The sequence below is a fragment of the Pantherophis guttatus genome, chromosome 9 (genome assembly GCF_059756535.1).
Source record: "Pantherophis guttatus breed Tessera chromosome 9, ASM5975653v1, whole genome shotgun sequence".
Lineage (NCBI taxonomy): Eukaryota > Metazoa > Chordata > Lepidosauria > Squamata > Colubridae > Pantherophis > Pantherophis guttatus.
In genome coordinates this window covers 11,111,763-11,255,941 of record NC_142071.1, presented here as the reverse complement: position 1 = coordinate 11,255,941, position 144,179 = coordinate 11,111,763, and the positions used below count along the sequence as shown (strand labels likewise).

The following is a 144,179-nucleotide window of genomic DNA, read 5'->3' as shown; positions in this document are numbered from 1 at the left end:
CTCAGAATTCCAGGTTATCTCCATGAATTACAGAAGCTGCCTTTACCTCTGTTTTAATCTGCACCTTGCCTTTTGTGTGGGAAAGCAAAATGATTTTTTAGAGCAAACTTTAATATCAATTTATCAGAATAACAGAGTTGGAAGGGACCTTAGAGGTGTTGTAGTCCAACCTCCTGCTCAACCAGGAAACCTTATACTGTTTCAGACAAATTGTTGTCCAATCTCTTCTTAAAAATCTCCAGTGTTGTATTACCCACAACTTCTGGACATTTATCCTTTGGTCTAGGTTGATTCTCTCCTTGAGAGGTTTCCATCTGTTGCTTCTTGTCCTGTCTTCAGGTACTTTGGAGAATAGGTTGACTCCCTCTTCTTTGTGTCAGCCCCTTAGATATTGGAATACTGCTATCATGTCAACTCTACTCCTTTTTATTAAACTAGACATACCCAATTCCTGCAACCGTTCTTCATATGTTTTAGCTTTCAGCTTGCTTCAGTGTATTTAGCTTAACCCTGTTTATATTTATAAATCTCTCTCTTATAATGAAAAGACATATAATAAGTGGTTAGTTAAACTTGGTAAATTTCCTGGGCTGTTAACTTCCCTGTCATCATTATATTTGATTTTTCCCCCCAAACAGGATATTATACCCTTTATTGATAAGTACTGGGAATGTATGACAACACGGCAAAGACCAGGAAAAATGACTTGGCCAAACAATATTGTAAAAACAATGGTAAGTCAAGATGAACAAAACTGCCATTTTTCTTATTGATCAAGTTTCATTACAAATTGGGAAAAAACGCATTAGTGAGTAGAGTTAACACGTTTTGTTTTGTAGTTCAATTTCTCACTCAGTGGTGCAGACACTGATATTCAATTTTGGACTATATGAATTGCATCTGATCTCTGCAGGAGGTGTTTGAATCAATCTTGTTTGAATGCTTTATTCTAGTGTAAAGAAAGAGATGTGTTTTTGGTAAAAGAACATCCAGATCCAGGTAGCAAAGATCCAGAAGAAGATTACCCCAAATTTGGACTCTTAGACCAGGTAATGTCAGTGATATAGGACATCTTCCAGTATGCTGGCAAAATTTCACCACAGGGTAAATATAGATAATAACGAGTAAGACTTTGAATTTGGACTTTTTCTGAGCAATGGAAGGTTCTAGGAAGGTAGAAAAGTTCCAGCTGGGCAAATATAACCCAGAAGATTACAGTTTTGGGGAGAAAGAGAAAACAACCATTTGAACAGAAGCAATGCCTTTCACTAGTAGGTAATAGGACAGAAGTCTGGCTTCTGCCAAAATGTCCTTCCTTGAAACCTGGGGGTAGATAGTCTCACATAGACTATTTCTTTCCCGCAGGCCAAAGATGAACATCTAAAAAATATGGCTGGAAAATTATTTTGAAAAGTTTTCCATTTGGTGGTTGTTCAGTGGTTGACTTGCTAGTAGGATGCTAGTTTTTTTTTTTTTTTTGAATGACTGAAATTGCTTGCACCTAAGAACAGCAGCACCTGTAGAATTTACCTGGGGGAAAAAATCCACCACATAGTGGGATTCGTTTCTGAGAGAACAGGAATTGTAAGATATTTATTTATTTATTTATTTTTAAATTTGTATACCGCCCTTCTCCCTGAGGACTCAGGGCGGTGAACAGCCAAGTAAAAACATAAACTACAAACATTAAAATACAATTAAAAAGATATATATAAATTTGGCCCCATGATTAAAACAATAACAGACAATTAAAAACATTTTAAAAAGTATTAGGCCAGCCCGGCTTGTTGGAAAAAGAAGGTTTTAAGGGCACGGCGGAAGGCACCGAGGTCTTGGATACTCCTTACCTCTGGGAGCAGCTGATTCCAGAGGATAGGTGCCCTCACAGAGAAGGCCCTCCCACTGGGGGTCACCAGCCTACATTGTTTGGCTGATGGCATCCCGAGGAGGCCCTCTCTGTGGGAGCGCACAGGTCGATGGGAGGCCGTCGGTAGCAGCAGGCGGTCTCGAAGATAACTAGGTCCTATGCCATGATATAGGATGTGTTGACAGCTTTCAAATCTTAACCAATTGAAACAGTTGCGAATTGGAAAAATGTCTAAAAGTTTTCTTTGCTTGTTTGAAGAAATACACTTTTCTTTCTTTTTAGGACCTTGCTAATATTGGTCCTGCATATGATAACCAAAAACAGAGTAATACTGTATCTACTAGTGGAAATCTAAATGGTAAGTTTGTTTATTTTTTTTCCCTGAAATGAGGAAACATGAACTTCAAATTTTCAGTCCTCAGACTCTGTAGTTGAACATATTTTCTTTATAAATCCAAATATAATTAAGTTTACATCCATTTGTTTATTTTTGTTTCTTGTTTAGGTTTTTAATTTTTTTTTGTTCTTTTTTTTTTGTTCTTACAGCAGTAAACAAATAAGTACAGTAGTGGCCAAAGTTGTGGAAACCTTTTGGGAAAAGTGTATTTTTGAGGTTTGATGACTCATAACACCACTTTTTTTTGGAGTAGTACCATAAAATTATATATCAATGGAAAGATAATTTAATCAAGAATGTAATGCTTTTCAACCTTTGTTTGAGAGATAAAAGTGACTTTTTTCATGGAGTTCTAGATTTTAGGCCAAACTCCTACAGTCTCCGCCCAACTCAATTTCACATTGCATTGCACCATTTCATCTTGTATACATAGATGATTTTCTTCTGTCATGTAGGCATAGTCTCTTAATTCTTCTATCATCACTTCTTGTTGTGCATCCTTTCCTGCCTTTACCAGTGTGGTTTTGTAGTGACTGAGTCTCCTTATACCTTTCAAAAACTTAGAAATTCCACCTATGATTAAGTTTCCACCATTTTTTCTTCTAATTTCTTTATAACTGTAGTCTTGTTCACTTAATAATACTATTTTACATCGCTTTCTGGGCAACCAGTCAACTCTTTGCACCATTACTTTAATTTTACTACATTTTACAAGCTTACTAAATGAAAGAACACAAAAAAACACTAACCAACTTGATAGCGATCACATAACACACTGACAAATGTCCTCCTCTCAGCTTCAATACATGACATCAATAACTGAATCTTACTGCGATCTAATTGGCTCATTGCCAAAACAAGATGACACCTGATTGGCTGTCTAAACACTCATGCTCATTTGCTACAATCAGATGAAGGAAAGCTACCTGATATCAACCCAAGCAATCTTTTTCTGGTAATTTGGCTATAACTTTTCATAGAATACAGTTAATTGAACAAACTTTGTTGCATTACATTCTTGATTACATTATCTTTCCATTGGTATATAATTTTATGGTACTACTCCAAAAAAAGTGTTGTTATTAGCCAGCAAACCTCAAAAATACACTTTTCCCAAAAGGTTTCCACAATTTTGGCCACTACTGAAGTTAAATTAGATTGCAGTCCTATGCCTGATAGCTTAAAACTTCCACTGTATTAAATGGGATAAACCCCCAGTTAAGGGTTCATAGGAATACATCTTTATTGAATTGATTTTGATTTATTTAAGATTAGAAGCTATGTTGAAGAATTCTTTCTGGATTATGTTTACATGAAAAGGCATACCATATGTGTATGTGCTTGAACCTATGTTATTTATTGTAAGAAACTATGGATTCTTTTTCAGAATTGGGAGAGTATAATTTGGCTAACAATCCCCCTCCCCGCCCCATTTAATAATTGAGCGTCAACTAGAAAAGGAGTCTGGCAAATTTAAAAATGTAATCTTAAATAGAAAAAAATATTCCAATAGTTAATTCAAGCATGAATCTGTGGTTATGCATCTTACTTACTCTAACTTACTCTATGGAGGTTCTCATTCATCCAGATCATGGTTTTCCCAAGGGTGCTTTTATTTTAAAGGCAACTGCACTTTCTGGGGTTTTTAAAAGACATTTCCTTTCTCATCTGAGAACTAAAGAAGCTTCTTCAACGAGAAGCAAAATGTCTTAAAGAAAAATCAGAAAGTCCTGTTGCCATTAAAATGAAAGCACTTTTGCGAACAGCTGTATTTTCCAAACTCATCTGGAAGTATATTTGTACTTCTAAAGATCCCCTTATATAGTTCAGTTGGACTTGCACAAAAACCTTCTCCAAGGATTAAATCTCACCTAATCGTATTCTAAGGATAATGCAAATTTAGAAGGCTCAATAAAAATTGATTTCCCTTTAATTATTGGATTCAGTTGCCATTGCAGATAGGTCCCATGGAGGGAATGAAAAGGTTGGCTGAGAAGTAAAATCCTTTCCTGCCAATCCATTTGGATTTCATAGTAACCCTGGAGGTTTCATGCTTCCTCGGAATAGGAATAAAGAATAAAGACTCAAGCCCCCTGGTTGTTCTGTCCCTCCTCTGCTTAGCCTGTTTTCATGCTGGCAGCAAAAGGAGGTTAGCCCTGTCCTCCATTTCTGAGAGGGAATCCAAGGAGAAAAGGAACAGAGAAATTCTCAGCCTTTTAAGAAGTTATTAAATGAATTTTCAATGACTTTGATTTCTGAACAGACACACAAGGGTGGGTATTATTGTTTTGTTTCCATTTCATGTTATGGTGTTTTGTTTTTACGTTATAACTTGACAACATGGTGCAACTTCTGTTCTTACAGGTGGAGCCTCTTTGGGAGGTGAATATTTGCTTTTCAGCTTCCTAAAACTTAAGTATTGTGTGAAAAGCCTTCCCCCCCCCTCCTTTGTTTTGTTTGGCCAAATTGTTGTAGAAACTAAGTATAATTAGGTAATCCCAAGCCTACCACATAAATTTGTAAGTGGAATGTTTACACCTTTAATATGAAGTATTTACAATGGTTAAAAGTCATATTCTCCATTTCATTATATGGAGACTTGAATTTTAATACAGTTTAATTGATTGATTTGGCTTCTGTGGAAGAGGTTTTGATGCAAGTATGTAGATATGTAATCTCGGTTCTTCCTGTATAAAATAGGAAGAATATTTGTCTGGGTTTTTGTGTAGCGTAAGATTGCATAGGGTAAATGTTGTTCCTTATCCTGAGCTTTACTGTATACAGGTAATCCTCCACTTATGACTAGTCACTTAGCAACTATTTGAAATTACAACAGCCCTCTCCCAAGAAACGTACGACCAGAGTTTGAAGTTCCAGTGGTTTCCTTTATGGTCACATGACCACATTTTGAACACACAGCAAACGGCCCTCAGTTACAGGCAGTTTCAGTGTCCCGCACTCCTGTGCCGGCACTTACAACATTTTTATTGGAAACCAGCATTTATTCTGGTTTCGGGGGGGGAAAAATCCCATAGCAAACAATGGGTTTGGTTAATAACCATGGTATTTGCTTTGCAATCACCATGTTTGCTTAACAACTACCACAAAAAAGGTCATAAAATTGGATGAATTCCTGTGATCATCCGCTTACCAACCTCTTGCAGACCCATTTATGGCCATAAGTTGAGGACTACCTATAAACTTAAAGTATTGGAATATGTATTTTAGAAAACACAAGTTTTTGCTCTGTCTCAATAGGCTGCTAAAAACTGAAATAAAGCATTCATACAACACTGCCTTCTGAATGCAGACTATCAGTTTTTACCCCACTTAGTATGCTCCTCTATAGTAGCTCTTACTACACAGTCCTAAGAGAAGGCTGGTTCATGGATTTTGATCTTGGACAAGAGAAAAACTCTATTCAGACACAAAATTTACTGGTTAGTAAAACATGGCAAGGTTCAGATATGCTGTGACAAAATGTGATTTATTTCACTTGAACCTAGTATATTACCTGAATCTAACCATTGTATTTTATATGTGGATGGGAGCAAATGACAAAAATTTTGTCACAACCTTGAAATGTCAGGATGCCAATTCCTTCTATGTCCATTTCATAACATTGCAGACAAATCAGGGGCAGAGCTTGCAATGTAATGTCACAATACATATTTGATTATTTTGACAACACTGTCTGAGTTGTCCTTAGCAAAATAAACCATGTCTGGACAAAGTTTGCTTATCTGCCTCAGTTTAAGACTGTCTCAGTCATAATACTGTTTGGGTGATAAATTCAGTATCCTCATGTTTCCCAGATGTTAGTAGTTCAAGTGTTTATAATCTGCTGAAGCCCCAAATCAGTCCTCCCTGATTTTGAAAAAGTTGCTTAAGCCAGCCTGGAAATAGTCCAACTCCATGTGATAAAGAATCTCTTGCCTGAATTCAGGTAGGAAGTTAACACTCCAGAGATGCAAAGAGAGAAGCTGTTGTTTTTTTTATAAGTGAACCTACCTTGCAATAATAAAAATAAAAATCTGTACAAGTAAGTCCTCCACTTAAAACAGCTCATTTAGTGACCGTTCAAAGTAATAACGGCACTGAGAAAAGTGACTTAGGACTGGTTTTTGCTGTCACGTGATGGTCACGTGATTCAGAGGCTTGGCAACTGACTCATATTTATGACGGTTGCAGTGTCCCTGGGTCATGTGATCCCCTTTTGTTAGTAACAACTGGGTTACTAACTTAGCAACTACAGCGATTCATTTAACAACGATGACAAGAAAGATCATAAAATGGGCAGAATTCACTTAACAACTGTCTTGCTTAGCCACAGAAATTTTGAGCTTAAGTTGCCCAAAATTTGGGTTGTGGTTGTAAGTTGAGGACTACCTGTATTTCAAATTAATTGGTGGTAGAACCGAAGATAATATTCCCTTTAAGGACTGTGTTTCTGTGAACTGGATTCCAAAATTAGAATAGGCCAGGAAGTGAACAAAACATACACTGTTTTTTTAGAGCAGTGAAATTCTGCTTCCCACCTGCTTCCCATTTGGCCTTGTTGAAGTTCAAAGATACCCAAGGGGATTAGGGCTGATTCCCCAATCATATCAATAGATGACATACGATTGTGGTGTTTCTCTTTCCAAGGGAGCCTTGTGCCAGGAACTAGTGGGAAAGGAAGAGGGGCCAAACGCAAGCAGCAAGAAGGAGGAACTACAGGAACAGCCAAGAAAACCAGGAGGTAAGTCCTGAGAATTTGGCTTGATACAGAAAACATGAGAAAAGGAGATTAATATTATTCTGTCGCCAGGTAGTCCTGACCTATAATCATTTGTTTAATGACCGCTAAACACCACTTAAAAAAAGTGATTTAAGATCATTATTCACACAACCATTGCAGCATTCCCATGGCCATGTGGTCAGAATTTGGATGCCTGGCAATTGGTTCATATTTCTGGTGGCTGCAGTGTCCTGGGTCATGTGATCACCCTTTATGACCTGACAAGCAAGGTCAATGAGGAAACCACTTAACACTGTATTACTAACTACTGCAGTGATTCATGTAACAATTATGGCAAGAAAGGTTGTAAAATGGGGCAAAACTCGCTTAACAACTGTCTCGCTTAATAACAGAAATTTTGGGCTCAATTGTGGTTGTAAATCGAGGATTACCTATATTGTTATTTATTCATTTATTGCCTTTCTTGCATAATGTTCCTACCAAGAGGGAATCACTTAGCTCACAAGTTTTTCAAACTTGGCAACTTTCATATGTGTAGACTTCAACTTCCCCAGGTAGCATCTTAAAATTGCCCAGTTTGAAAAACACCGAGTTAACTCATCAGTGAGAATATCAGTTACAATATCAGTGTAGAAAATCTTGGACCATTTGTACACTATGTTGATTTGGAAGTAAAAACATGAGAGAGCAGACATCTGAGGGACTTCCCAGCATGCATATATCTGTCTGAGCATAAAGACCTTTTTATAGCTGCTATCAGAGACTGTTGTTTAAGTTGTTTTTGTGTAGCTTCTCACAGCCTCCTCAGGGTGCCATCAGCCAATCAATGTAGGCTGGTGACCCCCAGGGGGAGGGCCTTCTCTGTGGGGGCACCTACCCTCTGGAATCAGTTGCCCCCAGAGATAAGGAGAATCCAAGACCTCAGTGCCTTCCGCCGTGCCCTTAAAACCCACTTTTTCCAGCAAGCCGGGCTGGCTTAAGAAGAAATTTTTAAATGTTTTAATTGGTTTGTATTTTTAATTTTTGGGCCAAATTTATATATATTTTAATTGTTTTTTAATATTTGTATTTCATGTTTTTAATTCTGGCTGTACACCGCCCTGAGTCCTCAGGGAGAAGGGCGGTATATAAATTGGAAATAAAATAAAATAAAAATAAATATGAGTTGGCAGCAAACTATGGAAAGCAATGATTTTTGAGTTGCAACCAGCCCTTCTGTTTTTAGGAAAAGTATTGAGATATTCCTCCTCTTGATCTGTACTACTTCGTTGCTGTTGTATCACATTTATATTATTTATATTTTTCTTTAGATAATTGGCCATTTTGTGGTTTGCCTAGAAGAGAAGGAATAAATTAAAATTATGATCGTGATCAACACTGATGAATCAAAAGGATCTGTTCCTCTCTCTTTCCTTGCTTGGAAGGCTGAGAAAGATCTGCCCTTTACTGATTCATTTTGTTTCCACAGTGATCCTTTGTTCTCTGCTCAGCGTCTTCCACCTCATGGCTATCCGTTGGAGCACCCTTTTAATAAGGATGGGTATCGTTACATTTTGGCAGAGCCAGACCCCCATGCTCCTGACCCAGAGAAGCTGGAGCTAGATTGCTGGGCAGGAAAGCCTATCCCTGGAGATCTCTACCGAGCCTGCCTCTACGAACGGGTCCTTCTAGCTCTGCATGACCGAGGTACCAAGCTGCTCGATCTCATTGGATGTTTCCCACATTTGGTGGTCAGGGATGCTAAAAAGCAGTGATGGTGCAAAACTGAATTCTTCTCTGTGTTTCTTAAGAGTGAGGCTGTTTTATAAAAAGAAAACCAGCCTTGAAAGTTGTGTCACAGATCTCCGCAATGTGATCTTGGGATTTTATGTAAGTAGATCATAGAGCTATCTCAAGGGAGCATAAGATAAGATGATCTTATTTGTGGAATTGTATAGAAGAGTCATTGGGGGGTGGGGGGGAGGAAAAACAGCAAATGGCTCATCATAGGAATTCAGAAAGGCAAATACAGGAAAGTCTGTGTTTGGAGATGATTTCTGTCATTGGCTTTTTTTTTTTTTAACTGCAAAGCAATGCATAATTAAAAACATATTTGAGTGATGGTTGTAATTAATGGGCTTGTTTGTACTTAAAAAAATCCATAGTTCAATTCCCGGCATTTTCAGGGAAAGGCCTTTTAATATCTTCAATATCTTGAAGAGCAACAGAGTTCTAGAGAGCCGTTGCAATGGCAGGAAGATTGGTCTGGAAATTTCCTCCAAATAAAATATCCAGTACATTTTATTTGCATTGCATAGGGTAGTTTGCAAAAATACATGTTTGTTCCTTATATCAGAACATTTTCTGACTTGCACCATACGCTTTCTAAGAATAAATTTTGGAACTGTCAGACTAACCTAATGCATTGTATTTGGAGTTAGGATTTGTCAATAATTGCTAATCAAGTTGACAAATTGAAAACATTAGTGCAATAAAAATAAGAACTAGAAGTTCACATTGTATGTTGTTGGCTGTCAATCAAAATATACTGTAATGTATTAAACAAACTACCAGGAATGTGAGATACAGCAGAGAGGAGGGTAGTGATACTTCAGAGACTTTCTGTTCCCAGGGGTCATTTAATTTCTTCATGATCAGCACTCACACAGATGTTTATCGTTCTTTGCCTTTCTCCCACCTGTTGCTGCAGCGCCTCAGTTGAAGATCTCAGATGACAGGCTGACAGTCATTGGAGAAAAAGGGTACTCGATGGTACGAGCCTCACATGGGGTGCGAAAGGGGGCCTGGTATTTTGAAATATCCGTGGACGAGATGCCACCTGAAACGGCTGCCAGACTTGGGTGGTCTCAGCCTTTAGGTAAGCTGCTGCTCCTTCTTTCATTAGTTTGTGACCTGTCACTTTCTTCCATTGAGGACCTCGGGTCATGTTGCAGGCATTGGGCAAAGGAGCTTTGTCACAGACCCTTTCTCCTTTTCATCTTCCTTGTCCTTAGAACAGATTCACAGCATGGTGGCCTAGAGGTGGAGATCTTGCCTCACAATCAGGACTCTGTGAGTTTGATCCTAGGTAGCGGCAGATATTTCTCTTTCTGAGCACAATGAGTAATTGTCTCCTATGAACACCGCATAGGGTCAGGAGGGGCATCTGGCTAGCAAACGCTCAACTCCAGTCACCCCAACTCCACCTCGATTCAAAGGATTACAGGCTCATTAAAAGAAAAAAAATCCATAGAACATAGAATCATAGGGCTAAAGGAAAGTCTTCCATACATTCTTGTTGCATAGGCAAAGATACTTATAGAAACAGCTGTACCATTCAAGGTACTAGGATCAGCTAGCAAGGAACCAAATTTAACTTCTTCTACTAAAATAACCACCCCCATAACATTTTGAAGCATTCTGTAGACAAATGCAATCAAGTACTTGACAAACGTAACATTTTGTTTTCTACAGGAAACCTTCAAGCTCCTCTAGGTTACGACAAATTCAGTTACTCCTGGCGTAGCAAGAAAGGGACAAAGTTCCACCAGTCCATCGGTAAACACTATTCATCAGGTTACGGCCAGGGGGACGTGCTTGGTTTTTATATCAGCCTTCCTGAAGACACAGAAACAGCTAAATCCCTGCCAGATACCTACAAAGACAAGGTGGGTCTTCTAATTAAGCCTCATTTTAATAGAGCTGGCTGGGCATTTCCATAGGATGCCATAAGAGCTCTGGGGTTTGTCACTGAAATTCTAGGATAAACTGGGAAACTAATCGGGCAGCATGTCTTAGGATCCTAAATGTTCTTTATATAAAACATGTGAAACTTGTGAAATACACTTTGTGTATGCATAGTCAGCCAAGTATTTGTTTGTTTGTTTAATTCATATCCCACCTTTATTATTTTTATAAATAACTGAAGGCGGTGAACATATCTAAACTCCTTTCTCCTAGTGTCCCCACAACAACTCTGTGAGGTGAGTTGGGCTGAGAGTGACTGGCCCAAAGTTACCCAGCTGACTTTCATGGATAAGGCTGGTCTTGAACTCACAGTCTCCTAGTTTCTAGCCTGGTGTCTAAATCAAACTGACTCTCAAGTAGATGGGCTCCTAACAAATGTCTAACACTAACCCATCCCTAACAAATGTGTCCCTGAATACTGAGTTCTCTATTCAGTCTGCAACCGAAATAATTAAGTTTTTTTTTTCTAACTTTTTATTAACCTAGGAAGGAGCTGGTCTGTCTTGATCAGAATAAGTCATTGCAAGCAAATAACAAGCAGGAATGAAAACAAGGGCTGCTATAACTTTCTTGTTTTAATTGAAATATATTTCTATCTTGATTTTTCAGGATGCAGATCTTTGCAATGTACCTTAAAAGTTTGGTTCATATTTACAATCCTTGATATTTGATAGTTGCCCATGTGCTTTTCTCTTGCCTACCACAATCCATAAATGTTTCTATTCTTGCTGAAGGTGGCAGGCAGCAAGGAACAACTCCTATCTGAATTGTTGAATTAATCAGTTGAAGTCACATTTGTGTCAATAACCAGCAGTTGCATTTCTGTCTCATCATTGTTTTACAAATGAATTTCTGGCTTTGATGTCTTCTCCCATGTGTCCTCCTTAGGCTTTGATCAAGTTCAAAAGCTATTTGTACTTTGAAGAGAAGGACTTTGTGGACAAAGCTGAGAAAAGTTTAAAGCAAGCTCTGGGAAGCCAAGTAAGTTGGTCTTTAGAAGCAGACATTGGGCTGCTGAAAAGAATTGCATGTTGTAGAATTGGAAGAGCCCTTTTACATCTGTGAGTCTAATACACTGCCTCGGTGCAGAAATTCAAAGTAACCCCACACACACCAAAAAGAAAAGAACAAAGATGCTAGCTAGCCTCTGCTCTGGGTCATTGATGACTAAGATACAAATCTTGAGTTTCGGCTAATGTGGAGGAATGTGGGAAGGACGGTGATATCAGGAGGGCTACATATTCCCCCCTCTCTGCCTTAAATCACAGTATAAATTTATGATAGGCATCTGTAACTAACTCTGAATTGAAATCAAATTGTTTGTTGGAGTCGCCCCATAAGATTTTTGCTTTGTCCCTGTGTTCAATACCATTGTGAAGAGTTTGTATATTTTCAGTCAGGTATCCTCAACAAGGGCTGTTATTAGAGTAGAAATTTGTGATTTCTGTGGACGGCTCGTCAAAAGCTCTTCTCCTTAGAAATACTATTTGAAAATATACTATTCAAAACTTTGCTTGGATGTTTTATATGATATGTAATTCAGTTTTGGGAAGCTTGTGGCTTTTTTTCCCCCTCTAGCCCCCCCCCTCCCATTTTTTTCCCCTTGTGCCTGTCACAAGTCTTTAAATGATTCTCTGGTTATTTTAAATGAACTTTGGGAGAGCTGAGGCTCTTGAATAGTTTCTCAACTGCAGAAAGAGCTTTGTCCGCTGCATTTTGAAGATTGCATAAAACTATACATTGCCCATCTCTAATCTCAGCAAATTCTTAAGAATGTTTTCTTAAGAATTCTGTAACACCAAAAATAGTTTTCTATTTTTATAAAATGAAAGAGTCAGATTGTGTGATTCATTTATCTCTTGGATGCTCTACAAAAGCCCTTTCTGCATTTTTTAGGAGAACACAGGGTGGAACCTGAAGGGCCTATATGCCATGTGCTATTAAAACACAAGTGCAAAAAGGACATGTTGCAGGTCAGAGTGAAATATCCAAAGATTATAGTTATGCTCTGCTACTTGTGGTGACAAATGTTTGTCTCTTTTAGATAATCTTCTATAAGAATGGTACCAGTCAAGGAGTTGCATACAGAGATATTTTTGAAGGTGTTTATTTCCCTGCAGTATCTCTGTACAAAGGCTGCACGGTATGTAAAAGCTGAGGATCTCAGTTCTTTCAGATCTGGTTGCTTTGGGGCTTGATATGATGTGGGAAGGCCTGACCCCTGAAAGCAGGCTCATCCTAGCACAAGGATTGTGGATCAGTGACACATCTGTTGATGCGAGATTGTGCTTGCCCCCACTCTCCCCAGTCACGGCTCCACAGCATCCATCCTTATCTGCTTGCAAAAGGTTAATAGACAGCAGGGTCATCACCTCTGCCTTCCCGTGGCTGCTCATCATGGGTCTGAAAATACCACAATAGCTGATTTGAATTAAGCAGGGGAGTCAATGTTGAGTGTATTGGGAGAAATATTTGCCTAAGTCAGTCTTGAATTTATCAACATCAGTCTAGGAGCCGTCTGAGGTCAAGAGAGCTTACAATGGCATATAGAGTAATGCAGAGGTCTCCAAGCCTTAGACCTGACTGTGGCATGCCAGAAACTGGGCCACACAAACAAGCCAAGCCCCACCCGGGGGATGCAGGCAGCACACGAAAGCACGTCCCCTCCGGTCTGCGGAAAAACCTCCCTCCAAAGAACCAGTCCCTGATGCCCAAAAGATTGGGGGCCACTGGACTAGTGAGAGAAAAATAGATAACAGTTTCTCCTCTGCAAATTTACCTGGCTAGTAGGAGAAAGAAAGGGGGAAAAAAAATTGTTTTGGCATGTGCAGAAATGCAGATTTCTGGAGGAAGGCTGTTATCCGGTTTCTCAGCAGAAGCCTTTTTACAGGTAGTCGTCGACTTACAACAGTTCGTTTAGTGACCATTTGAAGCAGGGTGATTTGATTTAAATCAAACTGATTTAAATCACAATTTAAATCACTAGTCAGTAAGGCTTGGTTTAAATCATAGTTTTCTACATAAAGACTAATTCTTGCTGGTATAACTTTAATATGCAAGGAGATGAAGATTTTTAGAATAACAACTTTTCATATTAGTTTTTTTATCCCCAGTTTAATAGGTTAATCATTCATATTTGGACAACTTTTCTGTTGTACTTAGGAAGGAGAAAAATAATCATTACCTTAATAATAACAATTTAAATAGATTTATTCAACTGAAACAATAACTTACAGCATATGTTATTTGCTTAAACAAACATCCATATTTGTTAACTAATTTGGCTAAATATATATATATATATTTTAAGAAACTTAGACTGTCAGCCCAGCCTACACATGAAAAACTTAAATACTGTCCTCTGTAGCTCACTCGTCATCTTCATCTTCTTCTTTGTTCATAATCTGGAAAAGAAAAACAAGCTTTCCTGCTTTATCGGGTCCCAAACGATTTCTCAATTTAGAATGAATGAGTCCAAAGGAAAAGAATATTCTTTCAACGCCTGCAGAAGAAGCTAATGCTGTTACAAGTGAAATCATTACTTGAACAGTCTCTAAATCCAAGTGCTTAAGTGACTTCCACCAGTTCACTGGCGTGACTTTCTTTAAAATATCTTCAGCAAACATATATTTCTTGAATGATTCCCCCTTAGCTTTGAAGTTTATTATAGTTGGCATTACAGATGGATGATTGCTGGATACCCATGTCATAGCTAACTCCTCTTCCTCAGCACTTAAGTTTTGACCCTGATACTGGATATTGACAATATTTGCCAAAAAATGAGCTGGAGACAGTACTTGTCCCATTCGTTTTTTTAATGCTTGTAATTTAATTCTGTCCATGTGTAGTTCTGTTTTTAAGTGTTCACTCAGTTCCTTCCAAATTTCAACAGCATCAGCAATAAAACAGCTATTTTTCTGTATTTTGTTTAAAGCTTCAGAGATGGGTTTCAGAATGCTCAGCATATGTTCAACATTTCTCTTAAGCCCAATGTTGAGGATTTTGGCCGTGACAGCGCCATCTATTTTATGTCGATTTTCTTCACGAACTGTCATCAGAATAGGCCAGTTCTTGATATACTGCTCAAAACAGTCCACCACAGAGTTCCATCTAACATCTTGTGGGAGCGTTAGCTTGGTCCCACCTATCCTTTTCAGAGCTGCTGCAGCAAAATGATTGTTACGGAAGTATTTAGCAATTTCAACAACATTAGTCTTTATTTCTGGAACACTTAAGTCTTTGGCTAAGAGGTGCAGCAAATGAGCACTGCAACCATATGTTATTAGCTTTGTATTCCCTTCCTGCTCTTCTAAATTTCTTCTCATCTTGGATACATTTGCAGCATTGTCTGTGACCAAACTGCATACTAGACATTTGAATTTTTGTTCACATGTTATTATAGCTTTTACTGCAACTTCTTGTAAGTATTCTGCTGTGTGTGCATTTCCTGACGTATCAATTGTTTGTGCAAGGAAGACTTTCCCTTCTTCTGTTGTTATACAAGCACATACAATAGGATCATTGTGGACATTACTCCACCCATCAATACTTAGGTTAACAATTCTACCCTCCAGAGCTGTTGCACATTGCTCCATTTCTCTGTCATACACTTTATCCAGCAGTTTCCCTGCAACATCTGCTCTGCTAGGTGGACTGTATCCTGGTCTCAGTGACTGAACCATATTAATGAAATATGGGTTCTCAGTCAGACGGAAAGAAGAGTTCGTTGCATAAACAAACTGGGCAATTTTTTTATCAATTAACTCTTTCTAATCTGCTAGTTTTTATCACAAACTTATCTATGGTGGTTCCAGGAGGGAAGGGTTTTTTCTTTCTTTTAGGTGATAGTGATATGTGGCTGTGGGTGTCTGATGATGATGATGCTAATGAAGCACTATCCTGGATGGATAACTCTGAAACTGTAGAACAGGAGGATGGTGATCTTGAAGGTGGATAGTTTCCAGAATCCATGAATTCCCCTAAACAAAGTCAATGCTGTTATTTTATTGTTTATACAATTTCTGCTTATTGTACACAGCACTGCCCCAAAAGGAATATTTGCTTTTCTTCATAACTCTACCAAATGACAGTAACATGCAGTAATAATAAGAAATATAATTTTGCTCAAACATGACAGTTCAAGGCAGTCTTTAGAAATATGATTCAATAAAAATGTTTACCAACCTGAAGATCCTGCCGGTTCAAATGTGTTTCTTTAGTCATCTTCATCACAGCACTTCTCATGATGTTGCCTCATTCGGGCCACCAGGCCTTGCATTTCTTTGTTGCAGTGTTTGCAGTTTGCACGCATGCCTGCCTTACCGATAGGTAAAGGAACTTCATTAAAATATTGCCAAACTGGGTCTCTTTTACGGCCTGCTGCCATTATAGGTTTTTTTCCTCCAAGGAAAGAATGTGATAAACCTCAGGTCATACACACAAAAAGATCCAAAGACTTGTCTGTCTGTGGCTGTGCAGTATTGTGCTCAGAAAGTTTCACTTTCATTTTGTACTGCTTGTCTGCTTGCCCCTTCCTCCTCACACTTAGTTTCACTTTCTTCTTGTGCAGATCTATTCCATTCCAAACAATCAGAAAAATATTGTTTCTATTCTATTCACTGAACTTATTGAAACTTAGCACTGAAGGGGTTGATTCTGTATTCATAGGTTTGTAGAACAATAGGATTAAGGTCTTTTTCTCAACATTTCTCAAAAATGTTATAACATTTTTGCTGTGAAGAAGAGGCATGTGATCTCTGCTGAGTCAAATTCAGTTTTGAGAACTGCAAAAGTAAACCAAGCATCTGTGATAATACCTTGTAGGCAGAGAAACTGCCCAATAATCTTACAAAAACCTCTGGAAGAGCATGACATTGTGAATGGATTAATGGAATTTATTTACCAAAAAAATTAAACATATACAGCCTTATTCTACATAATTAAAAAACCAATCTTTATTTCATGATGGAATAACCTTTGGATGGTAATATATTTTCCTCAAAAAGCATTTTATTTAAAAAAATCCGATTTAAATAAAAAAAATCTGATTTAAATAAAAAAAATCTGATTTTTTTTATTTTTTTAAAAAAATCATTGATTTTTATCCATCCTGATTTGAAGTTACCACGCCACTGAAAAAAGTGAGTTATGACCATTTTTCACACTTGTAACCATTGCAGCATCCCCCCTGCTTACGTGATTTACATTAGGATGCTCGACAACTGGTTCATATTTATGACGGTTGCTGTGTCCCAGGGTCACGTGATCCCCTTTTGCGACTTTCTGATGAGCAAAGTCAATGGGGAAGCTAGATTCACTTAACCATGTTACTAAGTTAACAACTGCAGTGATTCACTTAACAAATGTGGCAAGAAAAGATGTAAAATGGAGCAAAACTCACTTAGCAACATACATTTTGGGCTCAATTGTGGTCGTACGTCGAGGACTACCTGTACTAGTTAAGAAAAAAAGTTTATATTTTATAGGCTGATAACTGAAAGGGAGTTTGCTGTGCCACAATCATAGAAATAGGAGTGTCTGACTTCTTTATAGTAGTAGAAAAATTTGCAGCATAGTAACTTCTTTCCTGTAATTATTTATAAAAGACCCTGTAGAGCTGTATGAGAATGTAGGTCTCCCCCCTTGTTTTAACTTAACACTTTTTAAAATAAATTGCTTTATTTGGGGTAAAATTGTCCTTCAGTCTTTTCCATTATAATTCTCCAGACCAGATGCATCCTTTTTTCCCAATAATACCTGTTGAAATATTGCAGGTGCAGGAGGCAGTACTCAGCAATGCAATAAACGAAAATAAACTAAAATAGAATAAATTTCCTCTTTCATAGGTTTCTATCAACTTCGGGCCCTATTTCAAATACCCACCAAGAGATATTAGTTATCGCCCGGTAAGTTGATGATCAAAATGATGTGTGTCTTTTTTAACTGATGTGATCAAAAGCTTTTTGTGCAAGCAATCTGTACCACCATGTAACACTTTTCATGTAAATGAAAACCTCTTTCATTGGCCAAATTAATTTTGTTTCTAGTAGGAGTAATACATGCACATTGGCCCCTGTATAAAATTATACAGATAAAGAAAGAAATAACTTTGCCAGTCTAGTTATGCACTGACCATGTGTAGCTCCTGAAGGTTGTAGTCAGTTGGCTGTGCATTTATCCTGTCAGCAAGATTTTCTTCTTAAAAAAAAACAACTCTAAGAATTCACACCAATTGCTAGACTATTTGGCTGTGGTCTCATTCACAGTACACAGACATGCCGTTTCATCATTTTTTTTTAAAATTTGATTTATATGCCGCCCTTCTCCGGAGACTCAGGGCGGCTTACAATGCATTAAGCAATAGCCTTCATACTTTTGTATATTTATACAAAGACAGCTTATTGCCCCCACAAACTGGGTCCTCATTTAACCTACCTTAGAAAGGATGGAAGGCTGAGTCAACCTTGAGCCTTGGAGAGATTCGAACCAGCAGTAAATTGCAGGCAGCTGTGTTAATAACAGGGTGCTTTAAACCACTGTAGTACCAAGGCTCTTATATTTGACAAAATATATGTGGATATGGTTTGATTTTCAACTTAAAGGAAGAGGAAGTTGACTAGAGTCAACTGCAGGCAGAAGTTCTGCCGTAAATGATATGGTGTAAGCCACTTAATTCCCCCCTTTTTGTGATAGTCTTTAAGCGACAGATCTCACTGGAAGAAATAACCCATTCATTGGCTGTTAGAAACCAGGAACAGAAAAAGGAAGGATTTGGCTATGCTTTGGTTTAGCTGTACTTTTCTTTTTAAGGAAAAGTACAACTGTCTCCTTCTCCATCAATGAATATGAAGTGGCCTTTGGTGCCTGAAAAAGCAGATCCCATGTAACGTTCATAAATTATCCAAGAAAGGAAAAGCTTAAAAGTAGGCTGGATGAAAGGTGAATATATCTTACCCAGTGGTGGGTTGCTACCGGTTCATCCAGGATCAGGCGAACTGGTAGTGGCAGTGGCGGGACAGAAGTGTCCCATGTGCACAAGCACGTGCACGCCCACAAGCAAACAGGTAGCGACAGGTTTTGAAATCTGCCCCTGATCTTATCAATGTAAGCAGTGATGTTCTGCATTTATGTTCCCTCTGGGCTTCGGTGACTCCTAGCACCTTATATTTATTTATTCATTTGTTTAAAACATTTATTGGGCTGCCTATCTTGGGAAACACTGCTCTGGGTGGCTAACTGCAGTAATAAAAACACAAGCATAAAATCGTCCAACAAACAGACAAGAAAAAATCCAAGCACATTCATCCAGAGTCACCTTATAAGGGACATGGCTGGCATAAAAATTTAATAAATCTATACAGGCCTTCCAGCTCCAGCTTTGCTACCCCAATGCCTGGGAAAAAGGCCAGCTGTCAGTGGCTTTCCAGAAAGCTAAGGAAGCAGGATCCTGCCAGATCTTAAGGTTGGCACGAGTGTTCCACAGGGCACGAGGCCAGTATGCAAAAGGCTCTGCAACATATTACCAGTGTGTTATCACTACTGAGTGCAGAACTCTTTCAAAATGCCTTTGTCCCTCCACCAGGAAATGGGTAATAAAGGAGCCGTGGTGGTGCAGTGGTTAGAATGCAGTGTTGCAGGCTAGTTCTGCTGACTGCCAACAGTTCGATCCTCACTGGCTCAAGATTGACTCAGCCTTCCATCCTTCCGAGGTCAGTCAAATGAGAACTCAGATTGTTGGGGGCAATATGTTGACTCTGTAATCCACTTAGAGAGGGCTGTGAAGCACTATGAAGTGGTTTATAAGTCTAAGTGCTATTGCTAGTAACAGGATCCCACTCTCTCATCCCCTCGAAATCATGTCAAGAATTGCACTGTTTGATTGACTAATATTCTGTTGCAGACTCTTATACTGTTTTTCAAAGTGTGCACATGCAGACTCAGTCTTAGTTGCTTTGTATGTGAACACTAAACCAAAGGAACTCGTCCTTTTCTCTCCCTTCTTGTAGGTCAGTGACATGGGTTGGGTCGCTGTAGTAGAGCACACGCTGGCAGACGTCTTGTATCATGTAGAAACAGAAGTTGACGGGAGACGCAGTCCACCTTGGGAGCCTTAAAAGATGCAATGTATTTATTTTTTATTTTTTACAAAAAGAAAAAAATGGTAGTGGTAGAGGGGAAAAAGTAATAAATGTCTCTTTTTTAAGTTTCTAGATTTGTGCAGCTCTTCAGTCTTCCTCCCCCCCCCTTTTTTTTTTAATTCTTCCTCCTACAAGCAGAGCAAGCAGTAAGCCAGAGGGTGGCCTCTTTGGGAAGATAGGAAAGAAAGAGATTCTAAAGGTCTACTGCAAGATAAGCAGGAATATTCTTCTTTCCAAAATGACTCCTAAAAAATGGAGCTTTCAAAAAAAAAAAAAAAGGTAAAGTTGACCTTTTCCAAGTCAAGATCTAGGGATATCACTGAGGTTGAGAACTGAAAGATGCAAACACTGCTGTTATCTTTTACCCCACCTCTGTCTTTGAAATGCATTAAGGGGGGAAAGTACACAAGAACACTAAATAACAGAGAAGTTAAGGAACGATCAATTTAGCGTCTTTTCCATCAAGAGAAAAGTAGGACTAGAGGCGACTTTATAGCAGTGAGGGGCTGGCCCAGAGAAGAGGCAGTCAACATATTTTCCAAAGCACCAGAAGGCAAGATAAACAATAGATGAAAACTAATCAAGGAGAGAAATAACCTAGAACTAAGGAGAAATTTCCTAACAATGAGAAGAATTAACCAGTGGAACAGCTTGCCTTCAGAAGTTATTGGTGCTCCATCACCGGAGGCTTTTAAGAAGAGACTGGACAGCCACTTGTCTGGAATGGTATAGGGCAGTGATGGCTAACGTTTTTGCCACCGCATGCCAAAGCGGGGGGAGCTGGATGTGTCGTGCGTGTGCCCACACACATAATACTATACGCCCCGCCCCCTGCGCATGCGTGCATGCCCCCCCCATGCTCTCCCTGCTTTGGCACATGATGGCACGGTGGGCTTGGTAGGCCTGTTTTTCACCCTCCCCAGGCTCCAGAGCCTTTCTAGGAGCCTGAGGAGGGCAAAAACGGCCTTCCCACCCCCCTGAATGCCCTCTGGAGGCAGGAAACAGTCTGTTTTCCCTACTTCTTGTGGGGCCCGAAAATCAGCTGTCCGGTGCACGCATGCGCACTGGATCTGAGCTCGCGTGCCCACCAATATGGCTCCACGTGCCACAGGTTCGCCATCACGGGTATAGGGTTTCCTCCTTGAGCAGGAGGTTGGACTAGAAGATCTCCAAGAGTCTCTTCCAGCTCTGTTCTGTACATATGTATGTAAGACAACAATGTCTTGATGGGACAAACCCTGATATATTTATTACTGCACATTTTTTTAATTACAGTACATTTGGTGTGTGCCAGTTTGTAATTTTTAGTTTCAATTTTAGTAAAGAAACACAACAACCCCCACCAATGTACTAAGTTAAAAGTAAATAGATTTTTAAAAAAGAATAAAAGTATGGGATTGTACATTTACCAATAGACAAAGATAATTTGGGGGAAGAGGGAAATATTGCTAATTTAGCTAATAAATTGTTTGCAGTTTTGATTATTTTTCTTTGTAGGGTTTTTAAAATTCTTTAATTGGGCTAATTTTTCAACCAAAGCAATTTCCTACACTTGAAATATGGAGCATATTTAAAAATATTGTGCTTTGCAGGTACAAACCTGGCAGCTAACAACAGGAGTTGAATGAATCTTTTAATTGTCACTATTTATGGTTTGGAAATGACAATATTGCCCATTCAAAAGGTTCATTGTGATGGATTGTGAACTGATTTTTTTTCTAATTTCAAAAACATCATAGAGATAATTAATTGAATACACCAAAAATATACTGCTCAAAAAAATAAAAGGAACACAAGCTGAAGACATCCGAGATCTGAATGAATGAAATAGTCTTATTAAATGCTTTGTTCTTTACATACAATAGTTTATACACTGTTCAAACAACTAAAGGGAACACAAAACTACTGTATGTAACGAACAAAGTATTTAATAAGGCTATTTCATTCATTCAGATCTCGGATGTCTTCTGCTTGTGTTCCCTTTATTTTTTTGAGCAGTGTAGTAATACCAATTTGTTTCCCTACAGACAATCTAGAAAATTTGCGAAATAAGATACTATATATTGCAGTTTTGAGAGAATGTGGATTGAGTATGGAAATAAGTTTAAAGGGCAACAAGCTTTAAAGCCGTTTTATACCATAAAACATTTCAGTGAGATTCAGGTTTAAATCACAAACAATTATCCCACTGACTATAAACACTATTAATGAGCTTTAGGAATGACATTCAGATACTGTAGTATACGTGAAAGTTTGAATTAATTTATTTGAACCAAGCCAGAATGTGGGGCCAATTTTTTTCTCATGGCATTCCAATTCACAATTGGAGAAAAGTAGATATAGTATGGTATATAAATTTTATGAAAAAGGAACAGAATAAAAACAGGATATTGATCTTGAAGATCATATTGAAATGATGGCAGAAGAAGCAAATGTTAAATCTTGGTGGGAGGGGTGTGTGGGTGGATGGATGGATGGATAGATAGTTAGATAAGCAGGTAGGCAGGCAGACATAATTTTATTAAACTTTAAATACAAATGAAAATAACGGAGACATGGGTAAAGGAAAAAGGAAAAAAAGATGTAGAGGAAAAGAAAAAAAGTGAATTCCAACTTTTTGATGCAATAAGTTATATAGTAGAGTTATAATCACTACTTTTACATCTGTATAGTTAATTAGCTATTTCTATAACGGCAACCTATTTGAATTATCGAAATCCAAAAATCAAAGTTTCATTTTCTTCTCTTTTGAACAGGAAGTCTAGAAGCAGTTTCCAAGTGAATACAAAGCTAGATATATTCTTCCCCTTAATTAAAAGTTAACTTTGCCATCTCTGTCAGTTCTATCACTTTTTTTCTATTTCCTTTGATTTTTATAGTGAACTTTAATTGGATACATAACATGAGATGCTCCTTTGAACAAAGCACATACAACATACTTTATTTTATTCATTTTTCTTTTTATTCATACAGGGTAGATTCACATAATTATAACCACAGAGTTGCTGCTTTGTTAGAGCACTAATTTTAATTTGTAGCTACACCTTTGCATTGCTCAGATCATAGAAAGTACTTTTTCATGTACGTTAAAAGGCATACAGGTAGTCCTTGACTTACCACAGTCCATTTAGTGACCATTTGAAGTTACAACGGTGCTGGAAAAAAGTGACTTATGATCATTTCCCACACTTACTGCTGCAGCATCCCCACGGTCACCTGATCAAAATTGGGATGCTTGGCAACTGGTTGGTATTTATGACAATTGCAGTGTCCCGGGTCATGTGATCCCCTTTTATAACCACCTCACCAGCGAAGTCAATGGGGAAGCCAGATTCACTTAACAACCGTGTTACTAACTTAGTGATCCAGTTAACAACTGTGGCAAGAAAGGTCGTAAAATGGGGCAAAACTCCCGTAACAAATGTCTCGCTTAGAACAGAAATTCTAATTACTGTTGAAATTCTTACAAATTGTGGTTGTAAGTCGAGGACTACCTGTACTATGGTGTTAGTATATCAGATTCTCCATCCATCTCAAGATAGGTTGATTGGTTGAAGTCATGAAAACTATGAATCAGAAACACTTCACAAATCTTAACTAGAATAAATAATTAAATAAAATTTAACTGCAAACAAGGGGGAAGGAAAATAAATATTGACAGACTGGATTTTATAGATGGCTGTGGGAAACTCTTCCTGGTTTGATTTAACATTGCTAGTGACTCCTGGGGTTAAAGGCCAAATGAAGCGACATTAGATCAAACTGGTGTCACCCATCCCTGCTCTGCGAATGGGCAAAACGTTGCAAAACGTCACATAACAGCAATGTGATGCGGCAAGTTTGACACCCGTGCAGTAGATGCTCCTTAAAACTTAAAACACAAGTTTTTAACATTTTAACTAGCATTCATCCTTTTCTTCCCTCCAACAAGCTGAGTAAAGACCAATCTCTGATGTAGATATTTGTTGTGGCTTCAGATTTCCCACTGGTGGTAATTTAATGGGGAGAAGGGTAACATATGGAAGGAATTAAAATAAATTTATCATTTTGCCTGCTACAGACGCTGAATTAGATTTTTGAATTGTTGATAATAAACAGTAGCACATCCCCCCAAAAAAAATTCTCTTTGCTATTAAAATAGTTCATAACAGATTTTTTTTCAGATTCCTTGCAAGCAGAGACAAAGCTTCTGCAATATATAATAAAGACAGAATAAGCAGAGTTACTTAGCAAGTAAACAGCAGTGTTGCAAATCCTTGAAACTGACTGTGCTTTTTATTGTGGACTTTTGGAGGGCATAACTGTTATGTGGCTTTTAAAACTTAAGCTACCATCAGCTCTGGTGTTTAGTGACGTTATCAGACAAGGACTATCTGCCGGTTTTGGTTGATCTGGGGAAAAAACAAGTAACTTTTCACCCTTCCTTTTATACTAAAGTTCAGACAGAATCGGATAGCACGTTTGAAAAACCTAGGACAGAGCTGACATCAAGAGTTAGCAACAATGTGTATCTATCCCAGTGTTTTTCAAACTCCATACTGACTGACAGATTCTAGGAGTTGAAGTCCACGTAGCTTAAAGTTGCCAAGTTTAAAAAATACTGATCTATCTTACTTGCCAAGGCTGGGTGGATTGTCTTCATTGCTAATCTTTGGAACTTCCCATTTTATCCATCTTCAAAGAAGAAAATAGGAACAGGTGGAAAACAATAATTGATTGGGTTCTTGGGCCTTCAAAGGTCAGCAAACAAATCAGGCAGAAGATGGATGTGATGAGACAGATCTACTTTCCAACCATAATTAGGCATTGACCATAATTTAATACTATGCATAGTCTCGTTCCCATTTCACACTTAAATTGAATCCATGAAGGCTTAGTGTTCTGTGAAAACATCAAAAGAACATTAGTTGACCAGATCAACTAGTGGAGTTAGATTTAAACTTCACTTTTAATAAAGCCAATATTGCAGAGTTCAGTTAACTCTACTTAAGTGTATCATGGGAACTAGTGACCCTTGAATTAATCCTTAACCTTTCCCAAGATTTAGGAGCCACATGATGGTAGTCAAAAACAGAAGGGGGAAAAAAAAGCAGGTGGGGCATCCGTCTGAATCTTCCATTGGTAGTGGCATCCTAGCTTGGAAACAGGAGTTTGTAAATGATGGGGAAGGACACGACAGCTATCTTTGTAACACCTAGGGGGGTTGTAAAAATGGCTGCTGTGATACAATCCCAGCTGATCATCTGCCAAACTGGGATGAGTCAAGAGACTAAGAGAAGGTGATGGCCAGCATCTTTTAACTAAGGTATCACTCTGGACATGACACTTCTTTCTGTAAAAGTATTTTGGAGCAGCCTTACTGCAGGTCAGACTGTCCACTTAGCACCACTTATTGGCATACCGGTAATTCTCTAAATCCTTCTGCAAAACTCCTTCTCATCTCTTGGTTCCTGTCAGTTGCTTTGAAATTAAAAGGTTACAGATCAAACCTGGCACATCAGTAAGTTGCCAAGATAGGTTAACCCACTCCAAGCACACTGAATACTAAACCAGGTATAGCGAGCCAGTGCATTATTGTCCAGGGGAAACTAATATGTTCATCAAAGATGCTGGTTCTTTCCTCTCTTAGTCTTGAACTCTAGTTGTGTCCTACTGTAGCCTATCATGTAGGCTCAGGCAGTCTTCTCGATACAGTTTATCTTGCCTTATATATTTCAGAATTTAGAAGTTGATACGAAATAAGATGCAACATGTTGCCCATCAAGAAATTGTTAGCCTTTTGAGTCCCAGCAAACTGCATGGTTGATGCCATCATTGATATCACTTGGTATCACCTCCAGTGCCTGCTATACCTAAGCCAGATATCTTATTCTGCCAGAATCCTGAACACAAGCTTTGTGTACCGCTTTCTAAGGGGAAGCTCTTAAACATAAGGATGCAACATAAAGGAAAGAAGTCTGCCTCTTAACAGGAACGAGTGGGAAGCATCAGTTGTCTGGGGTAGAGTCTTCAGTCAGTGATCCATGAGTGGCTGGAGTCAGCATCATCCAGGAAAAATTGCCAGGAGGGAAAATTTATTTTTAGCATCTGAGGGCTTGTGCAGATGTAGATTTGGTCAAACGATTGCGGAGGTGGTTAGCAAAATCCATTTGGGTTTGAGAAAGAACTTGGTTGATCAATGTCTTTGGAAGCCATCCCTGGAATTAAAAAAAATAATAATAGTGGGGATGTTAAACCAGGTTGCTATACAGTTAGAAGTAGACTTAAACTTTATGTCAAGAAAAAGAAACTTAGTTGTTCAGCAGCTTCTGGAGAGCTACAATTTGGGGACTATAAATTTTGTAAATTTATTAAGCTTGCATTAAGGAGTTTTATGTTTCTGGTCTGAAATTTGCTACTGATAAGTTTTAACTATGAAAACAGAAGGGGAGCTGATTTCTTCTCCAATTCTCCATGTACATATTTAACATGAAAGTATGTTTGTAAAAGTAACATTCACTATAATTTAACTTGGTTTGCCCTATATCTTTACCTTTAAATCAATGCTGAGAAGCCAGGTTAACTTGGTTTGTGAGGGATTTCCTAGAACTGGACGAAGAACCATGCATGTGGGACCATTTTCCGCTCTGCAGAAAAGAAAGAAAATAGTTAAGCAGAGGCCCAAGAACGACATGGAACAACTCAGCCAAAGTTCAGTTCTTTATGTGCTTACACTCAACAGACAGAATCTTGCCAGACTAAACCCTTACTACTTACAGCCTAACGGATATATCCTGAGAGAGTCTAGGGATGGCTATCCTTTCTCCCTTTGTCTTTGATCCAGCTCTGGAGTGGGGTGCCTCTTGTCTCGCCCCCTCCCTCCTTGAATGTGCTTCCTTCCTTCCTGGGAAACTACCATTTCATTGAAGTCCATCACATCACCTCCCTCTCCATTGACAACATCCCTCACATCAACATGTCATAACTTATTTCAACCCATCGGCTAAGAGAAGATGTCAGCTATCTCCTCATTAATAACTATATTGGGTCTTAAGGTAACTCTCCACATGTGTTGGGTTACAACTCCTGTAATTTTCCAGGATTGCTGAGGAGAGTTCTGATACAACTTAGTTGGAAGGACCTAAATTTGGGCATCTGTTCCGTAACTGAACTATGTAATTTAAGTAAAGGCAAGGGATACCTGATAACTCCTTTTTGTTCTGGCATGGTGGCATAAGTGGTTGATATGCCAGCTAGGAGGCATGTAGAGCCACGCCGTTTGGAACACCGGATGCTGACAAAGTCTCGTGGACCAATTACGTTGCCAGGAATTGCTGCTGATGTTTCATGAGTGATCACGGTGTCTTTGCCAATCTTCTGAAGAATCTATGAAAAGATGGGCATTTTAATGATGGTAATAATAATAATAATACTAATACTACTACTACTACTACTACTACTAATAATAATAATAATAATAATAATAATAATAATAATAATAATAACAACAACAACAACAACAACAACAACAACAACAACAACAACAACAACATTGTGACCTGACCATAGAAACTACACGACTATGTATGAAACATGCCACAGTGATACTCATTGTCATCGGGGCACTTGGTACCATGTCCAAGAATTTCACAAAATACTTCAAGAAATTGCAGCTTCCTGCAATAACAACCAGCGGAATTGAAAAAAACTGCGCTACTCGGAACATCATATATCTTAAGAAGGTACTTGGTTGATACCTAGGACGCTGGCAGCAACCCATATGAACCATTAGCACCAGTCAATGGTATTTATGACACATTTTTAAATGTCCAGTTGACTGAGTTTTATTTTTAATGAATAATAATAATAATAATAATAATAATAATAATAATAATAATAATAATAATAATAATAATAATAATAATGGCATATTGTGTTCCAAATGACGATCTGTCTGGATCTTGTGGGACTTTCGAATACATACGGATCAACATTTGGAACACAACATGCCAGATATCACAGTTGTCGAAAACCGAAGCATACAATTTATTGATATTGCTGTACCAGGAGATGCCAGAGTCAATGAAAACGAAAAAATCACGAAATATCGTGACCTGGCCATTGAAACTATGTGATTATGGATGAAACATGTAACAGTGATACCCATTGTTATTGGGGCACTTGGTACCATGTCCAAGAATTTTATAAAATAAATTTATTTTATAAAATAAATTTATTTTATAAAATAAATTTTATAAAACATCAATAAATTTCAGCTTCCTGCAATAACACCAGCGGAACTGCAAAAAACTGCGCTACTTGGAACATCATACATCTTAAGGAAGGTACTTGGTCGATACCTAGGATGCTGGCAGCAACCCGTATCAACCATCAGCACCAGTCAATATTTGTGATACATTTTTAAATGTTCAGTTGACTAAGTTTCATGTTTAATGAATAAAGTTTATAATAATAAATAATTTATAATAATAATACATTTGCCTATCCCAGGTTGTTGGGAAGGACTTAATAGATGGATAAAAATGCCGAATCCAATCCGAACATCTGGCTGATTGTGCAACAGATCATTAAAAAGACAAAGCAATTTTTTTATGGAGAAACAAAGTTGGAGCATTTCAAAAATGTAGAATGAATTCAACTTTGGATCACAGCTTAAAGAATCAATGCTATGGAAGAGGCAATAAATGTATTCCCACATCTGTAGGGAAGGAGACACTAGAAGTGAGTTTCTTGTCTTGCCTACATTTGGGAGCTGTTAGCTTGTAATTGCCCCAACACTAACTCAGAAGCTGGGAGCATCTCTGACTATACACAGCCAATATATTGGAGGAACCTTCCCCCAAAATAGTGAGAAACAGAACACATTGAAAGAGTGAGTAGCTGGTGTAGAACCTAACCACAAAAACTTATAATTGACTTCAGGAGGAAGAGAGATGTACATTTACCATTGTACATAAATGGTGAGGAGGTGGAGATGTTGGGTAGTTTCTGGGCATTTATATTTCAGAGGACCTCTCATGGACTATGAATGCTAACATGCTTGTGAAGAAGGCACAGAAGAGGCTGTACTTCCTGAGAACGCTCAGGAAGATAAATCTATCTCAGCATCTACTTCTGTCCTACTATCGCAGCACCATTGAGAGTGTCCTGACATACGGCATTCTTGCATGGTATGGGAGGAGCTCTGTAGTGGACAAAAAAGCTCTACAGAGAATCATTAAAACTGCCCAGAATATCTTCAGACTCCAGCTACCAGCCCTGGACAACATTTTCGAATCTCGCTGTTTGAGAAAGTTGCATAACATTCTCAGAGACTCTTCCCATCCAGTTTACAATCTTTTTGGACTGTTGCCTTCTGAACAACAATTAAACAGAAGTTTAATTGTTCAACTTATTGAAACACCAGAACAATTAAAGCTCGGACCATGTTTTCTGAATAGTTTTTATTTCAGAGCTATAATTGTACTCAACAAGGGCCACCATCAGTGAGCTGTTGGACAGGATTACTTGGTGTGTTGGTGGATGTTTGGGTGGTTTACGGGTGGAGAATTGTGGTGGGTGGGAGTGTGTTTGGGGATTGTTATGTATGTTGGACCTGGTCTTTGGGTGTTAAGTGAATTTCGTATGGGTATACTGTGTATACACGTACAATGACAATAAAGTTATTTATTATTTATTTATTTAATGCTCAGCTCAACCCCTAGCTGTTGCAAATTTTATTTTTGCACTTTCACTTGCTTATGTTACAAGTAAAGCTTATTGTACATCAGGGTTTTGTACTCCATTGAATATTCTCCAGCAATTTAACTTTAGGTATCATTTTACTTTATTACTATTCTTACTGAACAATAGTTTTGCTTCTAAAAGTTTCGAAAGGCCCACTAAAGCAAAGCATGTGCAACCATGCAACCTTTTCTCAATTCCAAAAAGGGCCTCTACCTGCAAGAGCCTTACCTTGATTTCTTTAATATTCGGATTCCATTCTGCCATCTGCTCCATCTTTTCCACTAACTCATCATAGACACAATCCAGGGGTTGATCAACCACTACCTCAAGCTGGAAAACCTTCCCCACATCAGGTAACACTTTGCTCAAGACTTTGTCACCATTGCCCTGTAGAAATAAACAAGAGACATTGATTTAACTGGTAGGTATTAATGTGATAATAGGGACGTGGTGGCTCAGTGGGTAAGATGCTGAGCTTGTCAATCAAAAGGTTGGTGGTTCGAATCCCTAGTGCTGCGTAATGGGGGGAGCTCCCGTTCCTTGTCCCAGCTTCTGCCAACCTAGCAGTTCGAAAGCACATAAAAAATGCAAGTAGAAAAATAGGGACCACCTTTGCAAAGGTGCACAGCGTTCCGTGCACCTTTGGCATTTAGTCATGCCGGCCACATGACCACAGAGACGTCTTTGGCTTTTCGGCTTTGAAATGGAGATGAGCACTGCCCCCTAGAGTTGGGAACAACTAGCACATATCCCCTAGCATATGTGCGAGGGGAACCTTTACCTTATTAATGGGATACATAGGCATTTTGAGACAGCCCCAGCTGTACAACCGTCATGTACACAGGGCCATCCTTGAAGCCCCCAGGTTCCTCTGCCTGAGGTAAGAGACCTGATTAAATTCTACTTATATTTCTGTTGTGGCTCATAATGCTACAACCAACCATTTCTTATTGCTTTTCAACCATTTCTACTTTATAGCAACCTGAATTTTATCACTATGTCATAATAATAGATAGACGCCTCTCAGAAAACTGTTAAGCGTACCATCACTGCCTCTGTTTTCCAGCCACTTTTTTCTCCAAGAATATTCAGAGACTTCTGGATAGCCTCCTCTCCTTGCTTGATGTAGGACATCTCCATATCACTGAAAGGGTTCTCTTCCAGCCTTGAACCTGCACGATTGAATTAGATTTAAGAAATAGAAATGAAAAAACCCTACAATATTCAGTCATTACCACCAGCACACTCAAACAGGGAGGTCCTTTCTGGGAAGAGAAGGGAAATCACATCCTACTTGCCTAGAAGAGAACTCCTTCTGTGTACGTTGTTGATCCATTGGGTAGGCCCAGGCCTGGAAAATGCCACTTTCTTCAGTTCCTGGACAATGGCTACAGCTGCTTGTCTCTTCAAACCTAAGAGGAAAAAGTCCCAACATTATTGGGGAGGAAAGAAAAGGAATTCTGCAGTGATTGTATCTTTACCCTCTTTCAGAGGCTACAAAAGACCAATGTCTTAGTATCCTGTAAATGTGTTGAGACTACAACACCTACCATCCCCAGCTAGCACAACTTCTGGGGTGGGCAATGTGTGTTGTTGGTTGCACATCTGCAGAGGGCAGCCATGAAAAACTTTGATTCTGAATTTTCCAGAATTTTGGAGAAATGAATCCTGCACTGAAGAACAGAAGATACTGTGCCTCCAGTTGCAGAAACCCACCAGTTTCTTCCTGCTTCAAAGAATGTCTGTTTGCACTTTAAAATAATTGCTTGCACATTTATTTGGATGAAAATTCATCAACAATTTGATATTCTTCTGCTTTTTTATTTTTAAATAATTCAGTATAAGGAGAAGTCCATCCAATTTTTCTGTCTTCTGTGTTTGCACAGTTGGCTTAAATTGATTATTAAATTAATCTTTGGCCTGGAGGGATTGTTGTTCAATACACAACTAAACAAACTAAATTCCAAAATGGGCCCTAACAGACCATAATCCCACCCCTGATTTTGATAATATATAGCAGGGTACCTAAGGTGCTAAGGGTTAATACAGAAAATAAAATTAATGCACTGTGGCTAAAAAGAAGCACTTGAGTTACTGAAAAAGGCATGGCAGAGCATGATTTGGATAAAACAACCACCTTGCTTAAGTATAGCAGATCTGAGTCTGGTCAATGCCCAGATGGGAGTCTGCTTGCAAACCCCATTTTTACTGTCTTGAGATCCAGGATGAATGAAAAGTAGAATATAAACATTCTAGATGAATATATCAACTAACATAATTCAACTAATATAATTGCCTTAAGTCACTCCTGCTTTTGAGCCATTCTTTGACTCCTGATAGTTCTTACGTGCCATATTTGACCAATTGTAGGGAAAGAAGGAAGGTATTTTTCTAAATACAAATCAATGGTAATTGCAAGACTAGCTAGAGTCTTAGAAGGAGAGAGAGTTGGTTTATCACTGTCCTCAATGGTCCTATAATATTTTCCCTCCAAGCTGCCGATAACCTCAGAAGGAGACTACTTCTGGCACTACAATCAACATAAGAACTAGTACTCCTCAACACATGACTTTGGAAAAGCCTTACGATGCTAACCACTAAATCCACTGATATTGAAAGCAGAGCTGGCCTAACAGTGCTTATTGTAAGGGTAGAGGAAGAAGAAAGAGAAATAAAACCCTTAACTGCCAATGCACAAATCTTAGACTATCAATAGGCAGGAAGAGTTTGCCCTCAACAACATCATGCAAGGCAGAAAGTAACAGCTGACACTTTTCTCCACTAGAAAACCTGTTTCTGAATAATGCAGAACAACTATTCGCATGTGCATCTGAGGGGCTATTGTAGGTAAAGGTGCTGACTTAGTGGCACGTGGTCTGAATCTGCAAAACATTTTTCTGTTGCTCAATTTACATGTAGCCTTGTTGCATTTCATCTGGTGTCCAAAACATAACACTTGGGCCATGATAAATCGGCAGCCAGAAGAACGCAAGCAGTACCTTCAAAGGAAGGGTGTATTCCCTATCACCTTCATTCTCTCTTATTCTCTCTCCTTGCACTCCAGTTCTCCTCCACTCCAACTGGATCCTAACAAACTCCCAAACTTATTACAGCATGCTTCTGCCTTCATTGTACCTATGCTGCTTGATAAAACAATGCACAAAATTAATCCCGAGAACTAACAGATTAGCATTTCAACTCCGTCAGGAAATCTTTGCAGGCTGCAGGGACCCATCCTGCCTATCTGGAAAAAAATTAACCTTCCATTGATCTTCCACCTTCAAATTTTATCTCTTAACTGCTCATGAATACCTATTGATTTGGTTTGATCTGTATTGAATTCCAAAGCAAAAAAACAACAACAATATAGGTGCTTCATTATGGTTCAGGAAGAAAGCATTAGTTTTGGTTGGAGAAAGGATCAGGATCAATCTTCTCAGTCTAACCCGTCTTTCAAAGAGCTAAACATGAACAGCTATCCTGAAAGATTCAAAAGATTTGTCCTGAATTCGGCTACTCTGACTCAACCAACCCTGAAATATTGTCTCCAGTTTTCTCTTGCTGTTCAAGAATTATGTTATTCATCCTTACCTGTCATGTTGGGCAAGTGTCTGTAGGAAATTCCGGCACAAAGCTTGAATGTTGCTGGCAGCATCGCAAGAGTCTTTAAGTCTCAAAGGATTCCTAATTTGCGTTGATACTCCTCTTGTCTTTGAGCTCCAGGAGCTATTGCTGTCACTGAAGGCTCTGCTGGTCTCTGCTCTTAAATACAGCTGATGAAGGATGCTGTTTTGTCAGCTGGGAGATAAGGAAAGACATCACTTACAGCAAGCTGGCTGACACCAAGGCCAATCTCGTCCTCTCTGGGGTTGGGGGGCAGGGGGGGGAGGGACAAGTGGGAGGCATTGAAATTGCAAGGGAAGCTCCACCCAAGGGCAGGCTGCACAATCCCCGAAGGGTTTAAGTCAGTTTATCTCCTTTTGAAGTTGCCAGATGTTCTCCAGGCAGAGTCGCTATGCTTCGAATCAGTCCTACCAACCTCTCTTTCATTTTCAGCAAAAATCCCACTTTGGATGCTCCTATTAAGGCGTAACTGGTTGAGAAAGGGAATACAGTAATTGGTAACTAATTCAGGATCAGAGTAAACAGAGGAAATGAATTGAATTCCTGTGCTAGACGCAGTTCACCATTTAGAGGTGTCAGTCCAGTTATAATTCAGATTAGGTAAATTGCAAGGTTCCATCCATAGGAATATTATCATTCTGTTATTCCATGCATCAATATGCTTCCATTATTTAAAAACAGTGTACCCCAAGTTTATAAAATGATCCAGGAAAAATAAAGCATAGTCAGAAAACAAGAAAAAAAAATGTAATTATGATGGAGAGACACATCAAAGAGTTGGCTGGGCCTTGAAGATCATTACGTTCCAATCCTTGCTTGGTGCAGGATTTGCAGAAAAAAATTAAAAGGAACCAAACAGAGATCATTAATGATTAAAAAGAAGGAATGAAAACTCAGAGAACACGCTGAAACTGAACAGCAATTAGTCGTAAATATTTAGAGGCCTTTGTCTGAGACCAACGTATAAATGCCTCAAATCCTTATCATTATTTACAAAACAGAAACCCATCCAGAATACAATCCTGATGCAACAGAGAATGATTCTGTGCCACCCCTCAAATATTTGGAATGTTTTTAATTCCCTTAGTCATTAGACGTGGCTTTCAGGACGTCTTCATTGTCGTCCAAAGACCTTTCCGTGATATAATTTGAAAGGACAGCCTTCTTAAAAAATAAATAACATAACACCCTTAGTGGGACAAAACTTTTTCTTGTGTTTATAATGCACTTCCTGATTTACTCTGTATCATCTGCTATAAAGATCATATGCTCATTTAATAAGAGAAACAGAAATGATTAAGCTAAAACCCTTCACTTTTCTATTACTGTTCGAAGGGGACAGTTCCTATTAGACCTTAGAAGATACAAAATGCTAAGGAGACTCAGACTGGTTACAATCTCAGACCAAAAGAAAATGAAAAAAGATATTCCAGAAGAAGTCAGTCAGGGAAATTACACCCAGTTTTGTGACATCATCAGGAATTGAACTCAATTTAAGGAAGCCTTTTATTTTATTCTATTTAAAATCATCAAATAAACTTGTGGTTTCATCAACTTTCAGTCTTAAGAAGAAGACAAAGACATTTCTGCAAATGTCTATGAAGACAACTGGACTTTGTTTTTCCTTGAAGACATTTTGCTTCTCATCCACGAAGGCGGTGCAAGATGGAGAGACATGGAGAGAGCTGATCCATATAATGGTTAAGGGTCAGACACAACTGAATGACTGACAAAGATGACATAGAGCAGTGGTTAAGAATAGAATAGAATAGAATAGAATAGAATAGAATAGAATAGAATAGAATAGAATAGAATAGAATAGAATAGAATAGAATAGAATAGAATAGAATAACAGAGTTGGAAGGGACCTTGGAGGTCTTCTAGTCCAACCTCCTGCCCAGGCAGGAAACCCCACACTAGTTCCAACAAATGGTTATCCAACATCTTAAAAATTTCCAGTGTTGGAGCATTCACAACTTCTGCAGGTAAGTTGTTCCACATATTAATTTTTCTAACTGTCAGGAAATTTCTCCTTAATTCTAAGTTACTTCTCTCCTTGATTAGTCCCACCCATTGCTTCTTGTTCTACCATAGGTGGGTTTCAGCAGGTTCTGACCAGTTCTGGAGAACTGGTAGTGGAAATTTTGAGTAGTTTGGAGAACCGGTAGTAAAAATTCTGACTGGCCCCACCCCTATCTATTCTCTGCCTCCCAAGTCCCAGCTGATCGGGAGGAAATGGGGATTTTGCAGGATCCTTCCCCTGGAGTGGGGTGGAAATGGAGATTTTACAATATCCTTCCCCTGCCATGCCCACCAAGCCACACCCACCAAGCCATGCCACGCCCACCAAGCCACACTCACATAACCGGTAGTAAAAAAATTTGAAACCCACCACTGTGTTCTACCCTCAGGTGCTTTGGAGAATAGCTTGAGTCCCTCTTCTTTGTGGCAACCCCTGAGATATTGGAACTCTGCTATCTTGTCTCCCTTAGTCCTTCTTTTCATTAAACTAGATATTCCCAGTTCCTGCAACCGTTCTTCATATGTTTTAGCCTCCAGTCCCCTAATCATCTTTGTTGCTCTTCTCTGCACTCTTTCTAGAGTCTCAACATCTTTTTTACACCGTGGCGACCAAAACAATGCAGTATTCCAAGTGTGGCCTTACCAAAGCATTATAAAGTGGTATTAACACTTCACATGATCATGATTCTATCCCTCTGTTTATGCAGCCCAGAACTGTGTTGGCTTTTTTGGCAGCTGCTGCACAAGGCTGGCTCATATCTAAATGGTTGTCCACTAGGACTCCAAGATCCCTCTCACAGTTACTACTATTGAGCCAGGTACCACAAATACTGTACCTGTGCATTTTGTTTTTCTTGCCTAAATGTAGAACCTTACTTTTTTCACTGTTGAATTTCATTTTGTTGTTGAAAAGTACTGGGGCTAAAACAGAGCCTTGGGGTACTCCACTGCATACTTCCCTCCATGTAGATGCAGTTCCATTGAGGTCTACATATTGAGTGCGGTTGGTCAGCCAATTACAAATCCATCTGATGCTGATGCTGTCTAACCCACATTTTTCTACTTTATCTAGTAGTAGGTTATGGTCTACTTTATCAAATGCTTTACTGGAGTCCAAGTAAATTATATCGACAGCATTCCTCTGATCCACTAATTTTGTCACTTTGTCAAAGAATGCAATAAGATTAGTCTGGCATGATCTGTTTTTGACAAACCCATGTTGCCTTTTGGTTATTACTTTGTTTGCTTCTAGATGTTCAGTGATTTGTTGCTTGATTATCTTTTCCAGAATCTTCCCTGGTATTGAGGTCAGGCAGATAGGTCTGTAGTTTCCTGGATCTGTTTTTTTTTTTTTCCTCCATTTTTGAAGATGGGAACTACATCAGCTCTCTTCCAGCACTCTGTTCAGTGGTTTTGAGATCTCGTCTGCCAGTTCCTTCAGAACCTTAGAGTGTAATCCATCCGGTCCTGGTGACTTGAACTAGTTAGGGAAGACAGGTACAATTTACCGTTTTCTTCCCTATTTTAACTTGTGTTCCTAATCTGTTTTTTGTGGTGCTGTTTTTAATAGGTTGGACTGTTTTTTTCCTTTTGTGTAAAGACAGATGCAAAAAATTAGTTAAGTAGTTCTGCTTTCTCCCTGTTGCTTGTCACCTTCTTGCCACTCTCTCCCAGCAATGGGCCAATTGTTTCCTTGACTTTGTTTTTAACATGTTGAAAGAAGCTTTTTTTGGTTATTTTTTACTTTTGTCTCAAGCCTTTGTTTATTGTGAGCCTTAGCTTTCCTCATTTCATCTTTACAGGCTCAGGCTATTTGCTGATATTCTGACTTAGTTATTTGCTCCTCTTTTTACTTTTTATACTTGTCCTATTTGTCTTTCAATTTGTCAGAGAGTTCTTTAGGCAGCCATGCTAGTTTCTTTTGAGAGCTATTGTTTTTCTTCTTCATTGTATTGTGCTAGACTGGGCTTTTAGAATCTCACTTTTCAAAATTTCCCAAGCTTCTTGAGTTGTTTTCCCCTTGAGGATTCTCACCCACGGAATCCTTCTCAATCTCTCTCTAAGTTTATTGAAATTAGCTCTCTTAAAGTCCAAGACTCTAGTTTGAGTTTGTTCTACTACATGTGTTTGCATAATGTTGAATTCCAATATTGTGTGATCACTTGTCCCCAAGATTCCTGTAGCTTCAACATCTTCTATCATTTCATCTCTGTTAATGAGAATTAAGTCCAATATGGCTGATCCCCTTGTTCCCTTCTCTACTTTTTGGGAAACAAAGTTGTCTGCTAGGTTTGTTAGGAACCTGTTGGATCTTCCACTTGGTGCAGAGTTTGTCTCCAGTTGATGTCGGGGTAGTTAAAATTCCCCATTACTATTGTGATGTTCTTCCTACATACCTTAGTTAGCTGACTAGCAAAAAGTTCATCTACTTCCTCTGTTTGATTGGTTGGCCTATGGCAATGTCATTCCCCCCCCCACTTTAATATTGACCCAAATGCATTCAAGATAATTTTCATCATTGTTGTGCTCTATTTCTGTAGAAATGTAGTTATTTCTTATATAAGAGGTTGGATTGAGACCAGGAAGTCAAATTCAAGAGTCTCTTGACCATGACTTCATGGTACCAGTCACTGGCTTCATCTGAACTACTTCATAGAGATTATTCTTGGGAAGATAAATGAGAGAAGCTCCAGTGATATCATCTTGAGTTTTCAAGAGACAAGGTAGCACATACACGTGATTAAAAAATACTGACAAAGTTTTTTAGAAAATAACACCATGGCTATGACTCTTTCATGAGGCCTTTGTGGGAAGTGCTCTGACCATATCACCACTGTATTCTAGTCAAGTGTCTGAAAGAAATGAATTTGCAAGCAAACATGGAAAAAAGTCTCTTGGGGCAGGTTTATTGCAAACTTTCTCTGGCTGATATGTCCAGTTCTGCAATGGCTTTGTTTTAGTTCCCTCTTAAACCTCTGTATGCAAAGAGGGTAGTGTGGTAAATGCATCATGCACATTGTGTCACTTTATTATACTGTTCCTGATTTTGTTTAGATAAATATGGAACTGGGGCAATTGTGCAATCTGTATTTTTATAATGTTTATCTTTAGTTGCATTGTATCCCTTCTCTAACACACTGGTCTTCAGGGGTGGCTAAGCTAGTAAAACATGATGGTTTTCAATGATAATGGAGAGAAATGCAGAGCAACTAAGCCAGGAGGTGTTGACTCCAAGTCTTAGAGAATAGGCTATTTCTGCCAGAATTATATTAAACATTTAAAAATGGTCCTTCAAAACAATGCATGTTTGAGTTCAATATGCATCTTCCTTGTGAAGAATGTAAAAGCCACTGCCATAAGTCTTTTCCCTCTATGATATATATATCCACTCCCAAACCACAAAGTAGTTAACATCCTTTAGCCTGGCTTGTTTAGATAACTCAGTCTGTATTGTTAGCTATGACACAGTCTATCCTACAAACCCCAGAATATTTGGTTAAATGGCCAAGAAGTATGATGAGTGCAGGGAGACACACTCCTTCTTTAACGGGAAGGGAAGGGAAGGGAAGGGAAGGGAAGGGAAGGGAAGGGAAGGGAAGGGAAGGGAAGGGAAGGGAAGGGAAGGGAAGGGAAGGGAAGGTCCTGCAACATGGATGCAAATCTCAAATGTTAGGTAATGGGGAAGAATCCCTATTCCAGCTCTGAATGTGTTCATTTTCTGAAAATAACAACTTGTGCTGCTTGTGTCAGTGAGTCCGCAGTGGTAACCATCCATTCAATATTGTCACGCTGTTGGTGGGACTGAAGAAAGAATCATATTTTCCAAAAGTGCAGATATCTGATAAAAAAGGACTTTGAGAGTCTGGATCTCCTTAATCTTCACTTTATTTAAGTGAAAATAAAATTAATACATATTATGAAATTGAGAGTGATGTTAAATTATGAAAACTCATGTTTGAGAGGCACAGTGTTTCAAATACAGATGATGTGACTTGCCCTGCAGAACACCTGACCTTGTTTAGGCAGGTGATAACTTTCATGAAAAATGTTAGATGGTCCACAAAGTGGTGGGAGAGGAAAGAACGATGCAGGTTTTAAAGAAATCAATTTTAGAGGAAGGACTTTCTAAATGAAAGAAGGACATCAGTCCTCTCTTAAAACTCTTCCTCTTTTCTATCTGTGAAACCAGCTGCATTATCTTTCTCAAGGGGGTGGGGGCTAAGATGCCATGTAGGAGATGATAACAGTCAAGGATAAGCTGACATTTCCTAGTGAGTTACAGCTGTAGGGATGCTCTTTCCCAAAAGCCAGTCGATCGGCAGTTACTTCCTTTGACGTCAGCTTGCGTGCTCATTTGCTAGGATGCTGACCTTCCAGGTTGCTGTTGCAAGAAGGCAAGAAAATGGGGCTGTCTATTGAAGGCTGACAACTTTGCTTTTTCTACTAGGCAGAGCTGCGCCCAGCAGCAAAGCCATCATCCAGTGGTTAAAGAGCCATCCTAGGCATCTTCCTCGCTGTTTCCATCCATGTTATATGTACTTATTAATGAACGGGAATACTCTTTTTCTGATTTAAATCATCACCTTCTTCTTCTTCTTCTTCTTCTTCTTCTTCTTCTTCTTCTTCTTCTTCTTCTTCTTCTTCTTCTTCTTCTTCTTCTTCTTCTTCTTCTTCTTCTTCTTCTTCTTCTTCTTCTTCTTCTCTTTCTCCTTCTCCTTCTCCTCCTCCTCCTCCTCCTCCTCCTCCTCCTCCTCCTCCTCCTCCTCCTCCTCCTCCTCCTCCTCCCACCTTTATGTATTCCATTTTACATGCATACACATCTGTAGTGAAGGAAATATAGATACATTTCCATTGCTTTCTTATGTTATAGATACTTTTATGTATGATATAGATCCACTATAGAGCTTGTTGCCATCAGATCTGGGGAAAGCATCAGTTTCTAGGCTGATCCAATCACCGAACCATGTTCTGGATTCAGTAAGCCATTGGTTCTATCAGGCTGGATTCTTCCAATGTCCAATTCTGGGGCTGAGATGAATGAAGAGCAAGTCAAGCTTACAGTTAATTTTTATTTATTTGAAAATAATTGTTATATCAGAAATGGGGTCTTAAAAGATCATTTAATCTAGCATGCCTTGTACATACATACAATCCACTGTTTTAGCTTCCTTTGTAAATAGCCTTACAGCATCTATTTTAAAAAATCTACAGAAATTATAAACTCCTTTAAGGCATTTTCTTTCTCCTTTCTCCTTTCATTCTTCTTTCTAGGTAATGGACAGATGCCCTATCAATGTTTTAGACTGTAACACCCATCATCCTGAATGTTGGTCAAGCTAATTTAGTTCTAGTCCCATATTCACTGAAAAAGATCTTGGCTGTCAAGAGCTTTTATTTGTGGGCCCAGGAAATACTTAGTTCACTGCCAGGAACTTTAGTAAAGATGTAAAGGATAAACCCCTCAGATAGAAATTATTATTCAGCACAAATCAGGATTTCACATAGTCAGATTAATCTTTTCTTTTCTTTTCTTTTCTTTTCTTTTCTTTTCTTTTCTTTTCTTTTCTTTTCTTTTCTTTTCTTAAGGCAACAAAATGAATCAGTTTAAGAGCATTCTCAATGGTTAGGGTTTTTTGGGGTCTCCTCTGTATATTCCTGGTTATTGAGTCATTGACTTCAGCGTGGCCAAAAATGGAAAAAGAAAAAATAAATCAAGATAAAATGTAATGGGACTGCAAAAGACCCAAGGACAGAATGATATTTTATTCTTGAACTGTGTCTCAAAACAGGGAAAGCAGTGGGGGGAAGGGAGAAAGGAAGGGAGAGGGGAGGGAAGGAAGGAAGGAAGGAAGGAAGGGAGGGAGGGAGGGAGGGTGGGTGGGTTAGGGAATAGGGATAGTGGAATGTAGGAGAGACAGGGTTAGGGGGAAGGGAAGGAAGGAAGGAAGGAAGGAAGGAAGGAAGGAAGGAAGGAAGGAAGGAAGGAAGGAAGCCAGGCAGGCCTTTATATCAAAGGAATGAAGGAAAGAGCCCTGGATAAAAATCCCAATGCTACACTCACATGTTTGAGCTGGGCCATTTAATACATCATTACTTAGTGCCAGTTATTGCTTTCTTCTTTTGACCTGCTCTTCCTTTTGACTCAAGGAGTTAATCATTTTCAAACTTGCACTGTTTGTCAATAAAAGACAAGTCCTTAATGTGCAACCAATGGAAATTTCCCATACCCAACTGTTAAATGTCTATGCTGGTTATGACATCATTTGTTGCAATGTACCGTGCTTGAGTAACAAATGTTTTGAGATGGGATTGATATGAGTGGACTGGGTAGAACATGTTACTGGAACAAGGAAACATTTGTCCTGTTCCCATCTTGCTGCTTTTTTGATGTGTGGACAGCTTATAATTAATTTTAATAATTAGAACAATCATGAGCATCAGACACAAGATTTACTTATTTGATTGTGTTGATTGGGAAAAGAGTCTGATTTGCCACTAATTTCAGATTTCTTGATTCAGGAATGTACATCTATTTTTTATAATTGAAAAAAGAGAATGCCTTGGGATTACAGAGTTGGCTACAAAGGGTTTGTCTTGTACAAAGACTCCATCTGTTAGGGAAAGCTGTGAATAAAATCAGAGGTAAGTTTTAAAATGGATTTTTAAAATAGGATTTTAATAAGGTTTTTTATTTTTTTAAAAAAAGGGAAACTGACAGACAATAACGCTACCTTCCTAGCAGAGAAAGCAGAATGAATAGTTTTATACAGCTCCATAAATTTGTAACCAACTTTATTTGTTCATCTTAAAATATGTAAAACTCTTTCTATAGTTCAGTGTGACTCCAATGCCAAATAAGGTTTCCCCAGGATTGGATGCAGACAAAAGTATTTTTCTTCACTTCTCTGAGTCTTGTTAAACTGGAGATGCAAGAAATTTCCCCTGCAACCTTCTGCCATCTTCTACATGCAGCGCATGGACCAATCAATGCCATTCTTCCTTTGCACCTTTCTCAAAATCAAGCTTGCCTGATGAATGATGTTCTCTGTTTTAATTTTAAGCATCCTGGCTTCTCCACCGCCAGAAATCATTTGACCAACTTCTCTTGCCTTTTGCGGCCTTCTGCACCAAGGACTCCATATCAAAAGCAAACCTCATTTTCTTTTGCCAAAGATAACAATCTGCCAGGCCTCTAAGGGAGTCAGAAAAAGAAAGCACTTGCTCAGGTAGGTGGAGGGAGATCAAACATTGGAGCTGGCTGATAAAAGTCATTCCCCCCCCCCACTATCTATTAGAAGCAAATTGCAAGGACAGATCACAGCTGCTGAAGCTTCTTGCTTCAGTTGAAAGCAGTTTGATAGCAAGATCTGTTAAGATGAACTCCAGCTTTTGGCAGGAATAAGAGAATGTACAAATCCAGCTGTGCAGATGAGGAAAGATGCAAATATTGCTCAAAGCCTGCATATTCCTTGACCCATCATGCATATAATCAGGAATGGATCAAGGCCATAATAGGACCAGAGCTTGCAAGTTGCAATGGATCCCCTACTAATCGGAACTGATAGGCTTAATATCTGTATGTACTAAAACAAAATGATAACAAAGGAAAATGGAGTATTCTGTTGTGTGCAACAAGGAACTTTAAAGCCATAGCTATACATTTTGATTAGATTCACACATCGCATGAAAATATGGTTATTTAATCATGGTTTATTGAAAAAAGCTACACTGGCAGGGTTCCCACTTGTTGCTAAGCCATTATGGGATTTGGAGGAGGTTCATTCAATATATTTCATGAATCTAATTTTAGAGCCCAAGAAGCAACAGAATGTTTAACTCACTCATTTTTACCAAGTGTGGTTCTAAACGAGTTCCAAAATAAAGCAACAATAATTACCAAAAACTAAAATGATGGAAGATGGCAACACATACTTAGTAAGCAATTTTAAAATTCAGAGGGAAATAGAATAAATACTAACTTGGACCAGAACATTCATAATCCTAATGGCAGAAATAGTTCTAAAGTTGCCTTCTTCCATCTTAGAGCCCTTGAGATGTTTTGGATTTCAACTCTCATAATTCCCAGATAGCATGCTTACAACGGACTATGGGCTTTGAAGCCCAAAATGTCTGGATAGCACCAGAACGAACAAGATTAATTTACTCTTTGTTATTTCATAATAACATATAAAGGAAGAACCTCCCTTGTTGAATGGAAGACGGACCATGGAAAGGATGATGTATTGGAGAAGAGTCTTCCTCCATGCATTAAACACTGAACATTCCAAGATTTCCTTTCTTGCTTTTCCTTGGCTGAAAAGATGTTGCTTTATGTGTGCTATAATTCTTATAGAACTTCCTCTCTGGTTCCCCAGGAGCCCTCTAGGTTTATGCCACTAGGCAAGAAGCCATAAAACTGTGGTCTTTTGAAACTAAACATCGTATCTGAAAGATGAGAAATTTTGATTTGGCCTACAGGAAGCTGATCAGACTTCCAAGAAAGCAGCATTTGATGGCTTCCCTCTCTTGTTTTATAGTGTCTGTGGATTTCTCTTGAACAGTTGGAGAAAGGAGGGAAGGACAGAACTTGAGGAGTCTTCTGTTTGTTTAAGAATATGGGGCTGCTTGGAGAGTAGAAGAGAAAGAAGGGAACAGAATGGATCAGATTGGGATAACATAAATTGTTGAAATGAGTTTAGAAGAATTACAGCTTGTAATTGTAAGGCAAATTGACAGGACAAGCTCTTTTCCTTCCCAACAATCTGCTGGAATCCAGCTCAAATTGATGGCAGCTAAATAACTCTTGGCAAATGAGTTGAGGCCAACTACTGTATATCCCATTTAAAATCTTTTTTTTTTTCTGATTTCACCTAGATCAAGAGAAAGTAGTACTTTATTAGAATCATTGATCAGTGAAAGAAAACTATGAGACAGCAAATAAAAATTAAAACCCCAAAATTATAAAACTGGTTTGGTGAAAATACGATGTATTTTCCAAAAAGTAAAACCAAACATAGCTACTTTAAGAAGTAGAGAATTGAATTGCTCTGGTTGGATAGTAAATAAGTAAATTTTACTGTAAATAAAATGGATCTGGGTGACCAGGAAATCTGACTAGATGAGAAATTAATAAGTGCAGCTGGGCATCTTTATGAAAAGAGCAACATAACAAATGTGGGTTATTGTCTCAAGAACTCTTTCTCCCCCATTGTTTCTACCTGTCCTGCCTGGTCCAACAGGAGTGTCAACTGGTGAAGCCCAAGAGGAAAACTTTTTCTGCCCTGGTATCAGCCCTGGGGAACAACATTCCACCTTAGATTAAGTTAGCTCCAACATTGCTGGCCTTGCACAATCACACTCGTTTTCTGCCCAGTGCGATATAACCTATCTCTTGGCTTTGTTGAGTTGGACAGCTATATGAAGGAAATAAATCAATATAAAATCCTTCATGGAAACAAAGTAGGCACCCTCAAAAACAGCTTTTGGGAGGGCAGTTAATCTTGCCAAGGTTAGGCTTCTTCTAAATTTGGGAATTGTTGTTTGGCTTGGCTATCTAGTTATCTTGAAGAAATGTGAGTGATTGGACATGTATTTGTATACCTAGGCCCAGGTGAATATTAAGGTGCCTCTTAATATCATCCTTTCTCCTCTCCCATGAAGAACAGAATTCCAGAGGGTTCCCTTTTCCAGTTTTCTAATGAGGAAGATTTGAAGGAGGAAGGAAGGAAGAGGGAGAGTGTCAGTGGTGACTAAGGATTATGGAAGCTGTGGCTCCTCACTTAGAGAACAGGAGGTTGACAAAAGCTATGCAAGGGCCTCAGCATATTGCTCTTGCTGTGCCAATGACCTTCAAAACCATCATAGCAGCACTGAAGGAAAATTTAGCATGTCCCAATGGGCCAGGCAGAGTCATTCACCTTGAATGAGCAGTCCAAGGCTGTGTTACTTTAATAAACCAACAAACAAATAAAACTGTGACTGAGCAACAACAGCCCTTTCTGCTTCACAGCCACACCTACCGTATATCCATAAAGCTTCCTTCTTTACAAAGAAGTAAACTGTATAAGAGTTGAATGGGAAGCAACACAATTCTGGATGTACTTGCTTGGGAAACAGACACATTTCTTCTCTTTTATGACCATAACTCATTAATGATCTATATAGTTTCATATATATCGTTTCAATAAGTAGAGCTAAAGCATAGCTTTATTTTTGTATATCTTATTGCAATGTTTCTATCTGTGGCTAAATTGTCCCTGTAGAAGGAAATATACCCCAATGGAACTAGCATCTGCCATAGAGGATGTTGCATCCTATTAAAGATTTAATCAGTTCAGAATTACTCATAGTTGTTTTCTACCTAGGGTTTGCTAGTGGAGTTGATGAGTTGGCTGTATCTCATAAAAGTGCAGTCTCCAAACTTGGCAACTTTAAGACTTGTGGAATTCACAGAATTCCTCAGACAGCATAGCATAGGAATTCTGGGAGCTGAAGTCCTCAAGTCTCAAAGTTGCCAAATTTGGACATTCTGTGACATTAAAAAAATGTACAAATATTCACTGAAATCTGAGTATTTGATGACTGTAATGGATTTTGATGAGTGTTACTGCAACTACCTTTGGGATAGATAGGAAATTGTAGAACTTCTCCATATTAGAAGCTCCATATTAGAAATTCTGCAGAGTAAAATCCAAATTGTCCAAGAAGGTTAGAAAACAAGGACAGTGGGTTTTGTCCCCCTTTATCTCCAATTTACTTCTGACAGAAGAAAATGGAGTTGATTACAAAACTAATCTCTGGCCTGTGACATTTGGCTGAACATAAAGCATTTTCTATTTGAGTGCAAGGGCAATAATGGAACTGACATTAGACCAGTGGTAGGTTGCTCCCGGTTCACAAGAACCAGTAGTAAAAATTTGTAGTAGTTCAGAGAACCAGTAATAACATTGGTTGGCCACACCCCCGAACCGGTCCCCAGCCTGGTCGCCGTTCGCTTACCCCGCCCACCTCATCAGAGGCTTTTTTTTTTTAACTTTTAAAAGCATTTTTTCTACAACCTCTTCAGCCGAAAAAAATGCTTTTAAAAGTAAAAAAAAAAGCCTCTGACAATCAGGCAACTCAGCTGGGATCACCAGAGGCTTTTAAAAGCATTTTTTTCTGCAACCTCTTAAGGTTGTAGAAAAAATGTTTTTAAAAGTAAAAAAAAAAAAAAGTTGACTACGCCCACCCAGTCACATTACCCCCCACCAAGCCACGCCCACAAAATAAGCCACACCCACAGAACTGGTAGTAAAAAATTTTAGAACCCACCCCTGCATTAGACAGATGGAAATGAATGAGGGAGAAATAAATTCTGGTGCATTGATTGAAAAATTGTCACAAAAATGTAAATGAAGCTCTCCTAACAAAGTTATTATTATTTATTTTTTTTTAAATTTGATTTATATGCCACCCTTCTCCGGAGACTCAGGGCGGCTTACAATGTGCTCAGCAATAGCTTTCATCCTTTTGTATATTTATACAAAGTCAGCTTATTGCCCCCACAAACTGGGTCCTCCTTAAAGTTATGAAGATGTTTGTCCTCCAGTAAGATCTACATGTAAGGAATGTAAAAAGTCCAGTTGTCTTTTGGAAAAAAACCTTTGGATAAGAATTTTTCATTTCACTTTTTCCATCATATATACCAATACCCTCATTTCTTTGTATGCGTATGTTTTATATTAAAAGTTTTTGTTTTATTGGATCCTATTTTAATAAATCTTCCATTATTTTAAAAGTCTTTTGCAGATGAGGATGATTCAGAAGTCCATGTTTTTTTCATTTGAGCATTGGACAACAGAAACTAATAAATCTTGGCCTACTAGACAATTTGGCCTTGGTGAAGATCAGCCTACTATTAAGAAGAAATGCTTGATCAAAACATTGGGAAATCCAAAAGCAAGATAATTCACTTTTAGGTCCTTGAGCAGACAGGGTTGGGTTGTGGAAGGCTGGTTTATCAATAAAATCTGAACCTCTCATTCCAAAATATGTTGACTAGCACATCCATGCAAATACAAGCATACGTACACACTTACCTACAGGGCCGGATTTTCCTATAGACTAACTAGGCTTCAGCCTAGGGCCTCAAGATCAAGAGGGGCCTACATTCAAATTGTTAGCAAAATTAAAATTACACTTTCACTATAGGTGAAAGGGCCTCATAAGTGGAATAGCCTAGGGCCTCTTTTCATCTAAATCCGGCCCTGCTTACCTATTAATGAAATAAAAAGATAAAATTCAAACAGTCCAGTGAAAATTTTAAAAAGGCCTCCATCTGGCACCAATGAGAATGTTAAGGGGGCATCAGGAAAATCTTCTGAGAAGAATATTCTACCAATTGGCTCTGCTGCTCTGTGGGTTCTTTGGTCATTCCTCTCACCTCATGCTATGAATGTAGGGAGAGAATTCAGATAAAGGTCTTTGGATATGTAAAGATATCCAGTCTGGTCCTGGAATCCAAAACATGCAGAGTGTTTCAGTTTTGTGGCAAAGGGAATCCAAGGATAGGATTTCCTCTTCATCCAGGAGAAGACACTGTGGCACACAGGAATCCCTGCTGCAGATAAAATGTCCTGAAGAATGAAAAGACACATTGCTTTCAAGATTGCAGAAATGTAGGTTGCATCAGGCCACGGTCTTAAAGTTGTATTTCCAGACTTGCTTTAAACATTTCATGGTTATTTCAGTCTGTCTTTACCTAGCACTATACTGCACACTTTACCTACCTATACTGCACACGTCTATGACTGTAGTGAATCTACACATATCTATTTGTGTCTCATTGTGTATTATCTTTCACTCTTGAGTCTCTGAAACTCTAAAGAAATCAACTTCATTAAAAGAGACCATCACCTTTAGACGAGTTTGACTGTCAATGACTTCACATAGACAAATCAACAAATTCTTAATGTGGTTTGCCATGGCCTTCTTCTTGCTGCTGTTGTTCCCAGTACAGTCTACACTACTGATATTCCTTGGAGGTGTCTCATCCCATTATTCATTATTCCTGACCCTGTTTGACTCCAAGCTCAGATAAACTCAGCCAAATGCTGCCATCTGCTGTTCCAGCCTTCATACAGGTCCAGTCAAAGAAGGCATTGAAATAATTAACTGTATGATAATTTTTATTTTCATTATCTGTTCAACAACCAGATAAAAAAGATAAATTTATTTTTCTAAAGTAGCAAAATTTTGCTATGTTATGCAAAAGCTTGGCCCACCAATGGTTGCCAATAGTTATTGTTGTTAGGAGTTAATTTTGCTTTCTCTATTCCGTTGAGTGTACTAATATTGGTCAATGACTATAAAGTTCCTTTTTATCTAAAAAATAATGTTTTCTTCAGTGTATTAATCTTGGGCTAGAACATCTTCCCTGTCCAATGGGATCAAAATAAAGAGAATGAGTTCCTTCAAAAGGCATTTCCATATTAAGACATAATAGCTTTCCCATGTGTATCTACACATCATCTTAAAAGGCTGCTCCATGACATCTCTGCTTGAACTGAATCTTATTAAATTCAATGCCATTCATCCCATACATAGAATAATAAACTAGTCACACATGTTTTATGCCTCCTTTCTTTTCTTCTGATCAGTCAATCTCTGGAAACATTTGTTCCCATAGAATTTTTACATAAATGCACTTATGGGTACTCATTCAAATGTCCAACTAACTTCAGTAAACCTATTCCTTAGCTTATTAACCCCAAGTATCTTAAACAGAATTGAACACAGGCAGAAGAAGACTGGGAAGGTAACTGTGGCAACTTTGCCATAGTTTCTGAAAAAGAACCTTCATTTTTTCTGATCCTTTATTCTAATTTCCTGACCTTACTTTCTAAATTGTAAGTAACATGAGGCCAAAAACAAAACAAAACAAAACAAAACAAAAAAACACCAAAACCTTTTTCATACTTCATGTTGCACATTTTAGAAACTTTATCAAGGATAAGTTCATTCATCTATCTTGACTCTGCTCCTAGCCTTAAAGTAAATAATAAATTCTTGAGGTTGTTTAGGAATGCTCTAAATTGCAGATAATTAGCTAAGATTTATTATTTATCATTTTCACTATCAGGCTGAGCTTGTCCTTAAATCACAGTGGCAATGGTAATTTTAGGCTGTAGTCTTAAATGTTCTATGGCAAACTCCTTGTGGCTTAATGGTCTTGCACAGATACCCCCCTTTACTTGTTTCCCTATTTTAAAATGTAGTAGATCCATCATGCTGGGTTTGGAGTTTCTCCTTCTTGATTTGACCACTGGGTTCCTGCCTGAAAGCCCTTCACTGATGGCATCACTATCTCAAGCTATTTCCTCACCCTTCCCTTCTGCAGCTAAACTGAAGAGCACAAGCAGTTAATGTTTACTGCTACAAACAGGACTCTGGTCTGGTCAACCACATTGTGTTATCAAGGCCTGCAGATCCTTGGATGCCCAAGTATTGTTTTACAGGGCAAGGAGATACCATGCATGTTGATTGTCTCTTGAGATCTTGAATCAGGTCACAAAGGAGAAGTCACTACTTGAACTAATAGAATTGGGGAGCACGGAGGATCCTTCTGTTTGGTGTAGAGTCTACCATAATTCTGAATGTACAGTATTTTTAGAATGGTACATTCAATCCACCTTCCGTTGCTTAAGCTCCCAGACCAGAGGGATATTCAGATGCTAGTGTGGTTCATGTCCTTATGTACATTTTTTTGCACAATGTATATCCTGTGTAGTGCTTTTACTCATATGGACTTTCAGGAGCCATATAGGGATGTTTTTCTCCTGTTTGGGTCTCATCAAACATATAACTTCATACATAAGGACATAATTTAGCAACTATACATCTCTATGGTTTGAAAGCTTAGGAGAGGAAGATGGTCTTATACACCATTCTAAAGACAGATTGTGTATATCCTTTCCTGAAACTTTGCTGGGGATAATACTATATCATCCTCTCAGGTTCAGTAGCCTATGAATTCAATCCCTACTAGAAGAATTCAAGTTCATTAAAAGATCTGAGACTATGTACATTTAATAAGTTTTAAGTAGGTTGAAACTAATGATGTACTGCCTCCTAGTGTTCCATATAGGTAAAAACGTGATGCTTCTCCGTAACCAGATACAGACCTTTCACTGGCTGCTGCATATATCAATGTTTTAAAAAAACAAAACAATGTTTAACCCTTAAAACAATAGTTTAAATATCCTAAGTAATGAATATGGATATCACTCCATTACCATCCCCTTTGTATGTGTGTAAGTCATTTTTGATTCCTGGTAACTGCCTGGACAATTCAGTTTTCTTGGCAAGATTTGCCATTACCTTCCTGACCCAAAGTTACCTAGCTGGTTTTCAGGTCTAAAGCAGGACTAGAACTCACAGTCTCCTAGTTTATAGCCTAGTGCCTTAACGAGTAGATCAAACTGGCTTTCTCAGGTAATTCAGAGAACGCAGCTCTTTTTGGTGGAGATTTGGTGTATATGTTTATTCAGTGCAGATTACACACAGCCCTGGGAATAAGTAACAAGAAAAAACAGCAACCGTAGTACATATATACCATATGAAATTTTAAAATCGGGAGGAACGGAAATCCCAGTTGACTCACTGAGATAATTTTCCCCCTCTCCGCTCTGGCTTCATTTGACTGGAATAGGGACTTTATAATATAAGAAGTTTAGATTCATTTCTCTCCTCCCACCTCCCTCCATATTCCCAATTTAAAAAAAAAAAAAACCCGATGCATTAGGGGCACCTTTCCAAACATGGCTTGGCTTGCAGCTTTTTCAAGTTTAAAAATGTACATCCAAACATTCAACATACAAATATTTACAAATGTACAAAATAAAAACCCGAGAAGTCAGCCCAAATGCTCCAGAATCAGAAACGAGCGGTGTAAAAAAAGAGAAAGAAATAAAAAGCCAACAATAGACCAACCCCAACAACACGGATGTACAAAGAAAAGGGAAATACAAAAAAAGTGTAAGGGTCTGAGGTCAAGAGGATCACTAGAGCCACAGAATACTTCCTCCTTTTGATCTTCTCAGACTGAGAAGGCAACGATTCCTTCATATTCTGCTCATAGTCTGTTCACGTTTCTTCCTATTTGGTTCATTTGGAGGTTCTCACCTAGATGAGGTTCACCCATCACACCAGACCATTGTACAACCACAACTTTTCCAATAAGCTACACCTGCCTGTAAACACACATTACACTAAACTCTAAGCCAGCAAGCCATGTTATGGCTTAGCGTGAGGTGCGATCACAATTTCACAATTTTCCTCTCTCCCTCTCCTCCTGATTTTGGCTGAAAGTTGTATTTTTTTTTTCACCCATAGCTCTGTAGGTATGTGTACATGAGAAAGAGGTCTGCAATAAAGTATGTGATGGGGATTGAGCCAAGAGAGGTTTAGCAGAGGGCTCACAATATGTGACCATTGGCCAATTACAGCCCAACAACAGCTCACCTATTTTGGACCAAGCCCCACTCAACCTGTAATTGATTTTATAGACTGAATTAACATGAAATGATATAAACACTGTTCATTGGATGACCCATCTATAGAATCAATTCCCTTTCTATCAGTTAAATTTTTGGACGACTACTAGGAATCAATATGTCAAGAGAGGCTACTATTTCAATTAACAGGATCTCCAAAATCTTGCACAATGGGTCAGGTTGGCATTAATGAAGTTGCCACAAAAAAAGAGGGGATCAAGCTGTTCTCCAAAGCACCTGAAGGCAGGACAAGAAGCAATGAATGGAAACTAATCAAGGAGAGAAGCAACCTAGAACTAAGGAAAAATTTCCTGGCAGTGAGAATGATGAATCAGTGGAACAACTTGCCTCCAGAAGTTGTGGATGATCCAACACTGGAGATTTTAAGAAGAAATTGGACAACCATTTGTCTGAAATAGTATAGAGTTTCCTACCTGAGCAGGGGGTTGGACTAGAAGACCTCCAAGGTCCCTTCCAATTCTGTTACTCCTGAGATAGCCTTTCCTTCTATTAGACGGCAGTGGAAATCCTATAGGTAGTCCTCTACTTATATCCGTTTAGCAACTGTTCAAAGTTACAACAGCGCTGAAAAAAGTAACTTACAACTGGTTCTCATACTTAGAATAGTGGCAACATCCCATGGTCACCTGATCAAAATTCAGGCTCTTGGCAACCAGCCTATATTTATGACAGTTGTAGCATCTTCGGGTCACATGATCGCTACTTGGGACCTTCCCAGCCAGCTTCGAATGACTAAATTCAATAAGGGAAGCCAGGTTTGCTTAAGAACTGGGGCACAGAAGGCTATACAATTGGGCAATGACTCATTCAACAACCACCTTGCTTAGCAAGTTGTGGTTATAAGTTGAGGACTGCTTGTACAAAACCATTTGTGCAATGGAATCTTTTGCGTCTTTAAGAAGGGGAGCAGGCATGGCTAGGTCATCACGTCTGCTCAAAGATGCTGGATTTGGACTGGTCTTCGTTCATGTGGAAATATGCATATCTTCTAGTATCAATTCATACCCAATCTGGCATGAAATCTGCCCATAGCTCTTTATAGCAACATGAATCATTTTCTGCCTGATCTGTTAATATTAGAGCAGGAGGTCCTTTCTAGAACCTCTGTTCTTGAAAGTCAAAGCAATCCAAATCCATTTATTCTTAGAAAAGTAGGGTCAACCTCTTCAGCTTGGACCTTCTTTGGATTGGTTCACACAATCCTCCTAAGAAGCCAATCCAATCTCTTTCAGGAGGCAACTAAGGATCCATCAGCCCACATGGAAAATTGGTCAGGGGAGGAAGGAATCACTTAATTTCTGGAGTTGAATTATATATTAAGAAAAAGAAACCCTGGGATCCCCACTCTACATTTGTGTTCTAATGCTAATGCAGGCAGCTTTGTGGAATAATCCACAGATGGAGAGTCAGCTTTCGCACAGAAATGGAAGGTGGGAAGGAAGCTTGGCTGCCTGTTTGCTGCCATGTGTTTTCCCTATGCAAAGCCACACAGCCACCTGTGTGGTTTCTTCTCTTTGCAAACATCTCTTGTTTGAACTTATAGTGAAGTGGCATTAGACAGGCTCCTGGAAAAAAAACAGGCAACTTTCAGGGGACACTTATGTTTTTGGAAGGGTCCTAGTGGGCAGAGCAAAGATGCAAAGCGGGTATGTGGACCCTGTACCAGGATTTCATGCCTATTTACTTTTCCCACTAACTTGGATTGTTTTTGTTTTAAAACAAATCTCCATGCTACAAATTTAGGGAAGGGCAACTGAAGTTAGAGAAGGAACTGAGATTCCAAAAAAGCAAGTGGAAAAATGCCAACAGCTCAGGAAGTTCAGTTGTTTACCTTCGGCATTAAGAGAAGTCTCCATTTCCTTGACCATGATCCAGTTTTTAAACAATCACACCCACAGAGAAAGACTGCAATTTCTTTCTGGTTCTACCAGTGGACCCTTTGCCTACCATACAGTTATTAAAAGTCAGGCATCCATCCAAAATATCAGCATGGTGTCATTTGCACAAGAGGAAGGCCCCAACTTCTCCCCTCTCTCTCTGGCCTCAAAGACAGCCTCTGGTCTTTAGTCATCCTTAAGGAGTTGAGCCTTAAGGAAATCAAATTCTCTAGACGGGGCTTGCTAAAACTTGGGATTTAATGAACAGACGAGCTTCACTGCTTGGGTCAGGCTGTTCATTGGGGTTCAGCTAGTCAAGGGTAAGCCCAAATTTTCACACCTGCCGCTGGAGGATCAGAGGGCATTTCCCATATTGAAGTCTGACTGCTGAGAAACCAGCTTACCGCATTTCTCTGATATTTCACCCAGAAAGTCCTTCCTATACCAAGGATGTCTCTGCCTATTTAAAAAATAAAGCACCAGGCTGAGAGCAAGCCTTTCCCTCAGCAGGTCACGCAACAGCCAAGCGATAAGATAGAGAAGGAATTCTGAGTAAAAATAGATCTATCTTCCCCTGACCTTTGCAACGTGTGATGGCATTGGAGGGGAAACCTCAGAATTTGGGAAGCTCCTTATAGTTATCTTAGAACGGATGCATTGTTCCAGTCTCAGCCTGAGCCACAGAAATCAGTGGAAGAGCATCACACACTGGCAGCCTGAAGGGAAAGCAGCAGCTTTGTCCGTAGATCTATTATCCTATCCTTTAGAGCAGGGATCTCCAGCCTTGGCAACTTAAACTGGCTGAGGAATCCTGGGAGTTGAAGTCCACAAGTCTTAAAGTTGCCAAGGTTGGAGACCCCTGCTTTAGAGCTTCCTATGATCATAAAAACAAATGGAAGAGAAGTGAAGGTGGGAAACAGAGTCAAACTGGAGCACTCAAGTAGGTATATTAGAAGCTAAAGAAAACCTAGCCCTGTTTAGAAGTAGAAAATCTATAGCCGTCCAGAAGTTGTTAAATGACCATTTCCACCAGGGCCACCTAGGAAGGGCTAAGGTAAGAGATGCTGAGAGTTGTGCTCCACCAGCCTCTGGAGAGCTATAAGCATCATAACTTCCACACTGTTCCTCAACACAACTCCAGAGCCCTGTTTCCTGTTTGGGTTTGGAGAAATTTGGGAACAAAGTTTCCTAGGGTGAGTCTTCCCTGCCCTCTCCACACTTGTCCTTTCCCCCTTCTCTTACTTCTTCTCTAAGCCTAGGGAGAAATGCTCTCCCTGTGCACTTCTCTCTGCATCATCATTGCTATCATTTTCAAAGAAAAGAAGCAACAGGGATTTCCACTTATTTAGCAATAGCAGCAACAAAATGATCCTTTTTTCCTGAAATGAAGCACATTAGGGCAGGGGTCCCTCAACTCCCGGTCCATGGACCAACACTGGGCCGTGGTATGCCAGAAACCAGGCCATGCAAACAAGCGAAGCCCCATCCACAGGATGCAGGCAGCACACGAAACCACACTCCCTCTGGTCCACAGAAAAACCTCTCTCCACGGAACCAGTTCCTGGTGCCCAAAAGGTTGAGGGCCACTGCATTAGGGTAATCAAAAGTCAAGACAATACTGTGACCTCAAATTCCATTCTTTTTCTAAAATCACCCTGTTCTTTATTTTGCTAAGCCTTTGGCTCCAATTGGTTGGCTTCATTTACTTCTGTATTAGTCCTGCCCAAGCCTAGGGCAAAAATTAAAATAGACCCAATGCACTTGAGCCTTGTGCTTGGGGCAGGGTGGGTGAGAAGACTCTCTTTGAAAGTAGAAATCCAGAATATTATGGGTTAAAACTTTAACCCAGTCTTATTCTGCTTTTCTACTTACAGAGAGGTTTTTATTTTCCAATGTAGAGGAGGGTTTTAGAAGACAATTGTCCACCTGCAGTCGGTCTTTTCACTATCATCCCATTTGGATGTTGGAGTTTTTGGAACCAATGGGATGAAATTGCCTGGTTCCATCGTACTTGAGCATATGATAACAATCAGGGTAGACCCTGCATCTGCTTTAACACAACAGGAACCAACTAGGCTGGGTGGCATAAAGAGAAAAAGGAAAGGTCAAGTGAGAATGGGGGAAATACAGAGACAGAAAGGAAAGGAAATAAAATAAATGAATAGCAGGCCTATGGAAACAATTGTAATAAAAATTAAAATATGTAGGATTTAAAAAATATATCTTCAACACTGCAGGTTGAGGTTAAAGTCAGGGTTTGGGAACACTGAAGCCTTTATGCAGGCTGAGATGTCATCCATCTCACCTCTCTGTCTTTTCCTGTTGAGAGCCTCTAAAGCAGCATTCTGCATCTGGGGATTTCCACATGTCCTGGATTCCAGTTGACCCCGCCCAACAATCTGGTCTAAAGGCTGTATTGCTAAGGGATGAGAGGTGCTGGACAGTCCAGCACAGCTAGAGGATGACCAGCCAAGAAATGATGTCCTAAAAGAAAGACAACCAATTGCTCTTCAACTTTCTTTGTCTTCCACATTCTGGCTTTGCCCCAGGCTGTAGAATTGATAGTGTGGGTGGGAGAGATCCCTGGAAAAACCCTGAATGAACTCCAAGGAGCTAACCGTTCAATACACATCCACGCACAAACCAACACACACTTATCCACCAGTCTCTGGAAATGCCAGTGCAAGAGTGGGGAGTCTTTCTCATCCCCATTGCAATTTTGTCCAAGCTTTTTCTCTCCAGTTTAAGACTCCAGCCTTCATCTCTGCCATCTCCAGGTGTCATTGGTAGTTCTTTCTATTTTTAAATTCTTCCTTCTCAGGTACATCTCCCCACTTGATCTCCCATGAAAGTTGGGTCAGGAGGTGATGAGACAAAGGAAATAGGGGAGAGCCATGGATGCTCCCTATGCAGTCAAAGTACAGAAAGTTGAAGGAAGACCCTGTCAATAAGCAGCAGCCAAGGTTCTGGACAAGAAGAGTCTCCATGCCCCCAATCCACATCAGCACCAGGAGGTGGCAAAGGTCTTCTGGACCATTGCTGCCCTGCCGATTGGAAGGCTGTGTTCCTTCAGCTCCCAGCAGTAACAGAGCCTGGCCCAAGACAGGGACTTCCATATATCAGCCTAAGGCAACCCTGAGAAGGCAAAGGATGAGTGCTAGTTCCAGAGGTCAGGAGGGAGCCTGTGCCATGGGCCAAGCTGGTGAAGGGGCTGCTGACAGGTTGGAATGTACGTTGGTGCTGATGGTGAAGTCACTTGGCTATAGGGAAAAATGAAGAGAGGGAAAAAGGTGAGTGCAGAAGGGGAAAAAAAATCTGCTCTAGCATGACTAACAGGCAAGATCTGTCATTGTTCTGTTCTTGGAGATGCCAGCAATAAACCCAAGAACTTATTTGGGTCATGCAGTTGCTCAACCACTGAACTGCTGTTCTTCAAACAGAAGAATCCAAAGACTTAGGAACCTATGAAACTGCCTTATTCAGATTTGGACCACTGTTCCAGAATTCCCCCACCACAGCAACTTCTGGAATGTATGGACTTCAACTCCAGGAATTCCCCGTTCGGCATGCACTTGCTGAAGACTGATGGAGTTACTGCATACATCTGGAAGTGATCTAGACTAATATTGCCCATTCTGACTAGCAGAAGCCTTCCAAAGTTTCAGGAAGGATGTAACAGGTGCCCAGAGGTTTACCTTGGGAACTCCTGCAGTGCTTTATCATTGAGCCACATAACATTCCTCCAATTTGCAATCTCTGGCAGAGATCCTATAAACCAGGCTTCTCCAACCTGGGTGACTTCCAGATGTGGGACTTCATTTCCCAGAATTCTTCAGCCAGCATAGCCATTGCTGAAAGTTCTAGGAACTGAGATCCCCACATGTGCTGTTTAGCCAGTTTGGAGAAGACCCATATGCATGTTTACCTGGAAGTATGTTCAAAATATATACTTCTTATAAACAAAGTACCTAAAGTATACCTTGAAGCTGAAGGCACAATTACTGCTAATTGCTTAATCAGGCTAAGTAGTATTGAAGATTTTAAGTGTGGGATTGGCAGCTGTAAAGATACATAGCAAGAAAGGAACAAGATTGGATCTTACGTTACGCCGGAAGAGCCTCTGCAAGAGGCTACGCTTGGGTGGGTCAGGGAGCTGCTTCCAGTCCAGATCCGGGGATCGGGTGCCATTTGGTCCAAAGATGTTGAGATCCTTAAAGCATTCTGTCTCGATCATCTAGACAGAAGGAAGAAGAAGATGCAATTGGTAAGAATGGTGGGTAAACAGGGTGCTATTAATAAAATCCTTAAAACAGCTGGACAGAATAGACATTTGGGAGAACCTTCTCTATGGGCCTCCTTAGATCAAGAGGCTTTGCCAATGATCTTCTCTTAGCTTAGAGGTCGCGTACAACTACAATACACCAGTCTCTTCCCTGATTTGCAGAGAGTCCCTCTGTGAGGAAGATGGGCAGTTTCTAAATTTGATAAATAAATATTGGTAAATGTCCCTTCCTTACCTCATTCTGCCAGGGGATTGAGACACAGCCTGTAGCAAATTTGGCATAGAAGTCATTGTCGGTTTGGTCTAAGTTGACACCCTTCACAGTGGAGAATTGTTCAATGTCCAGTACATCCTTACAGTACACAGCCCGAGGCTAAGGGAAAGAGAAGGATTCCAGTAAGTTTGTCATCTCCAGGACTTACATATCCAGATGTGCAAGTCATGTGCAAGAAGAGATGGATTTGTTCCCTTTGAAAGCCAAAGGAAGGACTGGGACTAAGAAGTTGAAATTAAAAGACAGAAGTTTCAGAATGAACATCAGGGAGAGTTTCCTGAACATAACAATAATTAAGCAGTGCCACCATCTAGCCAGAATAGTGGAGGAGGATTTCTCCTTTGAAGGGAGAGAGGGAGGCTGGATGGTTGGGGATGGTTTTGTAAATTCATGTGAGTTGAACTAGGTTGAAGTTCAACTCACAGTTGAACTTCACAGTTCAACTTCATGGTTGAACTTCCTAGTTCAACCGTGAGTTGAACTAGGAAGATCTGCATGGTCCTTTCTAGCTCAGTTTATGATAATAAATCCAACTAAAAAGGCAAAAAGTGGATACTGAGGAACCCCATAAGATAATTTCTAGTTCTTTTATTTAGCTTCTTTGGGACAGATTTGGAATTGGAGGGAGGGAAAAAAACTGGTGAGGATGATGGATAGAATGTGAGGATGATGGATAGAATATGTGCCTACACCATTTCTGATAAATGGCAGTCCAATCCTTTCTTGAAAGTCTCAAGTGATGAAGTTCCCACAACTTCTGAAGGCAACTTCTGTTCCACTGGTTGATTGTTCTCACTGTCAGAAAGTTCCTCCTCATTTCCAGGTTGAATCTTTCCTTGTTCAATTTCCATCCATTATTCCTTGTCTGGCCTTCAGGTGCCTTGGAAAACAGCTTAACCCCCTCCTCTCTGTGGCAGCCCCTCAAATATTGGAAGACTGCTATCATGTCTCCCCTGGTCCTTCTCTTCACTAGACTAGCCATGCCCAGTTCCTGTAACCATTCTTCATATGTTTTAGCCTCCAGTCCCCTAATCATCCTGTTTGCTCTTCTCTGCAGTTTTTCTAATCTCAACATGTTTTTTATAGTGTGGTGACAAAGAATATCCCAATACAAAATGATGATGATGATGAAGCCAACAACAACTGGAGAAAGAGGGGAAGTTTGGCACTGGCTTAACACTGGCTCACCCCTCCAGATAAAACATTTGCCCATCTATTTGTCTTCTTATTGCTGTTCTTGAGTTCCTCACTCTTACTTGTAAGAACTTACATCTGGCACAAATGAGGGCTTCATAATCCCAGCTTCCAGTCGCTTGAAATTGATTGTCCTGAAGAATGGATGCTGCTTCACCTGGACGGCCCCCTCACTTTTGTTTCCGAGCCTCTGCTTAGGGTCTTTAGTTAGGAGCTGAGGGGGAAAAAGAGAACAACTTGTAAGTAAAGCCTTCAAGACAACATTGAACTCAGAACTTTTTTAAAGTAGACTTTGTAAACCAAGGTCAAGTTGGCTTTTTCTACCATGGAACTAAACCAAGTTGGTTCTCAAACCCACCTGAGTCCAGAATAGTTCACCAATGTTTGTCCTGTAAATACAGCTTCTTATAATGGGAAAGAAAGTGTCCATGCATAAGAGAAAGGACTCGTCCCCCTCATCAGAGGCGTTTTTAAAAAAACATATGATCGATAGCAACCAATTTTAAAAATTAAACCAATGGAAATGAAATAATGGGGAGTCCATTAAGGGATCAACATGCATTACAACAGTAGCATGACATGGCTATGATCAGAAACACGCCTTTCTGCTTCTCTTAATGTAAAAGAAATATTTATATTATTGCTTTTGAAAGCTCCTGCAAAGTGGAAATCTTGTAAGCTTTATATCATGTGGGGCTGCTTGACTAAATACACTCTATCCAGACCAGCCCACACATATAAACTTGTATACACACACATGGGCACAATTTATCTATGCCCGGCTAAGCAGATTGACCTGGCTGATCTTGGCTGATCACAAAACTCTTAGTTGATCCTTACTTGACAAACCAAAGGGAAGTTCAGTTGAGAAGCTGAAACAATATCCCAACAGAAGACAATGGTGAACTACTTCTTGATAGTGGCAAAAGGTTCATGTAGTCGACCCCAAGTTGACCTCAACTCAGGGGATGTATGAGTTGTCATCTGATACTACAGACTTATGGCAAAGATTCCTCCTTATCTTCTGGCTTTCTTCTCTTTCCCATCACTCACCAACTTGCAGATGGCTTGGGCATCTTCAGAGAACTTGTCTGAATACTGTTCATGGTCCTCCTGAACCCGCTTTTCTACCTCTTCCCTCTTCACCCGTTCCTTGCGGGCCCGGAATGGTGATTGGCCCTCGATCATCTCATAGATGAGGCAGCCAAGCCCCCACCAGTCTGGGCTGAAGGAGTAGCGTTCATTATTAATTACTTCAGGAGCTGGGAAGAGGAGAAGAAAGGTAGAGAAAGCACAGTTAGAGACAACAATTTCATGTAAAGCAGTTGATTGGGTGGCAAATTATGAGAAAGAATCTTCTCTTGTTTTGCATCCTGGAGAGCCATTACCCATCACAGGTGATAATGCAAAATCCAATGGGCAAGGACTTCTCCCCCTTATAAAGGGAAGGAATTAAATGTGTTGCTTTTTAACAAGTAGCAGCACTTAACTGAGTGACTGGTTGAAAAAGTCATAAAGGGTTGGACCTGATTAGTTCCTGGATGAGAGAATGTCTAGGTTTGTATTCTACTTTGGAAAACTAAAAAAAAAGAAGGCAGTAACAAACCATTTCTGGATTGATAATTTTTTTGTTGGACTCCTTATTTTACTTATAAATGGGCTATACATACATAACAACAGAACCAGCAATGACAATACAGGCAGTCCTTGACTTACAATCATTCATTTAGCAACCACTCAAATAGCAGTAGCACTTAGACTTATATACTGCTTCACAGTGCTTTCCAGCCCCTCTCTGAGCTGTTTACAGAATCAGCATATTGCCTCCAACAATCTGGGTCCTCATTTTACTGACCTTGGAAGGCTGAGTCAACGTTGAGCCTGTGAAAATCGAACTGCTGGCAGTCAGCAGAATTAGCCTGCAATACTGCATTCTAACCATTGCACCATCACGGCTGAAAGTTAGAACAGCACTGAAAAAACAACTGGTCCTCACATTTATAATTGTTGTAGCATCCCCACAGTCACATGATCAAAATTTGGTAACCTTTCCAGCCAGCTTCCAACAAGCAAAGTTAATCGGGGAAGCTGGATTTGCTTAACAACCATAAGATTCACTTAACAGCTGCAGAGATTCGCTTAACAACCATGGCAAAAAAGTTTACAAAATGGGGCATGACTAGCTTAATAACTGCCTTATTTAGCAACAGACATTCTGGTCCTGATTGTTGCTGCATGTCAAGGACTAACTGTAATGGTAGAAATTTGATTTTCAGTCTAAAATAGCTTCTCTGCCCTGTTTAAAGTACCATGCCCTCTCAGCCTGTGTGGTCAGATAGATCCAAAAAGAAGGTCCATGGATGGAGCCAGCTTTCTCTTGAATCAGCAATCTAACAAGACCTAGAGCAGTTCTCCAACACATACCCATATAGCCCACAGTTCCTACACGGCCACGGATGGTGTCACCTTCGGGGATCTTAATGGCCAGCCCCAGATCTGAGATCCGTATATGCCCTAGACAGAAGAAGGGAGACGGTGATTATAGAGGATATGAAATTACAATGGGGATCCTGTGATCTTTCATGATGAACATAACTCTTGAGTTAAGACAGAAGTGGCCGAAGTTCTAATCTGCACAAAAATGTGCTTGTGTTGTTGAGCGGTGGAAGATGATTTGAATGAAGGAAGAGCTGGCTGTGATCTCTGACATTTGTAGGTAAAAGTGATTCTGAAAGTCTATAACAGGAAGAACAATTCAAGCATGTGACACGTGGCACTCACCATCATCATCCAGGAGAATGTTCTCTGGCTTTAAGTCCCTGCAGGGGAGATAGAGACACAACCCAGAATAAGAACCAGGTAACCAGTATGAGAGTCAGTTTGGTCTAGTGGTTAAGGCACCAGCTAGAAACAGTGAGACTGTCAGTTCAAGTCCGGCCTTAGTCATGAAAACAAGCTGGGTAACTTTGGGCCAATCACTAGGAGATTGTGAGTTTTAGTCCCACCTGAGGCAGGAAAGCCGGCTGGATGACTTTGGGCCAGTCACCCTCTCTCAGCCCAACTCACATCAAAGAGTTGTTATGGGAAAAATAGGAGGAAGAAGAAGCATTAAATATGTTCACTGCCTTGAGCTGTTTATAAAATAATAAAGGCGGGATACAAATAAAATAAAGAGATAAACCAAGGGAGCTTCCAGAACCCTTGAAACTTAACATACGTAACAAATGATTTGATTTTTGCCTAGGCACAGTAAAATTACTTCCGAATATCCCTCTCTCTCATCTTAAACCCAGAGGACCACCTTTTAATTGGGGCCATCTTTTCCTTTTTCAGTTGTTTTAATAGCCTTCCATGCCAGATTTTCTGGTGGTTTGCTCACTTTGTTGTTACGCTTATCTTGAACAGAGCTTTCCCCAGACTAGTGTTCTTGAGAGGTGTTTGATTACAGCTCCTTCAACTCTCCTGCAAACACGTTCATGTTGATTCAAACTTCACCTAAGCCACAGCGCGGTTAGTTTGATGACGTATTGTTGAATAAACATGGTTAAGAAACCATGGCATAATACAATGGCTAAATCCATGAAGGAATACTTGCACATGTGCAGACAAGTAGCTGAAGAATCACCCACACACACCCTTTTCCCTTCTCTCTCTTTTACATGAGTAGGAAAAAACCCAGAATTTACAACTTCACTTGTCTGGTTGACAACTATGTGCAAATCTGAAATAATTCTTTAAAATAGATTCCTGTCAATTATTAGATAGGTCAATCACATATACTGACTGATTTTGCTGGTTTGTTTAACAAGACAGAATGTATTTTAAGTTAGAATGACCTTGTCTAATAATACTCAGGAATTCCCCTAACTCTTTGCCAGGCATTACATGTAATTGAGGCTCCTTAGTTTCCAATTTGCATTAATTTATATTTAGTTTTGCATCTGTACTATAATGCAACATACATTACTGTATGCATTGCACTGTAATACTTTTCTAATTTTATTGTTTTATTGCAGGATTTTTAAGGAAATGAATATGTTTTAATAAGGGAATATAAATAATGCTATGCAATTTTTCCCATTTGCTAAATACTTTTTGGTTATTTTCATTCCACTTGGGACCAGCTGTGTTATGTACATTATTGAAGATAATTTTTAGGCAAAAATAGCATTACTGTATTATAGTGCTATTTGCCTTCTCTAAAATAAAGCAATTTATGATGTTAAAAATGGGGGAGAGTGTTCTAACGCACTACGTTTTTTATTGAATGTACATATTATGTTGCCAATGACAATCACTATGTGGTTGCTTCATGACTGGAGGTCTTTAAGAAGAGACTGGACAGCCACCTGTCTGAAATGGTATAGGGTCTCAGGCTTGAGCAGGGGGTTGGACTAGAAGACCGCCAAGGTCCCTTCCAGCTCTATTCTGATTGATTGATTAGGAGACTGCGAGTTCTAGTCCCACCTTAGAGGGACTCACAAGAGAGGCTCTTGCTGTAGATCAAATATAGAGCAATACATAATAATACAGCATTTCTAGATAGTATGTTTGTACTTCCACTTTACAAGGAAGATGAAAAGTGGTCTTCCGGGTGTGCTTCAAGGTGTTGGTTATCACCTTTAAAGCGCTCCATGGCATAGGACCTAGTTATCTTCGAGACCGCCTGCTGCTACCGACGGCCTCCCATCGACCTGTGCGCTCCCACAGAGAGGGCCTCCTCGGGATGCCATCAGCCAAACAATGTAGGCTGGTGACCCCCAGGGGGAGGGCCTTCTCTGTGGGGGCACCTACCCTCTGGAACCAGCTGCCCCCAGAGATAAGGAGAATCCAAGACCCCGGTGCCTTCCGCCGTGCCCTTAAAACTTTCTTTTTTCAGCAAGCCAGGCTGGCCTAACACTTTTAAAAAATGTTTTTAATTGTTTTGTCATTGCTTTTAATTATGGGGCCAAATATACATATATCTTTTTAATTGTATTTTAATGTTTGTAGTTTATGTTTTTACTTTGGCTGTACACCACCCTGAGTCCTCAGGGAGAAGGGCAGTATATAAATTTGATAAAATAAAATAAAATAAAATAAAATAAAATAAAATAAAATAAAATAAAATAAAATAAAATAAAATAAAATAAAATAAAATAAAATAAAATAATAAATAAAATAAAATAAAATAAAATAAAATAAAGGCTAGGGAATACTCCCAGTGCAGATTTTAACTGTGCAGGCATGGCTCCTGTGACTTGGCACCGTTGACACGCAAGAGGGAGCTAGTAGTAAACTTGGGAGAATCCCAATCTATGTAGAAATAGAAAATATACTTAGAGAGAAAGGTTAATAGAGTGTGTTTCTCCCAAACAGACCAATTAGAATGCAGAACACTCATGGGTGTGGAATGCTGGCTGCTTGCGAAGGGGGGGGGGTTATGAAGAAGAGAAAAGGGGAGTAGAAATAGAATGATTTTGGGGGAAGAGGATTTCGCTCTACTAAGCTCGGTAATCAGGACTACCACACTCTATAGCAGTCTGTTGCAGTTTTCATTGATGAATGTTATTCAGCACTAAGTCTGAGTGCTACAAAGCGATTTGGAAAAGCTTTGAATCTCAAAGAGAGATGACCAACACTAGAAAGGTGTTTTCAAAGGTCTACAGATGGACAGTTGATTTCAAGCTTAGGTTTATGATGATTCATTTGGTCAATGACATCGAATGACAGGCGGGTGACTGTTATTCAGTGAGTGCTACTTTAAATCTCAGAGGGATAAAGGACCATGCTGGGGTTTGGCATTCAAAAGGGTTGTTCAGACAACTGGATCCTTTTGTCTAATCCATTGTGGTTTAGTACATCTCTCCCTCTGAAATTGTTGGTCACAACTCCTAAAGAATCCACATGAAGTGTGCCAGGTAGAGCGATGTTGGCTTAGCAGTTGATTCCCTCTGCCATTCAGATAACTCAACACTTAATCAGATGAAGGGTGATGATCACTTCTCCATCGTGCCAACTATGTAACAAGGGAGACTTTGCCTTAGCCCTTTCTCTACCTTCTTGGAGCCAGGAAACAACTCCATCCCCTCTCACCTGTAAACAATGCCCTCCCGGTGCAAATGTTCAAGGCCACAGCAAATCTCTGCAGCGTAGAAGATGACCCGCTCATTGTCAAAACCCGGGTTGCCCATGTTGTAGATGTGAAACTTCAGGTCACCTCCATTCATGATTGTGAGGACCAGGCACAGAGCATCCTTGGTTTCATACGCATAAGCCAAACTGACCTGTCGGCACAGATGAAAAGAAGGAGGAGTTGACTCCAAGTATATTCCAGAATTCTGCTTCTATAGTGTCCAAGTATCCAGAAACACGTAAATAACAATCATCTTCCTTCTGTTTATCCCCTTTCACAAACATGTGACATTCAATAGTGCAGGAATACAGGGAGCTGCCTCATTTTCTTATTTGATAGAGCTGTGCACACTTTGAAAATGAATCTGTGGAAGTCTTCCAGAATGCAAGTCTAGCTACTCTGCTATTAATTAAAACAGCCACAATTTTTTTCAGATGAGTGAAACCTGAAAAATGACAGGGCTACTTTAAAAGTCACACGGGTCAAGTAATTTCTGGGAATTGGAAGCGTATTTTGGTACAACATTATTTGTCCAGTTATATCTGGAGAAGACAGATGTTAAAACAGGGCTGTGCTGCCCCCAAAAGACACTTGACCATCACTTTTGAATGTAAGAAGCTTCATTTAATTATCAAGGGCAGTAACTACAGCTAAATCAACCAGGCTGAATCTGATACTGTGAAATTCCCCTCAGAATGCAGAGCCAAATAGCATTAGCAAATGGAAGTCTTTGGATATGTCAGTCTTCTAAAGGCCAATCCCAAATGCAGCCATCAACAGCACAGTCAGGACTGTTGCTCACCACAAATCGGCTATTGACCTTCTCCAAGATCTGTTTCTCGTTCAGAGCCATCGCTTCCCCTTTCCGCTTCTTGATGCGCTTCTTCTCCAGCTTTTTGCAAGCGTACATCTTCCCTGTAGCACGTACTTGGCATGCACAAACCTAAAGGCAAGACAAGGTGGGACTGTCAGGGGCACATTTAATGATTGCTAGTGACGTTGCAGTAGTGTTACTGACGGAAGCCCTATTAAAGCAAAGATCCAGCATTTAAGGTAGCCCCATTTTATTCTTGCATTTTGACACTTCTTCTTTACCCAAAGTTATGGAATATAGAATAAAGCTATTCCTCATTGCTAAGTGAAAATTCCAAGTCTTCCTTAGAGGCATAACAATGACTTCTGACTTCTGAACCTCTTATACTCCAGAGGTTCTCTAAGCATCAGATCAGAATCACCAGAGATCTCACTCCCCTATTAAAAGTCTCGTTGAGCCAAACTACTTATTACACATAAACACGATGGTTATTTGCCTTATGTAAAAACCCAAGAAACATGTATCTTTATGAAAACAGGTCTGGCAAAGCAAAAAGGCAGAACATGAAAAGTCATCTCTCTTTGAGGTAGATAACTCCTCAAGTGATTTTGAAGGCATCTTTTGACAAGTGGGCAACATCTGAGGGGTGAAGACTGCAACTTAGCTTCCCAAACCTCTGAAGAGCAGCCACATAACACTGTATTTATTTCAGGGATATCACTGGAAGGGGTAGGGGAATAAAATTGTTCATCTTGGTTTTTTTCTCTTTTACTGGAAGGATATGCAGAAGGCAGGTAAGAATGGGAGAGCTCCTAAAGCCAAACAGTGCTTTTTCCCACTCTAAACCCTAAATGGTCTAAGATTGTCCTGCTAAATTATTTAAATACCCAACTTCAGTGCAAATACAGGAAGTTGTGGGTTGCTGGGTATAAATTGCTTAACGGTTGCATCACTTAGCAAGCAAAGTTCTGGTTCAAATTTGGTTGTAAGTCAAGGACTACCACTACCTATTTTAAAACAGCCAGAATTATATTGCCATCAAATTACACTGATTTGTAGTCATTTTGTCCCCAAACTTCAGCAGTGCAGTTTGGAGGAGACTGGAGGGAGGGAGGCTCTTTCTAAAGAAGGATATGAGAATGTTTTCTTTCCAGTGATTTTTCTTCCTGGGTGTCCATTCTTGAATCCTCCAACCCCAAACCAAAAATTGGACAAACTGAATTGTCCCAGCCTCAGCATATGCAGTCATCACCTTTATTTTTCAGTCTGACTTTTGGCTATGAAATGAAGCCTCAACTCCCTCACGCTCAACTAATAACAAGGATTTAGGTGGAATAACCAGGAAATGAGTCATGTCTATTTTTTAATATAATCTAAATGCAGCTTCTGTGTCGAGATACTAACTTGGGGCTGCACACTTTCAGAACAAACCTCTTCTGGCTCTCAGCAAACAGCTTCATGGAGCCAGATTGTAGTAAACTCTTCCCCCTTCCCCTGCTTGACCTGTGTTGACAAAAACTGTAGAAACTGTGTGTAAACATTTTTAATGGAATATGTTGCAATTCTCCATGGAACTGGAACTGAGCTTGTTGGGCGCAGGGTTTCAGCCCTCATGGGAAGTTGTGGTCAAATTCAGATGAACACAATGACAACCTTCCTGCAGACCTTCTGTTGTGGTCCGCTGGTGGCCTTCGGAGCTGGCAGCACAGGTGGACAGTGAAGAGGTTAGAGAGAAACATGGGCTAGTCCTGGAGTCTGGTGAAGGCTCGGACGAGGGCTCTGCATTGGAGACAGAGAGGGGGCCAGGGCCATCTGGGAGTTATGTGCTGCCTCCGGAGCCTGCAGAGATGGACATCAGCAAAGCAGAAGAACAGGAGGAGCCTGTTCCCAGTGCACGCATGCGTAGAGCTGCCAAGAAGGCAAGAACAGTTAAGACAAAAGGAGCGACTCAGGAGTAGGGCTTGGAGATGATTGGCCCCTCCCATAAGACATAAAGGAAGAGCAAAGGCACATGAGCCTTTGCAGGAAGCAACTTGGTTCATTCTGGTCAGTTTAAACTCTGAAGCTCTGTTTTGACTCTGTGCTCCGTGTGGCCTTGCAAAGCTAATTGCCAAGTAGGTCTTTGGTAGCATGTCAAGGAAGATAAAGGTGGGTGCTTATCAGCCTTATCCCAAAGGACTGTGGCAGACTTCTGTTGGACTCTTTACAAACTATTTGTGACTCATTACGGGCTGTGAATGAACATAATTCACAGCCGTTGAAATAAAAAGAGGGGTTTGGGGACTAATGTATGCTTTTTACTGTCTCAGGAAGCCTAGATCAGAACACCTTCCCCATCAAAACAGTAATGTCAGAGAAGAAGAAAGTAATGCTGGAGCATTAGTACCCATCCTTCTTCATACCTCCTTTCTTAGAGGGTTCTAGATTTATTTCAATTTCATTTCAGGGCTTCCAATAGTCCAGAAGAGGACAGGATGAGTGGACCTTTCCTGATTTCTTGGATATTTTGGTTGCCTCTGATGCTTCTTGGATAGGAATGCTTTGTAAGCACCATCCATTCCTGCTAAAAATGCTGTTTTGAAGAAATGTCATTGGGAGACTTTTCTCCCACATATCCCAAAGGTGCTTTTTCAAGAGGCAACTGGACTTTCTGGTTTTTCTTTGAAGACATTTTGCTTCTCATCCAAGAAGCTTCTTCAGTCCTTTCAGAGATGAAGAAGCTTCTTGGATGAGAAGCGAAATGTCTTCAAAGAAAAACAAGAAAATTGAAAAAGCACCTTTGGGACAACCATGACTTGCATGACTGAGAATCTCCATAGATATCTTTCTTCCACATGATTCACAACTACCTTTTTGGGGTGGAGGACTTGGGGGTGAGATGCTGTGTTTCTCCATTATGTTGCGTTAGGTAAAGTAGCTTAACTGCTGCATTAATCCTGGATTCTCCTACACTTTAATATTGTGTGTTAGCTCTTAAGTGGGTTGCAAACTACAAACCAGAGAGATAGGTATGAATTCAATCAATTGTGGGTTCTAGCTTGGTCATCTAGACTAGGGGTCTCCCACCATGGCAACTTTAAGACTTGTGGACTTCAATGCTCAGAATTACCTGGCCAGCATGGCTGGCTGAGGAATTCTGGGAGTTGAAATTCACAAGTCTTAAAGTTGGCAAGGTTTTTTTTTTAATAAAGTTTTTATTTTTATTTTTTCATAAACACATTTACACGTACAGTTATTTCCATCATTTTTCATTCATCTTTTCTTTTAACTTTCATTTTTCATTTTTACTTTTTCGGGGCTGCTCTTTTACCCTTTATCTTTACTCCAACCTTTCTTCTTCTCTTCCCCTTCTCTTCCTTCCAGTTTCTCCTCCTACTTCCTTCGTTCTTCCTCTCCTTCTCTTTCCTACTTCCCCTTCTCTTCCCCCACTCCTCTCTTCTTCCCCCCTTCTAACCTTCTCCTCTACTCCTCTTTGCCCTCCCTCTTCTTCCTCTCCTTTTCCCTTTCTTCTTTCTCCTCTTCTCTCCTCTCCTCTCTTTTCCTTTCCTCTCGCTCTACTCCTTCCCCTCTCTCCTGTTGTTTCCCTTTTCAGTTCAATCTAAAGTGGTATTCGAGTACCCCCGTTTCCTAATTATCTTTATTCTCATTTCAATTTCTTATTCAATTGTTATTTATTTTTATTTCATCATTTGCGTACATTTTTATAATATCTCACTTTTTTCCCTTTTAACCCCCCTCCCCTTTCTCCTTTTACTTGACATCATCTGGATATCTATTTTTCTAATTGTTTTCTCCCATCTATTCTCTACTTATTTTATCTCTATGTCCTTATTCATGTTTCTTTTCTAACCAATCATAAAATTTATCCCATGTCTCGAAATACATTGACTCCTCTTTATCTTTTATTCTCAATGTTAATCTATCCATTTCTGCACATTCAGAAAATTCAAAATTTTCTTTATAATTTCTCCTTCCAATGGAATTTTATCTGCTTTCCAGTTTTGTGCAAATACAATTCTAAGCTGCTGTTATTATTTGAATAATCAAATATGTATCTTCTTTGCTATAATTCTCTGGTAAAATTCCCAATAAGAATATCTCTGGTTTTAATTCTATATGTTGCTGCAACATTCCCTCTAACCATGTTTGTATTTTCACCCAATATTGTTTTGCTTCTTTACACAACCACCACATATGATAGTATGATCCTGGCAACTGATGAAATTTCCAACACTTAGCTGATTTATCTTTAAACATCTTAGCTAATCTTTCTGGTGGCATATGCCATCTATGAAACATCTTATACAGATTTTCTTTATAGGCTGTTGCCATTGTTAATTTATAATTTCTTTCCCAAAGTTGTTGCCACTTATCCAATTCTATGCTGTATCCAAATTCTTTGCCCATGCTATCATTGTTTCTTTTACTTCTTCATCTTCTAGTCTAATACGCAATAAATAATTATATAATTTCTTAATCATTTTCTCATCTGTTCCTGTCAATATTTCATCCAGTTCTGATTTCCCCAAGTTAAAGCCATATTGTCTACGATCTGCTTCATATCTTGATTGTATTTGCAGTCTTGTATACCAATCTATCTCAATCCCTTGATTCTCTAGTTCTTGTTTTTGTTTCAGTTCTCCCCGATCTGTCAAAATTTCTTTATATCTAACAATTTTCCCCATGTTCACAATATTTGGGTATGTCACCGCTTCTATTGTAGAAAGCCACATTGGAATATTCAAATAATATTTTTCTTTCACTCTCTCCCTCGCTGATAACAAACCATTTCTTACATAATGTCTTTGGAAATATCCATGTATCCTTGTTTCCCGTACCATAAAAAGGCATTCCAACCCAGTTGTAAATCATGACCCTCCAATGTCAATAGTCTTGTATTCCTTAATAAAATCCATTCTTTAATGCATGTTAACGCTGCCGCTTGATAATACAATTCCCAATTTGGAAGGCCAAACCCACCTCTAATTCTTGCATCTTGTAGCATTTTTATGTTAACCCTTGCTCTCTTTCCTTGCCACGCATATTTCCACGTTATTTTCTTCAACTGTTCAAAATATTTTTTCTCCAGTTTTATTGGTATAGTTTGAAATAAAAATAATATTTTTGGTAATACATTGTAATACAATGCCAAGGTTGATGACCCCTGATCTAGACCATGACTGACTAGACTAGATTAGATTTGGTCATACCATCTAACATCTAGAGTCTGGAATGACCACTGAAGTTCTGAATATACAGCTATTTTACTAGGATACTCTTTTGCTCACCCAGCTCTGGATGGAATAATATTACCTCTCTAAAGCTTAGGATCGCAATTTGGAAGTGCTTATGGATTGCACCAGAGAGGCTAAACCAATTTCATTGTATATATGATGTACAATGACAGTAAAGGCTATACTATATTATGTCCATAGGTTGGTCAATTACATCTATTCTGGTCTGAAACATCTTCTGCATGCAACAGTGAGCCTCTCACTCTCACTGCCAGGAATTGCTATGACGATTCACCATTTGACAGGCAATAATAGAAGTGTTATAAGTATGCACAGCAACAAAATTAATCTGATTCATTTAGATGAAAACTTTGCATTTCATAAACCTAGACCCAAAGTGAACCCATTTAAAATGACAACATTTCTACTTTTCAGAATGTCTTGATCTGTTCATAATTCAAACAATGCAAAATTCAAAAAAATCAGACATATTTGGAAAAGTGCTAATTATGTTTGAGGAAGTTTGTGGACAGATGCAGAAGAAAGCTAAACTGGGGTTGGTTGGTTTTTTTTGAAAACTGAGCAAATCTGACTTTGGCAAATTCACCCATCCCTAGTTAGAACTGAGGCCAAAGAGACAGTTATGATGAATGTGAGATTACAGGAATCCAAATGGGGAACAAGTTCAAGCTGTCACCATTTCCTACCTCTCCGAAGCCTCCCTTGCCTAGGATCCGGTATTGCCTGAAGGTGTCTTTGGTCACGGATTGCCTGAAGATATTAAGAAGATCAAACTGCATCATTGAACACCCATTCTTTCTTTCTTTTTTTTAAAATAATTCTTATCATCATCAGCTCAGTAAATGAGTGGGGCTTCTTGCATTCCAGCCACTCAGGATTATTGTCTTACCTCTCCAGGTATTTCCACTGGAGGAATCTGTCAAAATACATGCTGTCCTGGTAATTTGTGAAAGGGGCACCACTCAGGTATTCATGCAGCCGCCTAGGAGATAAGAGGAATTGAAAGTGGGAGTTTTTTTCCTATAAATTAGGAAGGCAGGTTCTTTGTGGCTCCCAAAGTGGTTAATATTGGATACTCTCCACAGCAGTGCTTCTCAAGCTTGGCAACTTTAATATGTGTGGACTTCAACTCCCAGAATTCTCCAGCCAGCATGTCAGCTGAGAAATTCTGGGTGTTGAAGTCCACCCATTTTAAAGTTATCAAGTTTGAGAAGCACTGCTATATAGTGATATAAACCCAGTGCTTTTTCTTGGCTTTAAAGCTACTTCTGCCCATGATGGTTCACTTTGGAATTCATAGGCAAGAAATACAGTTCAGCTTTGATTGGTCGTGATTTTCTTATAAAATGCAAGGTGCATCACTTAGTTGGGTTCATTCAACCCTAAGCAAAAATAAGGTTTATTTGAGACTGATAGCAGTATTATGGACTCAACTGTCATGGTTTATAAATCATGATTTATTCCTTAATGTGACATGGATTCAATAAGCTATGGCTTATGCATGGCTAAATAGACTTTAAGTTAATGTAATATGTAATGAAATGCCATTTAGAAAATTATTGGATTAATTAGCTACAAATTGGTTAACACACAAAAAAATCAGCTTTCTTCAGTCTCATGCCTTCATGTCTCTGAAGAATAGGTAATTAGCAAAAAGTACACTAAGTAATTTTCATTGAGTTCATTGTAAAAGGAATGAATTCAGCCACCCATTCAGCTCATGCACAGCTTTCCTGCACTGGGGGCACATAAAAAAAAGACCTTAGGAGTTATTGGCTGTTTTATATAACACACTAAGCCCCAAATCATTTCAATATAGCATTTGTGCAAACTCAGCATTTGTGTGGTTATGAATTATTGTAGTGTATGAACCCAGAAAACTGGACAGAGTTCAGTATGGTTAACTATGAGTAAGTGTGTCGCATGAGTGTATTAGCCACATCTAGCCACATTATTCGAACCCAACAAATTGTGGTTATTTTAATTACCCTTTGAGTTTAAAACAAGCCAACGTCAACCATGATTTATGCAGCTATCTTCTTTATAGCAAATTATGGATAAGGTACCCATGTTTTATCCCAATGTTCTACAACAGGGCACCCTCCACCCATACATTTAAACTCCCATAATTCTTAGCAATGGTCACTTGGGTTGAGGAACTCTGTGGTTGGTCTACACATCTGGAAGGGTTCCTAGATTGGAAAAGGTCGGTTTATTATACCAAAAATATAATGCATATACACAAGCTTGTCCTGACAAGAAACCAAATCCACCCCCTTACCCTTCTGGCTTCCAGATCCATAGGATGTAGTACTCACTGTACACAGCTGCCAAAGAGGTCCCTGCAAGGGCTTCTCTGTAGGTCTTCTATGCACTGGTTCATAAGTAGTTCACAAATTTCTGCCATATAGCCCAGGGACTAAACTCATACACATAAAAAGAAGGAAACCAGCCATAAACAAATGCTTAATAATTCTTAAAGCCAGTGAACCATCTTGCACATTAGATTTCAATTCTGTGGGGTCCTTGGTGGTGCACTGATGATGTTACTTAATTTAGTAATTAGTACTTGTGTCAGAAGCACTGAGGCACTTCCGGGAAAGGATTAGCCAGTGACATAACCATTTGCCCAGGGGACGCACAGTTGGTGGCTTCTTTCATGTCCTCAGCAGGAGCTGGAGTGAAGGATGAGAGCTCACCACCACCCCTCACCCCATGGCAGCACTCAGGTCTTCAATGCAGGCTTGCTAACCTAGAAACCATGTGAGCCATCGTGCTCCTTACTTTAGTAATGAAATGTCTGCAAGAAAACCACCAAGCTCAGAGAGCAGGAAGGACTCTACAGTTGAATTACAAATATTCTCCTCTATTGGTAGACTTCAATTCTTGTTCTTCTCTGCCTTCATTCCCTACTTTGACTCCTCACTGTAAAATAAAAATGTGCTATATGCTTCTGTAGTCTCTGCCCTCTGTTCATACAGCAGCCTTCCCTAGTTAATGATCTTCTGTTTGCTAGAATAAGGTTCTCATAACCAATCATTCATGCTGTCCAGGAGAAGGGCAGCTAAAGTCTAGCTTCTCTGGAAAGCCAAAGAATTGGGGAAGGTTCTTCCTCAATTATTTGGGGAAGTGTTTGGACTCTAAAATCAGGAATATTCTAAAAGCCAGCATCCAAGATCACATCCTTTGAAATGATCCTGGCACTTTTACCCAAACTAAAACATCTCACACAATGGCTGGAAGAAGAAAAATGGGGCAATCCCAGAGAAAGGAAACATAAGTGATTCTAACGATTCTTAATTATACTTTTGGACTTCTGTATTGAACCATCTTTTTACAAGGATCCTATCAATCTCCACCTTTATCTTCTAAAGGTGCAATACTGACCTCCTTGTTGAAAAACTGCTGAATGACTTCTTCTCCCATTTCCTTGCGTTTCTCATCTGGAGAAAGCTCAAATTCTGCCTGGGGAAAAAAAAGAGGGTCATCAGAACAGAAGCTCCACCTGAAAAGGACATTATCCTGGAGGCCAAAGAGGACATCTATCCCACACGTATAGAGGGACATTTCTTGATTCATTAAGAGTTTTTCCCCCATGACTTTATATTTCTCCTCATTCTCTTCTGACTCACAAACTTTTTGGAAATGGCCGGGAGAAATAGCTAACATATAAAGAACAGTTGCTGGAACTGGGTATGTCTAGTCTGATGAAAAGAAGGACTAGGGCAGTGTTCCAATATCTCAGAGGCTGCTACAAAGAAGAGGGAGTCAAGCTATTCTCCAAAGCACCTGAGGTTAGGACAAGAAACAATGGGTGGAAACTCATTAAGGAGAGAAGAAACCTAGAACTAAGGAGAAATTTCCTGACAGTTAGAACAAATAATCTGTGGAACAACTTGCCTCCAGAAGTTGTGAATGCTCTAACACTGGAAGTTTTTAAGAAGAGATTGGATAACCATTTGTCTGAACTGGTGTAGGGTTTCCTGCCTAAGCAAGGGGTTGGACTAGAAGACCTCCAAGGTCCCTTCCAACTCTGTTATTCTATTCTAGTTCAAAACTAGATCATCCTATTTGTTGCCCAAACCCCAGATTCGGTCCTTGAGATCTTTCAGTTTTTTCCTTTCATTCTTAAAAGCTCAAGTGCTCTTCATGAAGAAGAGCCTGGAGTGACCTCTGTCCTGATATAAAGTTGTGAGTTACGGATGTAACATTGATGGCTGCTCTGCCTTTCCTTTTTGCTTGTTTCTAGAATTGCCACTTTTCCTGAATTGCAATAGTGATATTTCAGGTACAGTTCTGGAGAAATGTTATTTCTGCTTTGTATTTAATAACCAGCTTGTTGGCCAGCTGCAGTCATAAAAAAATTCCACACCCACAGATGTATATTATTGCATCAGCTATGTGAAAGGGTTCTCTATTTCTTCCCCTTGTCCTCTTGTTGCAATGCTCTTGCAGACAAAGGAAATGGACTGTTTCTTGGTTAACTGGAGAAGAAGCCAGCATCTCTCTTTTTCTCTGAGATCAAAAAGAAGTCATCAAGTACTAACTGCTTAGAGAACTAGTAAAGAACAAAACGTGACTCAAGTTACTGTTGTGAATTTAAGGCTGCTTTATACTGACTGTGTTCATACTGTGCCATTTGAGACATTGCTTATTCAAGGTTAACTGAAGTGCTTAGCATGTTGTGAGAATCAACATTTCTCAGATCTCTGGTGGTCCATCGTCTACCATACCCTTAACAGTGATTTTTAGAGCCAGATGGACAATTTACCAATATTCTCATTTTACCAAATGCAAGAATGGATTAGTATATTTATATATGGAAAGGAGAGAAATGCATGCATAATTTTCTGCATCTTTACAAACATTGTTTTGTATACTATCTGGAATGTGTCAAACTGTAAGCATTTTTTTTTCTAGGTATCAGCCAAAAATAGTTCTAGGTATCAGCCAAAAAAGCTAATACAATCCTTGGTTGTATAAACTGAGGCATAGAATCAAAATCATTTGAAGTATTAGTACTGCTTTATAAATCCTTAGAAAGACACACCTGGAATACTGCATCCAGTTTTGGTCACCACATTACAAAAAAAGATGTTGAGACTTTGGAAAAAGTGCAAAGAAGAGCAACTAAGGTGATCAAAGGCCTGGAGACTAAAACACATGAAGAATGGTTACAGGAACTGGGAATGGCCAGCCTAGGGAAAAGAAGGACTAAGGGTGACATGATAGCAGTGTCCCAGTATTTTTTTTTTAATTTGATTTATATGCCGCCCTTCTCCGAAGACTCAGGGCGGCTTACAATGCATTACGCAATAGCCTTCATACTTTTGCATATTTATACAAAGTCAGCTTATTGCCCCCACAAACTGGGTCCTCATTTAACCTACCTTAGAAAGGATGGAAGGCTGAGTCAACCTTGAGCCTGGTGAGATTCGAACTTACAGTAATTGCAGACAGCTGGTGTTAATCACAATGCTTTTAGTTTGCTGAGCCACCAGGCCCCCTTGAGAGGCTTCCACAAAGAAGAGGGGCTCAACTTATTTTCCAAAGCACCAGAAGGCAGGACAAGAAACAAAAGATGGAAAATAATCAAGGAGAGAAGCAACCTGGAAACTTCCTAACTGCGAGGACAATTAATCAGTGGAACAGTTTGCCTTCAGAAGTTGTAGGTGCTTCATCACTGGACATTTTTTAAAGAAAATAGTGGACCTATATGAAATAGTATAGGGTCTCCTGCTTAAGAAGGGTGTTGGACTGGAAAACCTCCAAGGTCCCTTCCAACTCTATTCTGATTAGTTGAGATTTGCTTCTCTCTAGTATCGCATTGTTTCAGTATCTTTTTCTTTAATACATTCATCTAAGTGCATATACATGGGGATAATACAATGGACTGAAAACAGCTCTCTTTTGGCACGTGTGTGCTTCAGGTCGTCCTATATCAAGGATATAAGTAAACTTGTAGATGTTACGCACCAGATGTCAGATGAGATTTTCACAGCTCCGCTTGAGTTCAGGGTATGAGCAAATAACAGATGGGAAAACATAAATACTAGAGATTTTTCCTGGGGGAAAGGGGATGTTTATAGCTCACTAAGCAGCATGATGCCTGGGACTATGGATGAAACACATTTTGTCAACTGGTTCACAATGACAACTGTGATGAAACACATGCGGATGTTGCTAAATTGGTTTACTTGTATAAATACAAGTAAATATAAATTGGTGACTTGAATGTCACCAATTTTCCATACTTATTTGTGCTAGACTCTCAGGGGAGGATGCAGCCTGGTCTAAAATAAACAAAAAAGACAAAAATATAAAGCAGCTGGATCAAGCTTCTTCTAGGACAGAGGTCTTCAAATTGGCAGCTTTAAGACTTGTGGACTTCAACTCCCAGAATTCTCCAGCCAGCATAGCTGAGAGTTGAAGTTCACAAGTCTTAAAGCTGCCAAGTTTGAAGACTTCTGTTCTAGGATGTTCTACTGACTAAGACTAGCCTATGGCTTTAGGACTTCTTGATCTCTTCCATCCAAATGCTAACCAGATCTCATCCTGCTTGCTTTTTCAAGCTCAGCAAAGATGGGCTAGGTCCTTAAGCTTTCTAGGCATCTGAAGATGCTAAGGAATGAACAACCAATGTCCTCCAAGACCAAGCATGGCCTCAAGAACTAACTTTACCATTTCCTGAGTATGAAAGAGTCAATGCCTGGGAATTGCAAGTTACACTTCCTCATCTAGCTCAAAGTTGATCCAGGACAAGATTGAAGAGTGACCAGGACCTATGGACATCCTAGCAGGTTCACATCCCACTCAAAACAGCAGGCTCTGTGAGGCTGGATTGTGGGAAAAATAAGCAACTTGAGCTTCTCATATTAGAATGATAAAGTATTATAATCTGTGCACTGATGCTACTGTATGAATGAAGAAATGCTTTGTAGCCCTACTAAGAACTAAGCAAGGATTTTTGCATCTCCCAGTGTGGACTCCTAAAGGGAACTCCTGGAACTGAAACCTGAAGACAAAAGTGTGGTCCTGCATTTAACTCTGCTTCTGGATTCAAGCTTAAAGTCCCTGTCTGTGATTCCCTTTACCCCCTCCTTCCTTCCCCCCTTCCCCAACATTCTTTTTGTCTCTCTAGTGTCCCTCCCTTCCTTTCCTGGCTTACTTCCACAAGACCACAAGCTGTTTGCCTGACAGTGGAGAAGAGCACACTGCTGCTATTAAAAAATCTGACCCACAGATTCCCTCCCCATTGTTTTGGAACAGGGCTTGCTGCTAAGCAACCAAAGAGAAACAAGACATGGACTCCTCATCTCATCGCAATAGTGGTGGTGGTAGGTGGGTGGGGGAAGAAGCAGGTAAATTGGCCAAGCATGCAGCAGATGGAACCCATTTCAGCAGACCATGGCAATAACGCCAAGTATGAAAGTGCTTTGTGCTACATCTCAACTGCAGGAGAAGGGCGGTGAACCTCAAGTGGCCAATCAAAGCAGATGGATACAGGTGGATTTTTGCCCCCTCTGCCTTTAATAAATCGCCTTAAGGTCCCTCCAACATTCTAAAAAACAGGAAGATCCAAATTAGAAGGTCCATGTCACTGGGATGACTTGCAGGTCATCGCTATTCTCAAGGCTCAAGTGACATCTGTGTTTTTGTTGCTGGAAAGACTGCTGGGTCATGGTCATGAGAAACGAATGGGAAAGCATGTACAGCAATTCCCCAGGGAAGTAAGATGGATGATCACCAGCTACAGGGGTGCTTGATGAACGCTCCTCCATATTGCTCCTGTGCAAGATTGTCAGCTGCTGAAGAAGCAGGAGAATAAACCTGGCTCTGGGAAGACTTTCAGGAAGGGAGAAAAATGGGGAAAGCCACAGACTGGGTGGTTAAACACCCTGCACTGCCAAGTAACCAATTACCGTAATCATGGGACGATGATTTGCTAGAAGACCCCCCAAATCTGCACAGGATTGGGAACCTTATGCATATACAAGGTATCTTGATGATGGATGAAGCCTGGCTAGAGAATGAACACACACACTCACACACACAAAAACCAGCACCTAGAAGCTTCTTGGATGAGAAGCGAAACTTCTTCCTTAGAAAACAGCCCCTTTGGAAAAAGAACCTTTGAGACAACTATAACCTGGATGACTGAGAATCTCCATAGCCCAGGTGTCAGCAAGCTGTGGCTCCAGAGCCGCATGTGGCTCTTTGGGCCCTCTGCTGTGGCTCCCTGTGGGTTATCCCACCACTGGCTGGGCCCGCCCCTTGCCCTCCCCTCCCAGTCACTCCTCACCTGGCCTGAAAAGATAAGGGCGATAGCGGGTGATAGAGAAGCAGCTGGGGCAGAGACAGAGAGATACAGAGAGAGGGGGAGAGAGAGACATAGAGAGATACAGAGAGGGAATCATGTGACTGGTGGAAGTGAGTGACATCAAGTTGGCCACGCCCACCCAGGTTTTATGGCTCCCGGTGTTTTCTTTTCTGTGAGAAATGGGTCCAAATGGCTCTTTGAGTGTTTAAGGTTGCAGACCACTGCCATAGACATTTAGCCTTGCACTAATACATAGCAGATGATTCCCTGCATGTTTGTTGAAAAAAACTCAACAAAGCAAATTGAACAATCCTATTCTGTACTTCTAGTTAGTGAAAATGCTGGTAGGAAATGGTAAAGCTGATTGCAGAATGCCATGTTGAAAAAATTTTCTTAGACCATAAATTTAGTCCTGGTTAGACCACTGAAAAGGTTACTTTGGTGTAATGGTTAAGGCACCAGGTTAGAAACCAAGAAACTGTGAGTCCTACTCTTAGGCATGAAGCCAGCTGAGTGAGCTTGGGCCAGTCACTCACTTTCAACTCAAGGAAGGAGACAATGGCAAACCCCTTCTGAAATCTTGCCAAGAAAACTACAGGGACATGTCCAGGTAGTCACCAGGAATCAACTCTGACTCAAAAGTATCAAAAGAACAAGGCACTGAGAATCTAAGGGGCAAAGAAAAAATTCCATCTGCTGTAAAGAATATTAAGACTGCTGGTCTGGTGTGATAAAGCAACCAGATTGTGGAGTTTGGAGACAACGGTGTCATTTGGAATCTCTAAAAGCAGCCCAATTCCATTATAGTAACCATGGCATTTTAACATTTGGTACCTGGCTGTTCTTATTTTCCCCTGCCTTTTTTGTCTATTTTTCCAGCTCTGCGTGGAGGGTTTTTTAGACCACAATTCTGAGAGCTTTCCAACTTTTGTTATTATATAAGCTATTCTGGGAGCTTTTCATGCTACAAAGGTTGATTAAAAAAACACAAAACCAGAGACAGATTTCTTGGGATTGTAGCTGTATCTATTTCTATTAACTTAGAAACAAGAATGGGAAAACAGGGTGCTGAACTCTGAAAAATGAAAAGCATAAATCCTTCCGGATCCTTCAACACCCCTCTTAAAGTATTTGATGCTCACCAGTTTTAATTTCCTTGAGAAAAGATCCCCTGGCCCAGTCAAGTTCCTGAACCAAATTTAAATAAACAATGACTTTTTATCACTCAGCCTTTTGCTGGCTGAAAGAGCCCAAACCTTACAGAGGATTGGTTTCCAAGCATGTGTTTCCCATTTTGCAGCCAGCTGACCAGATCGGCATTCCTGTCACTCATATCCAACAAGCTTATGAAAATAAGAAAAAGGCCCAAGGTTCAACAAACTCCCTCCCATTGAGAGGAAAAGAGAGAGAACAACGTTGAATTGCATAAACAGTTTGGTAATGAGAAACACAGAGTGTTTTACAGAGGTTGATGTAAGGCCTCCTGGCCATCTGAAAAGGCCTCCTGGCCCAGGAGCACAAACAGATCAATTTTCTGATTGTAAATTTGCCTTAGTTCAGGAGATGCGGAAGAAGGAACTTGGAGAGGAAAATGAGTTGAAGAAATCCTAAGCTATGATTTGTTCTGCTTGAGGTTAAGATGCTTTCAGGCTTAGCAAAATTTTCAAAAGAAAGACATGAGTGGGGGTTGCAACCCACAAAAACACTAGGATAGTATTTCAGATGAAGCGCTGACTTTTAAATTACACGTCATCCCAATGGAATTTTTGCACCGTTGACTTTAGAGTGGGTTGAAAAACACACCCGTCTTTCTGATCTTCTCCCAGAGGTCACTCTGCAAGAATTTGGGGTTTCCAACACCCCCCCCCCACCGTTCCCCTCTTTTATTTTTTTAAAGTTGTCCTCCCTCTACAAGAAAATCAAAAAGACAGGACTGACAGGAAGAAGGTTTGTAAAAGACAGAGAAAATAAAAATGTTGCCGTCGGAATTTTGGTGAGCAAAAGATCTCAAAAGAGTGACTGATTTTGTACTTTCTCTGTAAATTCCAAAACTAGATACTTGGAACTAAAATGTTACTAGGAAGGGATTTCCCATTGCACAGTGATTAAAGCAGCTGTGTGAATAAAGTTATGAAAGTTTCTAACTTGCATCCAATATTTACTAGCCAGTTGGGAGAAGATGGATGGGAAATTCTAAGCCCCCCATAAGAGACCTCCTCCTGTCTATGATGGGCAGAGATGAAAGGTGTTTTTTTCTTTGAGGTTCCTCAAATATAAGACCATACATTTCAGATATAAGATAAACTTGGGATAGTAAGTTAAAGATTTAAGAATAAACAAGGTTGGGGAATATTTTTGTATGTATATCAGAGTGTGCATTGTGTGGTTTACCTTGATATGTGTGTGTGCTGGTGGAAGGGTAGTGTAGATGTGCGTGTTTTCCAAGTGTCACGACCATGGCTTCTGGGAAACAGATATTCTGAAGTCTTGTGGGAGTGCCAATACATGTTTTGGCACCTCAGTTCCATCCCAGCCTTCTTACTAAGCTATTTTTTTTTAATTTCATCATTTTGCCAGGTGATAAACAACCACACTGGCTTATGCAGGCCTGGACATGAACAGCTTCTTAGGTGACAGCCATTTTATGATGAGAAACACTCATGATGGGTTTTCCAAATTCCAACCGGTTACAAAGGATAAAGGATCAAGCTGAAGCACCTCTCAAGTGGACCTTTCTCCTCACACATGCCACTACATCCCACTTGTTTCAGTGGGAGATCCCTGGGACAAAACCTATGATCAATTGCATGTAAGGCAGGTATTTTGCACCCAGATAAACCATTCCTGATTGGAGGAGGAAAGCAAATGAACATATTATTTATTTAATTAGATAACAGGTCCGCCTAGCTCAATATGGCATATGCTGTAAAAGGTTTTTTCCTGTCACTCTTCTAGACTTGAAGTACCAAGGATTCCATCAACTTTGCTACTGACTTATGGACACTTCATCATCAATCTAGTGCCAGCCAAAGTTTTGGGATACTTTAAATAGAAGTTGTCAAAGGGAATCTAGTTGTCCCTTAAGGACTGGCTGAGCAGAGCCAGATACACTTTAGAAACTGTGCTTGCCTTACCACAGCATCCAGGAAGTGGATACACCGTAGAAGTTCCAGCCGAGTCTCACAAAACTGTCGAAATAGCAGTCGGCCGATGGGTTGCTTGTCACACAAACTGTTGTAATCTCGTTCTACAAAGACAGATATGGAGAAGGAATTGTTGCCACTTGTAAGTAGACAGTTCTGGACCATGGGGCTTTCAAGGGTGACCTTCTTAGTAGAAGAGCTTCAAATGCAACAAGTTGGAATGCCATTTTTTAAAGTTGGGGTGTCCAACCTTGGCAACTTTAAGACTTGTGGACTTCATCTCCCAGAATTTCCCAGCAAGCATGGCTGTAAATATTTATAGCTAAAGATGCACACAATTCCCCAAAGAAGAGGGCTATGTTTAGATTTCAGATCAGATCATAGTTCATGAGATCTGGATTTGAACTTGCTTTGCTCTGTAGCCAGAATTATCTGAATGGTGCACAAAAAATGAAACCAAGTCTTGTTATGAGTTTGAAGCCCATGGTGTATGCTAATTCAAACGTTGTTTTAAACCGCAATTTAAACTTAACATTGATTATTAAAATAAGCAATAATTCTAACCCATTTATTATGATTTCAGAATGACAATGGCTGGACTCATTATATAAGCGCATAACAAACAAGCCACATTAATGTTTAGTGTAATGTATGAATAAGGATGATGCTGAGGATTATCATTACACATCTGAATTTTGAGCATATGAAAGTAGAAAAATTCTAAATCATAATTCATCTGTTTAGCTACAAAACTGTTCAGCTTTGGGATGATGTTTTAGCTAACCCCGAAACACAAATTCTTCATGTGATCGCATCAAACAAAAAGAGATTCAAAGTCCTGGTGGGAAAAAAACTGGATTCTCACAACTTGCTTTTCAGGTACTGAGAAGGCCAGCTCTTTTTTGTACCTAGGTGCTCATGGCGCCTTCCATATCTGCAACTTCTGGTTGTCACAATCATGTCCTGCTGAGTCCGCTCAGGAGCCCATCTGCCTTTGCCCAACTCCTTTGCTTTCCCCATTTCACAAACCTTCCCTTAGACTCTTTTGTAAACATACTTTCAAGCAGTAGGAACATGTTCTCATTTGCATCTCAGCATGTTCCTTCTGGGAACAAACTGAAGTATGAGAAGATGGGGGCAGACGCAAGAATTCCTAATAGTCTACAAGGGCCTGGAGAACAGTAAGCTAACTTAAAGCCAGAGACCAGGCCGCACAACCACCAAGGAAATTAATTTACTCTTTGTGTTGATTCACTTGAAAAACAAGGCTCACAAAAGTTGTTCAAAAGAGATGACTTGAGGATGATTCGATACATAAAAATCACACAGTAGGCATGATGGAAGTCACTTCCAACCTCCCTCTGATAATCAATATAATACAGTAGTTATGTGTTGCATTAGGAGTGGGAAGACCTCTCCGCCTTCAGTCACTAAGTCACAATGACGTTAGGCCAATAGTTCTCTGTCATCCCACCTTATTTTTCAAGTTTGCTGTTGTGGGGAATAAAAATACAATGTGGCCCTCACAACTCAAAGACATACAGTAGTTGCCATGCATACATCAAAGGTGGATAATTTCTTTAGAAGAGGAGCTGTAGGAGAAGGATAGGCAGAGTCAGGGGTGGAGTCAAGAGAGTTATAAGTCTAGAGTCCTTATGTTCCCACAAATGGTCTAAGTTCATCCCTCTTGAATTCCATTGATTCTTATCTAACACCAATTTAGCGCCGACCATTAGTTGACTACATTCTTCTGCATAGACTACTATCTTCTGTATAGGCATGAGCACTAAATCAGCTTAACTGGAGTTTAACGTGAGGTCCTGATTCTCCATACCTGACATAAGCCTACTGTTCTGTTTCCCTCAAATTTTAAGGATTCCCTCAGACCTTTTTTTTCCTCCATCTCTACCCCCTACCCTAATACTTGTAAGGATTTTAGGAAGTAAAATGGATGTACTAAGCCTTGTAAAGAAAGGCTTTAAAGAAATCTGAGGAATCACAGACATGTTTTAACAGTTGTCATCAAATTTCAGCAGTGTAATTCTGGAAAATCTGGGAATCACTCCTGGAAGTGGGTAATGGACAAGGGTGTACAGGGCCCATGATGATAAAAATGGGATGGATGAAATTATGGCAAATCTTTATCTAGCAGTTTATTTCTTTCAGTGGCCAACCAGATGTGTACAAAATGCTCACAAGAGAGATGGAGACACTTCTCTCCCATCATAATTTTCCTACAGCTGGCATTTGGAAATGTGCAAACTGTATGGAAGTTCAAGACTAATCACCTTCAACAGATCAGTCCTCTCTAATTGATTCAATTTATTTATTAAGTAAATTAGTTGCCATTATCACATCAACTGATGATGAATTTGAGAGATAATTATTATTTCTCCTCCAATAAATGCTCAACCTAAAATTCAACAGAGTAGTAAGAAAAAAATCTAAAAACAAAAGCCACGTTGAACTATTGATTATTCATACTTAGTTTTGTTCTCACTTTCCTCACTTCTCTGTTAAATTTTAGGCTGTGTGTTCATTGGAGAAGAAATATCATCTCTAATATCTTTTCCACTCATACATGGTCTTGCAATATATATTAACATATGCCCTCAGCTTACATCTGCTCATGATGTGATCTACAGTTTGACATAGGACCCCACAGTCACACTGAAGGAAGGTTACTATGCTCCATTTATACATTGAGTCCTGGCAGACAACATGTCAGGTGGTTGTTCAAAGCCTGGAATCTTTTGCATGGGGTCATTTATATGTCAACCTATGTCTGGATGTTCAACAACCCATTTGGCTTTCCATTGGGAATTGATGATATATGAAATCCTACTTTGATGAGGGAAGAGTAGCTCTCCTCATCACAAGGAAGGAAGCTGGCATCTTTTTGTGGTGCTTTTGGCTAGCAGCTCCTGCATTTCCTTGAGTAGAGGGGATCTGTCTCATGTTGCACTTACCCAACCCTTTCCGGAGCTCATCGCATTGGCTGATGTGCGGGAACTTGAGGATCTCTCTCCATTTCTTGCTCCTTCCTTTTCGTTTCCCTCCACCTCCTACAAATCAGAGAGAGGAGAGCAAAGAGGAGAAGGATGAACATGAATAATACAATGACTTGTAATGGGTTTATTTTTTGACTCTGTTTTATCTTCCTTCTAGGACGGCCAGGATGGTGTTGGTTCCCTTTGATTCATACAGTGCAGCACAATACCAATCATAGCAGTCAATCCTATCCATCATAACTGAGAACATCATCCTGGTGCAATTTTTACTAGGTAGAGTGCTTGTAGTTAACCTAGTTATAATCTGATCAAAGATTATTTCTTACCATTGTGCTTTGGATTGTGAAATAATCTCTTTTAGAATTTGCAACCTCCCTTAGATCCCATGTATCAATTAAGCCCAAAAGAAAATTGTTGTACAAAAATAACTTAAGGGTGAAATAAAAAAAACAAACAAAAAAAAACATTTTCTTCTCAATGGAAGAAAAATTTCAGAAGACTGAAACTTGATGATTAAATGCAAAGCAATGACTGACGAGGGTCAAGCAGCGACCCAGAGAATTCAAAGAAGCAATTACATTATCTGACACATTTCAACAAATCTTTTTGTCAGGTGCAATAACCATACGCTCTTTTAAAGTATTTTTACTGACACATACAAGGCGGTCTGGACAGACTAAACAGGACTTGGCATCCGCCAGGTTTTTTTAAAAAAAACCTGGCATGAGACTGGTTTGTAGAAACACCCAGCTCTCTGCAATTTACAGCTCTTTGTAGGTCATCTTTCAAGCAAGGGGCAGTCAGTCTGTATCCTCTTCCCAGATTTTATCTAGTTAAATAGGCTAATACAGTGTTTCTCAACCTTGGCAGTTTTAAGATGGGTCGACTTCAATTCACAGAATTCTCCAGCCAGTGAACCCAATTCTGAAAGTTGAAGTTCACCCATCTTAAAGCTGCCAAGGTTGAGAAACACTGGGCTAATAGCAATAGTATAGATATGCCCTTAGCTAAAATAAGGTCACACTTGACCACTAGCCATGGAAGTTTGCATGACTGCAAATTTCGTGGAAAGACCTGAAGGGGAAGATTTCCCCTTCAGGTCTTCCCACAAAGGGCGCTGGAATCGGAGAACTGGTAATTTCAAGTAGAGGTGACATGCTGATTCCTACCACTTTTCAATATATTATTTCTCCTTGGTTTAAAATAATGCACAAATCAGGCTTATGATTTGGCATAATCTCAAAAATGATGAACTATAGTTGAGCTATTGTTCTACCTTCAGAGGCTGCTTCACCATGGAGACAGGAGTACACTTACGATCTGAGTGCTTGAATGAGAACACAAGTGCTTTGCTGGATGAGATCAAGGTCTTCATGGTCCAGCATTCTTGGTCAGAATCCCAGGAATCAGAAAATATTAGACCAGCCTTCCCCAATTGGTACCCTCCTTGTGGAAAGTTCCAACATACTTAGAAGGCACCAAATAGTCCTTAGATGATTTATAAGAAGAAAGTCCCGATCTTTAACCTATTGCTTGCTAATACAACCTACTCTTCATCTCTTGCTTGTTTAAACCACTGCTTGTCAACATTCCTCTCCACCTCTGTAACAAGTTAAAGCTATTATATTTTCGTCCTTCCATATCAGCAGACTTCCAGCCTATTGTGGATAGCTAAGAAACACTCTGCACAATACAGAAATAGAAGATTGTATCTCGCTCTATAGGTGGTCCTGACAGATTCTACATGAGATGACATTTCCCATCACACAGACATGGTTCCATGTGGAAGAGACGTCAAAACAAGCATGGTCCTTGAGATAATCCTTCAAGGAGTGTCTTAATCAAGTAAACCCCAAATAATGAACACAAGGAGGAGGAGTTTAAATATTCCAAGCATTTCATACATGTTATCTTGATCTACTTATAATAACTAAGGCTATGCAAGGCATTTGAAAAGGGTGCTTTGCAGTGAGTGTTGGCATGAGTGAAACAATCTACCCCAAAATATTCAAGTAGCCATATTTTTAGGAAGGCTCAACAAGGCTTCCCTGATAAGCGCAGATGGCTTCTTTTTGGACTACTAGCAAAACCAAAGCAACAATTCCTGTAAAGATAGACAACCAATGAAATCCTTTGACACTTCTATATTGTTTGTAAAGGATGTAGCTATTTTAATAAATTGAGAAAGGGTACTTTTATTTTCCCTAGTACAATTAGGAAAATACCCTCATATTTTACAAGGCAGATTCCTCCTTGTGGTGATAGCTGAAGCTGTGGCTTATAGGTTGACAAACCGAGTACGTTTGACCCCCAAATACGAGGTGAATCAAGAATCTTCATCAGCTTCCTGCTGAGTGGGGAGTTGGACTAGCAAACCTCCAAGGTCCCTTCCAACTCTGTTATTCTGTTATACTAATATAAATCTAACAAAACAAATATGGATTGCAAAGCTCATTACTCTGCATTCACCGCATTCTATGGTGGGATCTTCTTTGTTTCTGCTTCTTATATTTTAAAACAACTTCAGGGACCAAAATGCTTTTTTGGTTCAGCTCATCATCTAAGCATCTAATATGCTGTTAGCCTTCAATAAGATCAGATAAAAATTGGGAGAGAAATATTGGTAGACTTTCCTTGCCTAAATATGCCTTTGTTCGAGGCTAGAAGATCATGGCTAAATCCTCACATATTCCTAAATGATGGTCTGTTGAGTAAATTACCCTGAATGAATCCACAGATCACACTATACCATAAACCATTCTTTTCAGACTACAGTGGCTGCCTTTCCCCAACACAATCAACACACTCATCATCCGTGTCCTTGTAGGTGATGACCACAATTCCCAACAGCCTTATTTATTTTATTTATTTTATTTTATTTTTATACCACCCTTCTCCAGCAGGACTCAGGGCAGTGAACAGCCAAGGTAAAAACATAGCATACAAAATTTAAAATAATTTAAAAAGATATTAAATAGTTTCGGCCCACAATTTAAAAACACCCCAATAAAATCAATTACAAATTAAAACTGAAAGATGGGATCAAGCCAGCCCGGCTAGATGAAATAAGTGAGTTTTAAGGGCCCGACGAAAAGTCCGGAGATCCGGGATCATACGTATCTCTGGGGGTAGGTCGTTCCAAAGGGCGGGTGCCGCCACAGAGAAGGCTCTCCCCCTGGGGGTCGCCAGCCGACATTGTCTGGCCGACGGCACCCTGAGGAGGCCCTCTCTGTGCGAGCGTATTGGCCGGTGGGAGGCTATTGGCGGCAGAAAGCGGTCTCGTAAATACCCCGGCCCTAAGCCATGGAGTGCTTTAAAGGTAGTCACCAACACCTTGAAGCGCACCCAGAAGACCACCGGAAGCCAGTGCAGCTCGCGCAGGAGGGGTGTCACTTGGGAGCGCCCCGTCGCTCCCATAATCCCCCGTGCGGCCGCATTCTGGACCAGTTGGAGCCTCCGGGTGCACCCCAAGGGAAGCCCCATGTAGAGAGCATTGCAGTAGTCCAAGTAGCCTTAGAAGGAAGAATCGGAGTACTTCAATGACATCTGGAGGGCCACTGGTTGTCAACGGTCTACTAAAGCCACACCAAACAGCTCATATCATGACTTAGCACAATGGGTATAAGAGGCCGATATATGGCATGGTTGAAAACAAAATAGCCCTGTTCTCAATGAACCTTACAAGGTGCACTAGGACTAACCCTTATCTCTCAGCATCATCTATACAGGTAGTCCTCAACTTACAACAGTTCATTTAGTGACCATTCAAAGTTACAGTGTTATGAAAAAGTGACTTTTGACCGTTTTCACCCTTATGACCATTGCAGCATCGCCATTGTCACATTATCAAAATTCATACACTAGGCAACTGACTCATATTTGTGATGGTTGTAGTGTCCTGGAGGGGTCATGTGATCGCCTTTTGCAACCTTCTGACAAGCAGTCAATGGGGAAGCCAGATTCACTTAACAACCATGTTAGTAACAACCATGTTACTAACTTAACAACTGCAATCATTCATTTAACAATTGTATCAAGAAAGATCCTAAAATGGGACAAAATTCTCTTAGCAACTGTCTCGCTTAGCAATAGAAATTTTGGTCTCAATTTTGGTCATAATTTGAGGACTATCTGTATTCTGTTACAGTTGTGATGGGAAAAAGGCAGGGGTGAAATGCTCCTGGTTCGGACCGGATCGCCCGATCCAGTAGCGATGGAGGCGGGTGGTTCAGAGAACCAGTAGCAAAAATCCCTGCCCCCCGCAACATGCCCAGCTGAACCACACAATCATCAGAGGCTTTTTTTTTACTTTTAAAAGCATTTTTTCTACAACCTCTTCGGCCGAAAAAATGCTTTTAAAAGTAAAAAAAAAAAAAAGCCTCTGATGATCGCGCAGCTCAGCTGGGATCATCAAAGGCTTTTAAAAGAAAAAAACCCTTTTTTTCTTTTAAATGCCTGACGATCCAAGCTGAGTTGCCTGATTGACAGAGCCTTTTTTCCTTTTAAATGCCTCTGACGATCAGGCAACTCAGCTTGGATCGTCAGAGGCATTTAAAAGAAAAAAAGTCTCTGCTGATCAAGCAACTCAGCTGGGATCGTCAGAGCCTTTTGAAAGCATTTTTTTACAACCTCTTTGCCGAACAGGTTGTAGAAAAAATGGTTTTAAAAGTTAAAAAAAAATGGCCACGCCCACCCAGTCACATTACACCCCCCCACCCCCACCAAGCCATGCCCACAGAACCGGTAGTAACAAATTTTAGATTTCACCACTGGAAAAGGGAATAGGAAACCACATATACTACCATGAGACTCATAGACAAAAGGGAAGACACAAATGAAATAAATAAGAGGAAGGAAACAGAAAGCACTTAAGTGCTTGTTCTTCTAACTACAGCTGCTTCAGGAACTACCTTCTAAACTTTTCTCAGGGTTTTCTAGGCTCCAGGAGGGGCTGCTCCATTCCTCCTCTTGTAATTAATCTTTTCCTTTTCACAAAGGTTGTCCTTTCAGTAACCTTGTTGAACCAATTCCAAGAGTTGAGGAACTTCACTCTCAGAGCCGATTCTTGGAGCTGAAGACCAAAGGTGCTTCCCACTTCCGCCATGGACAATGCGTCCATCCTCTGGTCTCACCCGTTAATGGCCAACTAGCTTCCTTATCTCAGTGGCTGCCATCAGGAGACTCCGTCTTGTCCAAGACAATGCCCTTGCATGCACAATGCAGACGCCTTAAGTTTAGGAAACTCCCTGGAATGATAATCCACCCATAGCATGAAGCTATCGCTTGCTCTTTCTCAGACAGATTCACTTACTTTACATCATACAGATAGTCCTCAATGTACGACCACAAATTTCTATGCTAAGCAAGGCAGGTGTTAAGTGACTTGTGTCTCATATTATGACTTTTGCAACAGTTGTTAAGTGAATCGCAACAGTTGTTAAGTGAATCGCAACAGTTGTTAAGTGAATCACTTCAGTTGTTAAGTGAATCCTGCGGTCATTAAGCAAATCTGGCTTCCCCCATTGATTTTGCTTGTTGGAAGCCGGCTGAGAAGGTTACAAATAGTGATCACATGACCCTGTGACAGTGAAATGTCATAAATATATGCCAGGTGCCAAGTGCCCGAATTTCAAATATAAAATTAATTAAATGCAAATAATATGATCGTCCCTTGTGTATTTAGTAATGTTGCCTTCTGTCACGATAAACATTGCACTAAGCTAGCACATTTTGGAATAGTTTCACATCCAACATTTTTGGCAACTGCATGTGGAACCTTTCCTTTATGGATTAGAGTTGATTATACATCTGATCTGTCAATGTGTGTGAAAGTTCAGCCACCAGCTTGCTATTTACTCTCACTATTGTCGTGACTTATGAATCTAATTGTTGTTGTTCCTCGATTTGCAAAAGAAATTGGCTTGACTTTATGTAATTTTATCCAGTGGAATTCAAGCACCCCTTAATTTCAACACTCTTGTTTGCTCGGCTGCAATACAAGAATACAATAGAAAAAAAATCCCCAAAGTTTTTCTAGGTAGTGAAAATAATGTTGTTATTGTTAGTCTTCTGCTCTTGTGAAAATTAGAGAGTTCTTTATAAAATACATCATAGATACAAAACTACAAATCAATCTAGCAGGTGCCCCTTTAGACGGTTAAACATGGAGACCAAACCTTTTGTATATCCAGTCATTTTAAAACCTTGGCTCTGCTTCAACATTGGACAGCATGTTTTAAGCCCTGTAACAATGTCCTTCCTTCTGCTATGCTAGATGGCAAATTCAGTAATAGACCATGCCTTGGTAGTCAAGTAATCATTGAAACTATTAGACGTGTCCTTTTATTTGTTTGGAACATATTTCATCACTATTATTGCATCTTCTTGGGAACAGACACTGGTCAGATTTCTTTGTTTAGCAGAAAAACAACTTGAAACTTTGTGCTTATAGAATCCATTGCGATATTTTTGTTGTAAACAGGGTAATATATTTTATATTACTTAAAAATAAGAACAGATGGGTTGCTAAACAACAGATATTCATACCTGTCCAAGGAGGGATAAATTCCCCATGCTATGGCAAACATCTGGGAGTGACAGATTCCTTGCTCCTTTTAGTCATCTGAAATATTTTGCATCAATGCTATACCTTTAACTATGGATTGGCCAGCCATGACTGTTATCTTTGAGGAATTACACTCAACATATTTTAAAAGCCTACTGCCAGGGGTTTAATATCACCTGCTCTTGCAGCAACCCTTAGAATTAAATTCCATTTTCAGATTAAAAAAGAGAGAGAAGAGGGCAAGAAAAGTAGCCATCTAATCCATATGGTGAGACTTCCTAGAAAATCATTCATATCTGTTCCCATGAGAGAATCAACTGCAGGCTGACAAGATCTTCCCCACTTCTTCCTTCTGCTTTTATTATGACTCCAACACCCATCAGCCCCAAGCAGGCAGAAAAAACTTTTACTTGGGTTGCCAGATGTGGAAGACCAGGTATCAGCTTCCTTATGTTTGGGGGCTATTTATTAGAGTACCAGAATGGAACGGAACATAGCAATCTGCCTGCACTGAAAAATTGCTAATTGCCTCTTCCAAAGCAACGTTGGGAGTTATGAGTCTGGAATCTCTGCCAGAATCACCTGGTTTATTTTGCCAAGAAGGGATATTCTATGCAGAGGATTCAGTAGCCCTGCTGAAGGACACCTCAAACTGGAAATGCCTGAAATACTGGAATTTTTTTTGTACCAGCCGTTTGGCAATTTCTATGCTTAGGAGCAGGGTTATATGTTGTGGGGTGTGGTTAATGTGTGTGTATGTTAATCATTGTATGACATCCAGAAACACCTCTGGGAGAAAAAAGGGAAAAGGAATCCCTGCAGATTTTACTCCGCTTGTCAAGGTTCCGACTGACGAATCCAACCAAAGCAAGCATGATCGAGAGGGTCCCATCTCTTTATGCAAAACTTTATTGAGTATATCATTTTGGCACATTTGAAGGCAAAACCAGATCTAGAGCTTTCCCGTGCTAAACCCTATAGATAAAGTTCAAATTCCACCACCACCCCATTAGCTCAGGTTACATTGTCCAATACAGTCTCTGGATATTGTTGTGGGAAAGTCTTTTTTGGCTTCTGTAAACACCTGCCAAAATGTCCTTGGTTTTCACACTGACATCTTGATGTCTGGGCCATTTTCTATCTCCCTCTCCCTCCCCTCATAGTTTGTTGGCAAGCTGAGATGTGATAATAGTTGCAACAGCAAAAGTCTTTTGAAGCTTGATACTGCTAGTCATTGCTGACTATAGGGGGTGCTGCTCATCTCCGTTTCAAGGCCCCTGAGCCGGCGCTGTCCAAAGACATTTCTGTGGTCATGTGGCCAGCATAACGTCCCGAAGCTCTGTTATCTTCCCACCAAAGTGGTACCTATTTATCTACTTGCATTTGACTGCTTTCAAACTGCTAGGCTGGCAGGAGCAGGGGTGAGGACGAGAGCTTACCCTGTCATGTGGTGCTTAGGTCTCAAACTTGGGCTGTTGGCTTTCCAACCGACAAGCCCATCATCTAACCACTGAGCCACCATGCCACCCACCTATGTGAGAGGTGACCAATTTATTTGGGTGGCTAAACAAACAGATAAATAAATAAAACTGTGACTGTTAAGGAATTTTGGAACCCAGACTTGCATCAGTTAGCAACAGTGTGATGGCCAACAATCAGGACTCAAAGAAAGTCATTACACTTGATATCCTGTTCAGAGTCATCCACCTTGCTGCTTCATTTTTCTCCTCCTCCTCCTCCATCATCATAATTTTCATCTTCTTCTACTTTGCCCATATGGCTTCTAGCTTAGCATGTTGATATAGTCAGATATATATGTATTTAAACCGCCAAGGCTAGATAAGGAAGCACCTATATTTATTCCTCTCTTCCCACAAAGAGGCTTAGATTAGCAACCTTGGAATCTTCTGTTAGTTAAATCATACAAGTCTCTGGTCCATAGGCTGAAAATATGCAGGGAGGCAGCTAACCATTCAACAGGGAACCGGAACTGTCTTAGGGCATCCGAATGGGAATATAAACTCCAGAATTTCTTGATTTTTTTCTTGCCTTAACAAAGAGGAGAATAATCTATGTTTGGTCTTTGGGAAAAGTGAAGCAACAGACCTCAAAACAGCATCTTTTGGATTTTCAGAATGTTGCAAAAAACAAATCAACCAACCCCTCAAGTATAATAATCAGGACTGGGTGTGAGAGAAGCGAAGGAAATCCCTGGATCTTTTAAACTTAAAATGATTCAAAAGACTCAAAGGCTCTAGTTACCACTTATGCCTGAAACAGCTCTATACAAGTGCCCCCCCACTTTTTTTTGGAAAAAAGGAAACTGCTGGGGAGTGTGTGTAAGTGTGTGTGTGTGTATGTGTGTGTGTGTGTGTGTGTGTGTGTGTGTGTGTGTGTGTAGATGGGAGATGTATGGATTTGATTTTCTTCCCTTGCTCCCCCTCCTGCTCCCCTCCCTTCACAGCCTAAATGCTTCACTTATGAAGTAATCCCTGCGGAGATATGACATCAACACTCCTCTGGACAGCTCAGAGCTGGTGGCTGGCCAGGCAGAACTTCTTCCGTTGAACGTTTCCCATCCAAGAGAAAGCGCCTTATGATGTCAAGGTAAGCCAAGCCGGAAATGCCGACCCCACGAAATACACATGGCTCCATCACCCCACCAACAGGGTCTGAGAGTGCCACAGCCCTTCACAAAACTTGTGGAGAGTCCTTGTAATTCAGAGCCCTCCAGGGAATAGGCTGGGCAAAAGCTTCCTGTTGGAATCGATTCACTTCCTCTTCTATGAATAGGCTGAGCGTCAAGAGCTGGAACGGGCTCCTGTCAGTAAATAACAGGACAGCCCTACGCACTTTGTTTCTTCCACTAGTTTCAGCGCCTCTGCCTCTTCTGTCTTGCTAAAGGCTACTGCATCTCACATCAATGCAGAGTATCTGCTCGAATGCTGGATTCAGAAGGAATGCATTGGTCTTGGGCAGGGGTCTCCAAATTTGTCAACTTTGTGAAGCCACTCTATTTAGTACAGGGGTCCCCAACCCCTAGTCCATGGACCAGCATTGGGCCATGGCATGCCTGAAACTGGGCCACACACACAAGTGAAGCCCCATCCACGGCAGTGGTGGGTTGCTACTGGTTCGCCCCAGATCGGGTGAACCGGTAGCACCGGCGGCAGGAGGTTCCACCCACCGACCCAGATGTCTCTGTGCATGCGCAGAAGTGTCATGTGCGTGCGCGCCCACAAGCAAACAAGTAGCGGCTGAAATTGAAACCCACTACTGATCCACGGGATGCAGGCATTACATGAAACCATGCACCCTCCAGTCCAGGGGTGAAATCTACTTACCTTCCTTACCGGTTCGGAAGTGCATGTGCTGCACGCATGCACTTGCTTCGCTCGTGTGCATCACATGCATGCACAGACCCTCTGTGCATGTGTAAAACCTGTGCATGCGCAGAGGGTAAAAACACATTATTTCCTGGTTAAAACCAGGAAGTAACGACACCGGGTGGGTGGGTGGAGCCTTGCACCATCACTACTAGTTCTCCAAACCACCTGCCACAATCACTACCGGATCGCCTGATCCGGTCCGAACCGGGAGCATTTCACCCCTGCTCTAGTCTACGGAAATACCTCTCTCCATGGAACCGGTCCCTGGTGCCTAAAAGGTTGGGGGCTGCTACTTTAGCATACTCCCCAAAGCCAGCTAATTATGGCTTGTAAATCATGATTTATTTCTCAGCCTGCTGCTTGTACCCAGTTACCATGCATTCCTTACTGGATTGCCTGGATTGGGTAAAAGGAGCTATCGTTTTGCTTTTTTGGAAGCAAAACATGTCCAGGAACCTCATTCTCTTTTGATTCTGGTCCTCTCGAAAGAAAGCTGATTAGTCATCAGTGTAAATGGGGTAAAGATTTTCAGCTGCAGTTTGGGTTAAAGCAAGCATCCTTTGCCAGATGAAATTGAAAACAACCAACTACGTCAGCTTTGCAGTGATGAAAAAAACAGAAAAAAAGGCGAAGTCCAGCCAAAAGCATCTGGAAGCCTCCCATCACTGTCTTTTCCAACCTGTAAAGAAGGAACACGAGCTAAAAAGATTTGGCTGGAAAATCCCAGTCTTTGGCTCTCTTAGCTCTACTTACGCACAGTAAGGTTGTTAAATGGACGTTTGGACTTCCTCTTCCTAGCTCGCAACAATAGCTGGGCTCAGCCTTGCCAACTTTTAAAGAGCTCTTCTCCTCCCCAAAGTCTTGCCACCACCACCCATCTTCTCAAGGTCCCTTCCGCCCCTCCGTTTTAATAGAAGCCTGATAACAATCTTATTAAAGGGCTATTCTTACCTCATGTCTGCCGTCAGCAAGAATTCTTGATAAGAACATAAATGTCTGGACATTCTTTTACATGTTTCAAATTGAGTTGTTGTTTTTTTTTTTAAGTGGGGAAAGGGTGGGCAGGGTGATCTCTGCCAGGTCCACTTCTTCTTTCTGTTCCTTGTATTGATTTTTTTTGGAGGGGACACAATTTTGGAGTAACACAGGGCTAACACAGAGGAGGACACAGAACCATAAATTGGTTCATCAACAGGTACTAGGGGTAGGGATCAATATGTTCGTTGCGTTGACAATTGTGTAAGCTGAAATAAACAGACCTCAGTATGGGGTTAAGCAGACTATAGGGACTGAGCTATTACTGCTTCTGATTGAGCATGCTGGGTGAATCTATAGTGCTTTTTCAACCAATCGCAGCTAAGCAAATTGCAGAGAAAACATTTCTATATATCATCAAATGTTCTTTAGTTTATCAGGATATAAAATACAAAGGAACGTGTAAATGATGGGAAACTAGGGGAGGAAAAAGGGAAGAGGAGAAAGTGTAGGGGAAAAGAGGGGAAAAAGAGAAAAGCATTGACATCCAACTCTATTTAGCATAGTAGATAATAACATTACAGCCTCAACTTTTTACTTTTACACAGTAATATACACTTGCCATTTCTATAAGAACAAAAATTTTTCTATGCAAGTAGTCCTTGATTTACGACCACAATTGAGCCCAAAATTTCTGTCACTAAGTGAGGCATTTGTTAAGTGAATTTTGCTCCATTTTACAATCTTTCTTGCCACAGTTGTTAAGTGCATCAGTGCAGTTGTTAAGTTGCTAACATGGCTGTTAACTGAATCTGGCTTCCCCATTGTCTTTGCTTGTCAGAAGGTCAGAAAAGGAAATTATATGATCCTGGAATACAGCAAACGATTAAATATGCGTCAGTTGTCAAGCATCTGAATTTTGTTCATGTGATCATGGGGATACTGTAGCACTCATAAGTGTGAAAAACAGTAATAAATCACTTTTTTTCAGTGCTGTTATAACTTTGACTGGTGACGTAAGTGAACTGTACCAAGTCAAAATATCTGTACATCCACTCAGTCCTGCCTACTGCAAATTGAATGTTTTCTAATATCTCTAGTAGGAAGAACTCTTTCTGTCACTATGATTTGATGATAATACAGTTTTTCACCTATAGTGTGTTTGTTTGTTTGTTTGTTTGTTTGTTTATTTATTATATTTCTATACCGCCTTTCTCCCGTAGGACTAAAGGCGGTGTACAGTCAAGAAAAATATAGATACACAAACATCATAAAATTGCTAATTAAAATTATTATTATAACATAGGTTGGCCCAATTAAATAGAACCTAAAATTAGATAACATTTTAAAAACATTCACATGTTCATATGTTTAGCCACGCTTGTTGGAACATCAGGGTTTTGAGGGCACGGCGGAAAGCACGGAGATCAGGGATATTTCATATCTCAGGGGGCAGTTCATTCCAAAGGGTTGGAGCCCCCACAGAGAAGGCCCTCCCCCTGGGAGTCGCCAGTTGGCATAATTTGACTGACGGTACCCTGAGTAGTCCCTCCCTGTGAGAACGAACTGGTCGGTGGGAGGCTATTGGTGGCAAAAGACGGTCTCGTAGGTACCCAGGTCCTAAGCCATGGAGCGCTTTAAAGGTGATAACTAACACCTTGAATCGCACCTGGAAGACCACCTGTTTCATTTTTTCCCAATTTTACACCTTCCTGATGTGTAGTTGTACTTTCAATGTCCTTGGCTACAGAATTATAAGAAAGGTAGCAGGGAAATCTGTTGCTTTGCTTTAAGCATCCAGAAAATATTATTAAGCTGCCTGGTATATCATTTTTCTAACTTGGCTAACAGGATTGGGAAACAACTGATGAAAAAGACTTTCTTGGTTGAGAGGCTGGAAACTGAGATCAACCAGAGGGCCTCCTATGGGCAGTCCTTGACTTATGACCACAATTGAGTACAAAATAACTGTTGCTAAGTGAATTTTGTTAAGTGAATTTTGCCCTATTTTATGACCTTTCTTGCCACAGTTGTTAAGTGAGACACTGCAGTTGTTAAATTAGTAACATGATTGTTACGTGAATCTGGATTGACTTTGCTCTCAGAAGGTCACAAAAAGGTAATTGCGTGACCCGGGATACTCAACTGTAAATATGAATCAGTTGCCAAGCATATGAATTTTGATCATGGGGATGCTGAAACAGTTATAAAAGTGAAAAATGGTCATATGTCACTTTGTTCAGTGCTGTTGTAATTTAAAACGATCATTAAATGAACTATTGAAAATGGAAGATTACCTGTAACAGATTGAAAATTCAAATATAGTAGATTAATCTGGGTTTTAACCCATTAAAGTTGGGAAATCACTGTTGACAGAAAGTGGCCCTTAGGTTTCACATTGTTGTTTATAACTAATACTACAGATTAACTTTCATATCTCTACTCAGTCTGTCAAAAGCAGCTAATAGAAGCAAAGGCCTCTATTAGTTATGATTAATGTAACAGTTAAACCCAATTGATGAAGGGGCTCTCATGTGGACCACTGCAGATAATTTTAACCCCCTGTTTCTTCTTCTACATCAATTCTTCATTTACCACTATATTATTTCCTGCAACCTTGAAGTTCCTGCTTGACCAACTGCAGAAACACACACAACAGCAATGCCAGGGTACACCAACCACAGATGTCCTACAGTGGCCTAAACCATTGAGAGTCTCCATAGACATCAATGTTCTATGATGTTACGTAGGTTGGAGTAATAACAACAGAACACTTGGTAAAGAGCTACAAACTTCAAGCTGTTCAACAGCCAACTTTACAGCACTGTTGTTGTTTCTGACAAGGAAGTTAAAAATGGAATGATAACAAGCAAAAGGGATCCGTGTATGACTCTTTACGTGTTTCCCCATGCCTTGGAGCAAAGCAGGTTAATGGTCTGTGTCTATAGCCTGCTGGGGACGTCAACGCTAACACCCACATTCACTTTTTGGCACAAGAAAAGTTGAGGAAGTTCCTTGGCTCCCTTACCAGTGATAAAGCAGCATTATCAGTGATCAATGCTGCAGTTAATTTGGCAAACTCAAGGAAGGAAGGAGGGAGGGAGGGAGGGAGGGAGGGAGGGAAGGAAGGAAGGAAGGAAGGAAGGAAGGAGAAGAAGGATTTCCACTCACCTTTTGAGCTAGGGCTGCCCAAACAAATGGAAAAGCAGAACTACTATATAGAAATTTCCTCCTAATATTTCATTAAGTTGGAAGGAATAAAAGGCTGGTCTGCTGCCAGCCTTTTGGACTTCCTTGAAGACATGGCTATGTTAACTAGCCCAATGGTGATGTGGCACATTGGAGGTGACTAATGGAATAGCAAAAACCCCACTTCCTCCCTGTGTGCGCTTTACTCCCTCTGGCTACATCCTGCTTAGTTTTTTATTTTAATTCTTAAATTTAAGATCTTTATCTCCCAACCTTGTTGATGTGAAAGCTTTCAGATTGGGAAGAACAGGGATTGTACATTCCTACTTCCAAGTGCCGCCAATATCTCCTGCCTACGAGGAGGCTAAAGTCAAAACCCAGAGAGAACGAACCACAAAGGCTACATTACTCATTTCCCTCCCACTCAGGTCCCCTTGCTATTACTCTCCCTCTCTGGGATGCCAAGAAGGTCAGGAGTGGGCTCCACAGATGGCAGCTCCGAAGTGAACAGCAGCAAAAGAACAAGGCCTGTGCTCACTTCGCATATCTCTCAAAGCTGCCCTGACAAACTCCTTTGAGGGTGAGTCAGCTCTCCAACCAACCAAGTGTGTAATCCATTTCTCTCTCCCTGTGGCTTTTTTTCTTTTTCGTAGTTCCATGTGAACGCATTCAGGAAGGAAGAGCGGGAGCTGTTTTCTAGCATGATCACAAGCCATGAGCTTTCCCTTTCAGGACAAAAGCGGTCGCAGGAAAAAAAAAATGAAGGCAGAAGGGAGGATGACTCTACGGATCTCAATTCTGAAAATAAGATTTGGGATGGGAAGGGCAAGGGGTCATCAGCAGTGGCTGAGAAGGTGTTCCCAGCAGGCCTTCTGCTTGGATTCATCCCAAAGGTATGCATGCAAATATGTTTGGGTCCAGAGCAACAATACATGAGGGTGGAAATTGTGGAATCAACATTTCATTGCGTGTCAGGTTTTAAAGTTTTCTTCTGTTTTAAAAGTGCAAACTTACCAAAGGAAACTTTGGGATCAAAGGCCCTGATGATGTGATACAATTGTATTAATATATATCTATATCAGTTAAACACAGCTCTCCTTCACTCTCCACCATTCTGTGCAAGCTAATTCATTGTCAAGATCACAAATAGATCACTATAGAGGTACATTTTACAAATCAAACACTTGTTTTCTAAGCTGTTGCCCTCAAGATATGCTTGGCCCAAGCTGCTTGAAATATCTGGAAATAGTATCATATTATATCTGAAGGAAACTAGATTTGGATTAGATTAGATTCATCTAGATTAATCTAGTTTGATTAGAAATGGCTTTCTAGACTGTTGAAGAAACAATTTTGCCCATCCAGTGTTCCTATTCCACTTAACATGAGGTGACAGGGAATGTCTTATATCAGCAGTCACCAACTGGTGGTCCGCGAGAAAATTTTGGTGGTCCGCAGAAAAATTATTTCCATTTTTTAATATTGCACTAAATCAGGGGTCCTCAAACTACGGCCCCTGGGCCGGATTCGTGCAATGAATGCTTGTGTTACTGTGTCTCTCCCCCTTCAGGAACTTTTTGTATGGGTCGGAGGGGGGCAGAAATTCCAACTTGCGGTCTGCTTCAGCCTCCTGGTGCAGGGCTTTGGGCGAAGGCTGGAGGGAAGCGCCACTGGTGACAAAGAGCCGGAGGGCCTCATTCCAGTGGGACTGCATCATGACCTGGAACTGGCTGACCATCTCAGCTCACTGAGCCTCCAGGCGCCGGGACCTGGCCTTGCATTCCCGCAGGTCTTCCTTCTGCTTGGAAAGCCTATGTTCGTAGTCCTCAATGAGGTGCTTCTGCTGAGCCTCCTTCTCGATCAGATCCAATTCGAACTGAACTGTTTTGCCAACTCTTTCTTGTGGTGATTGCTTAGCTCCAACAAGTACTTCCTGTTGGGGCCCTAAGGAGCCCGGGCGGGCAGGCGAGGAGGGGCTGGAAGAGGAGGGGCGAGTAGAGGCTGGTGAGGCACCCCTCCACGTGAGTGACATCAAGTTGGCCATGCCCACCAATCACATGACCATCTAGCCACACCCACCCATCTGGTCATTAGGCAGATCATATTAGTGGTCCACAGGATTTAAAATTATGAATTTAGTGGTCCCTGAGGTCCGAAAGGTTGATGACCCCTGTCTTATATGCAAAATGTGTGCTATTTTTAAGCTTTCATGCTTCTATTTCTGAAACCAGTTCAGCATCAAACCCAACACTTTTCTTGAAAATGTCTATGGAGATTCTCAGTCATTCAGTCCTGGTTGTCTCAAAGATGCTTCCCCCTGCCCCCCCCCAAAAGGCAACTCTGAAGAAACTGAAGAAGCTTCTTGGATGGGAAGAAAAATGTCTTCAAGGAAAAACAAAGAACATCCAGTTGCTTTTGAAAAAAAAAACTTTGGGTTTTCCTTGAAAAGTCTCCATTACAAGATATAGTCATATTTTCATACCTGCAAAGGATGCTACATAGAGTTTAACTTTAAACCAACGTTGCACAACCTGGTCAACTTTAAGAGGTATGGACTTCAACTCCCAGAATTCCCCAGCCAATCATGCTTGCCAAAGTTGCCCCGATTGAGTTTAATCCATTTAAATCCATTCTGTAGTCAGTATTGTCCTAGTCCAGAATATTCATATGTCAATGTATTCGGCATATGATGTTTATTATGCTGTGTTGAATGTAAACTCAGCCACGAGACTTGTTCAATAAACCACACCTACCTTTATGGGTTTTTAAGCTCATCTGGAATTTTAAAAGACTGTTTTTGGCACTCTCATAAAAGTGATTGCCATGGAGGATGTGGCTAATTAAAAAAGATTCATAATGATAGTGAACAAAGCAATGGGCTTCATCACCACCATTTTATTTTCAAATAATGCCCGTTTGGCTAGTTGAACTGTCTCAGGATACCATTTGTCATGCTAACTCCCCATTCATTTTTCTAAACTGAACGAGACTAAATAAAAATATTGGGCAAAGATTTTGGAAGATGCCAAGAATTGTGTCAAAGAGCAAACTGTCACCCTGGGGTACCATGCTGAGGATCAAGAGTTAAATATAAGAGAGAGAGAGAGAGAGAGAGAGAGAGAGAGAGAGAGAGAGAGGGAGGGAGGGAGGGAGAGGGAGAGAGAGAGGAAGAGAGAGAGGGAGAGAGAGGGAGGGAGGGAAGATCTGAAGAAAAGAACTATTGAGTAAGCCAAGAAATAACTCAAATTTCAATAACCTCTCTGACCATTTATTCATGGCTGTGTTCCCACAATGCATTCACGACTGCTTGGCATACCTTTGCTGAACTATTATCTCAGTACTGTTATCCTGCTGTGCTATAAAACAGTACTTACAAATCATGATGGTTCAACCCCACATTACATCTTTCTGCAATGCATCTATCCAGAGCTCAAACAGGCGCACACTGAATTAAATATTTGTAACATAGCGGGACACTCAAACAGAAAGGTTAATGGATGTATCTTTATCACCGGTCATTAATTAAAGGGAAAGAACGCAAGTTATAAACTACTGAAAGGGAAGAAAGGTTAAATATGTTTGTCCTGTACAGCCTGCCCCTCTGTGACAAAGTTTCACATGAGTAATTCCATGCTGTTAGGAGTACAACCCCATCATCTCAAAGCACAGGAGAAACCATCCTCACCTTCAAGAACTCAGCTTGAATTTTCTATGATTCAACAGTGATCAACGGGTCTCTTCTAGAGAAGTACCTGCTGTACGTTCCATTTCTGCCCTTTGGTTTAAGGATTAATTTTTAAACCTTTCCTGAATAGACATTTCAATAGCAGCTTCATAGATTTTTTTTTACAGCAAGTGTATTATTTGCACAATTAGAACAAATAAAATAAATCCATCGCATTAATAGTAATGAGCCTCAGCATTAGTAGTAATGAGCTGTAAGCCTATAGAACATGTTTTAAAAAATCACCTAGTGCTACTATTTAACCGGGTCTCCAGTTTACAACTCTCTGTTTTTCCTATGCTGAATTTGAGTTGTTACTAGAAGAAAAAACAACAAGAAAAAAAGTGTCTATGTGCCCCTATCTCTCTGTTTCCCACTGTAGCTCTGGCTTCACCACATCTTTTAAAGTGCTCAAATAATATTTGAAAATGAATAGGAACCTATTTCAACCTTAAGAACTCTTTATTGTGCAAACCCAGCATAGTCTATAGAATAACAAGGTTGGAAGGACCTTGGAGTTTTTATAATTCAACTCTCCCCTCATTTGAACAGAACACCTGTACCATTTTGGACAAATAGTTGTCCAAACTCTTCTTGAAAACTTCTAGTTGACAGACATCCACAACTTCTGCCATTTGCCATTCCACAAATTATTATTTTTTTTTAAAATTTGATTTATATGCCGCCCTTCTCCGGAGACTCAGGGCGGCTTACAATGCGTTAAGCAATAGCCTTCATACTTTTGTATATTTATACAAAGTCAGCTTATTGCCCCCACAACTGGGTCCTCAATTTACCTACCTTAGAAAGGATGGAAGGCTGAGTCAACCTTGAGCCTTGGCGAGATTCGAACCCTGCAGTAATTGCAGGCAGCTGGTCTTAATAACAGGGTGCCTTAAACCCCTGTACTACCAAGGCTAATTGTTCTCACCGGTAGGAAATTTCTTCTTAGTTCTAGGTTGGATCTCTCTTTAATGATCTTCCACCTGCTATTTCTTGTCCTGTCCTCAGGTGCTTTGGAGAATAGGTTGACCCTCTCTTCTTTGTGACTGTCCCTCAAATATTGGAAGACTGCTATCATGATACACCTAAGGCACTAGGTTTTATTCCACAAAACATGTTTGAATTCACCATGTTTTCGCAAAAGGTATGAGCACAACTACAATTTGTGGTTGAAAAACCAGCCAGGTGGATTTAATTTTTTTAAAAAAATACACCCAATGGAATGGAGTATGTTAAACATCTAGGATTTGAATGAGCATTGCATCTCAGCATTCAAGTGAACTCGAACCTGTTGGGCTGGCCTTGTAGAAAGAGTTGCATTGTTAGTTATATGGAACACCCAAGGAAATGACCCTAGGCTATTTCCTGTCTCTGCCAAATAATCACACTTCTCCAATGAATACTCATTTTGACTTTCTACCAGGAAAGACCCATCTGCTTGTCAGTTTTTTGCTTCATTTGAGCCAGGGGTGACAAACCCGATTTCATTGAGGACCGCATCAGGGTTGTGTTTGACCTCATGGGGCCAGGGTGGGCGTGGCTAGGGTTTGTGTGACTAGCTCGATGTCACTCGTGTCGGGGGCACCTGTGGTGGCCCAAGTGCTCTGCCAGAGAAAATGGGCTCCCAAGCTCTGTTTTCGGCTGCAACGGCCTCCTGCAACCTTCTGCCAGTGAAAATGCCCATGGCCTCCTGAGCTCCATTTTCACTGGCAGAGGCACCACTGCAGGCCAGATCTAAGCATCCCACGGGCCGGATCCGGACCCCAGGCCTTGAGTTTGACATCCCTGATTTGATCCTTAGAGTGATAGGAAACTTGCCTAATATAACACACAGAGAGGGGGGGGAGGGGCCTATCTTGCATTCTAAACTGCCAATCAGCTATTGATCTTTCAGAGATCAATTTCACTACCTCACACAGGGTGGTAGAAGGACAACAGACAGAAACCTCATTGATCCAAAAGTCTTCTGAGGCAGGTACCACAGAATGATGCCCCCTAGGAGTATTTCTCTGGAGGAACATCCTTCTAGGCACTTGGTTATTTATTCATGTATTCTCTCAGACGGCCTATGAAATTGATATTCTTTAATCACTTAGTGAAGGAAAATCCTTCCCCACCTCCCCTTTATAATTCCCTCTGGATTGTGTAAAAGGAAAATATTGTCCTATACAGGTTGTTGACATACCTTCCTGTAAGTGTGAACAGCCACAAGCTCTTGATTCTGTCTATGTTGGCTGTGGCTGATGGTAGTTGGAGCTCAAAATATCAAGAGGGTGTTGCCTTGCCTGCCTGTGGAACTTCTAAATCTAGGTCCATGTATCACCCTAATGTTTTGTTGAATTGCTCTTTCTTAGATAAATATAATTCGTTGGACTGATGCAACATACTGAGCGATTAAACATGTTTTAAAAATTTCACTGGCTGAATTCACATAAACACTAAAATCAAAACAAGCTGAATCCATTATATTTTATTATATGGAGCCCAGCCAATATTCAGCTTACTGAGCAAATGGTCTGACCTGTTGATATTTTTTATGTTCCTGGTCCATGGCAGAGGAATTCCCTGGTCCATGGCAAAGGAATTCAGGCCCTGCATTTTTGGGGTACAAAAATCTGGATGATCGTTAGAAGGGAGCAAAATGATATGGAAAATCTAACTTTGTGGTTGAACATGTTCTCCTAGTCATGGTCCCTTCCCAAGTTATGTGACAAGTCCTACCAATTTAACCTTACAGTCCCATCCATGGGATCCTCCCTTCTAAATGTTGAATGTGTCCCTTGTCTACCATTGTAGTAGATGGACCAAATAGGTTAACAGGAATAAAATCATCTGGCTACTTGTTAGTAGCATATACTATTGTTATTGGAAATTCTTTAGTCATTCTTGATAAAATATAGGGGAGGGGGATGGTAGGATGCTGTTCTAGAGTGAAGATCGGAAGCCTTGCCAGCTGGAGACCACGATAAGGCAGTGCAGCTGGCACCTATGCCAGGCTTCCAAGCTGCCACAACTGATAAGATTCAGACTATCCTGCCAGGCAGTGGGCATTTAAAATGAACCGTCTTAAAAATGGATGGTCTGCACAGTCAGGAATGACTGAATGGTATTTGTGATATTTGCTCCTTTTCTCATTCTGCTCTCACACCTGAAACTTCCCAGCCATGGGCAGAATTCTACCACTCATTTATTATATATTCGTTATTTTATTAAATAATGAATTTTATTAAATAACAAATCTATATCAAATAAATATGATATAGATATGACTGTCCATCTAACCAGTGTTGACTAGGGCCATTCATTGCTCCTCTTGTTCTATTTCCCAACATCCTCAATATGTGACATCAGAATAGCATGTCAAATAGGTAGGTTGAATTGAATGATAGTTATAAATAAATCTGGAATAACTAGACTTGCTTCCATGCTCTGATGGATTCTGTGCACATGCAGACACACTTTTTGTTGAATGGATTCGTAAGTCCAAATTGATTGGATTTTTAAAAAATCCATATCAAACTGATGATCCAAATTGATTCAAAAGTCCAAATTAATCTATCTTTTGAATTGGTTTAAAAATCTAGCTCTGACTGACTATCAGTGGGAATTTGTGGTGAACTAGATCTTTCCAAAAGAGTTGAGGTGGCATTGTGATGAGATCAGCAGCCACCCAGTGAATTCTGGGCAATGTAACCTCTCTAGAAAAAGGAGAGATTGTGAGATTGCCCATTTGTATTCCGGAGAGCTGCTTCTCATGAATAAACTACAGGAGCTGAGGTGTTTGTGGTCAACTTGAGTCGAGCGGCTGGGAATTGAGGGATTCCAACCAAGCTCACAGCTGCAATGTAGTTTTTACATTGGGCATAAGGTTAATCAAACCTCAGAATGTAGCCGCGCGGGTGATTATGGGCGCAGCTCGTTGCGCCCATGTAACACCTCTCCTACGCGAGCTGCACTGGCTCCCGGTGGTCTTCCGGGTGCGATTCAAGGTGTTAGTTATCACCTTTAAAACACTCCATGGCTTAGGACCTGGGTACCTACGAGACCGTCTTTTGCCACCAATAGCCTCCCACCGACCAGTTCGTTCTCACAGGGAGGGACTACTCAGGGTACCGTCAGTCAAATGATGCCGACTGGCGACTCCCAGGGGGAGGGCCTTCTCTGTGGGGGCTCCAACCCTTTGGAATCAACTGCCCCCGGAGATACGGAATATCCCTGGTCTCCGTGCTTTCCACCGTGCCCTCAAGACCCTGATGTTCCAACAGGCGGGGCTAAACATACAAACATGTGAATGATTTTTTAAATGTTATCTAATTCTGGGTTTTATTTAATTGACCAAACTAAGTAATAATTTTAATTAGCAATTTTATGATGTTTGTGTGTCTATATTTTTCTTGACTGTACACCGCCTTGAGTCCTACGGGAGAAAGGCGGTATAGAAATATAATAAATAAATAAATAAATAAATAAATAAATAAATAAATACTTATAATCTTTTTCAGAAACTTTTTTTAACTCTTAGAAAACTTCACAATGGCAAGTTTTAGAATACCGGGTAAGGTTCCTTCAATCCTTAGTGAAAGAAGCTTTACATGCAAGTTTATCTAAGGGGCCTGATGGACTTGAAAGACCTGGGGCCATTGATCTCGCTCTTGCGATCCGGCGAGATCCGGCCATGAATGGTGTGAATGAGTTTTAATGTTTTTAATTTTTAAATGTTTTTTATAATGATTTTAAATGCATTGTGAGCCGCCCTGAGTCTTCGGAGAGGGGCGGCATACAAATTGAATTAATAAAATAAATAAGATTTTTTAAAAAATTATCTTTCTCATAGGAAAATGCTTTTGTTTTGAATTTTTAAAGAAAATGATAGGATTTTGAAGGTTGGATACTAGAGGGAACCATAAGGCACTAAATATTACAATTAAAAAAGAACATTTACATTTGACCAACTAATATAGAATTGAGCAAAATACTTTAACATTGGTTGTATTGAAGGATATTTGTGAACAATGGATCCAGCAGTTAATTTTAAGAGTGTCTTCTATTAAAGATAGACTGGGCTTAAAAGATAGTATGGAACAGGTTTAACAAGACAAGACTGGAACTGACTCGAAAGTGGTTTTTAAAAATGATAGGCTACAAGAATGATAGGGAAAAAGATGCTACACTGGATATACTGTACAAAGAAAGCTGGCTGATGTCATAATAATTAAAATGGCAGCTGCAAATAACTCTCATTAAATACAAAATATCTGTTTCATTGAGGATTAAGGATTGAAGGAATATTGAAGTTTAAAACTGGGGCAAATATATATAAAGTCACACAATGTGATAAAACTATAAACGGTTAGTGAGGCTATTGTCCAGTTGCTAACTGAACAACACTGTCAAACATGTTCTTTGCCTTACCTTTGACCTCAACATAAAGACAAAGCTGTTGTGAAGGATTATGGATTAAGTTATCCATCCTTCATATAACATAAATCACATGATAATACATCTTTTTATCTTTTCTATAACTTTAAGCCATCCTCACCAGGTACATACATCTCCCAGGCCTGTGATTGCCAGCCTCTTGTCAAAACATACAATTGACAACTCAAGAGGAAGAGAGGATTCAACTAGCCAATCCTGTCTTCGATTCCCACAAGCCAACTGGTTGCTCCCATAATTAAAATAAATTAAAGAGGAATGTCAGGCAGGCAGTTGGCCATGTTTGCATCAAAGGAGCAGATGGAAACCAACTTCATCTGTCACTTTGCTTGAGCAGTGTTCTTTTAGACCAGTCACTCAGTTGCTCTAATTTCTAAAAGGTATGACTAATATACAGTCAAAACTCTAGTCCTTCAGTTTCCAGAAAGGGATTTTAACCTGTGAAAGATGTCTGTTTGTCAACCTCATTCTCAGGGTGTTTTCAAATTACTTCAGACTTGTTCAGCTTTCCTTATTGTTAAAGGGTGGAGGATACCAGTATTACTGTTATTTCCTGTTACACATCTCTCTAAAAATCTACAGCCTCCCTGGCTGATCATACTTCCTGATTCAAAAAAAGCCCATTGAGAGAATTCCCCTACAAGGTTTCGCTTTGGGATATACCTTTTCCCTCCTGAGGTTTTTCTTTGGGATTTAACTGAAGCATGGAAAGCCGGCATTGTTACAGAGAATGGTACAGTGGGAGGCAGGACACCCCTGAGAATCTTATCATATGAAATAGAAGTCAGAGTGATGTAGTGGATAAAGAGCTGTAGACTAGGACCAGCAGAACCAGGTTCAGGTTCATCTGTGCCCTACAACCCATTGGGGTTCTGAGTTCAGTCGCTTGTTCTCAATCCAACCCATCTCACAATGTTGTTATCGGTGACGGATGACAGTACTAAATTAGTTGGCACATCTCCAAGAGGAAAGCCAAGATATAAAGCCAATGAATTAACATTGTGGGGAGTTAACATCGTTATGGAAGAGTAAGGTTAAGAGTAAGCAAAAAAAAAAAAAAAAAAGATTAAAGGCACAATATAGTAAGAAGAAAAGGAAACCTAGCTAAAACTACTTCTCATCAACAGCACTGTTCACTATGCACTTTTCCTTCCTTGTTAACCATCCTTGTATCCATCAGACCCCGCTCCACTCTTTGCCTTTGTTCTTCAAGAACGAAGAATTTTCTTCAAGAATGTTGTTAATTAACATTTAGTTTCAACCAATTAAGATATTCCTGGAGAAAAAAAAAATAGAGAGGAAGGTTTTGGGGCAGGGACAATTATCATGTTAATGACATAGACAAGGAAAGGCTACAAAGGGCTTGGTTGCACCTTCTGCGCCATCATAAGAAGGGAGCAGGAGCTGTTCAGTCATGACCCGCCCTCTGTGTGCCAGCTCATTGCTCAAGTCTCTGCATCATTTAAACAGCTTTCTTGAAAGGAGGAGGAGGAGGAATGCATTACATCCCTTTCTTTCCACCACAGGTGACTCATGAAAGCAGACAGGCTGCTGAATGCAGAATAAAACTCTTCCCTCCAGGAAGGTAGAGCAAGACCAACCTAACTCCCATGTACCAAATGGCAAGACCTAAACCTTCTTTTATTTGTTTCAACTTCAAAACGTCTACCAGCAGAAAGAGAACTATCTGTTTGTGCAGAGCACAGCACATCTGTACATTCAGGACTGGCTTGGGTGAAAATGTCCAGAAGGCAGGAAATGCTACAGGAAGACAAACCCTTCCTGCATTGCCATCTTCCCGTTCTCACACCCAAGCCCCAAACGTTTCAATCCCTATGGTGTAACTCTTGGAAGATACGTTAAATGTTTAGAGTACAACAGGCGTGGCCAACAGGCAGCCCTTCTCCCAAAAATAGGTAGAAGCCATTTTGGCTAGAGGAATTGGATTCATGGAGGGATGGCTGGAAAGAGAAAGGGACATCCATATTCTCTCTTGGCCCTGGTTGTGATCCATGCTGCTATATGCTTCCTTTAAAGATTAGAACCTTCTAATTGGGAAAAACAAACCCTAGTTAAATAAATTGAGAATTCTTCCCTGTTTAGTCCCCCTGAGAACAGCAGTCTGTAATATTTGAACATTGCCCATTATTGAGTGATGGTTTTCATGCTGTTTGAAGAGAAGCTGTCCTATGTCTCGAGAATGAGCATCAGTCTTTGGCAAGGGCAATCAAGCAGTGATGCCTACAAGGAGGATGCTTGACCCAAAAAGCTGCATTGTTTAATGTCAGGGTAGGCCATAAGAAACCTAGGGGTTGTATGCAGCCAATGAACCCTGTTTTTCTAACCCATGAATCTCCCTTGACCATTCTTGGCCAAATACAAGGGGAAGATCTCCTACCATTTGCATGCATGAAACATAAAAAATGGCTAGTAAAGAATATAAACAGAACAGAATAACAAAGTTGGAAGGAACCTTGGAGGTCTTCTAGTCCAACCTCCTACACAAACAGGAGACCCTATTCCATTCCAGACAAGAGGCTGTCCAGTCTCTTTTAAAAATCTTCCAGTGTTGGAGCACCCACAACTTCTGAAGACAAGCCCTTCCATAATTGTTCTATTTCTCCTTAGATGTAGGTTGTTTAGTTTCCATCCATTGTTTCTTATTCCTGCCTTCTGGTGCTTTGGAAAATAGGTTGAGCTCATCTTCTTTGTAGCAGACCCTCAAATATTGGAACACTGCTATCGTGTCACCCCTAGTCCTTCTTTTCTCTAGACTAGGCAAACCCAATTCCTGCAACCGTTCTTCATATGTTTTAGCCTCCAGCCCCCTTATCATCTTTGTTGCTCTTTTCTTCACTCTTTTCAGAGTCTATACATCTTTTTTATAATATGGTGATAATAAGCAGCAAAATGTTTCAACAAGAAAAGAAGTCTGGTTGCCATGACTAAACTTCCAGACAATTCTACCTGGATGACTGAGAATCTTCACTGACTTCATTGACAGGAGAAGAAACTTTGGAGTTGGTGCGGGAATGGGAAAAGACAGCAAGTCTAATATAAGGTACAAGTTTAATATAAGAAACATTTCATAATAATCTGGAAACATCCCTCACTTAAATTTAGTGCAACCTTATCCTGCCCTTTTTTGTTTCAAAATCGTAAAAAGTTAACGGTGAGGCATAAAATCAAACACCTTGCTATAATCAATAAGCCATATTCAAATAAACAGGATTTATCATTTGGAGCAGATCCTGGTCTCATGAATGAGCTCCCTTTCCTAAAATCCCTTCAAAGCAGCTTCTGTTTTCCTTTCTTCTATTTACATTTTAAAAAATAAATAAGTTGATTAAAATGGCTTGGAAGCAAATCAGCGAAAAGAGGAATGAGAAGTAGTAAAAATATTTTTTTTAAAAAATCCTGCTGCTTTCAACCTTCCTGGATGTTTTTGTACAACTCTGATAAATGAACAGTTTGCATTGTCCTTTTTTTAAAAAACAAAAAAACGAAACCTAAATCTTCAAGCAAGAATTGACAGAAAACTCAGGTTAAAAACCCAATGAGGCCATTCCAGATTGCACATCATCACTTAAACAACCACAGAACAGGGTTTCTAAGACTGTTCCCAGGTAAGTAAACTTTAGTTTTCAAACGAAAAAGAAAGGAGGATTTCTGTCTATGTGCTAAAGGATGTTACTTCCTCTTGGGGAAGTACATAATCCAAATGCAGATGAGAAAGGAGCCAGAACTGGACTTTGAACTGAGAGACAGGGAGTTTGGGGGGGGGAGAGGGAGAGAGATAGAGAAAGAGAGATAGATAGAGAGGGAGGGAGGGAGGGAGAGAGAGAGAGAGAGATGGAGGGAGAGAGAGAGATGGAGAGAACACTATACTGGCAGTGCCAGTCTGTGTCTAGGTTCAATCTTTGATTGACGGAAAATCAGAGTTAAGATAGATTGATATCTCCCAGTTTTTCTTTCTTTTTTTTTAACATAAAGGAATATTTTTTAAGTAATACATCATTGTTTGGCCTAGTAAAACTATCTATTTCACCATCTCAAAAGTCTACCATCTCGTTCTATTATGTATGTAATCCAAGGGCTAAGATCCAAGCAAGTTAAAATGACCTTCCATGGCTATGTTGCCCAGCACATTGAAACACAAAGTTGTCGCCCATATTTTACATACAGTATTGAGTTCTTCTGACCTAGTCTGCATTATAGTTTATAGTTCAGCATCTTGTGTAACCCCAAACAATTGGGTCACATTAACATGGATAATAGTTTTGTGTGATATACTTGTCCTTCTCTTAAGGTGGGGTAATACAATGACTAGAAAGTCAAACTAGAGCCATTCACTCATTAGGGATTTATGAACAGTACTTGGCTGGCTGAGGTATCAGGCAGGCTTATATTGTCACAAGAATAACTGAGAGACACTATAGCATACAGAATATAGAATAGCAGAGTTGGAAGGGACTTTGGAGGTCTTCTAGTCCAACTCTCTGCTCAAGGAAGTGACCCTCTGCCATTCTGGACAAATGGCTCTCCAGTCTCTTCAATAATTTCCAGCGATGGAGCACCACCAACTTCTGGAAATAAATCTTATTCAAATAAATCACTAATGACGAAGAGACATAAAATTTGGTAACCTAATTCCAACATACCCCTCAGTGACTGGGAGCTAATTTTTTAAGCAGCCCTTCAGATTAGTTATGAGTGTAAAATAAGCATATGAAAGAAGGAGGAACACTGAATTACTATACAATCCTACATGCTTGGCAAGCCCAGGTCGGAGAAATCTACATAAAACCACCATGTAAAACATTATTATTCTCAATGGCCTGTGTGATGCACTATCGAGCTAAAATGGAATTGGCAGCATTGTGATTCAACATATTGTAGGACTGAGACTGATAACAAAACTTCTAAATAAAATTCACTGATTCTGTTCGTTTGGTTGATTTATATAACATGCAATCGCATAAAATCATAGTTAGGGTTGTCAATGTTTGGTCATTTGTTACTTGGTTGACTCAGGTTTAAGGTTTGGCATGTTTGTTTGAACCCAGCCATAGCCTAGGCACCCACATAGAGATACTGAAAAGATGGTAAGGGCTACGTTTCTAAAGTGGACTCCTAAATTTGTGGCCCAGGTGAGGTCCAAGCCAGAAGTGATTTGGATTCTGTATTTTGGGGTCTTTCTTGTTTCGTCCTGGCTTTACAATCCATTTTCACAATATCGTCTTTTCATCTCATATCACATTGACTTCCCCTCTTCTACCCCATTCCACCCAACACCACCCCTATGATTGCTAGCAAATGCAGAAGCACTACTAACCTGTATCAGATTCTATCATGCACAATTACTTTTAAACATGATTGTTCTATAGTGTTTAGCTGTCACAAATGTTGAACACAACACTGTTGTTCTACATTCCCAATCAGACACCCAGCTATAGGTGGTAGGTCACATGAGAACAGTCTATGTACAGAAATACTCAATAAATACTCAATGAAATATAGTTCTTACAATCTGTTGACACACAATCTCCTGATCAATTCTTTCCAAATGTTCTGATCTCACATAATTTTGGGTGGCATTGTGCCAGGACAGTGTTCCTTCTCCGTTCATTGAAAACAGACACACACGCCGTCACAAGAAAACAGACACACAGGCCGTCACAAGAAAGCAGCCAAAGATACTCCTGCAGGCAGAATAGGTTTATGAAGACAAATAAGATGACAGTGCTAATTAACTAACAAAATTAAATCTGGAACATCAGAAAGTATCTTTTCCCTTTAATTACACTGGAATGAACTTTCAAAGAATACAAATTCTTCATGCTGACTTGAGTAGCATCTCACTATTGATGACAGGTGGGGGAATGGAGAAGGCAGGATATATATGAGGACCCAGTTTGTGGGGGCAATAAGCTGACTTTGTATAAAATATACAAAAGTATGAAGGCTATTGCTTAACACATTGTAAGCCGCCCTGAGTCTCTGGAGAAGGGCGGCATATAAATCAAATTAAATAAATAAATATATGGAATAAAAATCAGGGATGGATCCTCATGCAGAAAATCTATGAGTTGTTAGTAGGAATCCAAAACAACTTGACAGCACATAATCACTCAAGAAGATGTAGTAAGAAGACATTAGGCACAGAGGACACTTCCAATTATCTCTGCAGATTAATTTTACGGGTTAGATTCCTTGTTGTAGGTCTGTTTATTTGCTTATGTGAATCAGTCAAACAGAAGCAGCTTTCTAGAAGCTCAGGCAAAGTTCTGTCTAACAGCTACTGTAGGAACCATCTATAGGAAGATGTTACTGAGCTACAGCGCTCAGCATTCAGAGTGCTTGAATAACAAGGTAAAAAGCCTAAGAGCTGCAGTGGCGCAGTGGTTAGAATGCAGTAGTGCAGGCTATGACTGCTGGCTGCCTGAAGTTTGGCAGTTCAAGTCTCACTGGCTCAAGGTTGACTCAGCCTTCCATCCTTCCGAGGTTGGTAAAATGAGGACCCAGATTGTTGGGGGCAAGATGCTGCAAGAGGGCTGTAAAAGCATTGTGAAGCAGTATATAAGTAAGTGCTATTGCTATTGCTTAATTCTTCCCATTCATAAAAAGTGAGCGGGAAAGAATTGACATCCTAACGGAACTGCAAGCTTTGACTTCCAAAGCATAGGTTTCATGTCTGAGCCATAGTTTCCTCTTATCTGTTGCATTCTCTGGATGTTCTAGGAATGAACCCCATTTCCCAGGAAACACGGTAGTACTTGTGGGCTTTCTCAGCTGTTCCTCCCTACTCCAGAACTCATCTCATTTTCCTGTGTCAACCTGTACTAAGCACCACATTCCTGTTCTGCTCTGGCACTCTGCCATCCTCATTACCTCTATGCTCTGCCCTGCAGCTAAAGCAGCAGGTTTGACTAGATGAAGAAAGGGGGAGGACTAGCAAAGTTTCAGGAAATGAGAACATACAGGATGAAAGCATTCTGATTAAACTGTAAGGAGCACCAGGTTCCTAACATGTGGGGACTTTCCCACTGAAAGCAGCCCCCACCCCCACCCCCAGAAGCTAGAATGAGAGAAGGGGCTCCATCAGCTACTCTGGAAGTCAGGACTTAAAAATATAAGACTGTACCCAAGAAATAATACAAAGCTTGAGTGATATAATTATTTTCATGATTATACAGAAAGTGTTCTCCAAGCCATGATTACGCTATTGCTTCTACCATGTTCTTTTATAGCTTACAAATAGGCCAAAAAGTTCCCTCCATCCACCTCAATTTTTGGACCCAGTTTGATTAATTTAATCTATTTGATTGCAGGGGAGCAGCCTCAGCTCAAGGTAACTTAGTTGTGGGGAAGGAAAACCATTTTTTTAAAAAAAGGAAATAGGTGTGACCTTTCCAGGACTGGCAAAGTGGTTTCAGACAGCATCTGCATTGGGAACGGAGGAAACATGGATTTTCTGAGATCAACCAACTAAAATAAGCCAGGTAACTTCTCAAGAGTGGAAATGTTATGTTTAAAATGGGGATGCGATTTTTATCAGAGCTGGGGGCAACTAGTTTAAGTGGCTTAGAGATTCTAGCAATTGTTGACTGAATAGATTTAAACGGTCCTGAATCATTGTTTCAATGGTTTGTGATTAGTACAGGGAGTCCTCGATTTACAACAGTTCATTTAGTGACCGTTCAAATTTACAACGGCACTGAAAAAAGTGACTTATGACCATTTTTCACACTTATGACCATTGCAGCATTCTGATTTACATTCGGATGCTTGACAGCTGGTTGATATTTATGACAGTTGCAATGTTCTGGGGGTTTTTGCGACCTTCTGACAAGCAATGAGGAAGCCAGATTCATTTAACAACAGTGTTACTAATTTAACTGCTCTGATTGTCTTAACAAATGTGGCAAGAAATGTCATAAAATGGGGCACAACTCACTTAACAATTTTTTTATTTAGCAACATAAATTTTGGGTTCAATTGTGGTTGTAAGTCAAGGACTACCTGTGTAGTTTGCTATGCAAACCTAGTCCCTGTAGTTTGTAGAGAGTATTTTAGTTCAGCATGGAGTAGACAGGCAACCTGTACTTCTCCAGATGTTGCTGAATTGCAACTTCCAGCTTCCAAGAAATCAGGGTTACTAATGAGAGCCTGGAAATTGTTGTTCAGCAACATCTGAGCACCACAGGTTGCCTGGCTTTACCAGGCTTGCTGAAAAGAGCTTGGCAGAATTTCCTAAATACCCAGCATAACTTTCTGATTTAAGGCTGTCTGCATATTGCACATAGCTAGGTAACACACTTAGTTTTTTCTTCAAACAATTGACAGCCTTCTGTCAACATGAAGGAACAATTCCTTGTTTGTATTTGCTGTATTATAAATTGACTTTTTCCTCCCGCCCTTCCAGGGTTTAATGGACTCTTTGCCCTGGACTTTCTCAGCCTCAAAGCTGTTCAATGGTTGTTTGTTGACACAATTTACCTGACTGTCCTGAGAAAGTTTGGTTCTCAAGGTAACTTCTCTACACTGGCTGTGCATATAACTCATACTCAATCAATTCTGGCTTAATCAACAAGCCATGGCTTCATGCAGAGTGTGAACTAGATTATAAAACTGTTCAATGGCCTTGAGATCCTGCTCTTCCACCAAGTTGCAGCCTATGTTGTCAACTTTAGTTAATCACTGTTTGCATTCTGACAGAAACTGCATTATAAGCCGCCCTGAGTCTCCGGAGAAGGGCGGCATATAAATTAAAGCAAAAAACAAACAAACAAACCCAAATTTCTCAGTTTCGTTCTTGCAACCAAATGACAGGAGGGAGGAGAAGAATATTAACCTGCCCAGATTAGTTTTTTTTACAACACTAGACCATACATTGCAGTCATTCCTCCATATGTTTCAGATCACAAGTCCCACTGATTCACTCAGATAGACAGTAACTGGGAATGCTGGTCAATGGGGTTGCCCCAAATATCTGAGAGATGCTAGATTCTTACTTCTGGTTTCGCATCATGTCTGAATAAGGTCTACTTTTTAAACCAGAATGAGTAGTAGTTTGCAGACAATGGCATGCTTAAAAAATATAAAGCCTGTGGGGGCCACACCGGGTATTATTGACGATATCATGTAATCACTCATATCCAAATAACTGATAGGAATTGGAAGGACTAGGAGTGGGCTAAAGGGCTAATATATTTCTTTAGGCCTCCAAGTCAGGATGAAAATGTGAGCAATGATCATTTTATATTTACACATGCACTCCGGATGTAGCTTAAGTAGCTTTGTCTTAAACCAGGGGTGTCAAACTCACGGCCCACGGGCCGGATGGGTCACTCGCTGGCCACGGCCACCATTTCAGCAAAGGTGGGGAAAGTCACGATACGTCACGTGATGACAATGTGACACCGCGAGTTTGACACCCCTGTCTTAAATTCTGCTTGTTTGTAATGTATCATTATTATTCGAACCAACCTAGAACTAAAGAGAAATTTCCTGACAGTTAGAACAATTAATCAATGGAACAACTTGCCTCCAGAAGTTGTGGGTGCGCCAACGCTGGAGGTTTTTAAGAAGATATTGGACAACCATTTGTCTGAAATGGTTACAGGGATTTCTGCTTGAGCAGGGGGTTGGATTAGAAGACCTCTGAGATCACTTCCAACTCTGTTAGTCTGTTATTATTTTAAAAATTGCTGCCTTGAAGAGCTCAGGCTACGTTACACAGGCAGATTCAGTTTAATTCTCTCCCATGTGACATTCACACCAACAGAAGCTTCCTTCTTGTGGGGGGAAAAGCATCTTTGCGGACATGATTTGGTTTTTTTAATCAGCTTCACAGCAGGAAACACAAATCTTCTTTTTCACACAATGCTGATAATCCCAGAGTGCATAGACATATTTTTAAGAGAACATGTAGTCCAGTCCATAACTGATAGGAAGATTCACAAAAGGAAATTGTGTCCGTTAGACAGACTAATCCATCCTCTCATTTTAACATCATTAAATTTAGGGCCTTTAAAAAAAAAATAGGAAATGCACAAGAGATTTTTCAGCCAAATATAAAAAACTTTATTTTCTCAAAGTCATGAAGCTTGACTTACAAAACATCAGAGTTGTGAAAGAACCAAGCAGGAAGTTGATACACAATCTCTCTCACTTAACAAACTGTATAATTGCAGTAAATCATTTGGACTAGAAAACTTTGATGTGCAGAAAAGATGAATGGAAAGGAAATTGGTTTGAAGTGTTTTATCGTTTTAGAACTGTAAGCTGCCCAGAGTCATTTGACTGAGATGGGTGGCCACAGAAATTAAATACATAAATAAAATCCCAAGGCTCTGAGGAGTCTTTGTTTAGACCCATACCCAGAGATGTCCGCATGTACAATTGAGATCCTTAAGTATATACCAACTTCTGCAATCTAGGTGTCGCTACTTCTATTGACTTCAATTCCCAGAATTCTTTGCAATGTCTGGACTGGCTGCAAAATCTAGAACTTGACACCTGCACACCTGAAGGGAAGGCTGATATATAGATCTTTATGTTTGAACCCTATTCTGGGAGTCACCATAATTCCATGTGGCTAAAATGAACCAACTATATAAACTATGTTTTGTAGAAGACTTGTTTCAACCAACTACTGCAGAAAAACCTTTGAATGTTGCCTTAACTCTCTGCAGAAACTATTCTGAACTGAGGCTAGATTTATATCTAGGCTAAATGCACACCGAGGAGTAGAAAGACCCATTCAAACTTTGGGATTCACTTATGCTGATCATTCATTTTAGCTTCACTGATTCCACGAACATGAAATTAAGGGAAGAAAAATCAGGGATGGCAAGCAAAAGAAAAGGAAGGAAGGAAGGAAGGAAGGAAGGAAGGAAGGAAGGAAGGAAGGAAGGAAGGAAGGAAGGAAAACAATTCTATTATTTCACCGAAGAGCAAGGAGTCTGTGAACTGAGGAAGCGTATGTGCTGTTATCTCTGTTCAGTTTTCCTGACATCAGTTAAATTCCATAGAAGACACATGATGAACTTTTCCTGTGGGACTTTTTAAACCCTAATCTGGCAACAAATGTATTTATATTAATTTTACTGAAGAAGTTATTCTGAGAAACCAAGTCGTCCCCTTTCTGCCTATCAAAAATATACTTTGCAGTATATTTTTCCCTTGGCATTAAGAATAAAATAGCACATTTTTTTCCTTTTGTCATTGGTCAATCTAGAAAGAACGAAAAGCAAGCATACATGGGGAATCTCTCTGATACCAGTTCACAATTTGAAATTAAATAGGGTTTTGTGGTCAGAAAAAGCTGAAGATGACCTGATTACAGATGGACAGATGCTAAATCAGCATCTTCTGGGAAGGAGCCAGAATATTCTAAGGCAGATGGGCCAGAGTTTCTGACGTTTCGTGGTTGGAGAACAATTTTTTTTTTAATTTGATTTATATGCCGCCCTTCTCTGGAGACTCAGGGCGGCTTACAATGTGCTAAGCAATAGCCTTCATTCTTTTGTATATTTATACAAAGTCAGCTTATTGCCCCCACAAACTGGGTCCTGAATTTCCCAAAAAACACATTTTTGTTTCTTTTAAGAAAGCTTGTGAGAAAAAAAAGGGAAGCAAAATCTTGAGCATACAAGGGCAGAATTACTGGTCAGTAATTTTAAATCTGCCTACTTGAGCTACTATAGATAGTCTTTTGTTTGCGATCACAATTAGAACCAGAATTTCCATTGCTAAGCAAAGCCAGTTATTAAGTGAGTGACATCTTCATTTACCACCTTTTTGCCATTGTTGTTAAATGAATCACTCCAGTTGTTAAGTGAACCATGTGATCATTAAGGAAATCCCCATTGACTTTGCTTGTCGGTAGCCAGCTGGGAAGGTTGAAAATGGTGATCACATGACCCTGGGACACAGCAACCATCATAAACACACGCCAGTGGCCAAGCATCTAAGTTCAGATCACGTGTCTGTGGGGATGTTGCGAGAGTTGGAAGGGCCTAGACCAGTTGTAAGTCACCTTTTTCAGTGCCATTGTAATTCTGAATGGTCACTAAACGAATGGTTGTAAGTCAAGGACTACCTGAAATTTGTTGTCAGGTCTAGGTGGTGGACTTCCTGGTTTTAGTGAAAAACACAATTTCTCTACCGTAGTGTCACTATGGCTCTGTAAGTGGATTTCTAAATCCTTCACTTCCGAAGCGAACAAACTTTAGTTTACTGATCTATAATTTGTTTTTTAGACAGATCTTTTGATGTTTCTGTTGTTTTAGCAGCAACTAGCCCTTCTTGGCTGATCTTGATCTTCTAAACAGGATTAGTTCAGTCAGGGTTGGATAATACTCAGATAAACTGAGAATTTTAGGGATGTTAGCTAGGTGAAGAGATTGAAAAGAACTACCTTGAAAAAGGGTATGGCAAATCACTTCCACAACTCAGACAGATGCAGTTACCAAGAGTTAACCAAGAACTGACGACATATTTACCTTCATGTTACATTGCAAAATTATCCCCTTTTTATTAATCCGGATATTTAGCATCCTGCACAGTTTCCCCCAAATAAGGAAAGAGAGAGATTGGAGTTTTAAAATGGGCATCCCAGCTGCACATTTTACATTTCATTATAAGAAATCACTTGTTAAAATCAGCTCGAGTCAGGAAAATTATATTCATTTTATTACTGTTTTTTTAAACTTCTGCATAAAGGCCTTTGATCAATTAACTGACCAATTAACTGATTAATGGAGCATTGCAAGACGACAATCCAGGCTACATTGATGCAACAAGCAAATGGCAAATCTGAAAATCTGCCTTAGAAAAAAGGATCAAACTGACAAAGAGCTTGAAAGAAAATTTGGAACTTAGTTACTATATATGTTGACAGCAGTCAGATTCTTAAATACACAAAGATGGAAAGACACATTCTTTCCCACAATGGAAGCCTGGATGATAAAAATGATGGAATTAGCAGAGATCAATTAAAGAATTTATCTAGTTTTGTTTCTACCTGGAAACGTCTGGACTTTTTGCTTGAAACTGAAAAAAATGAAACTGTTTTTAGATTTTGATGATTCAAATGATTCTGTTATAGAAGTGATTAAAATGCTATGAAACATAAAGCAAAAGGTTGAGGTTGCAATTTTTTTTTTTTTTTTTTTTGGTATTTTACTGCACTGAAAAAAAACAGAGATCCTTGCCCCCCCTTTTCTTTACACTTTTTTCATTCTTTCTCTCAGTTTTCTAACTTTTGTTTCTTTTTTCTTATAATCTAACTAAATAAATGCACTATGTACTGTTTTGAATCAAGCAAACAAAATGCAATTTCTTTTAGGATACAGCCAACAAGCTCTAAAACGCCCCAGATTGTAGGGCTGCTTTGGATTTTAGTTGCTCAAAAGAGCTTTGGCATGCATAAGAGACAAAAGGGAAGCAACAGAGGAAAATGCAAAGAGGCTGGAAAGAATCACAGAGAAGACACATTTTAGGAGATTCTAAAGCAACTTCAGACTGAGGTAGAAAAACCGATGCTTTTTTTGCGAGAGAAGAAAACTTGCTGGCAATTGAAAAGATTAAGAAAAAAAATGCCTTTTGTGCTTAGAATTGTAATAGAAACATCAACCTAAAATAATTCACTAAATTCCCCAATAGTTTTAAAACCCATCCAGAAAAAGCTTTCAAAGAATTCCATGTTCAGTTCCAGCAGTGCATGGTTCTCATTAGGAACGCTTATACCTTCTAGATTTTTTTGTAAAAAAGTTAGTTTCCATTTGCTTAGGCAAATTTTTTTTTTTTAATTTGATTTATATGCCGCCCTTCTCCGAAGACTCAGGGCGGCTTACAATGTGCTCAGCAATAGCCTTCATCCTTTTGTATATTTATACAAAGTCAGCTTATTGCCCCCACAAACTGGGTCCTCATTTCACCTACCTTAGAAAGGATGGAAGGCTGAGTCAACCTTGAGCCTTGGCGAGATTCGAACCCTGCAGTAATTGCAGGCAGCTGGTCTTAATAACCAGCTTAATAACAGGGTGCCTTAAACCCCTGTACCACCAAGGCTCTTTTCACTGTGTCAAGAAATGCTGTCTTAAAGTTTTCATATTTCCCTCCACCATTTAAGTGATTAGGAATTTATACAAGGTCTGGTATATCCGCCCTCCTCAATTATCCTTGCAAGATGCCTCTGAAGCAAGATAACTTGAGAGATAGCTTAGTGTCACCCAGATATAGTCATTATTCAGTGGTAATCTGATGAATGAAGGCAAATATATGTGCCCTAGGATAACGTTGCAGCATCCAATCTGGGTTGGTTACTGGGACCAGAGGTTTATTTGCCTTCTGAGATTTTGGATTCGTGCTGGAGCCCATCCTCAGGGAATTTTCTGTGTCACAGAGAGGAGTTCCCTGAGGATGGGCTCCAGCACGAATCTGAAAGCTTGTCAGACAAAAAAACCCTCTGGTCCTGGTGACCGACCCAGAATGGATCCTGCACTGGTAATCTGAATTTGATTTTTCCTGGACAAAATCCAACATTATCCACTATACTACAACAGCTTTCTTAAATTACACACATCTGAACTTAGGCTAAGACCAAACAAGATGGAACCACCATCCCTGAGGCAACATAACTCTTAAGCTTGGCTTAAGATCATGGCAGTACATTAGGAAAAGTCTACATACAGCAAAAATCGTTTCTCTCCCCTCTCCCTGATGACCTGGGTTATAACTTTTATTGCTAATGATCATGTTGTCTGGAGCTAGTGGAAATCCTAATCTGAAAATCTAGAAGACATCACTGGAGAACTTTGGTCTAGACCAAAATGGACGTCTTCCAGATATCTTGACTTCAACTTGTAGAATTCCCTAGTCAACAATGGCTATCAGAAACAACAGCTTAGACTCCCCAACTTATTCTAACTTTTCTTGCCTCTTTGAGGAGGCTAGTTTCAGCCAGACAAAGCTAATCATGTCCTTCATGCACATAACACTAAACTAGGATTTGTTTCATCTAATTAGGGTTCACTGAAACTTTTAGGCCACAAGCCACAATTTAAACCTATGGATTGAAGATCATGGCTTGATTTAGCCTGGCCTGTTCATACAGCTGTATTAGAAATGATGGTTTACAATTTGCTTCTGTCTTCTGCCCAAGCCCCTGCAAATTTATAGAAGTGCAAAACAGCGGCTAAAAATAGATGGAAAACCAATCCACAACAATCCCAAAACATTGCTAATTTGGCTTGTTCAACAAATGAAAAAATTCTGACTTTCTCCCCATGTCTATCTAATATGCATAATAGAGATTCTTCCTTTCTAGCCTGTCTAAAAATTGCTGGGGAAAATTGAGGATGATTGTAACCAGCTAGGACTTTAAGTTATGGAATTGCACATTTTGTAATCTTTGTTCTCTTCATCCATTTTATTCTGAGACATTTTAAAGTGTACACAGTGTGCTAATGTATATTCAGACAAACAGCTTCATTGTTTTAAATGCTAACAGACATGCTGGAAAGAGCATGCATCCTGCAGACATGTAGTGCGAATGCTGTTTTAAGCACAGAGATTTCTGCTGTAAAAAAAACTCACTAAGCCTTGAAACATCCACAAAACAATAGAATCCACTTGTCTGATTAAGGAACATGGATTAAGATTCTGGAACACACACTAGTGCCACAAAATGAAGCACGTTCACAAAAAGGAGCACTTACATCACTTATATGAAGAAAATTTCAGATTTAAATTCTAAATGGAGGGCAATTTCCACCTGAAAATCTGCCAGGGCTGAAGAAGAACAGAGGTAAGCAACCTGAAACCCAAGATCAAATATGCCTCCAGGGATTCTTCTATTTGGAGGCAAGAATCACGCAAATATTCCTAAAAGAAGCTTAACATATTTAAGAAGAACAGCCACAAAGTCCAAGGGGGATGGGAGTTAAACAAACAATCAAATCTGCACAGCATCTCTTCTCTGTCCCAAATGTTGCTCATGATGCTGGTTATCAAAGTTGTTCATCACTGAACTAAAACAGAGGAAATGTGCTTTTCTAACAAGACCTTGCTTTTTTCTGGTAAAATTGCTTTGATGTAGTTTCACTTTTCAGTCATCTTTTGGAAATAGAATTACAGGTAGTCCTCGACTCGCGACCATTTGTTTAGGGACTTTTTGATGCTAACAAAAGTTGTGAAAAAAGTGAGGTATACCCGATCCCTCCACTTACAATCGTCGTGGCATGCCCACATTCAAATCATCAAAATTTGGCTGATTGGCAAAGGCAGCATATTTATGACAATTGCAGCATCCTGGGTTCATATGATCGCCATTTGTAGACTACTCAGCCTTGTGACAAACTAAGTCAACGGGGGAAGCCAGATTCATTTCACAATGGCAATGATTCACTTAATAACTATTGAAAAAAAAAGTTGTAAAGTCAGGTGTGACTCACTGAAAAATTGCCTTGCTTAAAGGTAAAGGTTCCCTTTGCACATATGTGCTAGTCGTTCCCGACTCTAGGGGGCAGTGCTCATCTCCATTTCAAAGCCGAAGAGACAGCGCTGTCCGAAGACGTCTCCATGGTCATGTGGGCGGAATAGAAATATGACTAATAAATAAATAAATGACTAAATGCCAAAGGCGCACAGAACACTGTTACCTTCCCACCAAAGGTGGTCCCTATTTTTCTACTTGCATTTTTTACGTGCTTTCAAACTGCTAGGTTGGCAGAAGCTGGGACAAGTAACGGGAGCTCCTCCCATTACTCGGCACTAGGGATTCGAACCGCTGAACTGCCGACCTTTCAATCGACAAGCTCAGCATCTTAGCCACTGAGTTACCGCCTCCCTGTTGCCTTGCTTAGCAACAGGAATTCTGGTTTCAACTGTAGCCATAGGACTACCTGTATACAGCCTAGTTACAAGAGGGTTAAAAAAATCAAAGTTTCCCCCTATGGAGCCTTAAATTCTGGGGTCGGCTAGAACTGTTACTTTTTTCTATCTTTCTAAACAGAGGTATAGAATCAGAATCACATGAAGTATTAGTGCCACTTTATAAAGCCTTAGTAAGACCACACCTGGAATACTGCATCTAGTTTTGGTCACCACATTACGAAAAAGATGTTGAGACTTTGGAAAAAGTGCAAAGAAGAGCAGCTAAGATGATCAAAGGCCTGGAGACTACAACTGTTTGAAAAACAATTGCAGTATTTGGGTTTGGCTAGTCTAGAGAAAAGAAGGACTAGGGGGGACATGATACCAGTCTTCCAGTATTTGAGAGGCTGCCACAAAGAAGAGCAGGCCAATTTATTTTCCAAAGCACCAGAGGGTGAGATAAACAACAATGGATGGAAACTAATCAAGGAGAAAAACAACCTGGAATTAAGGAGAAACTTCCTAACAGTGAGGACAATTAGCCAGTGGAACAGCTTGCTTTCAGACATTGTGGGTGCTTTATCACTAGAGGTTTTTAAGAAGAGACTGGACGGTCACTTGTCTGAAATGGTATAGGATCTCCTGCTTGAGCAGGGGGCTGGACTAGAAGACCTCCAAGATCCCTTCCAGCTATATTCTGATTCTGATCAACATATGGATGACATTATGGCTTTCTAATGAAAGGAGTGGGAAAAACAGCTCTAGTTCTGAAGGGCTGCAACCACTCAACAAAACGCATCATTCCCAGGCTGACTTACAACATTTATACAATTACAAAGGGCTTAGGAATTCAGCAACTGTGTATGTGCATTTTTTTTTAACAAAAGAAAAGGGCATGTGAGGACAACAGCTTTTCATCACTGAATTGTGTCTTCCTGTGCTGTTCATTCAAACCTCTCAAGAAATATTTTCTTACCCTCTTGTAGGACCAGAAATTGAGCTAAGGAGTTCCTTATTTCTCTTGAGAAAATCTAACTGCCCCATCCACTTATCCAGTAAGGTAATGTTTACAGCAAATTATAGCAAAGCAGCACCCAATATTGGTAGTCCTCAACTTACAACCATTCATTTACTGACTGTTCAAATGGCACTGAAAAAATTGACTTATGACTGTTTTTCACACTCACAACCATTGTTAGCATCCTCATGGTTACATGATCAAAATTCAGATGCTCAGCAACTGGTTCATATTTATGACGGTGGCGGTGTCCCGGGGTCATGTGATCACCTTTTGCGACCTTCTGACAAGCAAGGTCAATGGGGGAGACAGATTCACTTAACACCATGTTACTAACTTAACTGCAGTGATTCATTTAACAACTATGACCAGAAAGATCGTAAAATGGGGCAAAACTCATTTAACTGTCTCACTTAGCAAAATAAGTTTTGGGCTCAATTGTGATCATAAGTTGAGGACTACCTGTATATCTGCCTTTGTAGCATCTTGCCAGAGTACCTCTGAATTACAGCTTGATAATGATAAATGATAAGCCCTGTTTGGCAACTTTAAGACCTGCGGACTTCGACTCCCAGAATTCCTCAGCCAGCATGGCTGGCAGGGGAATTCTGGGAGTCGAAGTCCACAGGTCTTAAAGTTGTCAAAATTGGACACCCCTGCCCTATACCACATATTTTTCTGTGGTTTCTCTGCTTTTTGTGCCCCCACCAATAAAGGCCTGCCCTCCTTGCCCTAAAGTTTCATGACCTTGCTGAAAAACAACTGCAGGAGCCTTGAAGATACAGGCCTGGGCTTTCCCTTCTAAAGGCCACCCTGTGCTTTACTCATTCACATAAACGGCAATGCAGTCTTGACACGTAATGGCATCTGAGATTCCCACCCCTAATAACCACCGTTGAAGATACACACAGAGTATTCTTGTCTATACTGAACTGAAGCGTGCCGCTGTTTATTTGGCATTTTCAGACTCGCTGAGAAAGAGTTGAACATGACTCTACCGATCTGCGTAAAGCAGAGATATCTCAATACACCATGGAAATGTAGCACATGTGACATCTCAATCTTGGCCACACACAGGAACTGAATTCAGCTCTGGACAAGATACTGTAGGCTTCTTTATTCTTATCTGCTTAACCGAGACAACAGCATAAAATTGATATTTATAGTGAAAAATACATTTTAGAACACTATTTTGTGGTGCTCTCCGAGCCTGCTGGTTTGCTTGCAGATGCTTCATTATCTAGGTAGGTAACATCAGTGCACTGATGATGTTAGCAAGTCATGTAATGAAATGTCTGCAAGAAAATAGCTAAAACTCAGAGAATACCAATGATTCCACAGGTCAACCCTGTGGAACCCATATATTCTCTCCTATTGGAACAATTAATTTTCTAGCCTTTAATTTGCTGATTTTTGACACTATTCCAAAAAGGCAATCCACCTTCCCATTGGTAAAATAAAGGCTAAGCATTTTGTGCATAAATGAATGAACTGGGATTTAGACCCAGAGGCATTTGATCCAACATTCTTAATTTAAAACGGTTTTAAAAAAATAACGAAGGAAGGACCATAGAAGTCTTGCTGTTTGATTTTATGGCTCATAAAAAGGCTACAGCATCATCACTGCTATCATTAAAGTCACACTCTTACATATTTAATTTAATTTAATATTTTATTTTATTATTTATTTATTTTATTTTATTTTATTATATTTTATTATATTTTTTTATTTTATTTTTGCCCATCTCGCCACACAGCGACTTCTTTGTAGCATTTTGCCAGGGCATTTCTGACAAGTAAGCCTGCAAATCTAAAGAGGATGTGCGTATGTTTAAGAACCTGTTAGTCAGTTAAAATCTCACTTACAGAACACCTACAGAACATAGCAACTACCTTTAAGTTTCTTTAACATACTGTACTTCCATTTGGAATTTTCAAAAAGATGCACTGCATATATCCCCTTGGATTTAACTCTCAAAGTAACTTTATAAGGTATTCATGATTATGATTAAGAGGAAGTTGATCAGAACTCATCAAAGTCAAACGACTCCTCTCTACCACCAGTTCTAGGCCCACAGTAGCCCACCACCAGCCCACATCTCTGGATCTATTCCTTTGGCTGCCCTTTTATGATTGCAGAGAAGTAGGGCGAGAATCATGGTTGAAATGTGTATGCAAGTCATCAGTCTTACTGGGTGACCATGGACCAGTCTCTACCCCTAAGAGGAGCCAACCCTGCAGGAGCGTTGTGAAAATAAAACTCGGGAGGAGATGACTGAAGTGTTGTGAAAAATTCCCGGGCAGCCAACACAAGGCTTTCTTTCTTTCTTTCTTTTTTTTAAATGCAAATATTCCATCAATTATTCGTCTCCCTTAACACAGTTGCAGGACGCAGCTCCATTCAGAGACTCTGCCGGCCAGAAGTCGGTGCGCTGGCTCAACTTTTTCCCCCGCTCAAATTTGCGCGATGCTCTTCGGAAACCACCGCCGGCTCCCTCCCTTCCTCCTCCCCGCCACCAACTCACACGCCGCCGCCTCGCCTCGGCTGCCCCGACTCTCTTACCTTCTCTGGCTTTCAGTAAAACTGTATTGGCTACAATGTTCTCCAGCTCCATGGCGCTCCAGCTTGGAAGATGCTGCGGTGCGGCACAATCCCGAAGGAAAAAAGAGAGGGGGGCAAACCGGACACGAAAATCAAGGTTCTTGAGGGGAGAAGCGGCTGCTTCCTCGCCGTCGTCTTCGCAAAACTGCTGTTCTCTCCGGCTTTTTAAAATGAGGCCGCCAGCATCCTAGACCTCAAGGTATCACATCCCTTCCAGCCCAGCGCCGGCTCTCGGTTGCCCGCAAGTGGATCGAAACTAAGATCCGGCAGGGCGTGAGGGGGAAGCAGGATCCTCTCCCCCACCTTCGGAACAACCGCCGCAATGCAATCCAGACCAGAGAGAAATCCTCTTACCGGCGCTCCTTCGTCCCGTCCCCCCCCCTCCGCCAGCGGAACCGCGGCTTTCCGGCGCCGGTGAAAGCTCCTCGCCTGGGGCGGGCGGAGGGGGTCAGCAGCGCTGAAGAAAGGAAAGCCCCCTTACCCTCCTGCCCAGCCAAGCATGCCCGGGGAGGGGGCAGGAGGAAAAGACTCTGGAGCTCAGCCGCCGGGAGATGGGCAGGCGGGATTGAGGGGCGCGATGCTTCTTCTCAACCCCCCCCCCGCGCCCAAGAAATGCCGATCAGGGGGTCCTTCCAAAAGGGGGAAGCGAGTGAAGAGGAAATTCTCCCCGCCGGCGCAGAGCAAGCGAAAGCGAGGTGGCGGGGGAAGCGAAGGCGAGACCTCTGGAATCCTTCTGTCCCAGCAGGAAATAGCAGCGATACTAGAAAGAGCCCCGTAGCGAGCGAACTGGCTACAAAACGTTCCAAGAGGGCGGGGCTCCGAGTTGGTGATGACGTCGCCACCCGCGGGGGGGGGGAGGAGGGAGGGCTCCGATGTGTCAACGTTCGAAAGAGTTATGCAATCGCCTCGGTCCCACCTTTTTTTTTTAAATGATTCTCCAGTGCATGCTGGGAAATGTAGTTTGGCAGGGAAGCCCTGGAAAGTTTAGCCAAGCAAAAGGTTGGCTCTCTAATGCAGCGACCGGCGCCCAACTTTTTGGGCATCAGGGACCAGTTCTGTGGAGTTTTTTTTTCCCGTGGTTTCGCAGGCTGCCTACAGACGGGGCTTCGCTTGTTTGCGCAGCCCCGTTGCCAGTCCATGGGCTGGGAGTTGGGGACCCCTGCTCTAATGGCTACACAAAGGCACGCACTCAAGTTTACAACGGACTGTAAACTAGTGTCAGGAAGCTCCATAACTCTGACTTTTAATAGCGCATGGAAGGGTCTTCCCATTTATGCTTTCTCTGCTCAAGTCTGAGGACCTTTCACCCTTGCATTGAAATTGTATCTGTTATTAAGTCAACAGAAAATAATAACAGCATTAAAGTCCCTGTTGGAGACCCCTATCCTGTCTCCAGTCTTGGTCGGTCTCAATTCCTCTCCAAAATAATGAATGGCAAAGCCTAAAATTTGTCATAGACTTTTAGGCTGCTAGCAGACATCAGAACAAAGAGGAAAATGCTACTTTGGCACTAGTGTGGCTACAAATGAATGATACCCTGCATCAGCCCCAAGCCAGAGACACAATGAAAGCAACCTCATAGGTTTAATCCTGTACAGGTAGTCCTCAATTTACGACCACAATTGAGCCCCAACAAAGTGAGACATTTGTTAAAAGTGAGTATTGCCCCATTTTACGAACCTTTCTTGCCATGGTTGTTAAGTGAATCATTGCACTTGATAAAATAGATTGTTAAGTGAATCTGGCTTCCCCGTTGACTTTGCTTCTCCGGTTGCAAAAGGTGATCACATGACCTTGGGATACAGCAACAGTCATAAATATGAAACACTTGCCAAGCAGCTGAATTTTGATCCATGATCATGGGGAGGCTGCAAAGGTCTTAACTGTGAAAAACGATGTCACTTTTTTCAATGCCTTTGTAACTTTGAACATTCACTAAATAAACTGTTGTAAGTCAAGGACTACCAGTATGAAGTCTAGTCAGGAATGAGCATTCCCCGTTCCTTAGAAAATCTGATGAAACAACTCCAGAGGCTGGATAGCTGAACTGTGTTATGAGGCCACTGCCATATATTCCCGTAGACGTTCTGTATATAGTTACATGGATTGTGTGTCTAGGTTTACTTCTCTTTGTGATGTTCTCATCATATGCTAAAGAACAAGTCTAGCCAATCTATGCAGCTGAGGAAGTGAGCTGCAACTCATGAAGGCAGGTGCTTGTTAACAAAATTTGCTAAATCAGAAAAAGTACTACCAGGCTCTTCCTGATTTTTCACCACCATGGACCAGTGTTTCTCAATCTTGGCAACTTCAAGCTGTGTGGACTTCAATTCCCAGAATTCCACAGCCAGCTTTCCATAACACACCTCTCCTACAATGCTGTCAAGGTATTATAGTTAGATACCAGTGAGCTCTTGAACAATAAGCCAATTTGTAAGGAATGAGTTGAGGCTAACTTATTAGATCTGGGATCGATCAAGATTCTATTATGAACTTGCTGGTTCACAAGCACAAGTAGATGGTTACAGATTCAATGGGCAAACCATGGTTAATGAGTTAGCAGCTTTTTCAGTCTGAACTAGGATCTTTTTAAGTTGACTCCCTTAAATACAATGATAGTAATACAAATGGAACACCCCTCTTTTTTTCTACTAATTTGAAATGACCAGGGGGCAGGAGGGAAAATTAATGCATTACACTTCTGAGAAGCAGAGAAGTAAATGAAGCTAATGAAGAAATGCACAATTTGCAAGACAAAAACCAGGATTTGGGGAAATGGATACATTCCGTCCCATGGCAGGCAGAATTGTTGTTTTAGCTTATCTGACTTTTGGTTGGGCACAGAAACAAACAAACCTATAGCTAGCATATAGGCTAAAATAGCAGCCTGAGGTCTGTGGCTACAGGGAACTGCTTCAATATATACCAAGTCAGAATGAGAGATTCCCAGGCTGCTTGACTTCCCCCTGTGGGCTTTCTTTTTTTAACTTGTGAATGTATGTTTGTAACTATCACAGGCAAAAGTAGGCAGGACTCCACACTGGCAGATTATATATTATTCATTTATCTTTTGCTGTTCCATTCAGAGGGCATTCAAGGCTATTAGACATCAGCTAAATTAAACTAAATTGAGAAACAGAGAACACCACAAGCCCACTGCTTGGCTGTAAAAACCTGTAAAAAGAAATTTCCCTCTTATCCTAACCCCAAAAGGTCCTTTGCCATCAATATTGCCATCCCCTTGGGGTGCACCCTGAGGTTACAGTTAGTCCAGAATGCGGCCGCGCGGGGGATTATGGGAGCGACGGGGCGCTCACATATGACACCTCTCCTGCGCGAGCTGCACTGGCTTCCTGTGGTCTTCCAGGTGCGCTTCAAGGTGTTGGTGACCACCTTTAAAGCGCTCCATGGCTTAGGGCCGGGGTAACTGCGAGACCGCCTTCTGCCGCCAATAGCCTCCCACCGACCGGTTCGCTCACACAGAGAGGGCCTCTTCAGGGTGCTGTCAACCAGACAGTGTCGGCTGGCGACCCCCAGGGGGAGAGCCTTCTCTGTGGCAGCACCCGCCCTCTGGAATGACCTACCCCCTGAGATACGCACGATACCAGACCTCTGGACTTTTCGTCGGGACCTGAAAACACACCTATTCCATCTAGCCAGGCTGGCTTGATCCCATCCTCTCAGTTTTAAATTGAATTCGGTTTTAATTGGGTTGTTTTTAATATCTTGGGCCGAAATTATTTAATTGTTTTTTAAATTGTTTTTAAATTTTATATGCAATGTTTTATCTTGGCTGTACACCGCCCTGAGTCCCGCAGGAGAAGGGCAGTATAGAAATAAAATAAAATAAAATAAAAAAATAAAATATTGCCCTGTGGGTCAATCTTGGGCTTAAAGAAAACAATGCATTTTGCTTCCTAAAGACTTTATTCTGCAGATTAATTATGACTTGTCCTCAGAAACTAAAAACCACAACTTTCGAGTAGACACTCATTGCTTGCTGCACCAAGTAACAGGCTGCAAGGGGAAGTGTAAAATTTTTCTCACGTAAAATCAATTTTTGGCTCTTGCTGAAGTCTCTGCCCCACCTGCCTTTTATTTTTTACTGTTTAAAACATTTTTAAAGCAAGTGAGAAACTGACCTGTGACATGCCAATTCTAGTATTTACTTTTGTTTTGTTTTTTAGTGCTCCTAGGTCTTCTCAGGATACAGCAAGGGAAGCACCAGAAATCTGCCTTTGAAAGTGAGTTCAATTGCCAAGAAAATAAGACTAAATTGAACGAATGGGGATCATCCTTGGGGGCTGGAAGAAATGGCACTAACAATCTTACTTCTTGCTTTCTGGTAAATGGCTGTTTGCATGATTGCATTTAGTTTTGGTCACCACAATACAACAGAGATGTTGAAACTCTAGAAAGAGTGCAGAGAAGAGCAACATAGATGATTAGGGGTCTGGAAGCTAAACCTTATGGTTGCAGGAATTGGGTACATACAGTCTAATGAAGGATAGGGGTGACGTGATAGCAGTCTTCCGATATTTGAGGGGCTGTCACAGAGAAGAGGGGATGACCTATTCTCCAAAGCACCTGAGGGCAGGACAAGAAGTAACAGATGGAAGTTTATCAAGAAGAGATCCAACCTAGAACTAAGGAGAAATTTCCTGACAGTGAGAACAATTAATCAGTGGAATGGCTTGCCTTCAGAAGTTGTGGATAATCCATCACTGGAAACTTTTAAGATGACACTGGACAATCATTTGACTGAAATAGGATAGGGCTTCCTGCCTGAGCAGAGATTGGACTAGAAGATCCAAGGTCCCTTCCAATTCTGTTATTCTGCAATTTTACAGACAAAGAGCAACAGAAGAGAATACAGTATCTGTAGCTCAGGGTTTAACTATGGAATTTTTGGTGCTACCTAAACTTGGTTGTTCGCTTGCAGATGTTACATCTTCATCGATGATGTTACCTGGTTCAGTACTGAAACATCTGCAAGCAAACAACCAAGCTAAGAGGCCATCAAGAACTTTTCACAAACAAGAACAACTCAGATGTTCCTGTCAAACCTTTTCCCTCCTATTTGAGGATTTTAAGGTTTCCATCAGCCCAGTTCAGAAGACAAAAGTGTTTTTCTGTCATTTCTCTGTCCCCCTAGAAAAATGCCCTGGAGGCTAAAAAAGACAAAAGACAAGTTCTCAGTAGTGCTTCCACTTTAGCTTACAGCAGTGTTTAGAATCACCTTTTATTTACAGATTAGAGAGGGTTACTTCCCCACTTCTTCCAGAAGTCATCCCTGTATTAAAAAAAAATAATAAACAAAATGTCTCAAACCAGCCTTCTCTTTTACAATTGCTTCATCATGCTGGATTATATTTAATCTTCAAAAATAATGATTTTTTGTGAAATGGGAAGAACTACAGTTTACGTCATGATGATCCAACTGTTTTCTGCATGGGGGGGGTGGGGGCGGGAGGAGAAGGAATCTGAAATAATAATAATAAAAAAATAGTTGTCCATTACTTGGGCACTTCAGTACACAGTCTCCTCAATCTTTGGGAGACAGTTCAGGTAAATACTTAGTATTCGTCTAACGTATCAGCCCTTGGAATGGAGAGGCCCCGCTCCTTCAGCGCTTGCATTTTTAACTTGTCTGATTCTTGCTTCGTTTGCTGCTCTACTCGTTGAATTTCCAAGATTTCCTCTATCGAGACTTGCTGCAAAGGGGTATCACTTTCCTTTTCCAGGTCCTGCAGTAGAAAAAGAGTCAATACTTCAGGGTTTGAAATTGGGAAGAAACAGCAATTTTTTCCCTCTGAAACACAAAACACAGATGCTGTGAATTTGTACATGTATGTTTAGTGCCTCTGTTCTATTCCACATTATCAATTCTCAATTTTAAAATGCACCAAAAGATACCATTTTTTATACAATAAAGAATAAGAATAAAGCAAAATGGAGGGGGGAATGACTCAGCTGTTAAAGATGCTGAGCTTGTCAGCTGGAGAGCTGACAGCCCGAGTTTGAGACCCAAGCTCTTTTCAACAGGGTGAACTCCCGTCCACCTAGAAGTTTGAAAGCATACAAATTCAAGTAGACAGATACCACTTCAGTATTTGGCATTTAGCCATGCTGGCCACAGGAACACTGAAAATGTCTTCAGACAACGCTGGCTCCCTCAGCTAAGAAACAGAGATGAGCACCGTGCCTTAGATTCGGACATAACTGGATAGGGAAACCTTTACCTTTCTAAAGAATAAAAAACTCCTAAAAAAATCCCAATCCTTCCCCAACCTTGTGGTCTCCAGACAGATCAACCTACAAGTGCCTGTAATCCCAATTTAGGTCAGCTAATATCAATTAAGAATTAAGTTGTAGCAGTGTTTCTCAACCATCGCAACTTTAAGCTGTAAGAATTTCAAGTCCCAGAATTCTGCTCCAAGAGGCCTGCAATTCTTTGAAAAAAGAAAAACCAGTTGCTGACTTACAATTTCTCCCAGGAGTACAACATTCTCGCCTCTGACTACGAAGATGCCACGAGGGATGTCACCATACTTTTTGCCCACATGAATGCGCTCCACTGTTTGGTGCAAAACCAGATTTGCTGAAAGTTCAGGGAGAAGGAAGGAAACAAAGATGGAATGAGTGATGAAATGTGTGGCTGCTTGTAAAGGAATAGGCTGCAACCTTCCACCTTTGGGTTTCTATGCAACTGCGTTCTAAAGAGGTAAGCAAATAGTACTAATTAGCAAATATTTCCTCTTTGTTGTCTGGCATTGGAAACATTATTTCTATTTAGCACTTATGAGACTTCTGTTTTTCTTCCAACATGTAAAAAGTGAATCTTTGTCTTATTTTATTCATCCAACAGCTTAATGAGAGCTGTTTACACTGCTTAGATGTCCTTCATAGTTCTTTTTGCAAACATAATGGTATTTCATTTTTCTTTTGGTATATCCCTAAAAAACACACCATTGTCATATATGTAACTTACATTGCCAACAAAGGAGAATATTTGTAATTCAGGGTTGAAATTAGGGGGCCGTTTTGCTCTCTGACCTTGGTTGTTTTCTTGTAAACATTTCATTATCCCAACTAGGCAACATCCAAAGACCTCTCAACTTATATTGCATTACTCAAGAGTTTTCAACAATCCAAACTCAAGAACAGAACACAGGCATTGCAGGCAGAAAGGACCATCTCAAGCTTTCGCCTCTCCAGTAACAAGGCTAAAAATGACCCCTAACTTTGGGGTAAACAGTTATAGACAGGAAAGATTGTACTTACATTCTAGGGTACTGAAAACAAAGAAATGAAAGTAAACAGCTCAGGAAAGACTAGCTAGCGTCCGTGTTTGTACATTGCTTGAAATCAGTTTCCTTAACTACCGTTTGTTAAATAATCCACAGTTCATACAATACTCGTAAGTCATGAACAAAATAGCTGGAGTCTATTCAAACGAACAAAATAGCTGGAGTGTTCTATTCAAAGTCATAGAACAAAATAGCTGAAGTGACAATTCATGTTAAGTCAGAATTAAATATTCTTGTGAATCCAAGAGTACACACCTCCAGCATTCAATTTTGGTGATCTGAGAACAATCCATCAAAAGCTTCTCAGTTTGGTAATCAGGAGATTATAGGATCACAAAAGTATCCTATACATTTACAATATAGCCATTTACAAATAAGGTCTTAGCGAAGAATGATTCATTTGAAGAGGTATGCTATCAGGAAGCATATACCATAGGTAGTCCTTGCTTAGTTACTGCCTCATTTAGCAACTGGTTATGTTTAAGATGCAAAAGTAACTTTACCACCAGTCTCTGCATTAATGACCTTTTTGGGTCTGTAAAGGAAAGGACAGCTGAAGGAAAATCAGCAGTTGCCTTCACTGTGATTGTTAACTTAGTGATTGTTTCACTGAATGTTGCAGATCCCAACTGTATATTTCTCTATGCTTTCTCACTGAGTAGCTGCCTTTCTTCAGAATTTCATATGCATATAGCAAAACCAAACCTCAGTTGACATCCCTTATTTTTCCAATAGGAAGTCTACTCTGTACAGAGGTATGCAAATCCAAACTCAGTCTGACATCTAACACAAATTTACCCTCTAACTCATCTGTTAGCCAAAGATGTGCAGGATTTCCAACATGCTGATGACAGAACAACGTTTCCCATTCTTTCAGCCCAAAATGGACTAACCTACAAACAAATCAGCATTATCAGCTTCCAGGTTGGATGTAGGGCAGCGGGCTTGCTGTCCTATATGGCCAGCATGAAATTTCAGAATGCTAGGCATTGTTCAGGAAAAAAAAGTTATATCGTACATATTGGATCTGAAGCCAAAAAGATTTTGCAAAGTGGAATGGAGATGCATCCCACATCTGTTAGCAGTTAAGCAGTTGTATCTTTCTCTGGGCCTGTACAATATAATGCCATGAAAAAATGCATTTGAGCTATGAAGACTGTAAAATAATGAACAAGGTACTTAAAGTATACATGTCAGTGTTCCTTAACTGGTGTGATTTTCCTGGGTTTGCACAACTACTGTGTAAGCCCATGAAAACAAAACCCACAGCTTCTAAAAGGAGATTCCAACAGATGTACCATGTGTGCTTATCCCAAAACATTTTTTCAGCGTTAAATCCAAACCATAGCATGTCAGTACAGGCTTGCTTGCAATTATCTGTAGGTTTACTTGTAAGGATGTGGTCAAATGCAACAATAATGGTATGCCTACCCAACCACTAGTGGGATTTGATTATTTGCAGACAAGCATTATTTAATAATTCCACATCTGGAGAGAAATGAACCTTTCAGACTTCTACCAAATATTAACATCAGGCCACAGAAATATACAAACACCACTGCTTATTCTCATTCCAGAAAATGGGCACAATATACTATTTCAGTTCTGTTCCTCTGGTCAATCCCACCAAGCTTGGTTTCTGAAATTCTTTTCCAAGCCTTTTGCTGATAATGTCCACATTATCATAGGAGGTATCCACATTTTCTTCTGTAAATGTAAACATACATATGTTGCATCTCCATGTGGGTTTTTGCTCTCCATCCATGTTGCATTTGTGTGCATGCTTGAATAAACATAGGAAGAGCCTTAAGTCCTATGCCCACAGCAGCTTAAAATGGTCCAGTAGAAAACATTTCAACCATCGACCAATATCAGAGAGATACACAGGAAGTCTTTTTCTTCTGCAGTCCCCTTCACTCTAATCCATTTTCAAACTCAGTATTTCTTTTAGCAGTTTCTCATCCTGCACCCAATTTTGTCCCATTGTATTCAGTTGTTAGACAATTATACTGCTTCCAGACACTCAAATAGAGTCCCATGCCTCTTTATATAAACTTTCCAACTTTCTCCAGCACAGAAAAGAAAAATGAAAAATAGAGAAAAAGGACAAGGACCTATTGGGCCTCTGCCAAAGAATACAGACTTCTGAATTAAATCTGAGAGTTGGGTCAATCCTGACTCGTTATTTTTGTTCAATTCTTAGTATACCGGAACTAGCCTAAGCTCTAAAATAGTTGTATACAATACTGGGGATTATATGTCGCTCAGAGCTGAATCGTTGAGTTCTTGGTATTTTGAGCCCGTTTTCTTTTTACAGATGTTTCCCATCTGCATGAAGGAAAACAAGCTTGATAAACAGCCCCATAGCAATGCACTTCTAATCTAAGAACAGAAACTACTTTTATGATTCTTATAATCAGATTGTCCAAGTTCAAGTGGAGTTCTCTAAACCCAATTAGAGGCATGCCTAGGTCTTGATCTTCTGTAGCATTTGCTACCCTCTAGCGGTACAGCAGAGTTCAGCAGCAAACTGGACTTTTATGTATTCATGTACAGTACTTAAAGCCTGAATTAACAGCTAACAGCTGAAAATCAAATTCCATGGCAAAGCAGCTCAATTTCAATAGCAGAAAGTCAGGCCCGGTACAGATTTTAAAGGGGAGAAGACTGTCTCTCAAAAGTCACTCTTGCTTTTGAAAATAAATTTGTTGCTGCGTTCCTGTGATATGACTTTTGGGGATGTTCACACCATTGGTTAAAAAAGGGCATTGGAATGCAGTTCTCTTCACCCATTTCACACTAATCCAGTGCTGTATTAATCAGTGTTGGATACTCAGATTTCTGACTGATCTTTCTGGTCACCTGGTGATTTAGAACAATACATACTGCATGAAAACTAAGCTTGGGAGAGCCTGGGATGACTTTTGAACCCTAGCTTTTCTCCACAGGCCATGAAGCAAAATTCTACAGGGTTATTGTGGAGGGAAAAAAAATATGAAGAACGAATTCCATGCACACTGCTTTGAACTCCTGCAGCAAAGGCAGAATAAAAATTTATTTGCTGTCAAACTTGTTTTGAAGGTACCCTAAGAAATCAATAATTTATTTTTATTTTAATCCAGGGAAGTCCTTGATATTTTCTCCTTTGAATCAGTTTTGACACCTGGTGTCTGCATTGACAAATCCTTGCAGTTTTCTTAGCAAATTTTTTGCAAGTAGTTTGCCAGTGCCTCCTTCCTAGGGCTAAGAGAAACCCTAACTGGTTTTGCGTCTAAGGCAGGACTAAAACTCACAGTCTCCTGATGTCTTCACCATTACACCAAACTGATTCTATATACTCTGTCAGCAATAAGTGTTAAGTACATTCAAAATAAAATGTCACTTTTTTCTTTTTTTTTCTTCTTTTCCCCGTTCTTTCCTCAATCCTTTTTTTCCTTTGAACTCCTGGCTTTGGCAAAATATTAGCTGCATGAAGAATCATCAAAAGATACATAAGTGAAAAGATAATGGTTTGGCATACCAAATTGATCAATGCTGCGTAAATATCCAATCAATGTTCTGCCATCTCTAAGGAGGACCAAGTGTTTCTCTGGAAAGGGGGGGAAAAAAAGGGGAAAATCTCATTAATTTGCAAAAATCAAGCTTTTTAGAGAGTTGAATCAGCTTTTCTAGAGTTTTCTGAAAGTCTATAAGCCTTGGAGTTTTCCAAAATATATTACTATCTATCTTTGTGTGTTTTCTACCAAAATTCTTTTTGCTTAGTCTTGCTATTTGGAATTATAAAGAATGATCAGATTCACTGTACAAGCAGAGAGGTGTAGGGATCCAATTAGCCTTATTATTTGGATTTGATTTTCATTGCTTGAATTTGATTTTTCTTCCTCAATCGCTCTAAGCCAGTGATGGCTAACCTTTTCTGGACTGAGTGCCCAAAGAGCGGGCGCACGGGCGCCAATCCGCCTGCACCCCCAAAATGCAAGGTGCGTGCCCCTTGCATGCGCCCAGCCCCCAGCGCATGTGCGGCAGAGACCCAGTGGGTGCATGCACAGTGGAGCTGAACTGGGGCGACGGTTCTTGTGCCCACAGAGAGGGTGCTGTGTGCTACCTCTGGCATCATCACTGCTCTAAGCTAACTGAAAACTCTCCAGTTCACCCCATTTTAAAATGTTGGGTTTTACAGTATTAAAAGTCTGCCACGTTTTATGCTTATAATACACCATAAACTATAGTTTACTCAGTGTTCATAGGTTCTTTTGCACAGTGCAGAATAAACTTACCATATGGACTGCACATATACAACATGCTAGTCTAAAAATATAGCCAGCTATTTTGTGGTTCAGGTGATTATGTAAGAATATATCTAAATGGGGTTAGCCCTGGAAGGATGTTTGCCTTTAAAAGCCATTAAAAATGTATCACTGAAGGAAACTATCATGTAAAACATCAGAGTAGTGTAAAACAGGATTGACTGATAGATGTTTCAATGTCTCCTATAGGTACTAGGAAGGAAGGAAGGAAGGAAGGAAAAAAGGAAGGAAAGAAAGAAGGAAGGAAGGAAGGAAATTTAGGCTTCAACCCTCCCACTTTTGTAAAAATTCACCAGTGGCTTTGAAACTATGGGTTACAGCTTAGGGCATTGTGCAAAACTCCCCAAAGGTAGCTTATCCCATTAACAATGATTTCAATTAACTTGCTCAAAACCACGTTAAAGCCTTCACACGCCACTTCCAAGGCAGAAAACAAGAGAAGAAAAGCCAGGACGATAGTGCCAAGGGATCCGCCACCCACCCTCCAAAACAGAGAGAGGAGTCCTACTAGTATACCGAGCGCTCGGCAGCCGCAAATCCTTCAAACCGAAATCGGCCCCAAGGCAGCGCTCCACGCCTCTCTTTTTGGGAAGGGTGGTGGCGGCGTCTCCCCCTTTTTTTCACGCCCTTCGCATTCGTGGCCATGTCGAGCAGCGGCGCTTAAATTAGTGCAATGCCATTTCCTAAAGCAAAGGCATTTATCGAGAGGAGAGACGTGGAAAAAGAAAGATGGTTCAAAACCCGAGAAGAGGAGAGAAAGAAAACCGGCTCGCTTGCAAGGAGCCAGGCGCAAAGGAACCCCACGCCGAAGCGGGGCGCCCCGCGCGCAACTCACTATCGATATCTTGGATGAGGCTGGCCGTGCCCGGCATGTAATTCATTTTTCCCCCGGACGCAGCGGAAGCTCCGCCGCCCGCATCGGCCCTGGGAGAAGCGGAACCTGCTCTTGGCCTCTCCCCGCCCGGTCCGGAAGCACAAGCTCCGGCGGGGCGGGGAGACAAAAGGGGACCCGAGCCCGGCGGCGAGTTGGTGCGCATGGGAGTTCCCAGGAGAGAGTCTGGCGCCGCCGGCCTCGACCCTTAAATAGGCGGCCAGGGAAGGGCGGAGGGGTCGGGAGCGGCCGCGCCCGGCTGGCTGGAGCGCAATCAAAGACGGGATCGGAAAGACATCTCGGTTGCGCCCGCCGGTCATGGGGGAACTTGAACCATCCGTTTTGGATGCAGAGAAGGATGCGCGGGATGGGCTCCGCAGCATCAGACCCACGTTCGCTTAGGGTAGCTGGTTCATGACCTCCTAACCCCCCCCCCCGCCGGGATTTGGGCTGCAGCGGGACCAGCAAACCACGTGCAAACCTGGTTTGCTGTGGGAAGCCTGCTATATTCTGGTCTGTAGTAGGTGGGAGTCCAACTAATGTGTTTTATTCAATAAACCATCATTTAGGGTGCTATGATCCCAGTTCCAAAATTATGCTCTTTATGTAAGCTTGCAGGGTCCTAACTCAGCTTGAAGATCACTGGGTGACATTGGGTTATTATTGCACATTAATTTTATCCTTTTGCTCTTATATTATTCTACTCCAAGTGGCTGCCTGGACTAGTCACTACAGTTTTCTTGGCGTGTTTTTTCACAAGGAGTTTGCCATTGTCTCCTTCCTAGGGCTGAGAGAAAGGGACTGGCCCAAGGTCATCTAGTTGGCTTTGGGTGGGACCTGAATTTACAATATCCCTGGTGCTTTAACACTACACCAAACTGGGTCTATTCTTTTTTATATTCTTACTTTTTCAACAGTATTATGAATGCTAAGAGTTCTGATTTAAAATAGGGTTTTACATTACATTCTTACAATCCTAAATTTCAGGTATTATTTGTATCTTATATATTTTATTATTATTGCTAAATGCTTGTAATTTTTATTTACACTGGTCTATTTATTATTATTATTATTATTATTATTATTATTATTATTATTATTATTATTATTATTATTATTATTATTATTATTATTATTATTTATTCAATTTATATGCCGCCCTTCTCCTATTGGACTCAGGGCAGTGCACAGCCAAGGATAAAAAACATACCAATACAAAATTTAAAATCAATTAAAAGAAATTATACAGCTTTTGGCCCACAATTTAAAACAATCCAATTAAAACCCAATTTACACTTAAAAAGCTAAAAAGAGCTAAAAAGGGGGGGGGTGGGGGTTCACGCCAGCCCTGCTTGATGGAAAATAAAAGTTTTTAGGGCACGGTGAAAGGCCATGTCTATCTTTACATATCTTTACATATCTTTGATGTAAAGATATGCACATTATCTATGCTACTCATTTTAAGGATAAAATAGAAAAAGATAATTTAAATATTTGTATGTCATTTGTCCTATTGTGTTAAGACTAAGAAAATCTTGACTGTAAATGCAACTTTCCTAACCTGCTACCCTCCAGACGGTCAAAATGGCTTCAAATACTACTGCAAACTCAGTTAACTGAATGTGTGCTGAATGTCCTTAACATGCAGAGACATGTACAGTAGAGACAATCTATATTTTAAACCTGTTAAAAGAAAGTAATATAAAAATATTCCTTTCAAAGTTCTCTTTCAAGTACCTGGGCAGTTACGCAATCTGTACAATATTATTTAATTTCTGTTTTGTCCCCAATCTTCTTTTGATAGGGACTCTCCATTAGCCGTCCACAT

The 144,179-nt window shown here is 40.2% G+C and overlaps 4 protein-coding genes across 9 annotated transcripts in view; 1 reads left to right on the top strand and 3 right to left on the bottom strand.

Annotated features, from left to right (window-relative positions):
- Positions 1 to 19,940, top strand: part of ASH2L (ASH2 like, histone lysine methyltransferase complex subunit) — a 27,132-nt gene extending 7,192 nt beyond the window's left edge. For 3 of the 6 annotated variants that reach the window (XM_034436870.3, XM_034436872.3, XM_087875654.1), the window contains exons 6-17: positions 639 to 734; positions 954 to 1,049; positions 2,150 to 2,225; positions 4,629 to 4,646; positions 6,912 to 7,005; positions 8,474 to 8,691; positions 9,695 to 9,862; positions 10,459 to 10,652; positions 11,620 to 11,712; positions 12,776 to 12,874; positions 17,577 to 17,636; positions 19,737 to 19,940. In XM_034436870.3, coding sequence (XP_034292761.1) covers positions 639 to 734; positions 954 to 1,049; positions 2,150 to 2,225; positions 4,629 to 4,646; positions 6,912 to 7,005; positions 8,474 to 8,691; positions 9,695 to 9,862; positions 10,459 to 10,652; positions 11,620 to 11,712; positions 12,776 to 12,874; positions 17,577 to 17,636; positions 19,737 to 19,844 — 1,320 coding nt within the window. In that variant the 3' untranslated portion in view covers positions 19,845 to 19,940. Of the gene's footprint in view, positions 1 to 638; positions 735 to 953; positions 1,050 to 2,149; positions 2,226 to 4,628; positions 4,647 to 4,788; positions 4,795 to 6,878; positions 7,006 to 8,473; positions 8,692 to 9,694; positions 9,863 to 10,458; positions 10,653 to 11,619; positions 11,713 to 12,775; positions 12,875 to 17,576; positions 17,637 to 19,736 lie in introns of all 6 variants that reach the window. The other 3 variants (XM_034436871.3, XM_087875655.1, XM_087875656.1) reach the window with 2 other exon arrangements.
- A 2,867-nt stretch (positions 19,941 to 22,807) lies between these two features.
- Positions 22,808 to 33,438, bottom strand: STAR (steroidogenic acute regulatory protein). The gene is made up of 7 exons (XM_034436869.3): positions 33,186 to 33,438; positions 30,893 to 31,006; positions 30,639 to 30,766; positions 29,823 to 29,981; positions 27,049 to 27,233; positions 26,401 to 26,494; positions 22,808 to 26,065 (listed from the first exon to the last, which is right to left on the bottom strand). Exons 1-7 carry the CDS (start codon positions 33,247 to 33,249, stop codon positions 25,949 to 25,951), a joined length of 861 nt encoding a protein of 286 aa, XP_034292760.2. The 5' UTR covers positions 33,250 to 33,438; the 3' UTR covers positions 22,808 to 25,948.
- A 17,294-nt stretch (positions 33,439 to 50,732) lies between these two features.
- On the bottom strand, positions 50,733 to 130,683 carry LOC117677009 (G protein-coupled receptor kinase 5-like). The gene is made up of 16 exons (XM_034436868.3): positions 129,825 to 130,683; positions 86,037 to 86,132; positions 83,059 to 83,171; positions 74,992 to 75,069; positions 73,923 to 74,023; positions 72,494 to 72,586; positions 72,291 to 72,354; positions 66,338 to 66,478; positions 65,496 to 65,686; positions 62,202 to 62,239; positions 61,845 to 61,934; positions 60,474 to 60,682; positions 59,497 to 59,634; positions 58,188 to 58,325; positions 57,773 to 57,904; positions 50,733 to 56,930 (listed from the first exon to the last, which is right to left on the bottom strand). Exons 1-16 carry the CDS (start codon positions 129,874 to 129,876, stop codon positions 56,841 to 56,843), a joined length of 1,764 nt encoding a protein of 587 aa, XP_034292759.2. The 5' UTR covers positions 129,877 to 130,683; the 3' UTR covers positions 50,733 to 56,840.
- A 4,372-nt stretch (positions 130,684 to 135,055) lies between these two features.
- On the bottom strand, positions 135,056 to 142,562 carry LSM1 (LSM1 homolog, mRNA degradation associated). Its single transcript, XM_034436866.3, has 4 exons — positions 142,316 to 142,562; positions 140,694 to 140,762; positions 136,349 to 136,464; positions 135,056 to 135,610 (listed from the first exon to the last, which is right to left on the bottom strand). The coding sequence occupies exons 1-4, from the start codon at positions 142,515 to 142,517 to the stop codon at positions 135,440 to 135,442; spliced, it is 558 nt and encodes a 185-aa protein (XP_034292757.1). The 5' UTR covers positions 142,518 to 142,562; the 3' UTR covers positions 135,056 to 135,439.
- Positions 142,563 to 144,179: the final 1,617 nt, after the last annotated feature.

Coding starts and splice junctions, on each gene's coding strand:
- STAR (XM_034436869.3), bottom strand. CDS start 33,249: ATGCTGCCAGCAACATTCAAGCTTTGTGCCGGAATTTCCTACAGACAC. Junction 27,234..29,822: donor CGAATATTAAAGAAATCAAG/GTAAGGCTCTTG, acceptor ATCTTTTCATAG/ATTCTTCAGAAGATTGGCAA. Junction 26,495..27,048: donor GAACAAAAAGGAGTTATCAG/GTATCCCTTGCC, acceptor TCTTTTCTGCAG/AGCGGAAAATGGTCCCACAT.
- LOC117677009 (XM_034436868.3), bottom strand. CDS start 129,876: ATGGAGCTGGAGAACATTGTAGCCAATACAGTTTTACTGAAAGCCAGA. Junction 65,687..66,337: donor AGGTCAATAGCCGATTTGTG/GTGAGCAACAGT, acceptor CTGTGCCGACAG/GTCAGTTTGGCTTATGCGTA. Junction 61,935..62,201: donor CATTCTCCTGGATGATGATG/GTGAGTGCCACG, acceptor TCTTCTGTCTAG/GGCATATACGGATCTCAGAT.
- LSM1 (XM_034436866.3), bottom strand. CDS start 142,517: ATGCGCACCAACTCGCCGCCGGGCTCGGGTCCCCTTTTGTCTCCCCGC. Junction 140,763..142,315: donor CCTCATCCAAGATATCGATA/GTGAGTTGCGCG, acceptor CCCCCTTTCCAG/AGAAACACTTGGTCCTCCTT. Junction 136,465..140,693: donor ACGCAGCATTGATCAATTTG/GTATGCCAAACC, acceptor CTGAACTTTCAG/CAAATCTGGTTTTGCACCAA.